The 140,067-nt window shown below is 38.7% G+C and overlaps 8 protein-coding genes, 2 long non-coding RNA genes and 1 other non-coding gene across 11 annotated transcripts; 4 read left to right on the forward strand and 7 right to left on the reverse strand.

The window, feature by feature from the left end:
• Nucleotides 1–6,382: 6,382 nt before the first annotated feature.
• LOC112177993 (auxin-induced protein 6B) lies at nucleotides 6,383–6,880 on the forward strand. The gene has a single exon (XM_024316219.1). It carries the CDS (start codon nucleotides 6,383–6,385, stop codon nucleotides 6,878–6,880), a length of 498 nt encoding a protein of 165 aa, XP_024171987.1.
• A 5,995-nt stretch (nucleotides 6,881–12,875) lies between these two features.
• LOC112180381 (multiple organellar RNA editing factor 2, chloroplastic) lies at nucleotides 12,876–15,693 on the reverse strand. Its single transcript, XM_024318912.2, has 4 exons — nucleotides 15,223–15,693; nucleotides 14,946–15,043; nucleotides 14,769–14,834; nucleotides 12,876–13,286 (listed from the first exon to the last, which is right to left on the reverse strand). The coding sequence occupies exons 1-4, from the start codon at nucleotides 15,645–15,647 to the stop codon at nucleotides 13,144–13,146; spliced, it is 732 nt and encodes a 243-aa protein (XP_024174680.1). The 5' UTR covers nucleotides 15,648–15,693; the 3' UTR covers nucleotides 12,876–13,143.
• Nucleotides 15,694–24,479: 8,786 nt separating this feature from the next.
• LOC112177995 (putative F-box protein At1g65770) lies at nucleotides 24,480–25,697 on the reverse strand. The gene has a single exon (XM_024316220.1). The coding sequence runs from the start codon at nucleotides 25,695–25,697 to the stop codon at nucleotides 24,480–24,482; it is 1,218 nt and encodes a 405-aa protein (XP_024171988.1).
• A 409-nt stretch (nucleotides 25,698–26,106) lies between these two features.
• Nucleotides 26,107–35,652, forward strand: LOC112180182 (protein LAS1). The gene is made up of 8 exons (XM_024318689.2): nucleotides 26,107–26,351; nucleotides 26,504–26,595; nucleotides 26,922–27,029; nucleotides 27,431–27,537; nucleotides 27,755–27,810; nucleotides 28,756–28,933; nucleotides 33,384–33,665; nucleotides 34,519–35,652. The coding sequence occupies exons 1-8, from the start codon at nucleotides 26,175–26,177 to the stop codon at nucleotides 35,379–35,381; spliced, it is 1,863 nt and encodes a 620-aa protein (XP_024174457.1). The 5' UTR covers nucleotides 26,107–26,174; the 3' UTR covers nucleotides 35,382–35,652.
• A 274-nt stretch (nucleotides 35,653–35,926) lies between these two features.
• On the reverse strand, nucleotides 35,927–43,295 carry LOC112175322. Its single transcript, XR_005802713.1, has 2 exons — nucleotides 42,780–43,295; nucleotides 35,927–35,963 (listed from the first exon to the last, which is right to left on the reverse strand). It is a non-coding gene; the product is annotated as an uncharacterized LOC112175322 (transcript).
• A 36,194-nt stretch (nucleotides 43,296–79,489) lies between these two features.
• LOC112180628 (U3 small nucleolar RNA-associated protein 6 homolog) lies at nucleotides 79,490–83,876 on the reverse strand. Its single transcript, XM_024319185.2, has 8 exons — nucleotides 83,696–83,876; nucleotides 83,501–83,589; nucleotides 82,422–82,895; nucleotides 81,534–82,187; nucleotides 80,910–81,359; nucleotides 80,626–80,798; nucleotides 80,283–80,466; nucleotides 79,490–79,777 (listed from the first exon to the last, which is right to left on the reverse strand). Exons 3-8 carry the CDS (start codon nucleotides 82,833–82,835, stop codon nucleotides 79,688–79,690), a joined length of 1,965 nt encoding a protein of 654 aa, XP_024174953.1. The 5' UTR covers nucleotides 82,836–82,895; nucleotides 83,501–83,589; nucleotides 83,696–83,876; the 3' UTR covers nucleotides 79,490–79,687.
• An 11,239-nt stretch (nucleotides 83,877–95,115) lies between these two features.
• On the reverse strand, nucleotides 95,116–95,949 carry LOC112176397. The gene is made up of 3 exons (XR_002926929.2): nucleotides 95,852–95,949; nucleotides 95,656–95,754; nucleotides 95,116–95,268 (listed from the first exon to the last, which is right to left on the reverse strand). It is a non-coding gene; the product is annotated as an uncharacterized LOC112176397 (long non-coding RNA).
• A 3,031-nt stretch (nucleotides 95,950–98,980) lies between these two features.
• Nucleotides 98,981–105,060, reverse strand: LOC121050333. The gene is made up of 3 exons (XR_005802691.1): nucleotides 104,726–105,060; nucleotides 103,258–103,342; nucleotides 98,981–99,109 (listed from the first exon to the last, which is right to left on the reverse strand). It is a non-coding gene; the product is annotated as an uncharacterized LOC121050333 (long non-coding RNA).
• A 9,387-nt stretch (nucleotides 105,061–114,447) lies between these two features.
• LOC112176556 (lysine-specific demethylase JMJ25) lies at nucleotides 114,448–117,906 on the forward strand. Its single transcript, XM_024314542.2, has one exon. The coding sequence runs from the start codon at nucleotides 114,781–114,783 to the stop codon at nucleotides 117,739–117,741; it is 2,961 nt and encodes a 986-aa protein (XP_024170310.1). The 5' UTR covers nucleotides 114,448–114,780; the 3' UTR covers nucleotides 117,742–117,906.
• A 775-nt stretch (nucleotides 117,907–118,681) lies between these two features.
• Nucleotides 118,682–119,678, forward strand: LOC112180065 (putative E3 ubiquitin-protein ligase XBAT31). The gene is made up of 2 exons (XM_024318566.2): nucleotides 118,682–118,771; nucleotides 119,367–119,678. The coding sequence occupies exons 1-2, from the start codon at nucleotides 118,749–118,751 to the stop codon at nucleotides 119,605–119,607; spliced, it is 264 nt and encodes an 87-aa protein (XP_024174334.1). The 5' UTR covers nucleotides 118,682–118,748; the 3' UTR covers nucleotides 119,608–119,678.
• A 13,344-nt stretch (nucleotides 119,679–133,022) lies between these two features.
• Nucleotides 133,023–137,501, reverse strand: LOC121050809. Its single transcript, XM_040512020.1, has 5 exons — nucleotides 136,294–137,501; nucleotides 135,069–135,776; nucleotides 134,147–134,937; nucleotides 133,956–134,033; nucleotides 133,023–133,460 (listed from the first exon to the last, which is right to left on the reverse strand). Exons 1-5 carry the CDS (start codon nucleotides 137,429–137,431, stop codon nucleotides 133,263–133,265), a joined length of 2,913 nt encoding a protein of 970 aa, XP_040367954.1. The 5' UTR covers nucleotides 137,432–137,501; the 3' UTR covers nucleotides 133,023–133,262.
• Nucleotides 137,502–140,067: the final 2,566 nt, after the last annotated feature.

The following is a 140,067-nucleotide window of genomic DNA, read 5'->3' on the forward strand; positions in this document are numbered from 1 at the left end:
CAAACACAAATCCAAGAAAATCGAATCCCTAGTTCACTCACTCCAAATTCGTCCAAACACTACTCATTACAAAAAGCAATACACTCCAATGGGTCATACACCCATTGGAAATCTCTCCAAGGGAACGTAGGTAACCCTTTCAAATATCCGGGTGCAGCCTTAAAAACAAACAAACACACATCCCTCAATTAGTTTCTTCATAGATGGAATCAAAGGGTTTTTCCTAGTAACAAATTATTGTAATTAAAAAACACATTCTGTCTTGAATGGGTCGAACCCGAAATAATTAAAACTCTAGTCACTAAATTAATACGAATGAAATTATGTTGGGTGACATTTCACTCACTATGTGCAATTTTTACTCAACAAACTTTCGTAACTTGACAACCGAAACTCCGAACTTTGGAAACTCCCAATCAATATCAAACTTTTTCCAATTTCCACCGAAATCATATCTACGTACAAGTTGTAAATGCTAAATTCAACCCAAATAGCCAAAGTAGAACCAAAATTGGCCCCACGCTCCCTAAGTGCCATCAAGTCAACCCTGAGTCGGGTATGAAAACTTATGCCAAATTCTTCTTCTCAACATCCCCAACTATTTTTCTAACAACAAAGCTCAGAAATGCGTAGAAAAGTAAGTGCCCTAAAATTTCAACTCCTCGATTCCGCCACCACGCTTCAATTCGATTCAAGCTATTTGAAGAATTTGAAGTACATCTCAAGGGCTGCAAAACCCAACAAGAATGACCCCAAATGGTTGTCGAAAAAAACGTGAGCTCCAACCTTGTCAAGGGAAAATGGGTCCGCCAACTTCCTCGAACTGTTGGGTTTTACACGCCTTGAATCATCTAATGCCCACCAAGGATCTATAAAAATATATTTATTTTTATTTTTATGAAAAGAAAAATATATTAAATTTAGAAAGTGAGAGTGCAAATTGTAATATTGGGAGTATAGATTTCACTCCCCATATCTAAACAACATTAGTCCCTCTAAGCTTGATTTTTATACTAAATGGCTATGATGGAGAATATTTTTATTTTAATCTAAGATAGTTGTAGACCATGATTATGTGGTGGCTGGACTGGCTGCAATCCAAGAATAAAATTGGCATTTGCTTAGTTTTAATATATAAAACTAGAACAAAAACATGTACACTTGATGGGTGTGAATAATTAATTAAATAAATGTGGAAAAACTTTTTTCAAAGATAGTGAGGAGTTACTACAAATAGTGGGAAGTTTTTTCATGGGTAAAAGTCCCCATAGTGCGTAAGTGGGAAGTTACCTACAGAGAAGTGAAACATTATTTTCTTATCTTTTTCAATTTTAGTTTTATTTATCCCTTAATTCTTAACATAATTTCAAATTAATATATGATGGAAGGATCTATATATAATTTCACACATACTTTGGCTAACAAAATCGCTTCTCTTAGTATAGATACATAATTAATTTTTCTTTTCTTTTCTTTTTTTAGTCAAGAGAACACACATAATAAGTTTCTACTTGTGACCCACATCAATAGCCGAGTAGTTTAGAAACAACTAGTATCACCTACTAGAACATTGGGGCTCACTTATTTAGTGAGCCTGCAAACTATGATAAGTCCCCTTACACAAAAATAAAATTAACAAGGAACCCTTCGCCAATGGGTGCATTGTGATGTTTCAGAATTCTCTATAACTATATGTGTAAAAATACTTTATGGAATGTAGGCTAAAAATTACCCTAAACATTAGGCCCAAACTCCTTCGACAACCACTTTCTTTTGGGCCAAGAGTTGGGCCTAAGAGACCCAACCCTAGCCCAAGCAAAGTGAACTATCCAGATAGCCCAAGAATGAGTAACAACATCCAGCAAGTCATTGACCATCAAAGCCAGTCTGACGGCCTGAACCACCAACAAACCATCATCACCAGAATCATTGGATTTGCACTGATCTCCCCAACAGCTACAACAACGAACCTCCTCTATATAGCACCGCCATCTTAGTGTCTGGTTGTACCAAATTATAGTAAGCCCAAGCTCGAGCCGCCAATTCTGATCGGAAGCATGCCCAAACCATGAATCTATTGCCGAAAGGTGTTCCATGTAGAGCCAAGCCAAAAACCTGAAGCCGCTCGAATCCGACTGCAATACCCAGTAAGGGTCATCAAATTTTCTCTTCAACCACAAAGCTGAACATGGTTAATCATCTACGCATACTTGCACCATTATTGCTACTACGCACTTCAACAAAGCAAACACATAGGGCTATGGATCATGACCTAGATAGCACAAAATTCCACACTCCAAGAGGTTGGACGATGTAATCTCAACATATATGACCGTTGATTGGACAGTAGGCCGACATTAGTGTCAGAGATGATGGATGAACAGAGTCGTCCTTGGTGGATAGCTGCGCCGCTTTATTATAAAGGATAGTTACACCGATCCTTTATTTGAGGATAGCTGCACCGATATTTTATTATGAAAAAAGAAATCTTATTTATTGTTTTAGCCTCCCATATACTACGCACAATGTCGGGTCTTCAAAAATTTAATAATTTTAAACTATCGTAATTCGATACAAAGGTAGACTAGCTCAATACATGATTAAACTTTTTTTTTTTTTTTGAATCAGATTGCAATGATTTCTCATTAATCTCAAGCCAGAGCGGCACGTTACATACATTTCCATTGCCATGACAGCAGATAAAAAAAAGTGGCATATAATCTAGTACCACTCATTAAAAAACATTCAGTGTTCACTTATGAAAAGCAAGCCTATGAACTATGAAAATACATAGTAAATAGTAAGCCTAAAAATAAAAGAATCAGGAGCACAAAAGTGCATAGCTTTCCCTAACAAAGTAGGAAATTATTGTAAATAAACAACTGGGAAAAAAAAACAACTAAAAAACTAGTAGCCCAGGGGAACCCAACAAGGAAGAGCCCAAACCCACAGCTCAACAAACTTGCTTGAAACCAGGCCCATCCATGTTCTCTCTGCACAGACCATCGTACCATAATGGCACAGCCCTACTTCGCCATCTCCTCCACTGCCGCTGCGAAACCACGACTCGTCGTCGCGAAACCATAACGCCATCGACCACCACAATCACAAACAGCGGAAACCTCCAGTAGATCCGCACTTAACCGGGTTGAATCCCTAGGACAACCAGACGCCGTAAAAGCTAAAAGCTAGCGTCGCACAAGAAAGAGGAAGCCCGAGCCTCCCATAGGTTGTGACAAAGACCCAATGCCTCGAGAATTAGTATCCAAGCCCGACATCGATCAAATTCATCTAACTATGAGCGCATCGCTCCCTACTGAACCTCTTCCGAGACAAAGCACTAAAAACACCCGGCCGGCAACAGAACACAACGTTAGCGAGGCTAGAATCTGGACCAGACGTTGCACTGCTACTAGGATTTTTTTATCTTCTATTAAAAATTTCAAATTGCATTCCGTTGTTATCCATCAATCGCATAATTCACAAGAATTTCTGACGTCCGCTGTCCCCTTTATCGCAAGCAGCACTACTACTATACGTTCGATAGGTTCCCAGGGGGCTTCAACCAGCACTGAAATTGCACTGGGGGCGCCCCTCCCAGAACTCGAGCGGTCTTTACTTTCTAGGTACTGGTAGCCGATTCGGATTGTATAGCTGCTGGGAAGCATAAAGATCAATCAATGTCCAGATTGCAACGCATTAAGATGTCAATGTCTAGTAGTGAATGTGTTCCCGGCGGGTCTATCGTAAGTCTTCTAGTGTAAATCATATCTCTATGTTTTTCAAAGCACGTAAAGACCAAAACAAACTGTCATAATCACAGGGGCGGAAGATTTTTAGAAAGAAGTGAGTTAATACCGATGGCCTTTGTTGAACAGAGAGCGAACGGACAGAAAGTTACTTTGATCTCACGCGGGCCTATACTTCGGCTACTAATAAGGGGGCTGGGCAATCTTTCGTCTGAAAAGATTCTGGAATGTTGGAATTGCAACTACCCCGCCATAAGAAATTACCTTAGGCACCGCCCCAAATGAATTTCCAGATAGATGAGTCCACAGTATGAGATGATCTGGATGAGAGAGGCTGTGATATTCTAGTCATCTGATGTTTCCAGTGATAGCCACTACGAACAGAGTAACGGCCAGACTTTTCCCATGGCGGGGGTATCTCTTCCGAAACTTTCTTTGAATTGGCACCATTTCTAAGTAGAAACAGCTCTTGCTCCGCAACTTATGATATTTGTACCTCGTGCTGCTTTCGGCTGTTTTCTTGCAGAACCTATTTCTTTTTTTCTGACCAGAGAAAGAAGGTAACTTGACGTATACGGATAAGGAAAGGTTATGAAGGGACGCCGGCACGCCTGGGGAGGTTCTCAACGAATCGGGATCTGTCTTATTTATTGATCATCCATCGCCCCAAAAACTAAGGTTTCCCGAGTTCTCTTCTTTCAATTGACACCGTTGGTGCCTGGTCTGATAATAGCGTAGAGTGTAGTAGCTGTGCTTTTAGTCGAACGGTTGTTACCTACTGAAAAACATTGTACCCGCGGCCCCCGTTTTACCAAAGGTTGCCAATTTCTTATAGATAGAGGATTCTTTCTAATGTTAGAAAAATCTCTTCAGATGCTAAATCTCCATTCCCTTTGCAAATCACTTAAACATCTGTCAATAGTAGATATGATAAATGATTTGTCTGGTTTGTAATTTAATGGAGTAGCAACCAAGCACAGTCGGAAGGAGATGCTCAACAACTGCATTGCCCCATGCGGGCATAATGGAATTTTACAATTACAGAAAAGGGCCGTTTACTTACCACGATTTCATCGCCTGGGATAGCCAGGAACGCCTTTACAGAGATCGATCTCCACATGCTTAAACTGTGTACTGTCACTCATGGATACTTTTCCACAAGCCAAGATGAATCTGGGATGCATCCTACTAAGCATCCCAACACCAAGTCTGCCGCTGGGTCCCTGCCTTCTCCGCTATCTTTCAAAAGGAAGACCGATGCATCGTGGTACAGGTCCTCTCTTGCTTGCATCGTGGTACAGTTCCTCTCTTGCTTCCGCCGGTCTTGCCATGATAATCAGGGATTCTCACAGTTTCTATCAGGGATTCTCACACTTTCTTTCGTGGACGTTTCGCCTCCTCCCGCCGAAGCTGGAGAGCTGCTCTAAGAGGTATCGAATGGTCTTACCAGCTCAGACTTTGTTCGGGACGCTATTCCAAAGCATACTTGTGTCCTGTCATCCTCTTCATTCTCGAATTCAGATGAATAGTTTGACTGATCTTACCCGGTATAAATATCCTCGCGGCGGAGATTTCCAATCCGATTGTGGAACGGGTTCTCGCTACCACCACTATCCCTTGTTTCTGTACCCATGGAACAACCATTCTTGTAGAATCTCCCATTACTCATAACAATTGTCACTCCTTCTCATCAATTCTCATTGACTGACTCAAAAGGGCTTTCTTCCCGTCCTCGAAACGGGTTGGATGAGATATTCCTTTTCTGACCCCTTCCTGAGGCACTATGGGCTTATAGGACAACTGTTCGCACTTCAACAGGGTGCACACCTGGTGTACGGTTCAGAAGCTACCTTTGGAGGTCCAGCTGCCATCTCTAAGGATAGCTACTCAGCTAAAAAATCCTGATGAAAATGTGGCTTGCAGAACTCGAAGCACTTGGCGAGAAAAGACTTGCAGCAGAAGCTTGCAATTTATCAAGCACAAGTAGCGGGTGCCTTCAACAAAAAAGTCAAGTTAAGATCTTTTGCAGTGGGAGATCTGGTCCTAACCGTCCGAAGAGTCATCACCAAGCGCAAGTTTGAACCTAAATGGGAAGGACCCTACGGGATCACTAAGGTCTTTACCAAAGGCGCATATGAGCTCTCCACCCAGGCGCATTTTTTTTTATCTTCTATTAAAAATTTGAATAAATTAATTTAAAATTAAGTTAAACTTGTCTCATTATATATGAATTCTATATATCCGGATATATATAGATAGATAAAGGATAACGAAATTATCAGGAAATGGAGAAGAGACAAAAATTAAACGGTGTTACGGTGGAGATAAAGGTCGGTAGCACCGTTTAGACGTAGATGCTAGTCTTCGGTCTCCCCTGACCGTTTCGATTCCCAAACCAGCGACAACGACTAAAACAGCAGCGGCAATTAAATAAACAAGCGAGGCCCAAACTCCAATACACAGTACAAATTTCAAAAACAAGGTACAAGCCTCTACGGTACGAAATATTAAACTAATCCAAATAGGGCATACCTGTCAATTCACAATCACTATAACACTTGTTCCAAATCACGGACTCCACATTCCCATACTCCACTCTCTCTCTCTCTCTGTTTCTCTCTCCACTCCCAACAATGGCGATGAAGAAGGTGGAGAAGATCAGGCAGATAGTGCGGCTGAAGCAAATCATGATGCGGTGGAAGCTGGCCAGCCTCCGCCTCCGCCTCCGCCCCGCTCTCTCTTACGACGACGATTCCGACTCCTCCTCCGGCTCTTCCACCCGCCGCACTCCCTCGGGGTTCTTAGCGGTCTACGTCGGACCGGAGCGCAGGAGGTTTGTGATTCCGGCCAGGTTCGTCAACCTTCCGGTTTTCGTCGGCTTGCTGGAGAAGGCCGCCGAGGAGTTCGGCTTCGAAACCACCGGCGGCCTCTTCCTGCCTTGCGAAGTTGCGTTTTTCAAGGATATCCTCAAGTTTCTGGAGAAAGACGAGAGGAAGTTCGGGAAATTGGCGCTGGATGAGTTCTTGAAGATGGTGACTGACGCGGTGGGATTCGATTCTTGCAAGGCGGCGGCGGCTTCGTCTGGCGCCGGCTCTTCGTTCACTCCTCTATTGCAGGATGCTAGGGTTTGAGTTCTCTCAGCTTTTTAGGGTTCTGATTGAATTGAATCTCGATCCAATGGCTTTGTTTGATTTTTTTTTTGAGGGGGAAGGTGTTCTAGTGATGTTAGGAATCAATTGTATATGGGTGGCAGCCAACTTGATCTGCTTTTTTGATTTATTTTTTTTCTAGAGATTGTTGGTTCGTATCATCCTTGAAGCACCCATGCTTTTTGTGTTTGATCATGGGCTTCAATGAGATGTTGAACAAGTTTTTTTCTAGCTAGGCATCAGTTTGTTTCAGTGATGCGGTAGTTGATGATGATGATGAAATCTTATAGAGCAGCGAGAACAATTTCTTATCATGTAATGCAATTTTTATCATGATTAATGGTGATTCAAATTTGTTCTCAATGATGGGCTTTTCTTTGGAGTACTATATGTTGGAGCTTGCTCTCTTTTCTTTATTAAGTTGGTGAGATTGTAGAGAGATTCTGAAAGTTTATTATCATCTAATTTCAAGGTAAGCATAAATATAATATCATTTCCTATTGGCTTTAGCTATGGTTTGTAGAGGTGCTGACCAAGTTACAGTAATGATTTTGGAAGTTATCAGAGATGACTTCAAAAGTTTGAGTGGTCATTGTTTTTCTTTTCTGCACAACAGATTGACATTGGGTATCAGAGATGCACATGGATGGGTTCCGCTTTGATCTTGCTTCTATTATGGCTAGGTTATCTGCTAGATGCTAAATTCAGAACTAGCTAACACAGGAGATTGGTGTTTATTTCTGTCCCTTTATCTTGCTTTCTATTGTCCTCAGTCTCTGGGATACAACAAATGTATGCGGTAGCCATAGAAGGTGACTTGTTGACAACTTGAACCCATCTCACATCCCCTCCATTGATTGACATTCACATGAATAGTAAGGAATCAATACTTAATGGAGTGAAGGTTCTTACTTCAGACCTTTTGCAAATACGTGGTTGTATTTATTTTTACCAATATTCAGTTCCAAGGGCCATGTACAAGTGAAGTAGCCTGTTTGATTTGTTAGAGAGATTTCCTCTCTGCATTCAAAACTGATTCAGTAACTGTAAATCAGTTTTGATACTCTGTACCTATAGTATTTAATGCTCTTTATAGAGTTTTGTAACTGTAGATTATGTCGAGCCTATATATCTGTACATTGTAAACACAATTGAATCAATGAAAACCAATTTTTACACGCTCCACATAATATTCAAGCTGCCATGACTTCTGTATTTCTATTATAAAAACGTAGAGTAGTTGATATATTTGGCTAACATAGGAGTGACCATTTGTTAGAACTCATACTTAGGTTATCATCATCAGCTTTTGCCTCCAGTTTTTCAACATCCCACTAATCATTTTGGATTGGTTATTATGATCAGTTCTTGCCTTCAGTCTATGGGTAGCATTCTAACTGGAATGTGATATGAACATACTTTGGTTATCCTTATTAAGCATTATATGGCATATATAGTAGACGTTTATAGATGAGGTTAACGTCTTTCGCTGTCGGATGACTCGCAGACTAGAAAAAATGCATAGCCGAACATTGCCAAGCCAAAGAACAGTGCTGCTTTGAAATCTTATTCTTTATCTCTCCGCTGCCATGCAGAGTCCCATTTTTTTTTTTCCATCAAGAGTATTTTGATCTTTTCATAACAATTTGCATTGTTATGTAATTTTTTTTTCTTGTTTCTGGAATTTGCTGAGCCACTGTGATTTTCCATAAGAATTCAGCTTCATTCTTTTCGATCAATTATATAGTTCTGCATAAGAAGTTAGCTTTTGTTCATTTCAAAAGGTTATTGGCTATTACTATAACTAGTGTAGCTGCTAGGAGGATTACTCACTGAACTTTCTTTGCCATTTTCCAAGCACCTGAGAGCTGGAGAATGGGATACAGGAGGCATGTACCAACTTGGCATGTTTCCTCACTGGGCTATTTGGTCAGAATGGAATGGGAAGGTCCGTTCAGATGTTCCACTTTTACAATCACAGTCTCAATCAATCCATAGTGACTGACTGACTGGAAATAAAGAATTAATGCCAGAATAAATCACGCAATATCCAAATATTTGGGGATCCCAATAAACCCTATCTTACTTTGCTGGCTGTTACAGGAGCTTGACAAAGCAATTGAAGTGGTTGGTCCAAATTCATGTATGCATTGGCAGTCCTAAATATTTATGGTCTATGCATTATTTTGAGTAAATAGTGGCTACAGTACTCAAGGCATTGACACTGATTTTAATACTCTGAAACTGTGAATATAAGGAAAAAGAAGGATAATGACATTCATCTTTAAACTATGTGAGTAAATCGTTCGGTAAGGAACAAAATGACTCTCTGTACTTTCTCTCTTTTTTCCTTCTTTCTAGATATGGTCCAAAGTCCAAACCCTCTGTATGAAATACTCTCTGTATCAGACTTTGATTATGTTATTAAACTTTCCTGTCTTCTATCTAGAACTCAGACGTAACAAAAACAATGAACGAATCTTTGTGAATCCTTAAGAATGCAGTGATACTACCACATTGTATGAGAAAATGCAGAAGCATATGATCATGAAGATCCTTTCAAGCCAACTAATGGCTATTAGTAACTAAAATTTACCTGTAATGTCAGCAAACTAATATAAACATTTCCTATAATAAATAATTAGGAAGACCTAAAGGCCTTTCATGAGTTGTGGACAGATGGAATCAATGAAGGCATGGTGCTTTGGATATGGGAGGCGCTTGAGATTGGCTACATGATGGTGGGCGATAATGGTATCAAAACTATTTGTAGTAGTCGTCCTCATTGTTGATCCTCAGTTGATTCCATTGCCGTAGGAGAACATCGGTGATATCAGCTAGCTAGGAAATGCAAATTAAGGCAGTCCATACAAATTGGTTGATATGATCCCATTACTAATATTTGGTTTCTGGTTCATTTTCTTTGCTTTCATGATCACTTTGTTACTATGTTGCTAGTTGATTGATATCATGCATTTTGGTTGCTTTTCCATTTGCTGTGGGGACTATAGACTTTCCACTCAGAAAGGTTACATATTCTGGCCGGCCAAGTGGGGTACATGCTGATCTAGCCGAATTTGAAATGACTGCAAATAAGCCAGAAGCGAAGGTATATATATGCTATGCCCTTTACTTGTACTCTTGCGACTTGCCTATACTCTTTTCCTAGTACTTCTATGGAGTGCCTATACATTACCGAAACATATTATGTTTAAATAGCATGATGTTGCATTATCCACATGGTCCACGGATTAAGCGCATGGAATATGAAATTTATTACTTTAAGCAAAATCTTCCTAGCACATGCCACAAGCATATTCAATTTTATTCTACAGATTACAACTTGGAAATTCATAAATATGGCCAAAGATTTGTCAAACTCATATACATCAATTTTTTTTTGTATTGGAAGTTCTAGCCTGGCTTTGGCTATATATCTTGCTTCAAGTTGTGCCTTATGAAAAGTTACTGTAAGATCTTGTTGCATCTAATGTAGAAAAGTTTTGTTTGATGCGATATTATCATAAAATATCTCAACAAAAAGGTTTGGTCCTGCTTCTTGTGCATTTCTCCAAGACCGGATGAGGTTTCGGAAGCTGACAATTTGTCAGGCACCATTGTTTTTGTGGACAGTAGTGGAGATTTACTAGGAGTACCTTAATAAACACAAAAGAAGTTTTCCTGATCACACCATTGTGGCATAATTTTGAATTCACTTCACAGAAAAGAAGTTTCTGAGAGAAAAAAAAAAAAAAAAAAAAAAAAAGAACAAAGAAAACGAAGGAACAAATATTGAGTATGCCTTTGTGCAGAAGTAACAGTAGGATAACTGAAGTTAGAACACACACACACACAGAGAGGCATTCTTGTTGAGGTCTTTGTATATCTAAATAACATGTCTTTATATGATATGGCACAGGTGTCAAAAGATCAATGTCAAGTTTACTTTTGAACGTCTTGAAGATGAATTTATCGAATAGAAGATGCGTCTGCTGAGAGGGATACTAAAACATTGAAGAAATATTCTCGGTTTGTAATGGGGAAATAATATGGTTCTTTTGTGATATAGTTCTGAACTTCTGATTTCTACAGTAAACCTCAGTTTCACTGTCTGCAACTGTAATTTAGACTTTAGAGTCATGACACAATCTTGAATTCCTTTGAAGTCAGAGTACTGTGTAAACCACCTGTCCAGATTTTTTATCCTTTGGATCAATGATGTATACACAGTTGTATTTCCTTTCCAAAATAGTTCAAAGTCGGCTCATCTCATGTGTTGCTGCAGAATATTCCCTTACCTATTGAAATGAAGCCAATGGTCGGATAAGATGCTGTGGTTTTTTTTTTTTTTTTGTCTTTGGAAAAAATAAGATGCTGCGGTTAGGTTTGCCTCTATATCTGTTAAGCTCAATATTACTAAAGGACCTGCAGAATGTGTTGAAAGCTGTCATGGCATTCGATGATGTACCACTACAGATTTAGTTGGTTGATTTTCTCAAAGACGTTCATCTGTCCACAATGGAGTACCAATCCTAATCTACCAGTCTACCACTACAGAGTTCAGTCTGTTCAGTCACAACGTAAGTTGGTGGCTTGGTCTCTTTTATCCCGGGCATTCTTTCCTTGCTGGTTGTTCTTTGTTCTAATTTTCTCCATGAAGAAGCCTGTTTTTACACCCTGTAATTCATTGGAGCCAAACCTTAGAGCTTAACAAAGTATCACCAGGCAAAATATAACAGTTGGCAAAACCAAAAAAACTTTCACCTTTCATGACCGGAGAAAAATGGAATCAAGGGCATTGTGTACTGTCAATGACAGGACCCTTTTTGACATTTTTTATTTTTGATAGAACTCTTTTTCACTTGAAGGTTAGAAAAGATCTCCCTCGTACATATTTCAAAGATTCTCTTAGTTTCTCTTGCTTAATTCGGAAGGTACAATCTTTGGTCATTTGGAATTTATTAAAATACATGACTTAGCCTCGTAACATTTTCATATAATTAATGTTCCTTTGCCTATCAAATATGCAAGTAACAAGCAAATCAATAGTGATACACCCCAACAGTGGTGAGACCTATGATGGTCAGAGCAAGCAATGGGTGGTAATTGAATCTCCTTCTATATAAATGCACAGTGCTTGTTGCCCTACTTTTTCAGCTATAGCATCCGGATTTAGATCATTTGAGTCATGGTATAATTCACAAAGTAATGCTCTTTTTGTTGGATATAATGTCATATTACCAAGTGGTGAATCTTGTACCATTTGTTGGTAAAAATATGAAACTGATCTTCCTTCTATGTTATAAACTGTTCCATGAATGATGAAAATGTTGAATTAATAACATGTTCGTAAAAAAGTCTCGACTGCCTGTGCTTTCCTTTGAATTAATAACATGTTCGTAAACTGCGGGTTAGAGTTTACGGACATTGTCATACACTAGTGGTGTGAGGCTAGGGCTTCCCTGTTTGGAGGCTGCTCCAGAACAACTCCAAACACCATCAGGGCAATATGCCAATATCCAATGCTCTTTCTAACAAGTCTTAAGCAGTTTACGACACTTGGTTGAATCCATTGTAATCTGATGCTAAGAATAAGGGCATGTGTCAATTTCATTTCCTTTGCCTTGTAACCCGGAGGAAGTAGCAAAACTGCTTCTGCTGTATGGTGACTGGTAAGGTTGTTTCAGATCGAATAACAGATAACAGTGCTTACTACCTGTTGTCTCCAGACATCCCATCTTAGACAAACACTTCGTTTGTGACCTACAGAAACAGGAAACATGACAGAATCCCAGTGAAACTGTTTATGCTTTTATTCAAGTTTTCTAGTTCGACATGCAGTTTATGCCTTTTCTAGACATCTCTTTACCAACCAGAAGATGAGAAACATTTACCCACTTTCTAATCCATGAAACAAAAAACCATAAACTAAGCATCCCAGATCTCCCAGCAAGTCAAATTTAGAACAGACGTTAAATGGGTCTAGACATGAAATACAGAAATAGTAACAATTTAAACATGGCATATTGACACAAAATAAGTCATTTTTATGGTGAGTCTCATAATAATTAAAATTATCACAAATTATGCTGAACTCTTACAAAAGCACGAGTTATCTAGTTGCTTCTAGGCTTTCAGTCTCATCACAGCGGAGAATGACGATCAAATTTCATATCTACTTAGAAGTACTATCAAGCAACCAGTAGCACAACCACGACTCAAACGGAGCTAGCCCGCCATTTATTTTACCGCACATTTTCCCTTCTACGCACATATCGGGTTCTGTCATTGTATCGAGGTCTGTCCTGAGCTCTTGAGGGCTGTGGCTCCACCCTCCTCTGCCTTTCAGGAGACCTCTGAACAATTTCTCCGTTGACAAACAACTCAGCTGCATTGAGAAAGTTACAGTTTTTGAGTTCCAAGAACAATTTACATTTTAAAAATTTGAAGCTAATTGACAATAATCTGTAATGGTACATGTATTGACTCAAATCATTCTGAAAATCCACCCATACAAGCAACCAAATAAGGATGGCCATAATGTAGACAAACCAACAGTGACAAAAAATAACATTGTCAAATTTTCAAAAACTGCCTGCAAATGTGCATGCACCACACTTATAATTTAACAAAACATTTAATCTCCATCAATCTGCATCTCCATGTAGTATGAAACACATGGCATTCAACAGAGACCTATGTTGTATGATACTTGTAAGGCCTATTTAACTTCTCCAAGATCCACTAGGAATTACAACAATTAAGAACACAATACTCTGACATTCTTGTGAATGCATTCTTATCATAAAAGATGTCATATTTTTCTATCATTCAATTGGATATATTATTTGACAAAATGTTTCATCTCCACTGATCTGCATCTCCATGAAGTATACGAAGCACAGAACAGTCTAGAGAGACATTTGATGTAAGTCCATTAGCATTCGAAGATAAATAATGCTTGTTAGGCCCGTTCAACTTCTCCAAGATGGACTACAAATTATAAATGTCAATTCAAACCAACCATTTTTCTATCATTCAATTGGATATATTATTTGACAAAATGTTTCATCTCCACTGATCTGCATCTCCATGAAGTATACGAAGCACAGAACAGTCTAGAGAGACATTTGATGCAAGTCCATTAGCATTCGAAGATAAATAATGCTTGTTAGGCCCGTTCAACTTCTCCAAGATGGACTACAAATTATAAAAGTCAATTCAAACCAACCATTTTTCTATCATTCAATAGGATATATTATTTGACAAAATGTTTCATCTCCACTGATCTGCATCTCCATGAAGCATAAGAAGCACAGAACAGTCTAGAGAGACATTTGATGTAAGTCCATTAGCATTCGAAGATAAATAATGCTTGTTAGGCCCGTTCAACTTCTCCAAGATGGACTACAAATTATAAAAATCAATTCAAACCAACCATTTTTCTATCATTCAACTAGATATATTATTTGACAAAATGTTTCATCTCCACTGATCTGCATCTCCATGAAGTATACGAAGCACAGAACAGTCTAGAGAAACATTTGATGTAAGTCCATTAGCATTCAAAGCTAAATAATGCCTGTTAGGCCCGTTCAGCTTCGCCAAGATGGACTACAAATTATAAAAGTAAAGTCAAACCAACCAGATAGTACTCTTTATATTTGATGCACCATCAGGAAAAACAAATATATGCACATGAATGAAAATCTTTAACAGGTAAGTCAATCTTATCAAACAACAGATAGATGAATAACTTGCAACTCTCTCTTATAAATCAAATAATAAACAAAAACTCAACAAGACCCCAAATTTCTTCAAGCAACTTGCTATCAAATTAAGGTCAATCATTTTATAATCAAGAACTTACCCCCATAGTCTTGATTCTCAGCATCAACATACGAATCCGGAAGCACAAAAAGAACTCCGGGCAAACCTGATAACAAGATAAAGTCAGTGACACATAGACAAACACACATATGCAGCACTCAAAAAGCCACTCCAGATAGCGGAACTTGAAACATTCCAGCAATTTAACAACACAAACCTTCAAGCTTGTTGGCAGTCTCCTCATCAATGTTAACGCCAAAACCAAAATACCTCTCGCATGACACATTGTAAATCTTCTTCTTCGCTTCTTCCTCACTGTCACACCATAAGAACAACAACAATAAAAACCCGAAAATACGATATCAAAGATCACACATTTCATCTACTAAACTCTGCTGATTCTCCAAATCTAACAAGGCCCTAAATCCAAATTGCTATTAATTTCCAACAAGCCCTAAATGCTATTGATTTCACAAAATCGAAGCAGCGATTACCTCCCAAGGACTTTAGCGGCTGTCTGAACATAGCAATCGATCATCTGTTGCTTCGTGGCTCCTTCGCCGCCGGGCTTGTCCATGACGATGAGGAAGTGCTCGTAGTCGCAGCCGGGGAAGAGCGGAGCCATCTCGGTCGGCGGGCGCTCGCTGAAGTTCGAACCGGAGTTGAGGGGGGAGTACGACCCGCCGGAGCGGTTGACGCGGCAGCGAATAGAGGTGAAACGCGTGGCGGGGAAGGGACGGACGGCGTGGGAGAGCGGCGCGAGAGATCGACGGCCGAGGATGAGAGAGGGGACGGAGGGGGGTTGGGTGATTTTGGAGGTGGAGAGGAGGCGTTTGGGGATGAGGGAGGAGATTGTGGGGTGGCGACCGGTGGTGGCGGCGGCGGCCATGGCTATGGTTCGGACTAGGGTTTGAACCATTTTTGGGACTGAGAGTGAGAAATGAGGGTTTACGATTTTCTGAAAAGAATAGATGAGGGTTTTGGATTTATCATGATTTTGGGTTGGGCCCTGCGGGCCCCAAAATTACTATATGGGGTCCAAAAAATGAAAAACCTTTTTTTTTTAATTGTTCAAAAGAAGTTACTATATGAGGAACTTCTTTTTCTTCTACTGAACCCTAGTCCCCGTAAGTTTTCTGAGATGCCTCGGTTAATTTTCCATCATAAGAGCAAGTTCACTCGTTGGGTCACCGGGTCATTTATTATTCACTGCTTTTTAGTGTATGTTTTCATTCTCTGGGTCACGAAATACACTGTGCCCGTGACTCAGGGCACGAAATACACTGTGCAGGTCACCATAGTGACCCAGAACACTGTACAGGGTGGCCCAGGGCATGAAATACACTGTGCTTGTGACGCAGAGGGTGAAATTAACACTAAAAATCAGTGAATAGTGGGTGACCTGGTGACCCAACGGGTGAACTTGCTCTAAAACCAACAAAATTTTGGTGCCTCAGTCTGGGACTCCCCTACAGGTAATATGTCCTTCCAACATAGCAACCACATAACTTATACATGGCCCCAGTGTTGGCACTACATGCACATAACACAAGGCTACACTCACTAGCTTCCCAACTTCCTTACTCCTCACGCACTTGTGCCTCTAACCTCGGGTCTGCTAGTTCCATATACCCCTCTTTAGCTTCTGTATTTCTAATGAAATTAGAGGAAACTATATTGCTTGGAGTTCCAAACTGGTAGAAGAGAATGACGGTCTATTTCCTAATGCAATATGGATTTTTTTTTTTTTATTGCTTATCAGCTTAGCAAGCCTAAAATCTGATATCTTAACTTGCAAATCATCATGTAGAAGAATGTTCTCCCGCCTTAATGTCACAGTAGATGATCTTGGGTCTGCAATCGCTGTGCAAGTAAGCAGGTCCACCTACCATTCCAAGTGCTTTTTCATAACTCTTCGGCCATTCTAATTACCAAAAAGAACCTTCTTCAATGAACCTCTATTCACACACTCACAAACCGGAAAGCATTATTTCCCATGGATGTAGAAACCTCTCGAATTAAGCTGTTTGACATGGTGGATGCTTCTGATTCTTGTTGTCTTGGTGCCAAATTTCATGTTCCGTCGGTCTCCCAAACTTGTGATCTTCTTCAATGCCACTACAGTATTGTTTGGTATAGTAACTTTATATATTGTACCAAATCCTTCGCTACCAATTTGGGTCTTAAAATTTTCTGTTGCAGCTACAAGCTCTTCATTATTAAATCTCCAAGGGAACACCGGGATAGAGATCATCTCCAGCTCTGCTGATGAGTGATGAGTGATGAAGATGATGAAAGAAGTAATTTGGACCAACAAATTAATTACCTCAAGTATTGACAGTAACTATGACTAAGCAGAATAAGTTACTAAGAAATATGTAATTTTAACCCTTGACTAATTCTTGTGTTATCTAGAATGAATGCAAGACAAGGAAATTGAATTACCCTTGATATTAGGCATGTAGTGAGTAATGTGGTTTAGTGGCAGAGTTGGAGTAAGACTTAATGCACCTTTGATGGGATGGTGATTGTCTGGTTGAGATACTATGAACAGTATAAAAGGATGTCTCTGTAGAAGCTATTATACGTGAGAAAAAGCATTCTTCCCGTCTACCCATTAAGAGCTGTGGAAGTAAAGCCACTTGTGCATCTTACTTCATGCTTAAGTTCTTGATAAGCATGATCTTCTTGATTAGTCAAAAATGGAGGCCTGCTTCATGCTTAAGTTCTTGATAAGCATGATCTTCTTGATTAGTCAAAAATGGAGGCTTGCTTCATGCTTAAGTTCTTGATAAGCATGGTATTTTTGATAAGTCAAAGATTGTGACTTACTTCATGCTTAAGTTGTTGATAGGTCAAAGATTGTGACTTACTTCATACTTAAGTTGTTGATAGGTCAAAGTTTGTGGCTTACTTTCCAACATATGATAGTTGTAAAGATTGCATTTACAACTCATCTATAGCTAAGTTTCTTAAGCTTTAAGAAGCTAGTTGTAACCTCCTCTATCTAGTATAAATAGAGGTCTTGAGTTATAGAGTTTGAATCCCATGTGGTGGTGAGTGAAAACAAAGAGAGAGAGGGAGTGGAGTTTAGAGAGAAAATGGAGATTTCTCCTAAAACTCAAGTGTCTTTCCTTTGTTAGTGTGTATTTCCTCCTGTTATAAGAGAGAGGGTCTTGTCAATTGTTGCTCTCCTTATTGCAAAAGAGAAATTGTTGTATCCTTTTGCTATAGTGAAATCCTTCTACAATTTGCCTATCATCTTGTTCTTCACTCATTTTCATAGTTTCTACTTCAGTTGTAATTGGGTGCCCCGTACCACAACGCTTCCTAACAGTGGTATCAGAGCTCCGGGTTTATAGCCGGTTTTCTTGCTAAAGTGAGATCCAGTTAGTGGAAAGGAGGCATCTTCAACAATGGCGACGAAGTACGAAATAGAGAAGTTCAATGGGAACAATTTCTCATTGTGGAAAATGAGGATAAAAGCAGTCTTGAGAAAAGATAACTGCTTGGCGGCAATTGAAGATAGGACTGAGGAGATCACTGACGATGGCAAGTGGAACGAGATGGATGGCAATGCGATTGCTAATCTGCATCTAGCACTAGCCGATGAAGTATTGTCAAGTGTGGCGGAGAAGAAGACGGCAAAAGAGATATGGGATACACTCACAAAATTGTACGAGGCCAAATCACTACACAACAAAATCTTCTTGAAGAGAAAGCTTTACACCCTTCGGATGATGGAGTCGACGACAATGACCGACCACATCAACACACTCAACACCTTGTTCTCACAGCTCACAGCAATGGGGCATAACATAGAGACGGGTGAACGTGCTGAAATTCTACTTCAAAGTCTACCTGATTCGTATGATCAGCTCATCATCAACTTAACCAACAATCTAGAAATACTAGTCTTCGATGATATTGCAGCTGCGGTTCTTGAAGAAGAAAGTCGGCGCAAGAGCAAAGAAGATAGATTGGGTGGCTCACAGCAGGCCGAAGCTTTGATGATAACGAGAGGGAGATCAACGGAACGTGGCCCCAGTGGGAGTCACAGTCAGAGTAGACCAAAATCTCGAAGTAAGAAGAATGTCAAGTGTCATCACTGTGGCAAGAAAGGGCACTACAAAAGGGAGTGTTGGCGTCTCAAGAAGAATGAAGAAACCAAAGGAAAAAGTCCTGAGTCATCAAGAGCTCAGGGTTGTATAGCAAGTACCTCAGATGATGGTGAAGTCTTATACAGCGAGGCAACAACAGTTATTTAAGGGAGGAGAAAGTTTGTTGATATCTGGCTTATAGACTCAGGAGCAACATGGCATATAACTCCCCGGAGAGAATGGTTCCACCAATATGAACCTATCTCAAGAGGAACTGTATTCATGGGAGATGATTATCCCTATGAGATCGCTGGTATTGGTACCATCAAAGTCAAGATGTATGATGGTACAGGTCGCACCATTCAGGAGGTACGGCACGTGAAAGGCCTGAAGAAAAATCTATTGTCTTGGGGACAATTAGATAGTAGCGGATACCAAATCCATGGTCAACATGGGATCATGAAAATAGTTAAAGGCGCGCTTGTGGTGATGAAAGCGGAAAAGATAGCTGCAAATCTGTACATGCTTAAAGGAGAAACACAACAAGAAGGAGAAGCATCTATAGCGTCAGTAAGATCTTTAGAAGAATCAAGGATGATGTGGCACCGTAAGCTTGGCCACATGTCGGAACGAGGTTTGAAGATTCTTGCTGAACAAAAGCTTCTTCCAGGGCTCAAAAAGGTTTCATTACCCTTTTGTGAGCATTGTGTCACTAGTAAGCAGCACAGATTAAAGTTCAGCAGTTCTAATGCTAGAAGCAAAACTATCTTAGAATTGATCCATTCCGATGTTTAGCAAGCACCAGTTCTATCCCTAGGAGGTGCAAGATACTTTGTGTCTTTTATTGATGATTACTCCAGGAGATGTTGGGTGTATCCAATCAAAAGGAAGGCGGACATGTTTCCAGTTTTCAAAGTATTCAAAGCGCGTGTGGAGCTTGAATCTGAAAAGAAGATCAAGTGTTTGAGGACGGACAATGGAGGAGAATATACCAGTAATGAATTTGATAACTTCTGTAAATAAGAAGGTATCAAGAGGCAATTCATAGTGGCATACACTCCACAACAAAATGGAGTAGCAGAGCAGATGAACAGAACCTTGTTAGAACGGACAAGAGCGATGTTGAGGATTGCAGAGATGGCCAAGTCATTTTGGGCAGAAGCAGTGAAGACCGCCTGTTATGTGATCAATCGGTCACCATCAACCGCAATTGATCTGAAGACGCCAATGGAGATGTGGACTGGTAAGCCAACTGATTATTCTCGCTTACATACGTTTGGAAGTCCTGTGTACGTTATGTACAACGCCCAAGAAACATCAAAACTGGATCCAAAATCCAGAGAATGTATTTTCTTAGGGTATGCTGATGGAGTTAAGGGGTACCGCCTGTGGGATCCCACTGCCCACAAGGTGATAATCAGCAGAGATGTAGAATATAAGGTACAAGGAAAAGAAAATGATAGCACTTCAAAAGAGAAACTAGAGACTACAACAGTTCGAGTAGTCCTGGCGATGTGTGCTATATTTAACTTATGCTTAAAGCAGTTAGATGTGAAAACTGCATTTCTTCATGGAGAACTTGAAGAAGAGATTTACATGCTCCAACCAGATGGATTTAAGGAAAAAGAAAAAGAGAACTTGGTTTGCAGGTTGAACAAATCTCTGTATGGTCTCAAACAGGTGCCGAGATGTTGGTATAAGAGATTTGATTCCTTCATCATGAGCCTTGGATACAACAGACTCAGTCCAGATCCTTGTGCTTACTACAAGAGATTTGGTGATGGTGATTTCATTATTCTGCTGTTGTATGTTGACGACATGTTGGTAGCAGGCCCCAACAAAGATCGTATTAAAGAATTGAAGGCACAGTTGGCTAGGGAGTTTGAAATGAAGGACTTGGGACCAGCAAACAAGATTCTAGGGATGCAAATTTACCGAGACAGAAATAGTAGGAAGATTTGGCTCTCTCAGAAAAACTACTTGAAGAAAATCTTGTGTCGCTTCAACATGCAAGATTGTGAGTCAATCTCTACCCCTCTTCCTATTAATTTCAAGTTATCCTCAAGTATGAGTCCTAGCAACGAAGCAGAGAGGATGGAAATGTCTCGAGTACCGTATGCATCAGCAGTGGGTAGTTTAATGTTCGCTATGGTTTGCACAAGACCAGACATTGCACAAGCAGTGGGAGTGGTTAGTCGATACATGGCGAATCCTGGTAGAGAGCATTGGAATGCTGTGAAGAGGATCCTGAGATATGTCAAGGGTACCTCAAATGCTGCATTATGTTATGGAGGATCAGATTTTATTGTTAGAGGCTATGTTGATTCAGATTTTGCAGGTGATCTTGATAAGAGTAAGTCCACCACAGGTTATGTGTTTACTCTTGCTGGAGGAGCTGTAAGCTGGGTTTCGAAACTGCAGTCTATTGTGACTACTTCTACAACAGAGGCAGAATACGTCGCAGCTACAGAAGCTAGCAAAGAGGCAATATGGTTGTAAATGCTATTGGAGGAGCTCGGACACAAACAAGAGAAGATTGCTCTATTTTGTGATAGTCAGAGCGCTTTGCACTTGGCAAAGAATCCAGTATTTCATTCAAGGACAAAGCACATAAGAGTTCAATATCACTTCGTTCGTGAGAAGGTGGAAGAAGGAAGTGTGGATATACAGAAAATCCATACGAATGACAACCTAGCAGATGTTCTAACAAAGCCGATCAATAATGACAAGTTTATTTGGTGTCGATCCTCTATTGGCCTAGTAGAAACATAAGCAGTGTGGACATGGCAAAGTAGAAAGGATAGAAGAATTGCAAAAGTGACTTTAAGTGGGAGATATGTGGAAGTAAAGCCACTTGTGCCTCTTACTTCATGCTTAAGTTCTTGATAAGCATGATCTTCTTGATTAGTCAAAAATGGAGACTTACTTCATGCTTAAGTTCTTGATAAGCATGATCTTCTGGATTAGTCAAAAATGGAGGCCTGCTTCATGCTTAAGTTCTTGATAAGCATGATCTTCTTGATTAGTCAAAAATGGAGGCTTGCTTCATGCTTAAGTTCTTGATAAGCATGGTATTTTTGATAAGTCAAAGATTGTGACTTACTTCATGCTTAAGTTGTTGATAGGTCAAAGATGGTGACTTACTTCATACTTAAGTTGTTGATAGGTCAAAGTTTGTGGCTTACTTTCCAACATATGATAGTTGTAAATATTGCATTTACAACTCATCTATAGCTAAGTTTCTTAAGCTTTAAGAAGCTAGTTGTAACCTCCTCTATCTAGTATAAATAGAGGTCTTGAGTTATAGAGTTTGAATCCCATGTGGTGGTGAGTGAAAACAAAGAGAGAGAGGGAGTGGAGTTTAGAGAGAAAATGGAGATTTCTCCTAAAACTCAAGTGTCTTTCCTTTGTTAGTGTGTATTTCCTCCTGTTATAAGAGAGAGGGTCTTGTCAATTGTTGCTCTCCTTATTGCAGAAGAGAAATTGTTGTATCCTTTTGCTATAGTGAAATCCTTCTACAATTTGCCTATCATCTTGTGCTTCACTCATTTTCATAGTTTCTACTTCAGTTGTAATTGGGTGCCCCGTACCACAACGCTTCCTAACAAGAGCTGATCACTTAAGTATTCTGCAGAAGTCCTCCATTCGAAATCTTCAAGTTCTTGTTCCAGTCATCTCCTCCATTCTAAACTTTGTACTCATATTCATTATGTTATTATTGTACATATTGTGATGCTTGATGTGCTTATGTGAATTTTGTGGCATTGCATTATTACTTCAGTGTAATATAAGGATTAACAGATGAATCTCATCTGTCTAAATTTAATCTAGTAGACCTTTTATTCAACCAAATAATCACTAGGACCACCAGGGTGATTAACATGATGTATACCTACAACAAAGCAAAGCTATTGGAAAACAATATGTGGTAATTGTGAACAAATTCCTTTGCTTATTGTAAGTTGTGTTTCTTGACCCAAGAAAAAAGAGTAACCCTACACTTTCTTTTTGTCCATTAAATTCATAGAAAACATAACAATTGAGAATTCACAACAAATTATTTGTATGTACATTCAATCAGACTTGGATGTTTTACTTATAAATGAAATACTAATGTCATTAGATCATGTAGTGGATTCAAATTTGCTCACCACCAATACTTTGGTGGTGATACTACCACTAGAAATGCAACTAATCATGTGTCCGGGAAAGAGAAAAAGAAAACAGAGGCCGAAAGACTTGGAAGGAGAGAGAAATCTAGTCTGTTTCATTTCGCTTCTTCGACCACGATCCAGGAAGCATCAACACTTCAAGAGAACATGTTGTTTTTCCACAGTTCAGTTTAAGTGCACTCATGTACAAGCAGAGCCCAGCACTTTCTAGTGTTTGGCTCTGCATAATGCTACTGTATAATGCTAGTAAGGAATCAGTACACGCCATACAACCAGAATGTAAAGGAATCATTCCAGAAAAAGAGGTAATTACTAGTATGCTATCTCTATCTTGAAAGACTTGAAGCACAACAATATGGATGAAGGTACAAGTGAATGTCATCACATTCTTAGTCGAAAAGGAGGTCAATAGAGGAATCTCCTCTGGAAAAAGAAAAAGGCAATAAAAAGGAGAAGGGAAACGATGAAAATTGCAAAATGCATCACTTTCTATTCTTGTATGGAAGTGCATTTGAAAGAAAGATATATAGTCCTTGTCTAAATAAGCAAAGACTTGGAAATTCACATTCCCTGTAACTTCCAGTCATGAGACTGAAGTTGATATAAGCAATACATTAGTAGTGTTTTATGCATCACAAATCATACCATGTACAATGAGATGGGAGCAGTATAATGCACATACTAACTACACACGTTTTTGGTACTTCTCACATTATACAGCACATAACAAACCAACAATTTTAGTTTTACTGATAACTATTAGATAAGTAGCAGAACAAAACAATAACCATACATACACAAGCTTGTTTTGAATATGCCATAGTAAGGAAAACATAGGCGTTATAGGTTGGCCACTATTCAAAACTTCACGAGCACACATATCAACAAACAAAACGAAGAATTAGACAGGTACCAATGATCCAACAATTGAAATTAAACAAGAACAAATAAAATATTACACAACCATCATAATCTCTGAAAGAAAAGATTCTACAGTCAAAAGCACCATAAGTTGCTGGCCAACTGAAACAATAACAATGTACACATGCTCGATAAAGGAAGGTGACACCAAGTTTGGTTGCATTTTCTACAAAGCAATAACAGATGCAAGGCAATAATGAAGAATAACAATAATCAAGTCACGTACCAAGATAACAAATACTTCATATAAATTAGAAGGAGGATTAGAGCACCAAAAGGCAAATTCGCTTCAGGACTGAAGAAGGGACCATCCCAAGGAAGAACTCTCCACGGCCCTTAATTTATTAATAATGAATGCAGAATACAAACAAAGAGGGGACATACAGCCTTACATCTTTAAGAAATACAAACCTTAAAAGAAAGCATCGGAACATCTGAAGTAAACATAGGTCAGGAACTCAGACCCCCAAGTAGACTCAACATGATTGGTGCGACAGAGTTGCATGCCATATTCTTATAAACAAGATCAAAGAGGGCGAGGGCGAGGGCGAGAGGGAGCTAGCAGAGACCATTAATTGGTGGCAGAATCCAAGTTGCAGGTTTTAATCTGTACTCTTCCGAAGAATGCTGAGGGTAACATTGTAGAGGAGTAGTGGTTCCCTCCTCTAAATTGAAAATCCCCATATCGCATTGACAACAACTATTAAAATTTCGATAATCATCTTCCACAGTTATCGAATCACTTGTGTAATATATGGAGTTTGGTTGGCACCAAGAGAACCTTGAAGCCGAAATAGACATTGACTGACTGTCACCAACAAACAGAGTCTCATCTCCAAGGGTTTTTAACTCAACCTGCTGCACAACATATCCATTATCATCAAATACCATCTTGTAAACCTTGAAAGTGAATGTCACAGGCATGGTCAACTGATCCCATTCTCTCTGTACTTTCAAAAATCTTCGAACGTGCAAAAGCTCTCCTTTAGTTGATTCCACAAGATATGATTGAGAACTTGAGCGCATATAAGTAGTATTGAGTATCTTTGCCTTTAGTGAATCACCAGAAGTACAGGTTTTAACATCAAACGACATGATTCTTCCAAGATTCTTGTCAACTGCGTATACCTGACCTTTGTAGAAAATAGCATCAGTAATCGCATATTGTTCCATTGTTTCTATGGAACTACAAAACGATTGCCCTCCTCTAATGAAACCAAGAGTGGAATCAGTGGTGTAAAATGCTACAACCATAAAACTGTTGCCCCCATTAACAGAAGGATCCCCAAACAAGATAAGCTTTGGGGCCTGCTCCAGCTCGGGGCTCATACGGGCCTGCTTTGGCTCGGTGCTCCGGCCGAATCTCCATCCCCTGCATCTCAAGACATGGGTCGCTCTTGTGAAAGGGTTCAGGAAATGTATCGTAGAATTTGGACCATGCATTGAAGCGAGCCAACCGTTGCCACATGCATAGTATCTGCGAAAGTTAAACCGAGGCATTGCTAGGCTAATCTTATGGTAGACTTTTCCTTCAGATAGACTATAAATTAGGTCTTGATCGCCGGGCAGGATGAGCATGGGAGGAAGTAGCTTAGGCCATCGACGTGTTGTACGATTGTAGTGTTCTGCAAAAGAATGCCAAAGTTTGCAAATGGCAGCAAAATGAACATGGTCGATGGGTTCCAATAACTTATCAAGAATAACAAAGGCAACATCCACAGTGAGACTCACTGCCCATTTTGAGTCTGAACTAGTCACTCTACGACACTTGATCATTCCTCCTGAATTTCCTATCAAGGTATGACCTGAAAAGATGAGACTGAGAGCTATATATACACAGATTGACACCACAGTTCCTCCAACAATAAGGAAATCAGTGTTTCTCTCCTCGAAGGATTAGGCTTAATCCCACAAAGAGAAGGAGGATCACGAATCTTAATCCCACAAGGAGAAGGAGATCTAAGGTACTAACTTGAGATAACTGAATCCGAAAGCATAGCAGGAAAATAATGAAACTTGAGAAATTTAAAGAACAAGGCTATTGATTTATAAAAAATTATTTGTTTGACTCCAAAAAAATTATTTAAAGAAATAGACAGAAATAACCCTAGAATAAAGAACCAGAGCCCAGAAAAACGGGGGGACTAACCCGTCAAATCGAGAAAAGGGTAAAAAGAGTCTACTTGAGTAGGCGTTGGTTCTCTTTGGCAATAAACTTGAGAAACTTCTCCTGCTCACTATACTAGTGTACCGATGGAAGCGCTTTTAGGGTTTATGGAAGAACCAGGGGATTATGATCAGGTAGAGACGACGTCGTCGTCGTCGTACAGCCACAAATTGGTGCCGTGGTTGAGCTGGGACGAGTGGCTCTTCGTCTCTGAATCTCTCTTTTCCAATTCACCTGATTCCGTCGCCTCCGCTTTGAGAAGAGTAAGCTCCTTTTGCCTCTTGTTATGCTATTCCAGAACTCTTTGGATTTGTATGTTGTGTTTACATGTATTTTTTTCGTTAGTTAGTTTGAACAGGCAGGGTTTTGATTCAGAGTGAGGCAATGATTTCATAGTTGATGTTGTTGTTTACAGATATCGGCATGGAGAAGCAGAGGATGTGTTCCTGCTGTGATCGAAGTTACAGCTTCAATAATCGAAATTCAGCAAAAAGATCCTTACTTTAGGTAGCTCCTATGAAATTTGACTCAAACCTCGACTTCTTAAATCATCTGTTATTATTATTATTTTTTGTTTGGTGTGAAATGCTGTTTCACAGTGGCTGTGTTTGTAGTTCTATGTTGTGTATAGTTTATGATTCTAAGCTCTAATGTCTACCCAAAAGTAACGTGACATGGATTTCTTCCTGGGCGGGGGAGAGGGATGCTTGGTGTGAAATGCTGTTTATCAGTGGTTGTGTTTATGTTTCTATGTTGTGTATAGTTTATGATTCTAAGCTCTGATGTCTACTGAAAAGTAATGTGACTGCTTGTGTTTCTTTTGTGAATTTTAGAAAGGACCAGTCAAATGTTGCTGTGGGTAATTGCGGAGCAGATCAACCCACTGATTCTTCACTTTCTGAGGAAATGCTGGCCATGCTATATTGCATGGCAATCATGAGGTGAGGCCCCCTTAGAATACTGTTTTGGTTTCTGCATTCTTGTTTTTTTTTTTTTTTCACTCCCATTTCATCTTGTAGTGTATGGATTGAGTTGAATGGCTGATCAAGAAGTAGTGAAGGTTAATTTCTAGGAAAACTTGTAACTGGACAACAAATCCATAGGATGCATGAGCTAGTTGCTCTGTGTGGACCTTTTTTTTTTTTTTTTTTTTTTTTTCTGTGGCAAAGATTACTGATGAACCATAAATTCACCAATGTCGAGAAATTTTTGAATCTTTCACTTTTTCCTGTTTACATTAGAATTCAGCTATACCTATAGTGGATTAATGCTGGGAATGTTTACATGGGTTGCATGCATAGATAAACATATTTGTTTCACACTAGTTTTCCCTTTTCTGAAGGCTTGTGAATTGTGTTGTTGAGAAGACACGCAAGAAAAATGAGGTTTCAATTGCCGAGGCTGCTGATGCAATTGGCATTCCACGATCACTGATTGATATACGTCATGGTAAGCAACTCTAACTTAGTAATTTATATGGGTATGCATCATTTATATATGGTCAGTTTATTTGGCATTTCAGCTTTTCTGTAGCTTAAAACCACATTAACCATCGGCAATCAGCCATTACATACTCTTGTAGGGATTTACATGTAATCTTTTGAACACTTGTGATAGTGTGGATTAAAATTCTCTTGTTTATCTCTGTCAATGCTTTAATTTCCAGAGGGATCTCACCGTGAACTTCCCGCTCTTCAGGTTGTTCGTAGTGCTTCAATTAAGGTATGCAAAATGCTTTGAATTTAAACAGATAAGGGTCCGGCACTTTGGTTCCTTCAGACTTTTCTAATGCTTACCCAAATTTGAATCCTTCTAAGTGTATTGGGTAGCTAATACTTATAATGGGTATCCTACCAAAATCTGCTTGGGTGATTTACCAAGTTGTGGGTGCTGGATAGATTGGTGACAATTAACTATGCATATCCCTTCCAACTTGAAAAGAGACAATTGCTGACGTCCTCATAGGACGGGCACTTAAAATTTATGAAGATAATTATATGCTATAGCAGATTAACAATTCAACACGAACAAATTGTCTTATTTGTTGTCCTGTCTTAACAATGAATCACAAGTTTGTGGAAGGGCACATCTCTCTTCCCTTCCCATTTCCTTAGGTGAAAAGAAAAAGACTTTCCTGGTTTTGGGATGACAGCTTAGGAGACGCCACATTGTATGAAGACACGAGGCAACCTATATTTTCTGATTATACCGGATTCTTTTTTAAAATTCCCAGTAATCCTGAAACTATTGCAACTAGTCCAACTCCTTTGGTGACTGACTGAATGACAAGATCATAATCTGTAGTTCTGTTCTGAAAAATAATATTGTTGACTCCAGATATATCTGTTTTCAACTCTGTGGGGTAGAACTTTCAAATCTTACATAGTAAAGTTTAAATTAGGTCCCTTATAGTTTTGACTTCTGACTTCATGAATATTACCAATTATTATTATTATTATTTTTTTTTTTTTTAAGATATGCCTGTAAAGTTATCTTAATATAGTTCCACAATCACAATTTCATGTTCATTCATCTTCCCAGCTTCCCCTAGGAATAATGACAATCTTTTCTCTTCTGTTTTTAACTGGAAACTTAATATACATTTTGAAAGAAATTACTTGGTTTGAGTTCGGGATTTAAAACTATGTCTATGGTTGGTGTTTTCAGGCCCTTGATTGGTTGAAGTTTTATTATTGGGAACCTCAGAAGAATGCAATTCCATTTCAAGGCACTGGAAGTGCTAACATCAGAAATGAAATAAAGTCAAAGTTCCTTGAATTGGCTTCCTGCTTGAAAGCTAAAATGACTCCCCACTTGCGTTCTTCTCAAGTCAAAGAAAAACGTGGTACGATAATCTTTTCTTCTTCAAGTTTGTTGATAGTGCCTAAATTTTGACTGGATTATATGTCCTTCTAATGCTTTCAAACAAGTTGGATTTTGCACAGTGCAACTTGCTGTTGCCCCTATGACAAAACTGTTCATGTTAAAATGCAGCCACAATAGTTTCATTACATTGAAAATATGCTTGTTGGGACATTGTCATTTGATTTCTAGCAGTATTTTGCTTGTGTGTCCTTTTAAAATTCACTTCACCTTGCATCAAATAATGTAAACTATATTTTTAGCTATGCTGTGAACACGAACAAGCACAGCATGTTATGTGTTCTTAGATTCAGGGAGCTGTGATTCCTCTAATGCCTAAATGCATGCTCAGAATTTTCCTTGGTTTGTTACGTTTTGGAGAATATTCATCCTTTATGGTTCTTGAGAACTGGATCTAACATGCCATGTTTTTTAAGTCAGCAAACTAGAGAGTCAAAAAGGTATTAATTGTTATATATATATAGCTAAGCAGCTAAGCTGACTCTAAATTAGTTATGCTATACCAATTGATGCTTGTGTTATGCATGCCATAATGGCTCTCTTCACCGGTGTGTACACATATTATGACTGCCATGTATTGTGTCTCACTGTGTTGGGCTGTGTTGCAAGGTATCTGACCCTCGACACTCCACCAAGTAGAGAGTCGGTGCTTCAGATTAGCATGATGTGATGTACTTAGAGAAGTAATGCAATCGTATGATTTAAAGCTTCCGTGAAGCACTTTTTATTCATATATTCATTTATTTATTTTAGAATCACTCTATGATATGAGAAAAACATCCATCTTTGCCACTGGCCTAGCATTTGCACTACAACTTGCCAGCTTAAGAGGTTGTATGCATGAAAAGCCATGCAAGCAGTAATGTCTTTTTTTTTTGAGAAGAAACAGCTTTTTATTAAAAAAGCAAAAATCGAGATACAGGGAGGCGGACAAGGAGTCCGCTTTAATGATCTAAAGAGGGCAGCTGGGGCTATAGGCCTATCATCTCGTCTAATAATACTAATCAAGGCTTAGGGGCTTATACTACAGCTGCTTGCCAGTTAAGTATAATGGAAGAAAGACTATAATCCTTGAATTCCTTAGAAATAGAAACCCATAAGGATGCCCAGAACTTGACTCTCTCCCACAGGTCTTCCTTCTCCACCCCTCCATAGTTTTCAAATAATCTTTTATTTCTTTACATCCAGACCACCCAAACTACAGCTAGCACCCCACAACCCCAAAGGGTTCTGGCCTTTTTACCTTTACCAAATGCTATGGGGTTTTTTCTTAGCAAGTCATTTCTCTCTAATGGAGTTGTCCAGTCCACTCTTGCCTCCCTAAATAATTTTTTCCATAAGAAATTAGCCACTTCACAATGCACGAAGACATGATCAGCACTTTCCCCTTGAGCTTTGCATAAAATGCACCAGTGAGGAGAAAAACAACTTCCCGGTCTTCTCCTTTGAAGAACAGCACATGTATTTGTCTTCCACAGTACCACAAGCCATCCCAAAATCTTCACCTTAGTAGGGACCTTGACCTTCCAAATAAACTTTGCAGGAGAAAAAATTGGATCTGATCCACCACTAATTAAGAAGCTATGGAAAGATTTGCAAGAGAATTTCCCATTAGGCTCAAGCTTCCACCTCCTTTCATCTGGTTTGGACTCCACTAATCGGACATTTTCTAGCTTAACCATCAGCGAGGCAAACTCTTCGATCTCTTGATCATTTAAGTTTCTTCTGAACCCAAAGCCCCAGCTCATCGGAAAATTGAGAGGGATATTTAACCTTTCCACTGAATAGTTGGTGTGTCCTGATAGTTTGAACAACCTTGGAAAGTAGAATTTTAAGGGTTGATCCTCTAGCCAAGAGTCTTCCCAGAACCTCACTCTTTTGCCATTGCCCACAATTAGCTTATGACAGAGAATATTGGCTTATTCCTGCTGAAATATCCTTCCAAGGACTTCTACTTGATCCACCCAAACTTGGCTTTGTGTCCCACCCATTCACATCATATCCATATTTGCTCCTTATTACAGCATGCCATAAGGACTCTCTCTCCAAAGGAAATCTCCAAAGCCATTTCCCTAGGAAAGACTTATTTTTTGCTAGCAGATTCCCGATTCCCAGCCCTCCTCTTTCTTTGCTTTTCGACACTATCTCTACGAACTAGATGGTTCTTCTTACCCTCTCCGACTCCATCCTAGAAATTTTTTTTCAGAAGAGATTCTAATCTCTTTGCCACTCCCACCGGTATTTGGAATAGAGATAAATAGTATGTTGGGAGGCTGCTTAGAACTGCTTGAATCAATGTCAGGGACAGAAGTTCTGTAAAAGTAGGGATCATATGTTAATGTGTACTTTTACAGTATTTACTGTTCTTTGATAGTGCTTTTTATTGTGTCGAGGTGGCAGACGTAGTAAATGGCTTTGTGAGCGTACGTTTTTCTCAATAATGACCGGTGAGATCTGTTCATCAAAATCTTGATGTAAGATCAATCTCTAACTTTATCGATTTGGCGTTCAGAAGGTGGTCATCTCTTTAGTGCACTAACTTTTTTGTTCAGTTTCCCTGTGAAACAAGGGTTGAAAAGGAAAAAAAAAAAAACAAAAGAATTTAGTTTCCAGTACTTGCTGCCATTTGGGCATAAAGTAAGAAAGAAAGAAAAGAAGATAAAATGAGAGATTTCCCTCAAACTTTTTGGCTTTCAAATAGGTGAGACTTGGAGTGAAGGTTCGCTTGTAGAGTACTAAAGTTACTTTTTCCCCCCCTTGTGTTTCATTCTGTCTCTCCGTAACTAAAAACTGGAAATTCTCTTATTTTGTCTTTGTAATTAGACTGAAATAGTTTCAAGAATGATATGGAATGAAATCCGGCTATTGTTTGGAATTAATAGAGAATGTTTGGTCCTATAGTTGAATCAACAGGCTTGTAATATTTGATTGGTTTGCTGAAACTATCATTCAGCACAAATCATAAATTCATACAATTGTATATAAATCTGGTGAGCATTCTATCTTAAACTGTATTAAACCAGTCACAACACACAAATTTGTCAACCAGAATGTTTAGCAAAGCTGTGTGGGTTTTCCATTTGGAATCCCAGCATTATTACCTCAGAGACCAAGAATCCCAGAAACCCAATATTTTCTGTTCCTTCTAAACTGTATCATTGGGTGTAGGTTGGGGCCCTGTCAAAACCTGTCTGCTGTTGACCACTCAACTTTATGTCAAAATGTTCTAGGCTTAGCTCTTGGTTCTACTATAGTGAGGAATAACATGTTGATTGGAGAAGAGAGCATGCTTGGATAGAATAATGTCAAGGCTTCAAGTAGTTCCAGAGTGGACAAATAATCAATCCCAGTTAAATTTGGCAGAACGGTTTACTGAGTGGAAATCTATTGAATGTTGTTACTTTGTTAAAATAGCTACTATTAAGAAATGATACGATCATTTATGTTGTGAAAACAAGGATTTGGTTGGCTATAGTATCATAGGCATCCAGTCCAAAACTGATTGATGATGTGAATAGGCACCGAGACCCTTATAAGCTCTATTATGCAAAGTCTTGTTTTTTGAAAGTGGGATACCAGCCCACCATCTCTCCCCTCAGTGTGGTGGGCTTAAGCTAAACATTACTCAAACCGGATGGCAAGGGAGCATTTGTGGCCCATTGAGTCTCACACAGTGTTAACCCGCTATACACCAGTTCAAAACCAATTGGAGACTTCTATAAACTCTCTTATGCAAAGTATTTTGTTTTCTCACTGATAGTAATACTTGGAGTGCACACTTTCAAAAACAATAGAACCAATGCAGCAGGACCTATTCCCCCAAACCCCTCCCCTTTTCTGTTTTATTCAAAACATAATGTCTTATTTCCTTCAATCTTTTGCTCCCTTTTGTCTTTAGTCATTACAATAATTGTGAGGGCGCATTTACTTTGTTAATGAGCTCAGAATTGGGTTTCTTTTCTGTGCCTTTGTTAATGAGCTCAGAATTGGGTTTCTTTTCTGTGCCTTCTGAACAGAGAGGACTTGGTCTTTCACTGTCACTGCCAATCATAAATTAGTTAGAATGTTTGAAAGGTTGTATTAAATGTGTGTATGTCTACAGGCAGTTGGACCATGGTCTGAAAGGAAAAATGGAAAGGAACCTGATCTTCCTGCTAAGATTGACATCTTTAAATACTTGCATGCATTCTTTGTACCTATGATTTGATTCTTTAAAAGCATGTCTGAGAGTAAGTTACGTATTCTTTTATAATACACTATACTCACAGCCATCTTCATGTTTTCCATGATTATAGGCCGTTTGTTTTTTAAAAGCTGGTTCTTTTACTTGTACCTTATGTATATGTCTTTACTCTTTAACTACATGCAAGTTTTGTATGTATGGTTGTTAATGGATGTAGTTTACTTTTCAGGTTATAAAAAAGAAGTTACCAAGATATTGAAAAGTCTTGTTGGGTTGTATTCGTCTTTCTCCTCAGAAGTTGTATCTGTACTGTTGGAATTGTTGTTGAACACTAAAAGCTCCTCAGATTCATTGGACCTTCCAGTAAACACCCAAAAGGACCTAAGCCTACCTACGTCGTTGAATGAGTGGAAGCTTGTGATAACAAAATTTTCAAATAAGAAACCAGAGTTACGTCTAGCTCTTCTGAATGCTGTTCTTGATATGATTGAGACTCAGGAAGGAATGATGGGTAATCACTTTTCCTGTTTCTTTGTATTTTTTGCTCTGTTATCAGATAGTTAGAGGTAAATCTATGGTGAGGTTCTGCATATATAATGTAATTATATTCACTTGGCTAAAAGTGAGATGCTTTTTTATACTGGGCACTCTTGAGTGATAGTTAATGATCGTAGAGTCTGAGTTCCAAGTCTAGATATTAATTTCGGGTTTGCATGGAATGAGTAGGTTGCTGTCATATAATTCTTTGGCTTTCCCTTGGAGATTACATTATCTATAAATATATTGGGTTTTGTTTTAAAAAAAGCAATCTGGACCTATACTCCTTTAGGTTGAAAAAGCTAATTTTATGCATTTTCTTTTGGTTAGTTCAAGTTCTTACAAATAACCAGTTGGATTGGGATATATGAATTCAACATCTATTTTTTGCAATGTGCCCTGTGGTTGGAGGGTTACTGCCTTTTGCTCTTTTAAGAATAAGAATGTCCACGTTTCTGTAGGTCCCCGTATAGTTGGTTTTAGGGCTGCTTTTCTCAAAGCATGTTCATCGAAGCTACATATAAATGAGCTAAACTAGATGCAGTTTTTAAGTTCGTCTGTATGTAGTTATGCATGCCATTTATGGAGTTTTAGTTGTACGTGGTGATTTACATATGCAGTGCCTTCCTTTTGAATTAATTATTTCCGTTTATTTTCTATACTTTCCAACTTGAAGTAGTAGTTTTCATCTTAACTGAGTATTTGACTTGTGTTCAACACCGAGGGTACAGCTAGACATACCTAGTCGTCTGGGCCGCATTTGTGCATGTGGATTTCACATGTTATGTTTACATCTCATTTTAGTTGCTGTTTTTGATTTTGTTTAGGAAGAGGTTTGAACACATCATCAGACTCTGGGGCAAAGATAAGCCAAGTTGAACATCTCTCTTCTCTGTTTACATGGCTCATTAGAAGTTTCAAAGGATTAAAGCCTCCTGAAAAAGATTCTGCCGACGAGGTTAAAGTTTCTTCAGCAGAAAAAACTATCTCGAAAGCAGTTCTGATGGATGTCCTACGTAAATGTCTTCTTGTATCAGCTTCTGCTAATAGCCAGCTCATGAATTCTGCCCTCCATCTTGCAAAGCTTACAGGAGACGACTATCTAGTGCAAAAACTCAACAAACTCTCTTTCTTAGTTTCATCAAATTTGGATGCTACTGAAGAAAACACTTGTGTTGCAAGTTCAAATAGTATATTTGTCCAGCAAGAAAAATCTATAAGTCAAGCAGCAAAGAAGCTTGAGTTGATTAAACGTCACCAAATGCAGCGCGAAGCAGTGACGGGAACAAGAGATGCTGATGTTGGAGGTTCTAAAAGATGGGTTATGGCAAAATCATGGACCCAGTGTCCTATTGGAATGTTGCCTTGTGCTGTTGGGTATTCCGGCTGTCTGCCTGTTCTGGACTACAATTGTGCATCTGAAAAGGATCCTGAAGAACTTGGAAGAAATGAGAAGTGGGAACCGAACTCATCTAGTGGCAAGAGACAAGCTAGTTCTGATATGCAGCTACTTGATAACCCATGTGTTAAGAAGATGAGGGGGACTGTGGTAGATGATTGTGTATCAGATAAGGAGGATGTTGCATCCTCAGAATATGTCAATGCCCATCTCATGATCGGTGGTGTCTGGAAGAGAGTTGGGGAAGAAGAAATACTTGCCATCAAGTCTGCTGTGAGGATATTAGTTTAATTCAATACCAGTTTATTCATGATAGAATAGATCTAATTGCGGAAGCTTTTGTAAGTGATCTATTCCAGCTTGCCATTTGAGGTGGGAATCTGAGTTACATTAGTCAGTTTTGGTTAAATTTCAAAATGAGAATTGAGGGACTGGATGATACAAAATTTGACAGATAACAGGCTTAATGTGCTAGAATGTAGTAATTACTAATCTGATGTGTTTGTACTTGTGTCAATATGTTGTGTTTTTGTCTCTGATAATCAACCATCATTTTGAATCATATCCATATCCATATCGTTTCGTGTATCGTTTTAAAACCGATCTATTTCACAGATAAACTTGAGTTGTAAACATGGTACTCCATTTTTCGGCCCTTTTGCCAAGGAATCCAACTTTTGGCTATTTTAAGAAAATGAATTTGTGGGATTCACTGTTCTTTCTTCACATTTCGGTAAATTAATAGTTAGATTTATTCAAGTTATCACAATTTTCAACCAAATTGGCAAATTGAAAATCGTTACCATTATTATTACATGAACAAGATATCTACAAGTAACGCTGTAACTGTTCAATCAAATTGAAAATTGTTACCTGTTTAAGTATATTGGTATTGAGAGAGATTGATGAGAGAAGTGTGTATCATATTATTGAGAATAGGAGCCCTATATATAGGGATTACAAAGTACTAGTTCTAATGTTACAAGGAATACCAATCCGTGTAGGATTGGGAAATCTAGAACATTCTCTCCTATTGCTACTCCTAGTTTGATAAGGCACACTAAATCGATATTCCTTCAACACTCCCCCTTGTGCCGCTCAAACTTGGTGGTGACGCTTCATCCGTTGCCTCGTTAAAAACCTTGCCAGGTAACAAAAACCCTGTGGGACAAAAATAACCCTGGTCGAAGGACAAAAAGAGCACAACACGTCCTTCACTCTTCGAGATCGAACATGTAGACATCATAACTCCCCCTGATGTCGATATCTCCCCCTGATTGCTACAATCATGGGAGTTCGGATAACTTTCTCAATCCGATTCTCTTCACATGTTTCTCGAAGGTGGATTTAGGTAACGACTTAGTGAATAAGTCTGCTACATTATCCTCTGATCGGATTTGATTCACTTCAATCTTTAGAAATGATTGTTGTTGCTGATTATAAAAGAACTTAGGCGATATATGCTTGGTGTTGTCACCCTTGATAAAACCTAACTTCATTTGCTCAATACAAGCTGCATTATCCTCATAAATGCATGTAGGTTCATCTGTGGTAGACTTCAAACCACAACTTCCTTGAATATGTCTAATTACAGACCTTAGCCATATACATTCACGAACGGCTTCATGTAGAGCAATAATCTCTGCATGATTTGAGGAAGTAGCAACAAGGGTCTGTTTTGTAGACCTCCAAGATATCGCAGTGCTTCCCATGGTAAAGACATAACCTATTTGGGAGCGACCTTTGTGAGGGTCAGAGAGGTACCCTGCATCAGCAAAACCCATCAAGACATCATTGTCGTTTTGATGAAGGGAGATAGGAGGACGCCGGCCACCATGAGCGGCGGCGGCGCCGGCGCCGGCAACATGGCCGGCGGCCATTCCATGGACGGGGGCGTTTTGCCTTTTGGGGTCCGATCCCAACTTTCCGTCATTCATTTTCTCTCTGTAGGGATAGAATAGGCCCATATCAATTGTACCTCTTAGGTATCGAAAGATGGTCTTTACACCAATCCAATGGCGGCGTGTTGGCGCAGAGCTATGTCGAGCTAACAAGTTTACTGCGAATGAGATATCCGGTCTTGTGCATTGAGCTAAGTACAATAATGCGCCTATTGCACTCAAATAGGGCACTTCGGCCTCTAATGGTTCTTCGTCCTCATCCCTTGGACGAAACGGATCTTTTCCGGGCTCAAGACTACGACCGATCATGGGAGTACTCGCAGGCTTCGCTTTATCTTCATTAAAGCGCCTTAGAATTTTCTGAGTATATGCAGACTGATGGATCAAAATCCCATCACTACGGTGCTCGAGTTCTAAACCGAGACAAAACCGTGTTTTCCCAAGATCTTTCATCTCAAATTCGGATTTCAAGTATTTAGCAGTTTCCTTCAACTCATCCAGAGTTCCAATTAGGTTCATGTCATCGACATAAACTGCTACGATTGCAAATCTGGAACTTGTTCATGGGCATATTTCATTGTTAATATATCCCTTCCCAATCAAGTAGTCACTTAGACGGTTATACCACATCCGTCCGGATTGTTTTAATCCATATAGTGAGCGTTTTAATCTTATTGAAAACGCGCTCCGTGGTTTAGAGCCACTTGATTTGGGTAATTGAAGTCCATCTGGAACCTTCATATATATCTCTGAATCTAGATCCCCATAGAGATATGCTGTAACCACATCCATAAGCTGCATGTCAAGTTTTTCGGAACTACCAAACTGACAAGGTAGCGGAACGTTATCACGTCCATTACGGGAGAATATGTCTCCTCGTAGTCGATTCCAGGGCGTTGTGAGAAACCTTGCGCCACAAGGCGGGCTTTGTATCTTACCACCTCATTTTTCTCATTACGCTTTCTAACAAAGACCCATTTATGGCCAACAGGCTTTACATTTGGGGGTGTCTGCGTTACAGGCCCAAATACCTGTCTCTTTGTTAGTGAATCCAATTCAACCTGGATCGCATCTTTCCATTTAGGCCAATCCGCTCTTCGTTGACATTCTTCAACAGAGCGAGGTTCGATATCATCATATTCTATAATTCCTTTTGCAATATGATATGCAAATGCATCATCAATCGCCATAGAATTTCTATCCATCATCTCATGTACACTAGTGTAATTTATGGAGATCTCTCTATTCTCTGGAGTTGGTTCTGACATTGGAGCGTCCCCCAATGATGTCTCTTGGACATAACCATAATCCGGAATATTCTCATGAGATGGATTATTTACATTGATGATTAATGGATTATTTTGTGCCGAACTCGCATTCTTTCTTGGGCGAGAATCCATCGAACCTATGGGCCTCCCGCGCTTCCTGGCGGGAGCCGTGGGCCTAGCCATAACGTCACCATCATTGAGAGATGGGACGTTGACGCCATGCTCATGCATTCTTGAGTTGGCGTCATGTCCTCTACTTTTAGGGACATCAATCCTTGCAGGCACGTTTGCAGCAGGTATGTGTGATCTTGTCACTTTAGCGATATCAGAAAACGCATCAGGCATCGAATCTGCTACGTTCTGAAGATCGAGAATTCTCCGCACTTCAATTTCTGACTGTGCGGTTCGGGGATCAAGATGAGACATAGTGGGAACAGACCACGACAATTCCTGTTGTTCTTGTTGAATATTTATGTTCCTATCTCCCCCTAACGACGGGAAGACTGTCTCATCAAAGTGACAATCCGCAAATCTAGCGGTAAATAGATCGCCTGTCAAGGGTTCTATGTAGCGGATAATCGTTGGAGAATCATAACCAACGTAAACGCCTAATCGTCGTTGAGGACCCATTTTGGTGCGCTGTGGCGGCGCAATTGGCACATAAACTGCACACCCAAATATGCGTAAGTGTGAGACATTAGGCTCATACCCATTCACCATCTGGGACGCAGAAAAGGGTTGAGTGGCAGTGGGCCTCAGACGAATAAGCACAGCTGCATGCAATATTGCATAGCCCCAAGCAGAAATAGGGAGATTGGTGCGCATCACCAATGCTCGAGCAACCATTTGTAGTCGTTTAATGGTGGCTTCTGCGAGACCATTTTGGGTATGAACATGAGGAACAGGATGTTCAACATCAATCCCAATGGACATGCAATAATCATCAAAAGTCTTTGATGTAAACTCCCCAGCATTGTCTAATCTTATAGACTTAATGGGATGATCAGGGTGGTGAGCCCGTAACTTAATTATTTGTGCTAGGAGTTTAGCAAATGCAGCGTTCCTTGTGGACAATAGCATGACATGTGACCAGCGTGTCGATGCATCAACCAATACCATAAAATATCGAAATGGTCCGCATGATGGTTGAATAGGTCCACAAATATCACCTTGGATTCTTTTCAAGAATTGTATATTTTCTTTGGTGTCCTTTGCATAGGATGGTCTCGATCCTAACTTTGCTAAAGAGCAGGCTTTGCAGAACGGATAATCGGCTCTAGAAACAACCAATGAGGATTTTGGTTGAGCCATGAAGTCACAATGGACTTTAGAAGTAGAATTTTGAGTCAGAGGAGCAGAGGTGGCGTCAAAGCCACCCTTGAGCCGCAGGGGGATGGCGGCGCCGGCTAGTGGTGGCCGGACTTGAAGGGGGAAGGCGCCGTGAGGCGCAGGTGTTCCTCCTCGATCCAAATTTCGAGTTTTACTTCCTTTTGTTCTGAAAAAGGGATGTCCGTGTGAAGTCTTTAATATACGGATTATCATGTCACGACCTGGGTGTCCCAAACGGTCGTGCCAAAGCCTATACGTGTCGGAATCCCATAAATCATCTCTCATGACATGGTTGGATTCAATGACTCGAATAGTGGTTGCATACAACCCACTAGAGCGACACATAAGTTTCTCTAATACTCGTTTATGTCCGTAGTCATTAGAGGTGATGCAAAGGAACTCTTGTCCATTCTCACAATGTGTTTCTACATGAAAACCATTGGCTCTTATATCTTTGAAGCTCAATAGGGTTCTTCCTGCCCTAGGAGCATAAAGAGCTTCGGTGACATTCAAAGTAGTGCCATTAGGCAACATAAATTGAGCTCGTCCGCGACCATGAATCAATTGAGATGGTCCAGCCATCGTAGTCACAGAAGATCGAGTAGGCGCCATCCATAGGAATAGCTATCTATTTCAAAGGATGGTATGTGTAGTGGCACTGTCCACGAGGCATTCGAGCTCTCCGGGAAACATACTGAAAAATAAAGTTCGAATTTAGAATATGTCCAAGACATTTGAATAAAATAAGTCGACACTTTATTAATGATAGCCAATGATTACATCAAAGTTTCTCGACTAAAATCTAATCCAATATAAAATCAAATAGTAGACAAATCGTAGTCACTTAATCCGTTCGGTAATTTCAATTTGGTTGTGACCAGGTAAGGTAAGGCGAGATTTTGGTGGAGCGTTGCTCACTTTTAAAACCGTTCTCTCAGATCAAACCTTGCCTAGACATCACAAGTACTCTTGAGTACGCCTAGAGGGAAAAAGTTAATACAATAAGTCATTTTATTGATTTAAGGCATAATTGCCATTACATGATTCTTGGAAAAGTAAAGGACTATACTAATCAAAATCTGCAGCATCCTTGTGCAATTCTTTGTCAGATTTGAAGTCCGCTATGGTGAGATTGGCGTGTGCATCATCACCTTCTTCTTCTACATCTTCGGCAAGATAGGTCTCATGTTCTCGAAATTCTCTATATGCCTTGTAATGTGCAGCCAATTGTTTGCTTGCATTGCATTGCTTGAACCAATGTTCAATAGATCCACATCTATGGCATGCATCATTACGATTTCCTCCCTTGAATTGAGATGCATCTTGTGCATGAGGATGAGATTGGCGTCCGTGTTGGACATTGGCGCCACCCCTATGGCCGGCGGCCTTGTGTCCCCCTCTCCCACGTTGGCTTTTGTTGCCACGTGTTCCCGCTCCATTGTGGCGGTTTCCTTCCTTTGTAGGGCGGTTATATGGACCAAAACGTCCGTTATGTCCCTTATCGTTAGGGTTCCGCTCCTTGCGCCCTCCTTTGGGTGCATGATTATAATTCGCCTCATGAACGCTCTTAGTTCCGATAGGCCTTGAATTATAATTTCTCACGAGGATATTATCATGTTTTTCAGCTACAGACATCACAATAATGAGCTGATGAAATCTCGTGATCCGTCTAGTATCAAATTCCGTTCGATATTGCTTTGAGAGAAAAATTGCTGAGACGGGGAAGGTGGAGAGAGTTTTCTCAATTAGTTCTTGCTCTGTGACTGGTTGTCCACAGAACCCCAACATGGTTTTGAGGCGTAGAACTTCTAAATTATATTTAGCTACAGACTTGAAGTCGGCGAATCGTAGATTGCCCCATTGAACTTTCAAGTCAGGGAGGAGGGTATCCTTGATATTACCAAATCGCTCTTCTAGCGCGACCCATAATTCTCTAGCATCCTTGATTGCCATGTACTCCAATCGGAGTGATTTATCCATGTGGCGCCTCATCAAGATGAGGGCGGTGGCATTATTTGTAGCCGTACGCTCAAATATGAGAGTAGGATTAGGAGCTTGAATTAAGGGTAGGATCCCTTTTGAAGTGAGATGGTGCTCAACATCCGTGGCCCAACTATGATATTCCGAGCCAGTTGAGGTAAGTGCAGGAAAGTCAAGTTTCGACATCCTGAAATAAGAAGAAGAAATATATTAGTTTCGGAGTTAAAACTTCCACGACAACTAAATATTAAGATTTCCGAGCTATGCTACCAAGAAATCGATTTCCAAGAAAATTGGATTAGACCGAAACAATGATGTTTGTATGGTCGTAAATCGATGCTTACGGACGCTCTTAGTCCGAAGTCTTACGAACGCTCTTAGTTCGTTAATTGCGTGAATCCCCACGATTCCGCTTTTCAATGATCGAACCCACGTTATAAGAAAGGTGGGATGTAGAAGAAGGGAGGTTTTCAAGTCCCCGAGAAAAGAAGAAGAAATATAAATTCCGAATTATAGGAACTTCAAAACTTACTCTTTTGAATACTTACTTGTATTTGGATCACGCGCATGTCGATGCAGGCGTGATGGAGCGAAGCAATCCTAGTAGAGGCGTGCAGCGAATGCGGGGCAGCAGGGGCTGCGGTGGTAGTAGTGGTGCAGGAGCAGCGGAGGCAAAATGCAGGGGCAGCAGCAATGGTGTAGGGCTGCAGGTGCACGGGTGCGTAGGCGGGGCAGCAGCGTGCGCAGGTGTGCGCAGGGAAGCAGGGTGCGCAGGTGTGCGCGGGGCAGCAGTAGGCGCACGGGCGTGCAGACGAGCAGCAGGCGCAGGTGTGCGCGGGGCAGCAGCGAGCGCAGGGGCGCGCGCGGGCAGCAGCGGGCGCAGGGGCGCGGGGGCGAGCAGGTGGGCAGCAGGGGCTAGGTGCTGCGGCAGTTTTGGTGAAGAGGAATTCGGGTTTTGTTTTTGGTTTTTGCTTTGTGGCTAGAGTCGTGCTAATAACGTGTTTAAGTATATTGGTATTGAGAGAGATTGATGAGAGAAGTGTGTATCATATTATTGAGAATAGGAGCCCTATATATAGGGATTACAAAGTACTAGTTCTAATGTTACAAGGAATACCAATCCGTGTAGGATTGGGAAATCTAGAACCTGCTCTCCTATTGCTACTCCTAGTTTGATAAGGCACACTAAATCGATATTTCTTCAACATTACCATTATTATTACATGAACAAGATATCTTCTACTACTTAAGTATTAGATAGAAGAGCAAGCTCCATCTTCTTTGCTATCCCTTGGAGTGAAGACTCAACGAAAGATTGGAGATCTTCCAAACTCGTGCCCTCAATCTGATCACAAACAAACTACCACTCGATCTTGCAGCCATGGTTGTTGATAGGGACTAATTGCATTGTTGCAACATACGACTCGAAACCCATATTGTTGTCAACAATCTCGTAGGTCATACACTGGTTGATTGGGTCGATCATGAGTAACTTCTCTTTTGCCCACAGGATAGTTGTCTCATCCGTGCCGCGCTCGCAGTACCGAACCAGACCGGGTTGGCCAGGAACTCCGCCAACTTGGTAGCAAGTGTGGAGGCCGGGGAACCACTTGTCCATGTTGCAGAAGTCCGCCAGGAGAGGCCAAACCTCTTGCTCTTTTGAGCCTTTGAGCTTGGCAGAGGTTTGGCCTCCCCATTTTGGCTTTTCAGGTTCTTCTAATGCCATGACAAAGAAACAAAGATAATAAGCTAAGTGATCCGAAACGAAGCTTTTTAAGGTTCATAATATAATGTTGGTTGAATTAAAAATTGACTTATTGGGTAGAGATCACCAAAACATAGGCCGGCCGGCCAAACTATTTTATAACCCTTTAGAGAAATGCCAAAACTAATCCAATATTATTCTGTTTTCTGTTGTTTCTTTTTGTTTTAAATGCAAAGGTGATACTTGTTCGATCAATAAATCACTGGATTTAATTGCATGTGATGATGACATGCAAAAGATCTTGTTGTATGTTACGTCTTTGCATCAACAATGAGGTTAGATGTGAAAACAACGTTGCATTAGAGCAAGTTCACCTGTTGGGTCACCAGGTCACATACTATTCACTACTTTTTAGTGTTTATTTTCACTTTCTGAGTCACGGGCACAGTTTTCAAACTGACTTGGGTCACCAGGTTAGCTTGTAGGTCACAAAAGTGACCTAGAGTGACTGAGGGCACGAAATACAATGTGCCCGTGACCTAGAGAGTGAAAATACACATAAAAAGCAGTGAATAATAAGTGATCCGGTGACCCACGGGTGGACTTGCTCTTACATCTAAGGATAATACTTGTTAGCCAAGGTTGACCAAATCCACTAAGATAGTGACACGTGTATGAAATGGGAACTGAGTCAAAACAATGAAGAGCAGCAAATAGTAACTCCTTAGCTTGGTTGCATCGACCTCCTCCTCAGAGAGAGAGAGCCTTGGAAAAAGGGAGGCGTTCGGATTAGAAGGAAGAGAGGTTACCACGGGACTGGTTGGATAATCTGAAGAAGAAGAGAATGCTCGAAAGGTTGCCTCACGAAACGGGGTATTATTAATTGGTGCGACCGTCTGCATGCCCTACCCAAATCTCAGAGTTCGATGTTTTGCCACTCCTGAATGGCTCTGTCCCTTGGATTTGGTTTTCTTTGATTTCAAATGTTTTCTGGACCTTTTTTCAGTCTTATTAAAATGGTTGGTGGTCCTTGTGTTGTTTGTAAATGACCAATTGTATGATGGAATGACATCAAAAAGGTTTACAGTAGTGAAATTTATCACTCCGAATTGGGTGGTGCTTCCGACAAATCTCTCTGAACCTCTTAACTAGCAGCGCCTCCGTTCTAGAGACTATCATGCCCTCAGAGTCCCCATGAAGGTCAACGACGCCTTCGTTTTGATCTACGGGACTGAGGAGTTATTTTCTACTCTTCATTGCTTTGACTCAGTTCCCACTTCATATACGTGTCACTTTGTTAGTGGATTTGGTCAGCTTTGGCTAACTAGGTATGGCTAGCCTAGTATTATCCTATATCCATTGTCTTTTTCAACAACTTTGCATAAGGGAGAGAATCTGCTGTCCCCAAAAAGCGTGTGCCAAACCTGTCCCTCCAATACTACACTGACACTTGTTCATTAACTTTACATTCACTAACTCCGTTATTTGTATTTAACAAGAGAAAAGAAACCAAATCAAATCTCTATCAACAACGCAGCCGATACGTTTTCCATTCACCAAAAAACCAACTTTATCTAAAAGAGCTCTAGTGCTTTCCAAATTATTAGCTTTTTTCCATTTTTTTGCTTTTTGCTGGGGGATGTGCTCTCTGCTCTGTTTCATTGTTTGATACAGGTTTTTAATTTTATTTTATTTTTCCTGAACAATGTTTTATTCCGGTTTGAGTACTACTTTTCCTTTGCAGTTTTTCTAGGCTTTTTCAATCTTGCCTCTTCCTGGGCTATGAAGTTTAATTTTCACAAAGAAAGAGATTTTTTTCCTTCTTCAGGGAATGAACTACTTGGCATTATTTATTCGTTAACGTTGTTTCATTCCCATCTATTGATTGTTCTTCTTCATAAATCTACCAATTTTTATGTCAGATTTTTTTTTTCTTCTGTGTTCTCATCCTCGTCCTCTTCTGAAAAGCAGAGTCTTCATACTCTTCACTATCACAGTCATTTCTCATGCATACAGAATCGTCTTCATGATCCTCATCATCCTTCGAAGTTAAGAGTTAGACCTCAAAATCCCCAAGTACAGCCAATTATCAAAGGAAGATCTAACGAAGAACCGCCTCTACTTTCCCACAACCCTGATCTTTGGGTTTTGTTGATTATTGTTTATTATGTTTAAGAAAAACTGAAATTGGGAGAGAATTGAGTCATGTTTTCATTAATAATAGGGACATCTTTATATAGAGGATTACAAGACATAGAATCAGAGTTGTACAAGGAAAGATAATCGTATAATTAATCAGATATCTATGAATATCTCAGAGAATATCTGTAATTCCTAACCCTATTACAACTAGATACGTCAAGTAACCTAGAGTTTGAGCCAGACACATATTCTGGATTTACTTGAACACTCCCTTTTATGTCGCCTAAACGCGTTGCTCCTCTCGTTGCCTTGTTAAAAATCTTACCGAGTAACAAAAACCCAGTAGGACAAAAATAACCTTGGTCGAAGGAGAAAAAGAGTACATCACACCCTTCACATTTCGAGACCATACATGTAGGCATTTCCCCCTAATGACTACGGTCATAGGAGTTCAGATAACTTCAGCAAATGATGCTACCAACATGTTTCTCGAAAGTGGAAATGGGCAATGACTTAGTGAACAAGTCTGCCACACTGTCCTCAGATCAAACCTAGTTTATTCTGATCTTGAGAAGAGTCTGTTATTGCTGATTATACTTGGTGTTGTCTCTTTTGATGTAGCCTTGCTTTATTTTCTCAAATCAAGCAGCATTATCCTCATAAATGCTCGTAGGCTCATCTGTGGTAGACTTCAGGCCACAATTGCTTCGATCATGCGAATTCTGGATCCAATCCATCTATATTCACGAACCGCTTCGTGAAGAGAAACAATCTCTGGATGGTTCGAAGATATAGTGATTAGGGTCTGTTTAGTAGATCTCCAAGATATCGCGATCTTTACCTATGGTGAACACTTAACCATTTTGGGAATGACATTTGTGTAGGTCAAAAAGGTATCCAGCATTAGCAAAACCTTCCAAAACACTAATGTCTCTTTGGGATGGGGATAGAGAATGCAGGCCAGTGTTGACGGCATTTCTGGTGTGTGATAGGTCCAAATCCATCATCTCTCTTTAGGGATAGAACATGCTCATATCAATCGTATATCTCAAGTACTGAAATATATCTTTTACACCAATCCAATGGCGTCATGTTGGCGCATAGCTATACCTAGTTAACAAGTTCACAACATATGAGATGTCCGGTCTTATGCATTGAGCTAAGTATAATAATGCACCTATTGTACTTAAGTAGGGCACTTCTGCCTCTCGCACATCTTCATCATCATACTTCAGACGAAGAGGATCCTTTTCAGGATCAAGACAACGGACGATCATGAGGGTGCTTGAAGGCTTGACCTTGTCAAAAAGCCTAAGCATCTAGCAACATGGTGCTTAAGTTCCAAACCGAGACATAATCATGTTCTCCCAAGATCCTTCATCTCAAACTCGAATTTCTAGTATTCAGTGGTTTCCCTTAACTCTTTAAGGGCTTCCAATGAAGATAATGTCCAACATGAACCGCGATAGAATCCGAAACTTGTTATGGAGACGTGTGGGCATATCCATTCCCAATCAAGTAGTCATTTTAGTGAGTGTTTCAAACTCATTGTAAATGCGCTCCGTGATCTAAAGCCACTTGACTTGGGTAAATGAAGTTCACCATGAACTTTCATGTATATTTCGTATCTAGATCCTCATAGAGATAAGTAGTGACCACATTTGTAAGCTGCATGTTCAGTTATTCGGAAACTACCAAATTGACTGGAGTGTAATGACATCCATTATGAGAGAATATGTCTCATTGTAGTTGATTCTAAGGCGTTTTGTTAGAAGCCTTGCGCTATAAGGTGAGATTACCATATCTTTTTCTCATCACGCTTTCTAACGAAGACCTATAAGTCAATAGGTTTTATGTTTGGAGGTGTTGGCATCACTGGCTCGAAAGACCTTCCTCTTCATTAGAGAATCCAACTTAACCTGGATCGCATTTTTCCATTTAGGGCAAATTTTTCTACGTTGGCATCCATTCATCAACGGAGCGTGGTTCGATATCATCAGACTCAACAAACTCATGTGCAATGAAATGTGCGACTACATCATCAATTATGATGGAGTTTCTATCCCACGTCTCATGTACACTAGTGTAATTTTCATAGATCTCTATATTCCCAGGAATAGGTTCTGACGTTGAGGCGTCCCCCAACAATAACTATAATCTGGAAGATTCTCATGAGACGGATTTTGAGTGTCGATGATCAAAGAATTGGAATGTGCTAAAGTATCCTTCGAACTCATGGGTCTCTGACGCATCCTAGCTGGGACCATTGCCTATAACGCCAGAATGCCACTCTCTATGGCGTTGGTGCCATGCCTACATCCTTGAAGGGTGGCGCTATGTCCTCTAGTAGGGACGTCATTCCTTGCAGGCATTTTTGCAGCAAATATGTGTAATCTCGTCACTTTAATGGGGATCGAGATAAGACATAGTGAGGACAGACCACAACAATTCTTGTCGTTTCTGCTGAGCTTCCGTGTTCTTATCTCTCCCTAATGACGAGAAGACTGTCTCATCAAAGTGACAATCCGCAAGTCTCGCGGTAAAGAGATCGCCTAGCAAGGGTCTTAAGTGGTGGACAATTGTTGGAGTCTTAAATCCAACGTAATTGCCCATTCGTCAGTGAGGATCCATCTGAGTGTGCTGTGGCAGCTCAAGAGGCACATAAATGGCTCACTCAATATGCGTAAGTACTAGATACTTGTATCCAGTCATTAGCTGTAACACAGAGGTAGATTGAGTGGTAGTGGATCATAGATGAATTAGGATGGCTGCATGTGACATTGCATAACCCAATGCGGATAGATGGAGATTGGTGCGCATTACCAATATCCAGGCTACCATCGTAGTCATTTCCGCAAGACCATTTGAGTTTGTACATGGGAATATGATGTCCAACATCAGTTCTATTGCAATAACCATCGAAAGTCTTCGATGTAAACTCTCTAGTTTTGTCAAGTCCAACTAACTAAATAGGATAATTTGGGGAGTATAAGTAGCATTTACAGGTGGACAATGGCATAACACGTGACCAGCATGTTTGCGTGTCAACCAACATCATCAGATATTTAAATGTCCGCAAGTTGGTTGAATCAGTCCACATAATCCCGACGGATTCTATGTAAGAACAGAATGATTTCATATCCTTTGCATAGGACTATCTCAGTCCTAATTTCCCTAAGGAATGGGCTTTGTAAAATGAGCAAGAGGCCTTAGAAGCAAGCAATGACTATTTTGGTTGGGCCTGAGTGTCTGAAGCGCTATTCGAAGCAAAATTTGTGACTACATCACCTATCATGGAGTTAGGACCATGGGAAGTGGCATCTATGGCGCTATGGACATGGGGATTGAAATCCATAGTCTTATAACCACGGGTTGCACCTTCTATGACGTCGTCATCAGGGACAGTAACGACTCTAGGCCGGCGGTGGACGACGGCGGCGCCAAAGGCAATGGCGGTAGCAGTCACACTTAGTCCGGGAATCAATCTTAGATTCTTACATCATCTCACTCGAAAGAATGGATGTCTGTGTAAAGTCTTTAGTAGATGGATCATCATATCATGACCAGAATGACCTATCTTGTCGTGACAAAGCCAATATGTGTCTAAATCCAAGGGATCTCATCTCAATTGGATGTAATAGCTCGAATAGTGACATAGAGTCCACTAGAGAGACACAGAAACTTCTCGAAGATGAGTCTTTGTTCGCAATCATTAGAGGTATTGCAAAGGAACTTATTTCTCTTATGTACATGCATTTCTGCATGGAATCCGTTGGCTATTCATAGGGTACGATTTTCCCTGAGAGTGTAGAGAGTTTCTGTGATAGTAATCAAGGTGCCATTTTGGCAAGAGGAACTTGGGCTATTCCATGTCCTTGAACTCATACTGATGGCCCAGCCATCTTAGTCACAAAGTAATATGCTCAGAATCAAAATGGAGTCATAATGAAAGAACTCAAAATTTTATTCATAAGCAACGGAATACATCATTGTTTCTTTAACCAAAGAAAATCTAATCCAAAATGCTAGCTAATGCAAACAATGATAGTCGTCTAACTTCTTTCGATAACTCTAAAATAAATGTGACCAGGTGAGTAGAGAGATGTCGGTGGAGCAAGGCTCGCTTAAGTACCACTAATCTCAAAACCTTCCTAGACATCACACTTTCTTTAGGTGAGCCTACTTTGAAGAAAGACTAAACCATTGGCATCTACTACAAAAATATATGGCAATTGCCTATTACATCTCTTGGAAAATAAAAAGACTTAATCAAAATTGCCAGTCTCTGGATCTTGGCCTTTGAAGTCTTGAACCCTTAGAGCGAGATCGTCATCTTGATCTTCTTGTTCCATGTAATGTGCTTCCCTTGCTTCATGATACATCTTGTACGCGTTAGCAACATTCTTGGGTGTATTACATGCTTTAGCCTAATGTCCGGACGCTCCACACCGAAGATAAGCATCATTATGGTCAGGCTCCCTTGATCAAGGATCGCTTGGCGCGCGTTGGGGATGACTATGATCCTTGGTGGCGCCACCACCATAGCCGGAGGCTCTGCCTCTCTCTCTCTTCACACGTTAATCTCTACGGTTCCATGTATGCCAATCTTGGCGGTTTCCTTCCTCTTTAGGGTGAGAATATGGACCAAAACGTCTAGAATTATCCCTTTCCTTAGGGTTCTGCTGCTTACCCCCTCCATTAGAGGCCCGACTATAATTAGACTCTGGAATTGGCTTTGCTCCCATGGATCTAGAGTAATAGTTCTTCACAAGTATGTCGTCGTGCTTTTCAGCTACGTTCATGGCTCCAATAAGCTCATGGAATCTTGTGATGTGTCCAGCATTATCATCAATCCGATAGTTCTTGGCTATCATCAATGCAGAGACAGGGAAGGTGGAGAGAGTTTTCTCGATCAACATCGTATCAATGATTTTTTTCCCACAGAATTCCATCAAAGACTTGATACGAAGTGCTTCCAAATTATAGTTAAGTACAGACTTGAAATCACAGAAGCAGAGGCTGTGCCATCTCACTTCTAAATCAGGAAGCAGAGAGTCATGAACGTTGCCAAATCGCTGCTCGAGTTCTACCCATAGTTTTCTAGGGTCTTCCTCATTGAGGTACTCATTCTGGAATGCGTCATTCATGTGTCTTGTCATGAGAATTATGGCTTTAGCTTCATTCACCTCTCTCATAGCTCTATTCGCTTCAAAAGCAGCAGCTTGTTGAGGAGTAAGCATGTTCTGACTTGGCTCTCATATCGTATCTGGGATCCCATCAGCCTTAAGATGCTAGCGCACATCTCAAACCCACTTGTAGTATCCTGTGTCTGTTGTCTCTAGTGGAGTGAAGCTCAACTTGTTCAGGTTACTCATCCTGAAAAACAACAAGAAAGTAAGGTCAGTTTTGGAGCGAAAAGGCTACCACGAAGACAATAAAATTTTTGAGCGTAGTCACTTCCAAGAAATTAGGAATTTCTAAGCTTAATCGCTTCCAAAAACTTCGATTCCAAGAGGTATTGGATTAGATCGAAGCAATGACGTAAGTGGTCGATCATAAATTCTCTACAAACTCTAAGTTTGGAGATCTCAATAAGCTCCAAGCTTGGAGGTAGCATGAACCCCCACAGTTCGGCTTTTGGTCTCCCCTATGAAGAAGAAGAAGGGGGAGGGGGTAGAAGAAAGGAGGTTGCAATTCTCAAAGAAAAAGAAGAGAAAAACAATAAAAACTTCAAAAAAGGGAACTTTTAGTAAATCATACCTCGAAAAAGTGTCGAAAAATTGCCGGAAAAAGGCCGCTAGAAACAGGTGGCCGGAGGGACTGCTGGCTGTGGTTGGTAGCGAGGCTAGCAGAAGGCAGGGGCTGTTACAGGGGCTAGCAAGGCTAATCTTCTCGGCATCTTGCAGGGGCTGGCTAACCTACTCGGCATCTTGCGGGGGCTGGCTAACCTGCTTGGCAACTTGCAAGGGCTGTGTATGGCTGCGCACGGGAGACTGCGAGGTGCTGCGGAGATCTGTCTGCAGATATCGGCAGGGATGCGTGGGATGCTTGGGGGGGGGGGGGGCTGGCGAGGCTAACGTTGTCGAGGGCTGGCGAGGCTAAAGCGCAGGCACACGGGTGCACAGGCTGTCGGCAATGAGCGAGGCTAGCGCAGCCCGAGGTAGACGTGCAAGTCTGGAGCGAGGCTAATCTGCAGCGTGGAGGCACGCAAGGTGGTAGGCGGGGATAGCTAAGCGAGGCTAACCCGACCAATTCAGAATCTTTCGACGACCAGTTCAGTGCTTTTTTGGTGGGTTCCGCTACGGGTTCCAGGCTCCTGGGATCGAGGGCTTCCATATATGCGGCGGTGGTTGCTAGGGCTTGAAGGCTACGATTTTAGGGTTTCAGGGTTAGGGCTTCGTGCTGATAACGTATTTAAAAAAATTGAAATTGAGAGAGAATTGAATCATGTTTTCATTGATAATAAGGGCTTCTTTATATAGAGGATTACAAGACATAAAATCTGAGTTGTACAAGGAAAGATAATCATACAATTAATCGGATATCTATGAATATCTCCGAGAATATCTCTAATTCCTAACCCTATTACAACTAGGTCAAGTAACCTAGCTAGAGTTTGGGCCAGACACATTCTGGATTTACTTGAACATATTGGAGTTTTTCTGTTGACCTAACTTTTTCATATCAATAACTTCTATGGTTAGTATGGTGTAAATTAAGATAATTTCATGCATGGCGCGAGAGGTGCTGGAATATGTTTGATGAGAGAGAAGATGAACTTAGCTTTGAGCCATGAAATAAAGAAAATAATATTTCTTTAGTATTATCTTTGGGTGATTTTAAAAATAGAAAATAATAATAACTGACGTCGTTAAGGTCCTGTTAGTGAAAATACAGGTGTCAAAATACTATGCATGTGACAGAATAGGGACACAGAAAATGGGGCAAGTGATTTCCTCCCTTTGCATACAAGGGTGGATTTTTTTTTTTGGTCATTTACCATTATCTATAGGAAAGATGTCTATTTACCCAAATTTAAGCTACACTAACTCTACTTATCCAAACATCTTATAAGATTACCTATTTACCCAACAAATAACACATTTTTCCCCCTAATATTCAATTAAGTTGTTGTTGTTGTTGTTTTGTCTTAGACCATTTTGCCTTCCCTCTCTTTGTCACTTAGAGACATAAAGAGTGGAAGAGAAAAAGTCATCAGAGGCTTCACCAGACTTCGATCACCGGCCGTCGGACTTTGCCGAAAACTCACCAGACCCTCGCCGAAGGTCTATTGGGGGAGGGGGGGAGCAATAAATGTTTTATTGGGGGGGGGGGGGGGGGGGGGGGGCAAGTTTATTACCTACCAATAAATGTTTTTTTTTTGGGGGTAATAAATGTATTATTGACCCCCCAATAAACTTATTATTGGAAGACAATAAACGTTTTATTGGCCCCAAATAAGCTTATTATTTTGGGGGGGGGGGGGGGGGGGGGCAATAAACTTATTATTGAGGTCGAAAATGAGGAGATTATATCAATTCAAAATCTTTTATTGGGAAGAAATAAATTAAAGAGTCCACTCTTATCAAAATGCTTGCAAATCAACAAAGTAAACACAGACTCTTGAAAATAACATGCATATTTTTCATTTTAATGACATGTAATTTGCTTCATTTATTGCGATGATTTTACGTTGAAGAAGAGCTTTTACCTTTGTTAGTACTCACTATTAAGTATTAACCATGGACAGTAGCAATTCTCATGTTTCAGATTGTTTTACCACTTCCACCAAAAAATCCAAGTACTCTCAGAGTACCTTATCCATTAAATAGTTACCTCTCAATTTTGCTATCAAGTAGGCCCAAAAGCACATGCAGCAAACAAGAAAAGAGATTTAATATTAATATCCATTTTCACCAGGAGAACATTAATCACATCTTCTTGGACCTGCACCATGATCAGATCATTATTGAAAAACCAAATATGCAGACGTTGCGTCACGGTATTCGAACAAGAGTTTCTTGGGTGTTGTCAGAGATGAAGAAGAAGAAGCCTCCTTCTAAAGGGAAGAATCACTGTCGTAGGAGAAGAACACCACTGAAAACCTGACACCACCAATCAAGGCTGACGAGTCCTTCAACGATCTGGCTCTGTGGTCCTGTGAGAGAAATGGTGAAGCCGTTAGGGACAGACCGGATGCTGTCGTTTGGGGAAAGGACATGGCGAAGATCGAGAGGACGTTGCCGACCATTCCGGAGGAGGTGAGCATGACAAGGAAGGTGGGGATGTAGATCCAAGCGGAGGGAGGAGATGCAGGAGGCCGCCGGCGTTAAGTTCTAGTTTGGAGTCGTTGTGAAGATAGAAAGAGAAGGGGGTGTAGTGGTATAGTGTAATTTTAAAATCTTAAGAGCCTATAACCGCCATTTGATATTTAAATTGGGTGAATGAGGATTAAAATCTCTTACTTGATTAAGTAGGAGTATCTTGACCCAAATTTAGGCATTGGGTCAAGAGCCCTTATCTATTTGACCAAAACATTTAAATATTGGTCAAAACAAATAATTATAAACTACTACAAACATGTTTCTTAATTACAGACTGGTGCTTTAGATCAAAATCTAATCATGAAGGGGGGTCTCTAGCACTATGACAAGGCAGCGGTGGTGTTGGCTCCATACAACGACGTGCAAGATGTGACAACAGTGGCTTTTCAAACCCAAGTTTTTCGGTTTTGGTCAAGGGTAATACCTTGCTTTCATATTGAAGCGCTTGATCCGAGGAACGATGGGCTAGTATATGGATACTGATGAGGCTGAGTTTAATGCGAGGTGTGTTCAGGTTCGGGCAGTGTTCTAAATTTTTTTTTGGGTAGCTGGCTGCTTAGACCTGGCTTCTACTAGTCTAGATGGCACCTAGCATGCCGAGTTTAAGAAAAATATTTATAATTTTTTACATCAAATACTTAAAAAATAACTTTTGATTTGTAAGTACTTATTATATACTTTTTTTTTCTCAAGTTTTCAATCATTAATTATTGCTACTATAGTTTTTTTATTTTATTTCAGTTAGACACTTATTTATATGTTTTATAATAAAATAAATAACCACCTATCTGCCCGCACATTGGCTGAACCACGTGGGACCAAGTGGGTCTCGTGATCCAGTTAAATTTTGTATTATTTTAAAATTTATGTAAGTAAGAAACCTGGAAATATGCCCTATTATTTTTATTTTTTGAACATTAAGTCATTAAAACTAGGGTGCGGCTATACCCTATAATTTTCTTTGTTCACCATACTTACTCATTACATCCTACATTTTAATTCCAATTATTAAATTTACTTATCTAACCCATTTCTCTTTCGAGAAATATGCTTATATGACGTATCCAGTTCAAAAAGAATTTTTTTTTTGTACGAAAATCTCTAATTTAATTTACACCAAGAAAAAAACTAAAATATACTAATGTTTCCTAATAAAATCATAATCTGACTTACTTCATTTTTTATTTTATTTTTTTCTTTCAGTTTCAACGTTCATCTATTTCAATTCACATCAAAAGTTTAACAACTATAAGCAACGTGGTTTTTTCTTTGGGGGCGGATCTGTGGCATCACAAATTATAGTTAAAATTATACTTCAATTACCAACCATTAGATTAAAAGATTTATCAATGGATGGGATTGGTCATAAAGAATATATCATTACCTATTATTTTTCTTTTCTCTTTTTTCCTTTTTAATTAATTAATCAAATCTATTTATTATGATTTAATAAAATTCAATAATTGGTATTCTGATTTAGACAATTAAGGAATCAAATCTTTCAATTGTTTTCCTATTGAAACTCATCTACTCCTCAGAAAAGAAAAACAAATCGATCAGATGAGGCCTTTGACGAACTAAATGAAAACTTTAACAAACTAAATGAACATGAAAGAATTTTACACGACGTCAACTAGATATCATGAGACCTGATGTTTATCATCAACAAATGGCATGAACTGTACAATATTTAGAGCAAACAAAAAGAAAAAGAAAAGAATTAAGGGTAACCTACTAGAGATATGCAATGACAAGATGATGAATCTTGATTTTGCTCTGTCATCTTGATGAGGAAAAGGCGAGAAAGTGGTAGAGAATTCAATCAGTTTTCATCATGTTTCGTCAAAGGCCTCATCTGATCGATTTCTTTTACTTTTCTGAGTAGTAGATGAGTTTCAATAGGAAAACAATTGAAAGATTTGATTCCTTAATTGTATTCCAAATCAGAATAGCAATTATTGATTTTTATTAAGTCAGAATAAATAGATTTTATTAATTAATTAAAAAGAAAAGAAAAGAAAAATAATAGGTAATGATATATTCTTTATGACTAATCTCATCCATTGATAATCTTTTAATCTAATGGTTGATAATTGAAGTATAATTTTAACTATAATTTGTGATGCCACGGATCCGCCTCCTTTTTGTTGGGGGTTGTTTTTTAAATTTTTTTAAGGGCTAAATACAAATTACTACCCTGTGGTTTAGGTCCAAAATCAATTCAATCCATGAACTTCTAATTTCATCAAAAACACCCCTGCACTTTCAATTTTGATCTAATAGGTCTAATTTGTTAGTTTTCTGACAATTGAGTTATTTAACTTATTAATGTGCCTCATATATGGCATATGTTTTATGATGTGGTGTGAGGTAGTCTGCATAGTCAATTTAGGAGTGAGTCCCACTATTAAAAATAAATAGTTTTTCAACAAATAATCCAACTATAACTTGAACCCATAACATAATATTAACAAATTAGACCTATTAGATCAAAATTGAAAGTGCAGGGGTGTTTTTGATGAAATTAGAAATCCAGGGACCGAATTGATTTTGGACCTAAACCACAGGGTACTAACTAGTATTTAGCCCTTTTTTTAATTTCGGTGTTCACAAAGGGTATTGCAAAGATTTTAATGGAATTAATACTAATGATTATGTGAATTGAATAACGAATTAACGATGAGGAGGCAACAAAAGACAAAACAAATAGTAATAAATTTAAATTTGGGTGGAAAATATGAAGATTAATGTTATCCAATGAGAAATTAAGTAGTTTTTGTATTTAACTAATTGGTTCAAAACCCTAAGCGCCTCCCTCGATGAGTGCAGTACCCCAAAACCTTATTCCATGGAGGTTTTGGCTTGGAATTGCCACGGCCTTAACAATCCGGCGGCCGTTGAAGTGTTGAAACTGTTGATTCAACATACTAGACCTTCATTCTGTTCACTCAAAAATTGTCTCGGCCGCATGTCACTGGGCCGAGGGCTTCTTTGGCTTACACGTGTCCTTCTGGAGTGGTGACGTGTGCGCGAGCGTGCCAACTCGCGACTGGTAGGCCAAGCGAGGTTTTGTTATAGATTGTAGATCTTGTGCCGATCTGACTTCTAATCAGTTGATTGTGGACCAAGGAAGGATCGATCTCGGCCGCGGGGTTCTCTATGCCTTGAATGCAAGGACTTTAGCACGGATCGGCCTTATCTAGCCGCAGTGCTGTGTAACTCGATGATTGAGGTGAAAGTGAAGTGATAATGATTCTTTTTGTGATTTTGTATTTTGTATAAAGTAAATAACGTAAAGTAAACAACATGAAATAAATAACATAAACGAAAATGCAGGTAAAGACAAAGTAAAGTGCAAGAAAGATAAATTGCAGCAAAGTAACATGTAAAAAGATAAATTGCTAGAATGTAAAGTGAGACAATGTAAAGATGCAGGAAAGATAAATACCTAAGATAAACACGTAAAGATTGATAATTAAGTGATGTTGAATTGTAGAAATATATTGAGATAAAATTTGAGTAATCCCATAGAGCGTTTGGTCGAGGACCTCTAACAATGAATCCTATGGTCCTTTTTATAGTGAAGCTAAACTAGAATGAAGGAAAAGAAACAATCTCAGCATTTACAGTTAAGACCGCATTGATTACAAATAGAACAGTATTCATATTTGTGATATCGTTATCGATGATTAATTCTATCATGAGCAATCAATCAGGTCGTGTAACTGATGATTGGCAATAACACCTCCTGATGCTCATTCAAGTTAATTGCCCCAAGCTTCGGTAACGTTTCTCCTGACAATCAACCTCTTTGATGTGCCGCGGCTAATTAGCCGCGGTCATTCATTATGACTTGTGGGTCATTTAATCTCTACCGATTTAATAACGGCTCTTTGCACACGTTATTTCTTGTCATCAATTTGACAATAAACATTTAATGTGCCGCGGCTAATTGGCCGCCGTCCTTCATTAGCCGCGGTCCTTCATTAGGCCTTGCGGGCCGGGTCCACCTATCTGCTACGTGGGCCTTGCCAAATATAGGTTCAAACAGAGCCCCCCTAGTCCCTTGAGCTTCGGCATAGATGCTGAGTGGTTAAGGGACTAAAAGATTGTTTCTAGAAAAATCTCTTGGCAAGGTTCATGCATTATAGCGTTGGTGACATTCATCACACAGCAGCCACTCACCGCGGCTCCTTGTTATGTCACGGCTATTCAACCGTTGGTTTCACAATCCATTAAATTATGGACATTTAGCTATGATCATTTGCTAGCCGCGATCATTTGATATCCGCGGCTATTCAATCGTTGATTTCAAGCTTACTCCTTCACGGCCATTTAACCATATGATTCATTAAATTATGGACATTTAGCCGCTGTCCTTTGCTAGCCGCGATCATTTGATAGCCGCAGCTATTCAACCGTTTGTTACTGCCAAAAGCTAGAAAAACTCGCCGTTACCACCCAAAGAGTTAAGGATGATAGATTATACGACTCTTCAACAACTGCGATACTCGTGATACCAACTAGCCATTCACGTACCCACTAAACAATTATTCAAACGTGGTCCTTTGACGGCTACGGTTTATACGTTCTATATGGCCAGTAGACAATTAGTTAACCATGGACCTTTATTTACTGTGTCCGTTCAAGTGCGGCTCTTCAACAACCGCGGTACTCATGATACCAACTAGCCGTTCACGTACCCACTAAACAATTATTCAAACGTGGTCCTTTACCGTCTACGGTTATTCATTGAATTCATGAGATGTAGCCCCTCCCTAATTCCTTGAGCCTCGGCTCAAGCCGAGTGGTGAAGGAACTAGTAAACAAAGTTGGCCTCATTGTCGAATGACGTTCAAATTTTTTTCCAGCCGTGATCATAGAAATATTTCGGCCTTATACTGTCATGCCTACCGATCAATTACACGGCTCCTAAAAACACAACTTTTCATTTATTTTATTTTATCTTATTTTATTTTTTGCAGAAACTAAAGCAAGAAAACAAAATGTAAAAATCTTGTGTGCCGTTATGGAGGTGGCCAACGATGCTTTATTGCAAACTTGGAAACTTCTTTGTTTTCGGCCTTTGGTTCAAGCCTTTGGAAGCTGTGAAGCGTTAAACTTAAACCCCATGTAGTAGGTTCTTGTTCTCTGGCTATTATGTAGGCCGAATTTTCAAGCTCTGCATATGTGCTTGAATTACCAACTTCGGCTTCTACTTCAAATTTAGCCAATTGTGATTTTTCTAAGCCGGCTTTATTACTGACAACCATGTCAAAGTGTACAACCTCCTCACTTAAATAATCAACCTCTTGATGGTGCTTTAGCCCTCTGAGTAGATCAAAGCCATGAATTGGCTCGTCTTCTTCATATATATCATCAATAGACTCAATGTCGAGATCAAATTTGGGCTTACCATCTAGGGAAAAATCAACTCCCTTGTCAAAACTGTAACCATATTGGGGTTGTGTTTTGTGTGTTTGTAAATTCCATGTTGCGTGGCTATTGAAGTCAACAAAACTTTTGTACGCAGCATAGCTGTATCTCCCATTAACACCATATATTGAACTTGAGCCGTTTGGATTCGGCTCACATAAACTCATTTGTGAAAACACCTAATACATTAGTATCCCACCGGGCGTGCCAAAAGATGTTCGCTCAAAAATCGTCTCGGCCGAGGTCTTCTTGGCTTACACGCGTCCTTCTGGCTTGGTGATGTGTGCAGGCGTGCCAACTCGCGGCCGAGAGGCCGAGCGAGGTTTTGATCTAGGTTATAGGGTTTGCGCTGATCTGACTTCTAATCAGTCGACTGTGGGCCGAGGAAGGATCGATCTCGGCCGCGGGGTTCTCTCTGCCTTGGATGCAAGGACTTTACACGAGTCGGCTTTGCTAGCCGGAGTGTTCGTGCTGTGCAACTTAGTGAATGAATGTGAAAGTGCGAGTAATAATTGATAAATCTATGGGATGCAGATACTCACAAGTCACAGTAAAAACAAAATCAAAGTATAAGGTGTTACCCTGATGCCTTGATTCAATATGAGTACGGACGAAGAAACGCATGAACCCTAACCACTTGTTTATATGATTTTCTTAATATGATTTGTGAAAAAGTAAATGCAGGAGAGTAGTTGCAAAGAAATCAATCATAGGAGAAAATAAAATAATGAGCAAGGAATTAAAGAACGACAAAATAAATCTGCAAGAATGTAAAGTGCAGGAAAGACAAGAAAAATACCAGTAAGTAAAATAATTCACGAGAGATATTGTAAATTGATAGAGTGTAGAGATGCGATAGAGAATTTGAGAATGTTGAAATTGTATTCAGCTGTTGTGTTTTTGGTCGTGGACCCATAACAAAGTTGTCTACGGCCCCTTTTATAGTACAAAATAAATAAAACAAATACAGTCTCAACTTTAATTGTGAGACTGGATTGATTACAAATTGGATTCTATGAATAAAATTCCTTTGATGTTCATAATTGGCAATCAACCATCATGACTCATCAACGATTATTTTTGTAACAGACCATCATGGCTCTTCAATGCTTATTTTTGTAACGGCCACACTTAGTGCTGCAATGTCTCTGAACATAGAATTTGTCATTCAGTAGCTTTTATTTGCTCATAATGTCCTGCCATCAGTGTCTCTAGCCAATTGAAACGGCATTGGATAAGACTTTCTCAACCACAAGTAAATCAGAAATCGACTCATGTGAGCCGGATCTCGGCTGAGGTGAAGCAAGTCAGACCTCGGCTAAAGTGAGCCAGGACCAGGCTGAGGTGAAACAAGCCGGACCTCAGCTGGGGTGAGCCGAGTCGGGCCTCGGCTGAGGTGAAGTGAGCCGGACCTCGGCTGGAGTGAAGTGAGTCGGACCTCGGCTGAATATTATATCACGGCTCACTATGACCTGGGCCTGCTTCATGTGGGCCCCGGCTTAACGTCACATAGGTCTTGCCAAATTTAGGTTCAAACACATTCATTTTCCTTTCGGAAACTAAAGTGAGTGATTGGGAGTATATGAATGACCTGAGAAGAACTGTGAAGCAGTTTTTAGCGATGGCCAATATGGTGGTGTCACTCTTTTCTGGTGCGATGGTTTGGACGTGACCTTCATATCCAAATCAGAAAATCATGTTGATGTCGAGGTTAGGCCCTCTGATGGGTCAGGGATTACGTGGCGTCTAACTGGTCTATATGGTCACCCAGTCACTGCGAACATACATTTGACCTAGGCTCTGCTTCAATCCCTCGGTGCAGAGTCCTCCCTACCTTGGGTGGTGATTGGAGATATGAATGAGCTGCTTCATTCAAATGAAAAGGAGGGTGGATAGTGTGACGAGAAAGGCAGATGTAACCCTTTAGGGATGTGTTGACTCAGTGTGATTTGTTTGATCTAGGGTTTGTGGGTTCTCCTTTTACTTGGTGCGGCCCTGGTATGAGGATTAGATTGGACTGTGCGGTTGTGATGGTGACATAGATCTATCTTTGCTGCTGCAAGAGTTACTCACTTACCTCCTATACATGGGGATCACACTCCTATCCTTTTGGGGGTTAATCGTTATATTCCTCCGAGATTGAGTCGGAGAGCACACAGGTTTCATTTTGAAAGCTTCTGGACACAGCATTCTACGTGTCAGGATGCGGTGGCACAGGGCTGGGATACTGCGGTGGGAGGACTACCTTTGTTTCAGGTAATGCAGAAGATTATGCACACCAGATTCTCACTGAATAGATGACAGCGGACTGCCTTTGGCAACAGGGGCAAAGAAATAGTTCTGTTACGTGACCGTTTGAAAGCCCTCATTGATCTACCCCTAACTGATGAGAATCAAGATGAGTGTAACCTACTGAACTCTAAGTTGGACTGCCTTTTGGAGGAAGAAAATGCGTATTGGAAGCAATGGTCAAAAGTGACCTGGTTTTCAGAGGGTGATAAGAACACTAAGTTCTTTCATCGGAAAGCATCTAATCGCCGAGCTAAGAATCGCTTGCATGGTTTGTTTGATCATAATGGAGTATGGCAGGACTCTATAGAGGGGATGGAAAGTGTTGTCTTGAACTATTTTTCTAACATGTTCAAAGCAGGGGACGTTGACTATACTCACTTGCATGCTACTGTTGATTTGATTCAACCTATAGTGACTGCAAGCATGAATGAAGATCTATGTGCTCCATACTCAAAGGCTAAAATACGAGCAGCGTTACTCCAAATGTATCCCACTAAGGCTCTTGGCCCAGACGGAATGCCTCCTCTATTCTTTCAAAAATATAGGGAGGTTGTAGGTGGTGATGTGGTTGAGGCAGTCTAGAATTTCCTTAGTACCAGTCAGTTGCTTGGGGAGATTAGTTTCACACACATCTACTTGATACCCAAGGTTAAAGACCCTGTTTCTGTGGCGGATTTAAGGCCTATAGCTTTGTGCAACGTGGTGTACAAAATCTGTTCTAAGGTGATTGCAAACAGATTGAAAAAGATTTTGTCTTTTATCATCTCTCCCTTTCAAAGTGCTTTTATTCCGGGGAGGTTGATAATGGATAATACTTTGGTGGCTCATGAGGTTTCACACTATATCCATAATTGTTATTCCAGTTCTGACGGGGTTTTCTCTCTCAAGTTGGACATGAGTAAAGCATATGATCGTATGGAGTGGGGATTTCTGAAAGCCGTTTTGCTGAGTTTGGGTTTTGATGAATCTTGGGTTGGATTAATTATGCAATGTGTTACCATTGTTAAATATGCTTTCTTAATTAATGGGCAGCCTAGAGGGTATCTTACTCCATCTCGAGGTTTGCGGCAGGGTAATCCTTTATCTCCATATCTTTTTCTCCTTTGTGCAGAGGTTTTCTCTGCTTTACTGGTGCGTAAAGTCTCTTGTGGTGATTTGGCTAGGATAAGTATTTGTGAAGATGCACCGACTATACATCACCTGTTGTTTGCGGATGATAGCCTAGTTTTTGGTAAGGCTACCATGGATGAATGTCTGCATATCAAAAGTGTGTTGCAGGACTATGAATTGGCGTCAAGCCAACAGATAAATTTTCCAAAAAGTAGTATTGTTTTTAGTAAAAGGGTTTCTGAAGAGGTTAACCAGTTGATTGCTGGTTTTTTGGGTGGTAATTGAAGCTAAACATGAAAAGTACTTGGGGCTTCCCCCACTTACTTGGGGCACAATCGGACTGAGTCTTTTGCTTTCATCAAGGAGAGTTTGAGTAAGAAATTGGTTGGATGGCAAGGGAAGCTCCTAAGTGAGGAGGGGAAGGATCTTTTGATTAGGGTGGTGGCTCAGGCTTTACCATCTTATACTATGAGTTGTTTTTTGCTTCCTAAAGAGTTTTGTGATTCTCTCCATCAAATTTGCGCTTGCTTTTGGTGGGGTAGTAAGGCAGACAATCGAAAAATTCATTGGTTATCATGGGATAGACTTTGCTGTTCAAAAAAGGAGGGGGGCATGGCTTTTAGAGATTTGCAAGCCCTTATGAATAACTCAAAACAACCCACCACACAACGCAAGCCAAAAATGAGGAAAACCTTTCAATTTGAAAATAAGGAAAACATACCATGTTTCCCGAAACAATACTCTTTTCCTAAAAGAAAACAACGCAAGTTACACCGTGACAAAATCATATAAATGGTTAACCTAACAATTCAAATATGATAAATCGATCCAACCTGGATAAAAGAACAATTTGGTCCAACCTGGACAAAACAACAAATCGGTCCAACCTGGACAAAACAATCAAATCGGTCCAACCTGGACAAAACAACAAATCGGTCCAACCTAGACAAAACAATCAAATCAGTCCAACCTGGACAAAACAATCAAATCAGTCCAACCTGGACAAAACAACAAATCGTATCAATTGTTAACCTAACAAATCGAATATGATTCTTTAGTCCAACCTGGACAAAATATGTACCCAGGAGTCGTAAGTAACCTACTTAGATCCATGAGGTACGATGGCAGACAGACTAGAGCTCTAACTGAATCGTAACTTGTCACCCGGCCAAGGTTCAACCTTACGATATAACATTGTCATGAGGATGCAACCTGCAACCCCGGATCCTTAGGCCAACTTGACCCTCAGATCAAAACATTAAACAAGTCGCACTGGACCCCAAATGTTAAATCAAATCAAACGGAGAAATCACAACCTGTGACTCTCAAATCCTTAGACCACCGGTCGTCAGATCAAAACGTTAAATCAAACCAAAAGGAGAAATCACAACCTGTGACTCTCACATCCTCAGATCATCGGTCGTCGGATCAAAACATTAAATAAAACCAAAAGGAGAAATCACAACCTGTGACTCTCAAATCCACAAACACTTTTCAAAACAATAGAAATACCATTTCCCGCCATTTGTTTTCCGAAAAGTCACATCACAAACATTAAAACGCATCATTCATGCCTATTATTTCCATAGATCCACAAATCCACCAAAACATATATATTTCACGTAAATATATATATATATATATATATATGTAGTCATCCGCTCAGGAATGCCTACTAATACAAACTATAGTTTGCAGTAAATAAATAACTCTCAAAACAATAAGGGTATTCCGTTCATTAATGAACCTTGTGAGATTACTCACCTCGAAACTCCCGCTGCGTCTTCACACTACTAGACTGCTTACAGAACTCCCTCTGTCAAACACATAAGGAAGTACAGCCTTGATTCAGTCACTGAAACACAATGAATAACATTCGAAACCCTAAATCGAACAAAAATTTCCAAAGTGACGCCAATTGAGGCGAAACCACATCCGAGACCACCCAATGCCTTCGAAATACTTCTACGATCGATATGTCCAAACCACAAGTCGATCGAACGCTCGGATCCTCAAGAATCGAATAAATTCACCGATATGAAACGGTAAAAATCATAACAAATCCATTTGAACTCCAAAATTTGCATATTATATATCAAAACGCTCGTATCAACTAGTAGAACATATATAATACTAGAAACAGTCAACTAGATAGCCAGAACACCTCCGGAATTCCGCCACAAGGGGTGGCGCACCTCCGCAGGCCAAAACTCATTATTTCCCAAAACTCCCAACATCAAAAATGTTCATCTAACCATGCTTATGAATTTTCATAACTAGCTCGAAGTCAGAAAACAAGCATAAAGGGTCGAAAACTACCTCACAAGCTTTGAATTTTTGCTCAATCCGAGTTGAACTGATTTCCACGTAAATCGATCCAAACAAACACCATAGATCAATCTAGAAAGCTTCCACAAACCCAAAGAAGGAAACTTGAAGCCATGCCGTCACCGGAACAAGGATTTCAGGTCGGGTCTGAAATCCCCAAACTTTGCCTTCTTGCAGCACTGCCGTGAAGGAGAATCACTGCTAGAGGACACCAGAGGGAGGAGCAGACGGCTAAGGTGAGCTGATCTGGAAGTTTTCATGGCCGGAGACCACCGGATATAGCCGGAAAAGCCGGGTCGGTTCGCCGGGTTCCGGGTCGGGTCAGACGGAAAATCTCGATAGTGAAGGTGTCGACCGAGAGAGAAAAGTGATTTCCGGAAATGGAAATGAAATTATGAAAATAATTTCTGAAATTCCATATTTATACTAAAATGGAAACTTCTTCTGATAGCCATAACTTCCTCATATGAACTCCGATTGACGCGTTCCACATATCCACGAACCCGTATCAACGCACTCTACAACTTTCGTGAAGGAAGTTCTTGGAGAATCTCAACGTATCAAAAGTCGACTGTGAACCCCCCCCCCCCCTAAATCCACACTTTTTGAATATAAATTCGTCCGAAACACTTCCGCTCTATCCACGAGCCATGAAACCGTCCAATAACCACAAATTAAATTCTGGAAAATTCTTGGAATATAAATACGAATTTCCAGGGTATCACAATCTGCTTGCCCAAAATTTAGATAGCACGTTGAATTATTGGTTCTCTTACAAAAAGAATATCCAACTTTCCCTAAAAATGCACGAATACCAGATTCTCCAATAAGGAAGAGATTATTCTTCATTCGCTTGCCCAAAATTTGGATAACACCTTGAATTATTGGTTCTCGTTCTCCAATAGGATAGGAATTTCCTTCATCTGCTTGCCCAAAATTTGGATAACACGTTGAATTATTAGTTCTCATACAAAAAGAGAATCCAACTTTCCCTAAATGCACGAATAAGATAAGGTGGTGCTATCACCAGGTTCTTCAATAAGGAAGAGATTATTCTTCATCCGGTTGCCTAAAATTTGGATAATACATTGAATTATTGGTTCTCATTCTCCAATAAGGCAGGGTTTATTCTTCATCTGTTTGCTCAAAATTTGGATAACACGTTGAATTATTGGTTCTCTTACAAAAAGAGGATCCAACTTTCCCTCAAAATGCACGAATAAGACAAGAAGTGCGAATCACCAAGTTATCCAATAAACCAGGGACTATTCTTCATCTATTTGACCAAAAATTGGATAACACGTTGAATTATTCGTTCTCGTTCTCCAATAAGGCATGAATTATTCTTCATCCACTTGCCAAAAATTTGGATAACATGTTGAATTATTAGTTCTCTTAGAAAAAGAGGATCTAACTTCCCCTGAAAATGCATGAATAAGATAGGGTGGTACTATTTGCACACTCATTTTCCTTATTCACACACCCCCTCTATTTTTTCATTACTTTAATATTATTTTTTTTTTTTTTTAACAAATTACCCTCACTATACTCTCTTGTAATTATGTTTCTTTTTCTTTTTTCTTTTTTCTATTTGGCAAGTCAATCATGAATTAAACATCATTGTACAACAGACTAATTTTTCTCGTGAATATCATTGCTAATTAGAGAAAGAAAAAAAAACTTGATGAGCAAGACGAAGTGCAATTTATCAAAAATTCTGCAATTAGTGTGGCAAAGTTTAGGGCTCAGGTGAAAAATCACTATGTAACTGAGTTTGGGGATTTTAGTATGCCATCATGACTGTTATACAAAACTGAAGAAAGATATAAGCATATCACCTCAACTAAAGGAGATCCAAGACCTCTCACATCTGATTAAGGAACGTTGATTCAAGATATCATTCCCAGATACATAAAACAATTTGTAGAGTGATGATATGACTAAAGTCAAAATGAAATCAAAGTGTCAATAATTTTAAAATTAACCATGAATAGAACGCACAAATTAAGATGAATAGAACACACAAATTTAAGATGAAAGCAAGCCTTACCAAAATCAAACTAAGATGAATAGAACGCACAAATTTAAAGCTCCTACTTTACCAAATCACTGAAAAATTGATCTTTTTAGCGGAGAGCGATGGATTGAAATACACTATATAATTTCAGTTAGAATCTTACTAGAAATGATATGGATTCAAAGGGGCTCGAAAGATCACTAAACTTTTTTTTTTCCATGTCTCCATTGCAAATTAGATGTAAATTTTTTTTTCCGAAGATAGGTCTAAAGTTGCTTGTTCTGCCATAACTTCTTATAGAAAATTGATATTGATGAACTGTAAAACGTTCTGGAAACTAGACATCTCAAACATGTAAGGATTATCATCTGGTTTGTTCTAAGCTACTCTCAAGACTCTGTAGAAGTGGACTAATCTGTACAGACAGATTTCCGAATTTGAAACAGATTTGACTTTGATGCGAATCTTGTGTCCAATTAGGATTCTTTGTTGCCACATGAGTTCTAGATGCTTCATAATCTTTCAAGACGTCTTCTAGCTTCCACAATTATGCTCCTATCATGAATGCTCTGAGCCAATGTAGTTGTGACCAAGTCGTCTTTCTTCCTCTTGTGCCAGCATAGCCACCATCATTGTATGCTCTATGAAGAGCTCAAACATAGCTTTAGGCACACATCTTGATAAGAGTAATATTTGCTATGTTTTGAATGTTATTTGACCTACACAAAATTAGTGCTCTATTTAAAACCCTATCAATGTAGTAAGAATAAGTAGGGATCGTTCTCAACCAGGGATTATGGCCTAATTAATTCCTGAAAAATAAAGCGTTAGTAAAACAAATTAAAGAATATATATTATTTACAAAAAAAATATAAGAAGGGGATTTAGGATTTATTTTATTTAACAACTAAGTAATTATATACATATGTGACACATCAAAACCAGAATCAAGTAGAAATATATAAATGGAACGAAATTAATATGTAATTAACTACTATTAACACGTTGGCTAGGTTTCAACATTAAATCATGAATCAAAATATGAACGCATCATAGTTAACTGTATTAATCATGCACTCACTACTGGTAGCTAATCACTAATAAAAAAACTTTCAATGCATTAAGAATCATGGAAGTTTGATCAATTCAAGTCAAGAACACAAGTTAGAACGCTAATTAAGCATGCAAGACTCATTGTAATTTACCTAAATAATTTTAGGTTTTCCACCGAAATTATTAAAGCCTAGAACGCTAGTACCTTAACATGGATTCAATTATATGTTCATCAACCTAAGTATGCATCCAAAGATCAATTAACACATAACAATTGGGATTGAAGTTCGAAATTAACAATTATGCAAGAACATATAGAAATCGCAATTTATCAACTTGAAAACCTAAAACCTAAAACATTCTTCATAGTATGTGGAAATCACATAACTAAATTCAACACTTCATCAACACAAGAAATCACAATTCATAAAACCAAGAAAGAAAACCAAATCGCAATTTATTAAAAACCCGAAATAAGTTTACATAATTCAAAACCGAAAACAGAACATAGGGGTTCATGCTTACACTTGTTGATCTTCAAGGACGCAAGAAGCTTCAAAAGGTGGTGGAATGGATGAGAATCACGGCAAGGATGCTTGAATGGAGTGGAGGATGCTTCACAGCCTTGAACTTCGAATTCCTTGGAGTTGCCGAAACTTGAAAAATTCATGGTTACATGTATAATAACCCGAAAATTAGTGTCAACTATAGAACACTATATTATTAACTATATTCGAAAAATCTTACTTTGTTTTGAGCATTTTTTTTTCCTTTTAGAAACCAATGACATCACATACCGCATTTACAAGATATGTAATTTTTTCAATACTAGACTTCTAGTAAACTTACCAAAATACCTTAGTTCATATTTCTTGTGTACACTCGATATTTATCATTGAGCTCAATACTATTATCTATTTTATTTTTGTGATGCATGTCATTTGTGTACTAATTATTGTCATTTTTACCTTTAGAAAGCACTAAAGTTCTTTACTTATTAATTGGGAACACTACTAGAAAAAGGGCCTAAGGGGACACATGAAATAGGGACATATGAGAGATGTGTGCCAATAAGTGAGCAATAGGCACATAAGAACTTATGTGTGCCTTTAGTTAGAAAAGGAACAAAGGAAGTGTCCCCATTTGATAAAAATACCACATACACATTGCAAATATGTATTTTTATCTCCACATTCTCCCTCCTCTTTGAAAAGGGTCAGATGAAGTGTCCCTATTTGATAAAAATACTACATACGCACTGAAATACGTATTTGTGAGATAGTTCTCTCTCCCCTTCCTATCTTAAACCCTCGAGGCTCTCTTTCAGCCTTAGCCCTAGTTCTCTCTCTCTCTCTCTCTACTTTAGCCTTGCCTCAAGCTCATGTCTCCTCTCTCAATAGATACCATTATAATTGAAAGGACCGAGGATGCAGAGAGGGGATGTTAATAGCAAAGGGGATCTCGCTCCATCCTTAGCATCTATCAATCCCGACGGCCAATTTGCCTTCTCCGACTATAGGGAAGGTGAGCTTCATCTCCGTCAGAAGATGGAAGCCTTCGCCCTCTTCCTTTTCCTACTCAACCCTCCATTCAGATCCAGTCCTTGGAAGAATTGTCTCCCACTGTCCGGCCTCTGGCTTTCGTGAAAGGACTAATATTGGGCTCTGACATTTTTTGGGGCTGTTCTGAATCTAGTGGAGAGGGAGAGATGGCGGTAAGTTCATAACTTTGCTTCTTCTTCTTCTTTTTTTTTTTTGGTTTTGAATGTTTGATTTTGATGTTTTCTTGTTGGTTGAGCTGTTGAGAATTCTAAATTGTTATGGATAGGTTGAGCAATGGTTTGGTTCTTTTCCTCCAAAATAGTAGTATGTATGATTTTGTGTTCTATTTTAGGATGGTGTCTACTATGAGACTTTGGGAATCTATTTATCTTTATTTACTCTCTGACAAGAAAGACTTGGTTTTTGTATGGATTGCTGATATGTAAAGTCTGGAGCAGACTTGGTTATGTTGTTGGTTTTGATTCTTTTAGGGTCATGGCTCTTGGGCTGTAGAGATTGAGAGGAGGATCAATTAGAGTGCCTTATATATTAATGGCTATGGATCTACATTTGTAGCCAGTTGTATGCGTGCGATGTATGATTAAGAACTTTTTTGAAAAAGTGTTCTTTCATTATTTCGTGTGGTTAAATTAGCATATAAAATGTGTGTCGGGAACATGGAGCCTTAGTAGTTCGGGGTATGAGGGGTATACCTGCTTTTGAAGAACTAGGGTTCATGACAAGGACGTAATCTGAATATTTGTTTCCTATGTTTTGTAATCTTTTCTTGAACCTTAAACTTTTGTGATTGTCTGTGTTTGGACTGATGAGGAAATTGTAAAAGCAGATAGAAGACTATAACTTCCTGATGCTAAAATATCAAATGTATCCTTCTGTAAGGCATATTACTGCTACAAGTATTTTAGTTTTTGTTGGGTTTTGCTCACAAGTTGCAAGGTGATTTCTTTTCTCTTGGTTAAGCCTAGGGAGGTGTTAATGGTGATCCTCATACTTTAAATCTTAAATTCAGTAGTGTATTTATTTGGTTAGCTATAAGTCCATAAGATGTTCTGAAGAGTTTCAGAGTTTGATTTTGATGTCGAAATTTAGGAGCAGTACAAATAGTATGTGTGTGAAATCATAGGTGTTATTTTGATTTCCATCTGTAGTGAAATCAACCCTTTCATTGACCCAGTTTGATATTTAGGAGCAGTACAAATAGTAAGTTTATAGAATGATAGATGTTACTTCGATTTGCTGCAGATAGAAAACCAACCCTTTCATTGACCCTTTGTGTTTTGATGCTCCCTTTTTGGGTCAAGTGATAGATAATGTTAGTTTATAAAGAATGTCATTAACATGAATTGTTTTCTGCCTACAGAAACATAATGAAATGCTTACTTTAATTACAATCATGTACTTGATACAATTTTCTGATGGGCAGAGACTGTTAAATATCCAGGCCAAATTCAAAGTATATTCATGAATGGTATTTTGGTTTCCCCTAAACACCATCAACATGATACTGATCTCTTGTAGAGTAAAAGTATGAAGCTTACATGTTTCTCTTATTCGCAGGTTTTAGTCTTAACTATGTTAGATTTGGAATGAATCATTTTGGCAATAGCATATTTAATTACTTATGTCATCAAGTATGAAGTTAAAAATTGTAAGAAAATGTCATTGCTTTTTTGTACAATCTTCTGAACAAATTTGACAGCATGGTATAATGAGCTTAGATACACTACTATAAAGTGTCTTCTGATCCCATTGCAAACTATTGATTGAAAAGTGTATTCATACTTGCCTTCTGATCCTTTTACACCATAAGGTGCCATGTTTAATTTAATCATTCCTGCTGCATTTACAATGAGTTTTATTTTAAACAAAAATGTTAAAGCATGCCTTTAGTTTTTACATAGCTCTGTTCACCCATTCTGTTCATGATAAGTAGTTCTGGATTACATTTTGTGGCTGATTGTATAACATCATGGATTGGAGATTGATTCACAGCAAACCAAAGAAAGACGGTACTGGTACCGTGCCAATTAATGACGAAGTAGAAAATATCTTTGTAAGTGTTGTGATATTGGTTGTAGCTTAGTATACATGGTTGCTTATTTATGTAATTAGCTTACTTTAAATTAGTTTATGATTTTGCTGTAGTTGGAATTGGATAAGCTCAAGCAAAGGGAGCGCGTAAATGGTAGGGAACTCACTATAGACTTATTGAATGAATTGTTTTGTGAGCAATTTGGACTAGAGACATATAATACAGTTCGAGGATATGGACTGGGAGTAGAGTGGGTTGATGTTCCTGGAATACAAACTGCAAAGCCAGCAGTTTCTTGCGATGTAGCATCACTTCAGTCTGAACTTGAAGCCTCACTTCCTGAGATCACGAGGTTGACAGAGGAAGCAGCAAAAAAGGATGAGTAATTGCAAGCTGTCCAAACTCAATTGAATAGCATTGAAACTCGTATTGGCAATCCCTTGCATAGTATAATAAGTGCTGGACCTGATACCATTAAGAAGCTAATAGCAACACTTTCTGATATCGCAGAGAAGCAACCTCAATTGATCCAAGAAATGCAATCAACTCCAATGGAAGGGTATGTGACTTTACTTGGACACTAGGATGGAAGCTGTAGGAAGTTTGTTTACTTCAATTGCTGGTATCTATGATTCATCTCAAAATTAGCATATTTTGGGCCATTTTATTGACATATTGAAGATGAACTATATATATTTTGGGTAATGGCTTCTGCCATATTAGATATAGAAATACTAGCTTGGGTTAGAGAGGAGATGAACTAATCATGTAATTATTATGGTCTGGGAGAACAATGACCACTTTTGTATATTGCTCTTGGATGAATGAAATCTGTGTAGGGAAAGCTAATATTTGGATTTATGTTTGAAAAGTTGATTGAATTTATAATTGCGATTGTGTATTGTGTATTGTATAACACCATATGTATGCTCATGTTGGAGATATATAGGCACAGATGTTACATCTGTCCCCAATTGAAATAATAGGTATTCGTATTTATGTAAAAGGTGGTATACAAGGATCCACTAGAATATGTTTTTGTATTTGTGAACAGTACAAGTATATATCATTTAATATGTATTTGGATGAAGTTAGAATACATGGGGTCTACATTATTATATGGGGACACTTGAGCTTGAGATATGTGTGTCATTTAGCAATAGGAACACAAGCAATAGGCACACATATGATATATGTCTCTATAGCTCAAAGGGGACACATATTTGTCCCTATAGGTATCAAAAGGCACACATATTATTAGTCCCCTTAGGCCTTTTTTCTAGTAGTGGTAAATGTGTATCTTTATGTATATGTATATTTGTATATATGTATATATGTATCTATGTACAATCAAAATGCCATACATACATACATACATAGTTAGCTAGCTGATTTTATGTTCTTTCAATCACCTTATATTTTTTTTTCTTTCCTTTTTATCATTTATCCTAACTAGCCACTCACCTTATATTATTTTTTCCTTTTAATCATTCCTAATTAACCACTCACCTTAATGGATTAGTCACTCACCTTACTCATTTTAGTGCCTAATTCTAGCCTATATAAACATATGATCTGATCATATTTCCTACAAGCTTGAAGATCAAATGCAAAATTGATCAAAAACTCCCTTAGTTGAAGAGAAAACTCAACTAAAAGTTCCTCACACAAATCCTTCATCCTTTTTCTCTTAAAAAGTTTCCTTTTTGTGAAAGAAGTCCAAAGGTTGATCACATGACCTTCTGATTTCCTCAAGTACATGAATACGTTTCTATGTTCTTTTGTCTTTAAGATTTATCAAAATGCATAACCAATGATAAAATGGAAAAGGATCTGCTTTGCTGCAAACCTGTATTTTTGTCTACAAAAATGTTTTTTTTGTCAAAACTATTTATAGTATCAAATTCCTCATCAAAATTTCTTCTATTTAGGTTTTTGAATCACTAAAAAAGATTAAGAAAAGAAGAAGTTATGGCTAATCACAGTTTTCAACTTTTAAACTCGCTGGAAATCTCACACAGCTATCACAACTTCAAAAATTCATATCTCCCTCATTTCTTAACCATTTTCTACAAACTTTATATCAATTTGAAGCTTAGGACCTCTACTTGTGATCTGGAATTTTTTAGAAGTAATGGTAAAATACACAGTACGTAAAGACTTAGACATCAAAGGTTAGTAACAAAAATATCAGTTTCTGCGCTGTTATGGTTCTTCACCATTTCTGGACCATATCACTCCTAACTGGATTACATGACTTATTCCATTCAATTCCTTGTGAAATTCCCTTTGAAATAGTGTACTCATTTGACTAATTCGGACTTGTGATGATCAACATAACACATGTTGAAGTTTGATGACTCTAATCGGAGAAACATGAACATGGTCAATGAACTTCAATGGATTTGGACATAAGAACTGAAATACTAACTACAATATAATTTTGTTAAATTGTGTATAGTTACTCATTTAATGCTTGTGCTTTATTATTACATATTTTACTTCATTTCAGTTATGTATAAACTTATTTTTAATTATGTTGTTTGCTAGTGAATTTAATTATTTGTGTTATACAATTATGCTACATATGTTTTCATATGAGATTATTCCTAAATATATGTCTCTATATGTGTGCGTACATATACATATATTACGATCCATAATTCATAAATATTGTATTTTGTGAATTTGATTATGTCTAAGAAGTACAATTGTGAAGCCAGGTGATTAGTACTTCCCCATGCTTAAGTGAATTACTGGTAAAAGTATTTTGTGATATGAGAAGTTAGCCTGGGCCCTAGTTCCTACAGATAGTGTACTATTATACTCATAGGAAGGAAGTGCCGACTTTGAGTATACATACTTTGGTAGTGTCCTCAGTATGATGCGGCTTACCCGTGCTTTGGTATAGTACGTCGGACCCTAGCACGTAGATTTATGAATTGTTATCAGTTAATCTGAAATATCCACTAAGAAGAGAAGTGAACTTATATTATTTGCGGCTTACCCATGCTTTGGTATAGTACGTCGGATCCTAGCACGTGGATTTATGAATTGTTACCAGTTAATCTGAAATATTCACTAAGAAGAGAAGTGTACTTACATTATTTTAATCAAATTTCTGTCTGCAACATATTATTAATATGTTACGGTGTTAAATAAGAAGAGAATCGAGCATGCATTGCTTTGAGGTTATTTCATATATTAATGCTGCAATATTTGTTGGTTCGATAAGGAGATGTGACTATGTGATTTATTTCCAGTCTCATAAACATTCACGCAGATGAATATATTTGAATATATATGCATATGTTGTGTGTGTGTGTGTGTATATATATACATATTTAAGAGCTGGTACGAACGTATAAATGGTTCTCGGTACATTTTTATTTGGTTGTTCAGTTTTGATTTCTTGTAAGATACATTAATATAAGAATGTAGGTTGTGTACTTACTAGGCTTGTGTTGCTCATGATGCTACACCTTCTTGTTTTCAGGTATTGAGTAGATGCTTGGGGAAACGGGATGACCTACTAGATAAAAGAATGTTTTTCTACTACTATTTCTAGTGAATACCTGTACTTATTTGAATTTTGCTTAACTTTGGTTATGTAAATATATTAACAATTTTGTTTTCTAATAAAAGTACTATTCAGACATGTATATAATTTCTTTTACTTCCTATTGATTTATTTAAGAAGAAAATTTTATTTATTTTGACTCACGTCACAAATTCACGAGCCATATTTCAGTACAATATTGGCTTTGGATTTGGGGGCGAGACAACATGCTTCAAACTTCGGGCCAGACTCTCCCAAAATGGGCCAATTTGAAATCCATTATCAATATTGCCGAATTTCTTCAATAATTCAATAATCTAGAACAATCTTGAGTCATCTTCAAGACACAGCATCTTCTAGCCTCACCAGGTCTCTTAGCAGCATCAGGACTCCTAGTGTCATCAGGTTTCCTGGTCCGACTGGGACTTTGTCATTTCTTCATTTCCAACATCATTTTTCCGAGCTCATTCCTAATTGCATTAGGATTCCTACTTCAACTAGGATTCCTTCTCCTGGTAGAACTAGGAAAACTTCATTTCTCCATTTCTTCTCATTTCTGCGCATATAACTCCTTGCCTTCCATTTTCAGACTCAAAACTACCTAAAAACACAAAACAAGTTAGAAATGACCTTGTTAAGGAAATAACTAAGTAAAATATAAAGAGAAATGTACTAAAAATGTAGTAGAAATTAGTCTCAACATTATTCTCTCTACATTTTACTTAGTTATTCTCTTAACATTATCATTTATAACTTCGTTTTCTATTTTAGGTAATTTTGAGTCTAAAAAGGCAAGCAAGGAGGAAATGGCGCATAAATGAATAAGAAATGGAGAAATGATGTTTTCCCAATCCTACTAGGAAAAGGAGTCCCAGTTGAAGTAGGAATCCTAAGTCAACTAGGAGTCAAGCTTGTAAAAAGGAATGACAGAATCTCAGTTGGACAAGAAAACTCATTCCTGCCAGGAAATGGAAACCTAACATGAATAGGAATCCCTGTTACACAAGGAGAGCTCAGGAAGGTTCCAAAATGTCCTGGAAAAGAAGAGTCCTAATTGGACTAGGAAACCTGATGACATTAGGAGTATTGATGATACTAGGATACCTAAGAAAGCTAGGAGATGCTGTGACTTAAAGATGACTCAAGAATGTACAAGAATGTTCCAGAATATCAAAGTTGGCGTCATATATAGAATATGGGCTTTGAAACGTCCAAGTGGAGTAACCTTTCCCTATTTCTTTTTAAACAAAATATGGTTTTGTAAGAAATCTAATGTAGAAATTAGTCATTACAAAAAAAAAAAAGATCAACAATTAACTAATTGCAATAAAACCAATATATAAAAGACAAATAAATAACAAGCACAGAGGAAATATGGGACTTGCACTAAATACGATAAAAATGAGTATAATTTTGCAAATAAACTCACTAAAGCAACAAAGATGACAAAATATTAAGCAATCGCAGTGTACACTAACTTATAACCAAAGAATGATCTACATGAAACCGCTTCATTTATAGTGTTACTACAAAAGTGGAAAAAACTTATAAACTTCTAAGAGTTGCAATTGAAATGAGAACTTTTGAGGATATAAACTATGTATTATCAAATCTTGAAACAAGTTATCTGAGAGACAATAACCAAACCACAATCACTTAATATAAGATGATCTAAGTGATCAAGAGCAAAGTTGTCCTCTAGAAGAAGACCCAGAACAAAAAGAACTAATGCTAGAACAACATTTGGATGGACCAGAGTAATTTAATCAACTCTGATATGATGTTACAATTGTTGCACCAAAGCATAGACATTGCTGAAAAATTGAATCTGACATAAGATCTAATAGGTGAAGATGGTATACATCAAATAACAACGATAATCAATATAAGGCAAACTTGTTCAATTTCAGATTTAACAAGTTATGCTTGATTCTCTAGAATCCTCAGATGATATAAAATTTGTCCACAACCGACCATTTACATAATTATGCTCTAAGTTTTCAATTGTATTTACTACAAAATTTGGCCATCCTAGTATGATTAATATATATAACCTCATCTTCAGAAAAAAAAAAAATATATATATATATATATATTTTCTTGGTACACAAGATAATATATACTTATATTTAAATAAATAAATAAAAAGATATATATTTATGACTAGAGACAAAAAAAGTTGTCAGTTAAGGGGAGTTTAGACAACAGGGCCCTGGTAGCACCGAGTGCCGAAACATAAACAAAATGAAGTCTTTGGGAGTTTTGGCGAAGCTCAAAGGATCACAGCGACCAGTTTTAGTTGTGAAGTTGAGACTTGAAGACTTGATCTTTCTAAAAATGATGCGCCAAACGTCTTCTTCCTGCTTTTCTTGGTTCAGCAGCACAAGAGATGTGCCATTTCTTCACTCTAGCTACCACTCTCGTTGTTTTCATCAACAATTACATGAGCAGAAGAAGAAGACCCAGCAAAATCAAGAGAAACCCATCGAGGGAAGCTGTGTGCCCAAAGTCAGAAGTGTTGAACATGCCATGAACGGTGTTGGATAAAATGCTTCAAAGGCGTCCTCTGTCAACTTGTCAAATTGAAACACTATTCTGCAGTCATCGCTTTGAATAGACGAATGGGTCTGATCGGATTCGCTTATGATGTTTATACTCTGTATCTATTATCATTAGTTTCTTCTGCCATTTAAATCAAATGGCATTTAGCTTATCTGTCTTGGGACAAGTCTTCAACCAGGTGTCAACACCTACTAGAATCAATGGGTTTGTTCTAGACAATAGTGTAGGTAAAGCAGCAGAGATTTTCAACAAAATGCTGCATACACGGAGGTCATTGTGTGCCCGATGTGGTTACTTTCAGCATAGTTATAAAAGTACCGTGAATGAAGGGTGACAAGAGCAATTGCTTAGGAAGATGGAAGAAAGAGTTTGTGAGCCTGACATAGTCGTCTATAGCGCGATCATTCCCAGTTTTTGCAAGGATACACTAGTTATTCACCTTCAGTGTCTTGATTGAAATGATGATCGTGGAAGGAGGAGATGGTCGTGGAAGCCAATAAGTGTCGCTGAAATGATGATCCAAATAGATATTGAGCCTAATGGATGGTTACTGTTTGCGAGGAGAAATGGATAAAGCAAGAGAAGTCTTTGATCTGATGCTTAGCATGGGCTGCATGGTCGATTTTCGTAGTTGTAACAGGACTGTAAGCATAAAAAAGATTGATCAGGCCAACCAGGTTTGTCAAAAAATGCTTCGCAGGAACTTGTTCCCGATACCATTACTTACGGTACTCTTATTGACGGTTTCTGTGAAGCGGGGAGAATACAGGTAGCAGAAAAGTTGTTCTAGCAGATGCAAGGTTGTGGCCTACAGCCTGCTTCCAGATCTTCAAACTTATGCCATTTTACTTTATGGGCGATGTAGAAACAACCCCCTTTCAACGGCAATGGAACTGCTTAGAGAGATGGAAGACAACAAGTTGGAACTAGATATTATGTGTAAATTCATCATCAATTCATCATTGAAGGTTTGTGCAAAGCTGGAAAACTGAAATATGCAAGAGTTCTCTAGTTTGTCATCATCAGGAGTTCAGCCTAATGTGAAGACACATACTGTGATGTTAATGGACTGTAATGGGGGCTAGCTAATTGGTTGAAGCAGAAAAGTTGCTTAGAGAAATGGGACAGAAAGGCTGTTTTCCAAATATTGGACATATAACACCATCATCCGAGGACTTAATTCAAGATATGGTGGAAATGGGGTTCTTTGCAGATGCATCAACTACGGAATTGATAATTGATTTGTCATCTAAAGATAAAAGTATATCCTGCTTTGTTATCATTGTTAAAAGGTTCATTATGAAGATAAATTGAATGGTTGAAACAGAAATTTCCCCCATATGTACAATGGATTTGAAATTGCCCCTTGGATGTATTATGTACTTTATTTATTAATTTATCATTAGAAATACCCAAAAAAAACGACAATGGTGATCAGGGCTGTGAATAAGTCGCATTATCTTGAAATTGAGCAGTGTCAATGACCAATGGCAATAAAGAATCCGATTATATTGCAGTACCAGTTCCTAAAAATCATTGAAGAGGAATGAAAGGCGGGGTTAAAAGAGTCGCAGAGGAAGCATAGCTCAAAATCAACTATTATATAAGGGAAGGCAATAATCGCCAGTTGTTTAATCCAGGGTTATATTGGAAGTTGGATTATTGGTTTGGTTGCTAAACTAGGTAAAGGGTGGAAAACTGGAAATGTGCTAGCTACTTCCATGGTCTCAAGTTAGAACAGGAGAAAGGTATCAAGAAGCTTCTGGTGGATATGGATTTCAGCAAACCGTGGCACTAGATTTCAAGCAACTCCAGCACCTCGAGCACCAGTATGTTTTATTCATAAAAGAACATCAAGACCAAAAGAAAACAGAACAAAACTTACAACTAGTACCTGATTCCATTAATATCCCGGATCCAACTGAAATTCAACCACGTTCAAAGAGGTGAATATCTTAAACATGACGTCAAAACTGTATCATTTCACATAACAACGATTACAAATCTGGTGTAACAAGTGCAGTCGTGTCTTTTAGAATCTTGCGTGCTTGCCAATGTACGGCAGAAGCTGTTTCTGATGTTCCCATCTGTAAAAGTAGTGGAATTACATCAGCTACTAAATTATATGATAAAAACAAACATGATGATGAACAACGGTAGCTGCAAGAATTTTTCTTGTAGCTGAGCATTTATTCAATCACTTGGTTTGGGCACCAATTAGAAAAGAGATAATGAACATGTACTTTTGCTATCGAAGTAGCAAAAAGAAAATGGTGATATTGAACAAAGTAGTACAAAATGGAAAGACAGCTACTAAACAAAGTAGCATAATGGGAAGAACAAAGTTGCCCAACAGTGTGAGTGGTATCAGAGTGAAAGTAGCACAAGTTTTATCCACAATACATCCGCTTAATCAATGATAACTACTGGGCAACTGAAAATTGAAAAAAATAGAATTGTTTTTTCTCTTTTCTCTTTTTTCTTTTGTTTCTTTTAAAGAAACAAATTCAGTGAAAAGATAGAATTGTTATTGAAATGGAAATTGTAGTTCTCTTTATAGTAGATGCTTGTAAACTGCTAGGGAAAGCTTACCTTGGTCTCCATCAGATAGTAGTCTCGCCATAAGCTCAAATCTTGGTCATAAGCTTTCAGTGCAGATTCATATAATTTCCTGGCATTGACGAGGCTATCTTTGTCACCAATGGATGCAAGATTTGATTCCAATTCAATGCAGGCTCTATATAGTGCAAGCCCAGGGTGTGGTAAAGCAATGAAGCTGCAATTGAAACATAACACAAGCTCAGAAACTTCTCAGTGACAACTGCATAAGCTAATAATCAAAAACCATACACCAAACAATTCTGGTTGAACTATAATTTAGCCTTCTTGTGTATCCCATGGGGTTAAGAATCTAGCTCATAATGAGATGACCTACCGTTTATACATCTCTCTAGCATGCGGTACTCCATCCTTTTGAAGAACAAAATGCACAATAGCAGCAGAGAGGGAAAATCCTTGTTCACTGCCGCCATTTTTTGTCAATGATCTAACAGAAATCTCAACCAACTTGTCAAAGTAATGTTTTTGATTTGCAAAGAAATTAAGGGCCTGCAATATTAAAAGCAAATGTTAAAATTGTCCTCAGCAAAGTGCTATTTACGCGTAGTCATAATCAGAGTACAGGAGAGAGGAAAAAGTAGAAAGGTATAGACACCGTACCATTAACCACAGGTCCTCAGCTTCTGAAATGGACACTCTTGTCAAAACATCTTTAAGAAGTTCAAAGATGGATAGTAGGTCAGCTTTACTCGGTGAAATGGAATCCCTTGTAAAGTGTCTAATACCTACAGAGACTCTTAATAGCCATAACTTCATTGAATTTGAAAATATTCCACAACAAAGATTTTCTGCCAGTTTCTGGGCTTCCTCTAGTCTTCCAAGTTGCAGAAGAAATGAAATATGCTGACAAGCAAGATCCTCATCAATATACCCCATAGTTTTAACCTTTTCGTAAGCCCTCAAAAGAAGAGGAATATAACCGGCAGATGGACTAGCTAACCCAGAAGGCTTGTTTTCAAGTTTTAGAAGAGTGACAACACCATTCAAAAATTTCGCATAATGGTTGAGCATTATGGCTGTAGGTAAAACTTCTATAGCCTCCTCGTAAACCTAATGCAAGGATTTCATGAAACAATTACAGGCACATAAGTCAAATAAGATTGGAAAATGCAAGAGTTTATGTTAGATACATGTCAGTAAAAGATATTGAAATATTAGTCAAATGAACACCACATAAATGAAGCTGCTACTTTTAGGATGTAAGCAGTTTAAATGCATCTATACCTGAACTGCTTTTTCTATCTGAGATGTGACATCTTCACTAATATCTTCCCTACTTGCAGGATTATATTCAAGTCTTGCAAGCCAATCCCAATACTCTGGTTCTGTTGAGAAGGCTCTCTTCATATCGCTTAGTATTTCCTTACGTATTGCTTCCGAATTAACCAAGTCAGTTGCTTCCAGGATCCCCAAAAAACATTTTCTCAAACTGAAACTAGAGGGAAGAGCTTCTACTGCTCCAGCATATATGGTTCTTAGTATGCTAAAACCTTGCTCTTGAAACTTACTAATTTTCTTCATTGACTTTTCATTTTCATCATCTGACCTTTCATTATTTTCTCCTTCGTCATTAAGGGACATGAATAAGTCTTTGTTTTCATCTCTCCACTGTTTCTCATCAGAACTTATCTGATCATGAGCAAAAGTGCCCTCATCCTCTCCAAGAGCAACCTTCCGAGCCTTTAATTTATTGAGGAATGTGAGTTCCATGCGAAGATACTCTATCCAGAGGTCTTCTGAAGTTGCGCAAACTCTTAACCCATTTTGCATGATAGCACGGGCAGCTTCAACATTCAAATTATGGTCAAATTCCCAAGCTGCAGCATAGATCCAGACACCCGGGACCTTTGGGTGAAATTTGATTGCATCAGCCAGGACCTACAGAAAGACATTCCTCTATCAGCAATTTCAGACTTTAATGCAACAGGTAAAAAAAAATAATTTTAAATACCTGAAACACACAGTTATATGCATTTGATCATAGATTGAAATAGGAGAGTTCAATTAGCACCAAATGCAATTCAGTTGTTCTTACAGTGCAGTAATGATGTCTAGAATTAAATTAACACCATAAATAAGAAAAAGGAACCATTCTAGGGGTGTGAGTATTACCTTCTTCATTCTACCATTCCTTCGCTGTCGACAAAACTCAAGGTACCGAAACCAGAGCTCAATATCTCCCTTAAACCTCATGACTGCAAGCCTATAAATATCAACAATCCTCATGATTCCAGCAAAGTCTGAAACTGACTTCTTCATCTTCTTTGTGGTCTTGAGGCCCTGCTTTTGCAGCTCACGCATCACTGATTTTTTTCTTAGTCGACGGAGTGAATCAAGCTGAGTCTCGTAGTCAATGTAGGCAAGGTAGTCCTCCTTGAGTGGGCTCGGACGCTTGAGCCGGTACTCAAACTTGGTACGCTTCTTGACAATCTCAGATATCTCTCTGCGCGTGAAAATTCCGCGTTGCTCGAGATCGTTGAGCTCATTGGTCATACGCTCAAGTCGGTACTGGACTACGTCAGCCATTCTTTATTATGGTTTAGTGAATGGACCAAACCAAAATGAGGATAAGAATTCAAATGCGATCTGACCAAAAAAAAAAAATTCTGCCACAATTACTTTTGAGAAAAACATGAACACCATTCAGAAAATATGGACATGAATGCAACAAGGAAAACCCTAACACCACAACCCCATACCATCCTGTTAGCAAACACGAACTTAGGATTCTCTCATGTCTAAAAATAAAATTCATTGCCACAAGAAACTCAATTAAATCTTCACTGAACAGTTGTATCTCACAGTAATAGCCTCACATAGCAGACAAAATCTAGAAAATAGTTGTGCTCTATAGATCTCAACCATGCAGACATTTAAAAATTGACTATTGCAAAGAGAAAGGCAACTGATAATGCATTCACATAAAGAAATAAATCCATCACAGGTTTTGACAAAAGAGAATGAATAATACTTGGTACTACTCACTTCCAGCATCAAAGCAAAGGATGAATGCACAATTTTTTTTTACTTTTTTTTTTTTTTCGGGCAGAAGCATCCTTCTCAATCCACCTCCCATGATACACGCACAAATTCAGCAAACCCAACCCACCCAAGAACTGGGATTTATCAGAATCAACAATTTCAATTTGGGTTTTATCAATTTGGAGATGAATTGGGTTTTACTAGAATACCTCTTTCGGTGGAGTGACTGGAGTGAATAACCCAGCAATTTCGAACACTGATCAAGGTCCAGTCCGCGAGCCGCCGAAGAACGGAAGAACTGAAGAAGTGAACATTAGAATTCAGAAATCAGAAACTTCAGTAAAAAAAAAAAAAGGAATATCCGAATACAAAGGAGAAGAAGACGGAGAGGGTGAGAGAGATACTTGGCGGCTGGAGCTTGGAGACGGAGAGGAGGAGAAGCAGTGAAGAAACGGCGCTGGAGTTCGGCAGTCCCGTAGTACGGAGTAGAATGGATTTGAGCGTCTGCAAAGTTCAGAGAGCGGCACCCAGGGTTTTAGCTCAGGGCTTTAGCTTTCCAAAAGGGATTTTACCGAAAAGGGCCCGTTGCTCGGGTTTGGCTCCTTTTTCATGTACTTAATGCTATGCAATTGAAGGAAAGAGGTAATTTGCTTAAAATTGGGCTATCATTTTTTTTTCGATGACAGAAAAATAAAAATAAAAAGACAAGAATTAAAACACAAAATCTCGACCTACTCTCCTTGCCAGCTGATCCAAATGGAACAATGTAGACACAGATAGGGGTAAACAGAAAAACCATACATAAGTGTTTTGGGAGCTATGAGCTAATGCAGCTAGATGATCCGCCACAAAATTAGCCTCCTGATGTATATGTTGGAAAACAATGGAGTTGAAATGTTGAGCTAAAAGCTTGATATCATGTACGAGGATCTGAATTCTCCATGGAATCTCACATCTTCCTTGAATACAATCAATCAACAGCTTGGAGTCGCCTTCAGCTTGTTAGTTTTGGACTTGGTTAATTATACGTGGCAGATAATTTCATTTGACTTTGTCTAAGTCGAGTCTTTGACATGTAATTTGAATATCCTATGAAAGTGGAACTACTAGTTTCTGTTGAGATGCAGATTTGGTTGTTAAGATACTATGGTATGCTTTTGAATCCCTGAGTAGGTGGGATTAGTTAGTATAGTGTCAATATAAAAGGAGGTCCCTGCTCTTGCTGCAAAACACGTTCTAAAAGCACTAGTCCTATTTACTAGTTGAGCAAAAGCTGCCAATAAGAGAGTAGAAGTCTTCCTTTTACAGTAATCAATGATGGCTTCTTCTTCAAGTAATCTTTCTATCTGCTTCTAATCATTCTTACTTAATTATGATGTAACATGTCAATGTAGTTCTATGCACATCTGATTGATGGCTTTATGTTCTTCTAACATGTGGTATCAGAGCATGTCTATGTGCTTAGAATTCGTTGTAAAGTGCAATTGAATAATTGTTAAGGAATACTTGTTAATCATGAGTAGATATGATTATAAGCAGTAGCCTTGAAGAGAAAGTCAAGTTTCTGTTAGGATTTGGATTTGAATTCTGTTTGAATAAGCCCTAGTCTTTGGGGTCCTTGTTTCTTGTATTTAAATTCTCAGTTGGTTGCTTTGATCACGTTGGTTAGTTACTCACGTGAACTAGTTTTTCTCCTTTCTGTTAAACATTGTAAAGGCTATTTAAAGCCTAAGTTTGTTCAATAAGATTGCAAAGATCATTTCCCAAATATAGTTGAATATTGTTTCATTATTTCCAATTCTTAACATTGTGGTATCAGAGCCCCCACTGGGCCTGACAAATCAAAAGCAGCAGTCTTTGAGGCTTTGCAGCAACAAAGGAGATGACTACTGAAGGCAACTTTGTGCAGCCAGCCATTCCTCGCTTCGATGGTCATTATGATCATTGGAGCATGTTAATGGAGAACTTTCTCTGATCCAAGGAGTACTGGGGGTTAATAGAGACTGGCTATGTTGAGCTAGCAGTTGGAACGGAGCTGACAGATGCACAGTGCAAGAGGCTAGAAGAGTTGAAGCTCAAAGACCTAAAGGTGAAGAACTATCTCTTTCAGGCAATTGATCGGACAATATTGGAGACTATTCTTGTGAAGGATACCTCCAAACAGATCTAGGAGTCCATGAAGAAGAAATTTGAAGGAGGGAGTGCAAGGGTGAAAATATCACATTTGTAAGCTCTCCGCAGAGAGTTTGAAACCTTAAAGACGAAAGCAGGTGAAGGAGTTACTGAGTACTTTTTGGGAGTATTGTCTATGGCTAATAAGATGAGGACAAATGGAGAACAGATGCAAGATGTTACAGTGGTAGAAAAGATTCTCAGATCATTGAGTGAGAAGTTTAATTACGTCATCTACTGGATCGAAGAATCCAAAGACATCAATCAACTTTCCATCGAAGAGTTGCAGAGCTCTCTCATTATTCATAAGCAGAAACTTCTGAGAAATACAGGGGAGGAGCAAGCTCTCAAAATCACCTCTGAAGAAAGGTTTGGTACAAGAAGACGGGGTCGAGGTTCCTTCAGAGCCAGAGGGAGAGGAAGAGGCCGCCAATCCTACAACAAAGCAATAGAGGAGTGTTTTAAATGTCACAAGCTCGGACATTTTCAGTTTGAATGTCCAAGCTGGGAAAGAGAAGTTAATTATGCTGAGTTAGGAGAGGAGGAGGAGATGTTGCTCATGGCTTATGTGGAGGTGAATGAAGCTCGAAGGGAAGACGTCTGGTTCCTAGACTCTGGATGTAGCAACCACATGTGTGGTGACAAGAGCCTCTTATGTGACTTAAATGAAGATTTCAAGCACAAAGTGAAGTTGGGAAACAACACAAGGATGGAGGTGTTGGGTAGAGGCAACGTAAGGTTGAAAGTAAGTGGTTTTACTCATGTTGTTAGTGAAGTTTATTATGTGCCAGAGCTTAAAAATAACCTTTTGAGTATCAGACAACTACAAGAAAGAGGATTGGCAATTCTTATTAAGCAAGGAAAACTCAAGATCTATCATCCAGAGAAGGGGCTCATAATACAAACCGATATGAAAGCAAATCAGATGTTTGTATTATTAGAAAACTCTCTGTCTCAAAAACCATCTTGCCTCTACACATTAACACAGGATTTGGCACATCTATGGCATTGCCGGTATAGACACTTGAGTACTCTCCAATTCAGAAAGATGGTGCATGGCATGCCTCAGTTCAAGCCTTCATCGACAGTGTGCGAAAATTGCTTGATTGGGAAGCAACACAGGGATCCAATCCCAAAGCAAAGCAATTGGAGGGCCACAGAGAAACTTCAACTTATTCATGCAGATCTATGTGGACCAATCTCTCCCATCTCCAATAGCAAAAACTGGTACTTCATATGTTTCATTGATGATTTTACTAAAAAATCTTCGACTTATGTTTTAGTAGAGAAATCAGAGGCATTGAGCATGTTTAAACGTTTTAAAAGTTTTGTTGAGAAGGAGGTGGGAGAGTTTATTAAATTTTTGAGAACAGATCAAGGAGGAGAATTCACATCCTCTGAGTTCTGTGAATTTTATATTGAGCATGGAATCAAAAGGCAACTGACGGCAACATATACTCCATAGCAGAACGGAGTAGCTGAATGGAAAAATCGAACAGTGATGAATATGGTTCGATGCATGTTGTCTGAAAAGAAGATCCCCAAAACCTTTTGGTCAGAAGCAGTAAATTGGACGACGTATGTTCTGAATCGGAGTCCTACACTAGCGGTGAAAAACCAAACACCCGAGGAAGCTTGGAGTGGAAGCAAACCCTCAGTGGAACATTTTAGGGTTTTCGGGTGTGTGGCACATGTGCATGTCCTTGATGTGAAATGAAAAACATTGGATGCAAAGAGTTTTCCATGTGTGTTGTTGAGAGTGAGCGACGAGTCTAAAGCATATAGGCTCTACGATCCAGTTGCAAAAAAGGTGGTTATAAGCAGAGATGTAGTTTTTGAGGAGGACAAGTCGTGGAGCTGGGATAGGAGTTATGAAGAATATGTTGTAGCTGATTTGGAATGGGATAATGAGGAAGATAATGGGGCAGTGAATGGAGGAGTTGATGGAATAGTGAATGGGGAAGAAGAAGAAGCTAATGTAGAGGAACTAGAAAATTCCTTAAATGAGGAGAATGGAGGAGAGTCATCAAGCTCAGAAGAAGGAAGAGTCAGAGGACCTCCATTCTGGATGAATGATTATGTTAGTGGAGAAGGGCTCTCGGAGGAAGAAGAAGTAGGTGCCAATTTTGCTTTATTTGCTTCATCAGATCCGATACATTTTGAGGAGGCAGTAAGGCATGAAAAATGGAGGATGGCTATGGATATGGAAATAGAAGCAATAGAGAGGAATGACACATGGGAACTCACTGACTTACCTCAAGGTGCGAAGAAAATTGGAGTGAAATGGGTCTATAAGACCAAATTGAAAGAAAATGGAGAAGTGGACAAATTCAAAGCTCGATTGGTGGCAAAGGGGTATGTTCAACAACAAGGAGTGGACTACATGGAGGTTTTTGCACCAGTTGCAAGGATGGATACAGTGAGAATGATTGTGGCCTTAGCAGCTCAAAAGGGTTGGATTCTTTATCAACTTGATGTTAAATAGGCCTTTTTGCATAGGGAGCTTGATGAAGAAGTGTACGTGGAGCAGCCTAAGGGTTATGAAGTGAAGAACAATTCTCAGAAGGTATATAGGCTTAAAAAAGGCACTCTATGGACTGAAACAAGCTCCACGAGCTTAGTTTAGTCGTATTGAAAAACATTTCACGAGTCCAGGGTTTGAGAAGTGTTATAGTGAGCATGTGAGCCCCGAAAAAGTTTATCGAGCTTAAGTGAAAGGTTCGATAATTTACTTACTGATCTCGATAAATGTTAAAATTTTCAGAAATTTTCACAAAGTGAAATCCTCAATTTAGGAGTTGGATAATAAAGTGCACGACACGACGAGTTCATGAAAATTTTCGGGGAGTTTTCGGGATACCCGAGCTATTTTTAGCGATTTTCCGAAGTTTTGGGATTTTGAAAATTAATTCAAGAAATAGAAAACAGGTGGAGCGATCCTAGCCATCCACCGTCTCCACCGCTTGATCCTAACCTTCCATCATCAATTGGACACATCTATATAAGTTGTGAACAGTGGAAAGACACAAGAAAATTCGAGAGAGTGAGAGAGAGATTGGTGCTCTCTGACTCGACGCGACCCAGAAATCCGCAACAGGATTCAACCGGCTCTGCTCCATCCGGCCACCTCAGGGCGTCAGACCACATGTATTCTCTTCCTCTAGGTGTCACCTACCTCCTTGCGTCCTTGGATCATCCATGCACTGAACGGAGAAGAAAACCCGACGACGAGCAGCCCGAACCTTCACCGGCAACCTCTGCAATTTCCGGGGCCTCCGGCCACCGTCTGGGCCATCTGTGGTATAAAACCTCATCTCTTGGTCATGATCTTCAAGTCTGTGTAATTAGTTTTCAGTTTGGATTGGGTTTTGATGGTTTTCGTTTCTGGGTTCATCTCGGTTCTGCCGTGTTCTTCAGCGCCGGCGACTTTTCTGGCAGTTCTTAGGCTTCGGTTGAAGCTCTAGGCGAGATATTATGAAGCTTTCGGGGATATTAACACCAAGGTCATCAGTTCATCCGTAGTCCAATGCAGCAAGGAATTTCAGCAAACCGAGTTGGTTTTCGAACGTAGATACCACCCTTGAATCAAGTATTTTTCTTCTGGGAATGATTGGGAGTTGAATACGGTTGAGATCATAATCTGATATTGTGATCTTGAATAAGAAATTTGGTTGAATTGTGTAGTTTTGGTGGTTTCAAGATATGTTTGAACTAGGAGGACAGATTGGATGAGTTGTGGTGTTTTGATTTGAATGAATTATGATTATCATGTTTGATTGTGGCTGATGTTATTTAGGAGGTAGCACTGTAGCAGTATAGAAATTATGAATTGGTTGTGGAATAATCGAAAATATGGTGAAGCTAGAAAGCTTGGGTGTCTATAGTAGTTTGGGGCACACCTTGCATGGAAATTGGAAAGTATTGGGTGTCCATAGTAAATTCTGTGGAATTATTATGCGGCAAAACGGTTAAGTAAATTTGAGATCTTTTGTTAGTGAAGTCGTTATTGGGTTGCTTGTGTATTTCGTGGTTTGATAATAAGTAAAGAAAAGAAATTACATATGTTGGGTGGCCTTAGTAAATCGGGTGCGCTCAATATATGTTTGATCAGTACTGTAATTTCAAGTGAATGTTCAATGATTTAAGTTAATTGTCGAACCTACTACAATTGGTCTCACATTGGTCAAACTAAGAGATGTTGGTCAAATTGGTCAACTCTTGGTCAAACCAAGATAGATTGGTTGGACAATTTAGTAATCGTCGATATTTCACCTAATTGTTCAATGAGATATTAACAGTTGGAATGTCGGAATCTAGGACTCTAGTTACCCGAGGAACTGAAGGTTCGCGACTCTTGGAGTACGTGAGAGAAAGCATTGGAATCCAAGTAGGGGATTCGGGACTCTCCTCGGTTAGTAGTTTTCTTATCTATTGTTATTAAAATGATGCATGTTAAGTGGTACGGTTTGGTTAAGTCAAAATGCACTGCATTCTAACCAAATCGTGAGAAATGTGATGGCTTGAGGGCGAAAGGGGCACTGACTTCCTTGGGTTCGATTCCCTAAACCTCTGGAGGGTTAGCTACACCGATCGGACGGTGCGTGATTGCAATGACGACCTGATCCGTGTGTGTAGCTAGGTAGCGGACGCTCTCGCTACGCTTACCTGGTGATAAATTAATTTGAGGTAAGGTCATGTAGTGGGTCTATGGGACCGGCCATCAAGTAATATTTGGATTTGGCGCCGTATTTATTTAAGCATCATGCATCAGTTTTCAAGTTGAAAAACATTAAAGTTTGTCGTTCCTTTAAAATATTTGGTTTAAGCATGTTTTCATACTGGGATCCTCCCAAATATATATTTAGTGGTTTCAAACCTAGTCGTGGTAGAGTTCCTGTAAGAGCAGCGAGGATGAAAGCTCACCCCTACCACAGTGTGGATGCAGGTACTGTGCACTGGTGACGGGACAATAGTGGACGGAGTTGGGTGTGCGGAACAAGTTCAGTAAATTTTGTCGTTTAGACCTTGTTCTAAATTCTATTTCTCGAACTTCGTATTCTGAGACTTGTTGATAGTTAGCCTTGAGTTAATTTTGGTTGAGTTCTCATTTCCTTGAAGTTCGTACCTCGTGTGTGAGAATTCATTACAAGTTCTAGACGAATGAAATAAATTTTAGCAACTCAAGGATTTTCACTTCAAAAATATTTGTAGCTTCCGCTGTGTTTATACGAAAAGTTTTCAAACAAAATGCCTAGCGGTTCTCTAGAATGTAAATCGAGCATTCGGTTTATATTTTAGAGGCTCGCGGCACTGTGACGTGCTTCAGCTGGTGAGGTGCAGATTGGGGCGTTACAGAACACACCCTTTTCATTAAGACGAATGAGGGAGGTAAGATTCTCATTGTTAGTTTATACGTTGATGATTTAATATTTACTGGCAATGATGAATTGATGCTTGCTGAATTTAAAAGTTCCAAGTTGAAAGAGTTTGACATGAGTGATTTGGGGAGAATGAGAATCTTTCTTAGCATAAAAGTGTTACAAAGGTCAGATGGAGTATATATTAGCCAAAGGAAGTATGCTTTGGAGGTGTTGAGGAGGTTTAAAATGAAGAATTGCAATTTGGTTCATAATCCCATTGTTCCAAGTTGTAAGCTCTTTAAAGATGAGAAAGGAGTCCGAGTTGATGAGACTTTGTTTAAGCAGATGGTAGGTTGCCTTATGTATTTAATGGCTACAAGGCCGGACTTGATGTATTCAGTGAGTTTGATCAGCAGATATATGGCCAAACCTACTGAGTTACACATGATGGCAACCAAGAATATATTGAGGTATTTGAGAGGAACCACTGAGCTTGGGATATTCTACAAGAAGGAAGGGTGTGAAGAATTAGTTGGCTTTGTAGATAGCAATTACGCAGGGGATTTGGATGACTGCAAAAGCACGTCAGGGTATGTGTTTATGTTGGGGTCTGGAGCTGTTGCTTGGTCATCGAGAAAGCATCCTATAGTCACACTCTCGACCACCGAAGCGGAGTTCGTAGCTGCAGCAGGTTATGCTAGCCAAGCTGTGTGGATGAGGAGAATACTTGAAAAGCTGGGTCTGGAACAAAGTAAGTGCACCACTATTCTTTGTGATAATAGTTCCACAATTAAACTTTCAAAAAATCTTGTGTTGCATGGTCGGAGCAAGCACATTGACGTGCATTTCCATTTTCTTCGTGACCTCACTCGAGAGAGACTTGTCGAGTTGGTGTATTGTGGAACACAAGATCAGCTGGCAGATGTGATGACAAAACCACTTACCTTGGATGCATTTCAGACGTTTCGGAGTCAGTTGGGAGTTTGTCAAGTTCCTAAGTTAAACTAGTTGCAGTTGGGAACTAGTTTAAGGGAGGGAATGAAGAGAAAGTCAAGTTTCTCTTAGGATTTGGATTTGAAATCTGTTTGAATAAGCCCTAGTCTTTGGGGTCCTTGTTTCTTGTATTTAAATTCCCAGTTGGTTGTTTTGATCATGTTGGTTAGTTACTCACGTGAACTAGTTTTTCTCCTTTCTATTAAACGTTGTAAAGGCTATTTAAAGCCTAAGTTTGTTCAATAAGATTGCGAAGATCATTTCCCAGATATAGTTGAATATTGTTTCCTTGTTTCCAGTTCTTAACAAGCCTTGTATGCTTTTGTTTGTCTTATAGTTTTAAAAAAAAATTGTGTGGATTTGGGGTTCAAACTCGGGTCTCACACAAACCCAAAGCAGGAACATACATCTAGACAAACTTGCGAGCCTTATTAATATGGTTCTATTTCTTTACTTTTTTATGCTATTCTTGTCGGTGTTTTATAACAAAAGAATGAAACTCATTTTTGGCTTTTGCCGACCTCCGGAACCCAGATTGCTTATTTGGGGCTTTCTTCTATTCACCATATTTGCTGATGCCATCAACTTCTACTATTGTGATGATTTCTTAAAGTCTGGCTTGCAAAATTCTAGGCTGTATTTGTTTTAAAATTGATTGAATTTCAGGTGTTGTAAGCTGAACAAGGTATGATGTTTATAATTTTTTAAGATTCTGGGATTTTCTTGTTCCATCGTGAAAAGTTCTCGTATGATGAAATGAATTCAACTTACTTATCAACCTCAATATTATAATCTCCAGTTTGTATTAATACTGAAACCTTGTTATTCATCGCATCTGGAACCTTGTTATTTGATTCAGATATAGTTTGATAAATATGATATATTTTGGTGTGTTCAATCCCAGAAGACTCTAGCTTCCGCTTGGATATGAGCCGGGTATGATTATCTTAGTGAACATCTATATGTATATATATAACGAGTGTTGTTTCTTGTGTTGATGCATCTAACCCTTTCAATCTTCAGAATATGAAGAAAAGTTCACTATGCATGTTGGTAGTGTGGTGATAAAGTTTTGGCCTAGTGTAGGAAAATAATTGAATCTTTTCTACCAAAGTGGATTTGTTTTAATGTTTTCTTATTCAAAGTCTGAAGTGCATAGGCCAATGTTGTGATCTTAGTTATAACAGATGATGGAAATTCCAAAGAAATAGATTGTCTATTTTTAACTCAGATTAGTGCATTAAGTTTATGAGATGTTTGTTATGGATATTTTCTTCTATCTAAAGATGTGGAACTTATTCAAATAACATAATATTCTGCATAATTGTAATGCAATAAAGAGAATTTCCATGCATTGTTGTATTTCTGCCCAAAGGTGATATATTAACATGCAGTATAGTAAAGGTTCAAAAGGGCAAATAAAGTTTATTGTTCTCATTGATTAGTAATATAAAGTGAAAGCATATACTAATCTGATAAACCTTGTTTTCTTCAGTTGTCAATGCTTCTGGTTTCTCCAACTTGAACATAGAGACACTAACAGGAGGTAATTTCAAGAAATTGGAAGAAGACCTCAAGATTGTGCATAGAAATACATTGACATGTTACATCATAATTAAGTAAGAATGATTAGAAGCAGATAGAAAGATTACCTGAAGAAGAAGCCATCATTGATTACTGCAAAAGGAAGACTTCTACTCTCTTACTGCAGCTTTTGATCAACTAGTAAATAGAACTAGTGCTTTTAGAAAGTGTGTTTTGCAGCGAGAGCAGGGACCTCCTTTTGTATTGATACTATACTAACTAATCCCACCTATTAAGGGATTCAAAAGCATACCGTAGTATCTTAACAACCAAATCTGCATCTCAACAGAAACTAGTAGCTAGTTCCACTTTCATAGGATATTCAAATTACATGTCAAAAACTCTACTTAGACAAAGTCAAATGAAATTATCTGCCACGTATAATTAACCAAGCCCAAAACTAACATTCTCCCACTTGGGCGTAGGTTGATTATATTGCATATATATTCACATTTCACAAAGCTAAATACCTTAGTGATCACTGAGTCATTAACATATAATCTGATCCTAAAATACCAGTCAAATCTGACACTTGATATAGAACCAAAGAAAACTTCGTACAATTGACCTGTACTAGCACTCCAAGATTATGTATATCAAAATCAAATTCACAAGGTACTCACTATACCACAAAGTTAATCAGACAACTGTCGAACGACTGTTGTCTGAATGAAAAACCTGCTGTTGTCTAGTAGCCTGATGTCTGATTGACCTCGTTCAGACAACTGTCGATAACAGTTGTCTGTTGCTCAGTCACACAACACATATAAGCCAAAATTTGTTGTCTGAATTTACCCAAAATCTAATGCGTGTTAACTTAGACAACTGCTTGTTATTTTGGTGTTGAGTGAAATGAACCTCAGACTACAGATACTTTTTTCCCTGTTGTCTGAAATATATTTAAGATAACAGTTTGAGAGATGTAAGTGTTGTCTGAATGCGTATGAGATAACAATGTGCCGGAAGAATCTGTTGTCTGAAATGAACCTCAGACTACAGATACTTTTTTCTCCTGTTGTCTGAAATTTATTTAAGATAACAGTTTTCGAGATGCATGTGTTGTCTGAATGCGTATGAGATAACAATGTGCCGGAAGAATCTGTTGTCTGAAATGAACCTCAGACTACAGATACTTTTTTCCCCTGTTGTCTGAAATTTATTTAAGATAACAGTTTGCGAGATGTAAGTGTTGTCTGAATGCGTATGAGATAACAATGTGCCAGAAGAATCTGTTGTCTGAAATGAACCTCAGACTACAGATACTTTTTTCCCCTGTTGTCTGAAATTTATTTAAGATAACAGTTTGCGAGATGTAAGTGTTGTCTGAATGCATATGAGCATCTGTTGTGTTGAATGAACCTCAGACATCAGTGATAGTGTGGTCATGTCGTTGCAAGGAATTGCACACAATGTGTCCTTTAGTAAAACTGTTGTGTGAATGTTCCTCAGACAATAGGTATTATGTGTGTAAATTTATGTGTTGTCTGATGATACTGTACTACCATAATTAATAGCCTTATATATGTTGTTTGAATTGAATAAGCACTACGGGTACTGATTCTAGAAATAGGCAAATATGAAACACAAATTGGTTCAAATGTCATTTACTATAGCACATCATTGTCATACATTGCCAAAACACACCGAAACTAGAAATAGAGTACCCAATTGTTAAAGTATTTCTTACATATTCAAAGTACTAGCTATTGATCCTGTCCAACCAAAACATAACCACAAACTTTGAACTAGGTCTCCAAGAAGTACCAACACAAATCTTACATATATGTTTTAATCACAAACTTTGCCCACTCAGTTCTGACCACATCGATATCCTCCTAGAAATATGCTGCTTTACTTCTTCTCTCCCACTGAAACAAAATGGTTTGTACTTAGTAGTTGACATAATTCCTAAAAAGAATCTATAGAACTCAATTGTGCAACAACAATGAATCTATGCAACATATATATATATATATATATATATATATATATATATATATATAGAACTCAATTGTGCAAAATCACAGTAACCCATATTTCACAGTAATCACAGTAACCCATAATTCCTAAAAAGAATCTATAGAACTCAATTGTGCAAAATCACAGTATAACCCATATTTCAATTGTGCAAAAGAGTCTATAATCACAGTAACCCATAATTCCTAAAAAGAATCTATAGAACTCAATTGTGCAAAATCACAGTAACCCATATTTCAATAACCATAATCCAAGCGACCTCAACTAGTTTTGCTTACCTTGCTGAAAAAGTCCAAGTTTTTATCCTCCACTATTTCCTTCATGTATCTCATTATAAAATATCCACAATCCTTGTCGGTCTTTTGCTCCGGAATACCCTAAAAATATTATATTAAATACCAACTATGCAAAAAAAAATCTAGAATAGTCAACTTCTTAGAACTAAAATGATAAAAATTGTTTCATAAATTGTACCGCACAGTTTTTCCAGGTAGTTGCTTTTCTGCCTTGCCTTTTGACTTGTGCATTATATATTTTGATGCCGCTTAATATTAACAGAAAATTTTTGTTAATTCACAGAATATACACAACTACAAACATAAGTTTAAATTACGAGAATTACTAAAAAAACATTCACTTACTTGTCAACAATGTTTTTCCACTCTCCCGTAATTAGTCTCCTCTTTAATGGGTCCATGAAGTAGACTGTGTCTTCTTCAGAGTTTATTACAGTCAGCATCCAGTGACAACTTCAAAGCAAAAAAACCAAGTAAAAGTCACATTTGAAGACGAGAGAGACGACAAATCACAATATTCAGCAGCATATCAGTTTCATAATGCATGTATACAATATTTGAAGAGTGCATACCCTGAGTTATATGGCAACAAAATAATCTGGCCACGCTTTACCTTTTTCAGCCTATCGGCTATTGCACGGGAACGCTCAATTGGATTGCCACACCCAATGGCACCAGTTTTTGTACTGTCCATAAATCCAACCATGTCCACCATTTTTGACTTCCTCAACACACCATAAAGATGGCTCAAATCAAAGAATGCAACATGAAACCACAATTTTTAAGACACGTATATTCTTAAATTCCAACTAAAGCTACTAGATTACCTCATATAGATGCTGATGCAGCTGCCCGATACTTCCTTCATGGTGGCAAAGTTATTAACATCGTTTTTATTCACACATGTTTTGAACGAATGTCCAAAAATCTTTTCATCAAAATTGCAGATAATTGTCTTCCCATTTGTGAGTGTTTCTTTGGCCCATATGCATACCGCTTTAAGGGAGGGAGGGAGGGTTGTTGGTAATGATGCCATGTCTATATCTTCTTCATGATACTCATCTTCTTCTACTCTTTTTCTCTTTCTCATTCCTCTACTCTTTGCTGCCATTTTCTTATGTAACAAAAAAATGGAACAAATCATTAGGGACAAGTCATTTGCAAAGATTTACTTTAAGATACATTTAAATCAAGTTATAAGTAGTATTTGTTACCTGAAACTCTACTGGAAAAACAATAAGGTTTTTAGGCCAAGCCACATAAGTCCCAATAGCATCACGAACCGTCATTATTTCGTTTTCGATTGGAAATGGAAGCTTGGCTTCATCCACTAGAGAGCGTACAATCGATACATGCATGTTTCCCTCGCCCAATGGAACACCATGGATAAGCTGGCTGTTGTTTTCATTATTGACTTCTATAACTGTTGCAATAGCTACAACGTTATCGGTTGAACCTAAAGCTAAATGGCACTCTTTCCCAATTGTCTGTGCCTACAAAATGAAAAAGTACATTTAATGAGACACTAAATAAAATAATTGAATGTATAACCTGGCAGCATAACACATCAGCAAACTTAACAATATAATAAATTTACAATTACCTGAAATTCACCCTCCTGGATTTCCAGATCAACAACCACGAGACCAATTGGCTGACCCTTCTCAATAGCATTCAAATTCACACCATCAATGGGATTCACAACTTCCACAGGCTCCTCAACATGAGGTTCTAAATCCAAAGACTTTCTAACAGTGGAGGGAATCTGTTTTTCAATTGCGTTGGCAGCCTTCTCATGCATATTTGAACTTCCTTGTCCAGAACCAACTTCCCTATCAATGGTGGAATCTTTGGGGGATTCAGTTACCATAGGATTCATCAACACCCTTGCTTCTAACGTCTTCAACCTCTCCTCCCAAATTGCTCGTTCTTTTGCTAGTATCTTCTCCCTTTCTTGTTCCATTATTTTCTGAACACTTAACCTAAGACTTTGTTCAACACTTTGCTTTCGGCGTTTTGGGAGGTTAAAGTATGCAGCTTGCCTCACATTTGCCCCTACGCCTCTAATTATTCCAGTATGCTCAGGATTTCCTAATGCTAAAGTTAACACATCATCTGAACCAGAAGTGCTTAACTATCCCTCAGCCTCTTTTTTCTTCAAATCAGCCTACAAAATATAAATGATGAGGTTTAGATATAAGCAGGCACTGATGTGGTAAACATTACATTTGCAATGCCTTTTCACAAACCAAATAGAAACTTACAATTTCTTTGGCCTTCTCCTCTACTAAAGGATCTTTAAATCCTCCATTCTTATCTTGACGTGCTTTGATCCACATGGTTGCACGATCAAGTTCAGCTTCATCCATAGTTGCAGACTACATAAATTGATTAAGTCAATATCTATACCATTGTACATAGACATTAATGAATCAATAAACACAAACAATGAAACCAAAAATTGATTACTGACCAGTTCTTCCTCCAATCCAGCGTACCCTTTACGTGACAGCCGATGAGGATACTTACTTAAGGCTCGTTTTCTTTTTTGTTTCTCATGGAGTTCCTATATATCAATGTCCAGTCAATGCTATCTTAACTTGTAAACACTAAATGCAAAACAAAAATATTAGGTTATAATAGTTCTGAGTTAACTTACTAGAAATGAGTCAGATAACCTATCTTGTACAAAAATCTCCCAGTCATCTTGATTAATGAAAAGATAGTCCTCTGGTTGAGATTCGATAATTTCAAGGTTATCTCTATGTGGGAGAATGTAGCGGGTGGTCAAATGACTCTTGAACTCTCTCCATTTTGCTCCTGCTGAGATTAAGACCATTCTTTTGTGTTCTGGACGCAACAAAAATGACAACTGCATACAAGAAAATAGCAGAAAGCACACATTAGGAAGTACTTTAACAAATAAGCATATAGTTAACACATAATAGATACCAATAGAACCACACACAAAAAAAAAAAAGTGCAGTTCTCATACCTTTATGCCTTCCCAGATTTTATTTTTTTGTTCCACTAAAACATCCTTCCATGTAGGTATCGAGATTGGAACCTTCTTGCGAGCTAACACCCCAATATATGACTGCATTTCTTTACCAGCTTTCCCTATGGGTTGTCCTTTCTGGTTGAACTGAACTGTCATCCTCTTTCCAATTATTTTCCTTCTCACTATACGAGACATTGTCACACACCCTCGTTTAAGCAACTTCAATCCTTCCCTTTTCATAGCTCTTTTACCCTTCAATCTCTTTTGTCGTTTCAATGACAACTTTGATGTAGCTTGTACTGAAGTTCCCCTTGATGTTGCTCCATTGGATCGCTTGGTATTGCTAGACCTTGTCCCTCTCAGCTGAATTTCCCTCATTCTTTTGGCCATTGCTACTGCTTGAGATGAAGGTCTTCGCGTAGAAGGTGCCATTATCTGGAAGCACAAAACCATATACAATCAGCTCTTTTCATTTATAATATTTAAATGCTGCGATAGCCTACAAAACATAAAACCAAATACAATCGAAGTTCATAACATTTAAGTGATGCGATAAGTAAATGGGAATTCAACCATTAAGCATTATAAGTATTCATCAAAAACAGATCAATACATGTCAAAAGTGCATCAAAATTAATGCCTATACTATAAAAACATATCGAAGAATCCTAAGCGACCTCTAACTTAAACAGATAACTTTGATAGTAATCATTTATCAACCCATATCCCTTCGTTCCCTTCTCGCATGTAGTGGTTCTCATCATCATCAACTATATTGTCATATGACTCAATTGCTGGCATTGTTGCTATAAAGGGCTGCTGCTCAACTTCCAAATTTTCAAGCTCTTCTGCTTCATCACTATCATTTGCATAATCTCTATCAGGACATGTTATAACTACTGACCAATCATCATCAAGAGGATCAGCTACATACCATACTTGTTTCACATCCTTACCTAAAACAAAAGGATCACTCACATGACCTATCCTATTCAAGTTTACCAACGTAAACCCAAACTCATCTACTTTAATGCCTTTGGCGTTTTCAACCCAATCGCACTTGAACACAGGAATTCTAAACCTTTGATAGTCCATCTCCCAAATTGTTGTAATCACTCCATAAAATTGCATATCATCCAATTTTGGGTTTTTGTCCTTTGCACTAGCTACTTGTAAAGCACGGGCATGTAGGCTAACACTGCTGTTTTGCACTTTTCTTACATCGTCGCGTTCTTTGGTATTGAAATGAACCCCGTTAACCATGTAACTACAAAAAGTAGGTACATCTGGATTTGGTCCATCTGCAATCCACCTTAAAGTTTCAGAGATATCATTATTAGGATTGCTGAATTCTTCAAGAACCTGCGTAAACATATAAAATATATTACTGCACAGCCACTTATTAAAAAAAAAAACTAATGAAGATTACTGAAACTAAATCGATAGTTTTGTTATTTACCTTCTCCTTAATCCACTTAGCAAAAGTTTTATTTTGCTTATTAGTCAACCAGTTCTGATTATCTTTGAATTTAGGATAGGTAAGCTCCAAAATCTCCATATGCTTACTGTAAAAAAGATATATATGTGATTAGTACCAACATTAATAAACTAAACAGACATGCAGAAGTGTAAATAAAACCTAAAAAATGTAACAAAAACTTACATGAAGTATGGTCTTGCCTCCTCTGTATTCTGTAATACACAAAGATGTGCTAGTTCCAACTCCCTTCCATAAATGGACACAACAGTAGCACTAGATAACGGTTTGGTGCAGCTTTCATCAAAAATGCCTATTGATGGGATACCAACTGTATTTTCACCAGAAAGTATACGATCTGAGCAAAATTCCACTGCTTCTTCAACAACATATGACTCAGCAATGCAACCCTCTGGATGGTTTCGATTTCTAACATACCCTTTGAGGGTTTTCATGTACCTTTCAAAATGGTACATCCACCTAAAGAAAACTGGTCCACAAAGCTCAACTTCTCTAACAAGATGGACTGTGAGATGAATCATGATATCAAAGAAGGATGGTGGAAAATACTTCTCAAGCTCACAAACTGTCAAAACTAGATCTTCTTGCATTTTTTTCAGCTTCCTAACATCTATCACTTTGCTGCATATTGCCTTAAAAAAGAGACAAAACCGAATGATTGCAAACCGGACTGGTTTCTCCAAACTTGAACGTATAGCAATCGGTAGTAGCTGTTGCATCACCATATGACAATCATGTGATTTGAGACCAACCAGCCTTAAGTCATCTAAGGAAACAAGGTTCCTTATATTTGAGGAAATGCCGTAAGGACCCTTCATGTTGAAAAAAGACATGCACATTGCTCTCTTCTCTTCTAGCAGCAGATTCCAACTTGCCAAAGGCAACTTGTCTTTCTTTTGCCCTGGTGTTGGTCCCAAACCAGTCCTTATGCCCATTTCCACCAGATCCAACCTAGCAGCGACTCCATCTTTCGTTTTTCCAGGAATATTGAATAATGTACCAATAATACTATCGCATACATTCTTCTCAATGTGCATGACATCGAGATTATGTCGAACCAGAAGAAATTTCCAATACTCAAGTTCGAAGAATATGGACTTCTTCTTCCAACAAGGTCTGGTTTGGTCTTCCAAACCCTTATATATTTGAAGAGGATTCTTTTTACCGAATGACCAGGTCATGCCCTCAACCCTTTTTAATACCTCTTCTCCACTTAAGGGTTCAGGGGCAGTTTCAAACTCCGGTAAGTTATTGAACTCTTTGGTCAGCCTTCGGTAAGGATGATGGCGCGGTAACCATCTCCGGTGACCAATATGGCTCATTTTCTGTCCATGAGATAGCCGATGTGGTTTTGTGTTCTCACAACATATAGGACAGCCATTGTACCCCTTAGTAACACTACCCGATAAGTTCCCATAAGCGGGAAAGTCGTTAATCGTCCAAAACAAAACAGCTCTCAGTTTAAAGTATTCTCCTCTAAATGCATCATACACTCCATCTATCCCATCCCACAAAGCTTTTAAATCGTCAATCAAGGGCTGCATGTATACATCAATGTCATTTCCGGGTTGCTTAGGTCCAGAAATCAATAAAGTCAGCATCATGAACTTCCTTTTCATGCATAGCCATGGAGGGAGGTTATACGTAACTAGTATAACTGGCCAGCATGAATATCTACTACTTAAAGAGCTGTGGGGATTAAAACCATCAGATGAAAGTGCAAGTCTAAGGTTCCTAGGGTCATTACCAAATTTTGGCCATTTTTGGTCCACTAACTTCCAAGTAGGGGCATCTGCAGGATGACGTATAAACTCATCCTTCCTCCTTTCATTCGCATGCCAAGTTAGGTTATGGGAAGTTTTTGTCGATTGAAACATGCGTTTGAAACGTGGGATTGGGGGAAAGTACCACAACACCTTCCCGGGTACCCCTTGCTTCTCGATATTATCTTTGCCTAATTTCCACCTAGACTCCCCACATGTAGGACAACTACTCGCATCAGCATGCTGTCCTCTGTACAAAATACAGTCATTAGGACATGCATGGATCTTTTTATAGTCCATTCCTAATGTAGCCAAAGTCTTCTTAGCCTCATAATGCGAACCAGGTATCTCATTACCCTCAGGGAGAAATATTTCGATCATGATCAACATGTCAGAATAGCACACATCAGGCATTCCATGTTTTGCTTTAAGGTTATAAGTCTGTATAAGTGCATTTAACTTTGTGTGCTTGGTACAACCGGGATACAAAGCTTTATCTCCATCCTCAACTAACCTCATGAAGTCATTCGATTCTACAGAATACTGCTCATCCTCACCATTTTCAAAAAACTCTTCATCTTCACTAGCCCCTTTTTCTTCCTGATCTCCCAACCCTATATTATCTGCTGCATCTCCATCTTCTACCATATCTACAGTAGCTTCAGATTCCCCTTCATTAGCATTCACTGTTGCCCTAGATGGTTCCCCATGCCATACCCAATCTTTGTAACTCTCATCTACACCATTAAAATATAGATGATCTTTTATGACCCGGGCTGAGAACATCCCATCTATGCTCCCACATTTCGAACAGGGACAGCAGCTATTATTTACATCACTAGCATTCTCTACAGCAAACCTAAGGAATTCCTCAACACCTAACTCATATGTGCGTGATCTTCTATCAGCATGCATCCAAGACTTATCCATTCTAAAAACAAAACACATTCAAATTCAAAGAACTTGGAAAAGCATTCCCCTCTATATCAACACAATGCAGCTACTTTAAAAGAAGAAAGCCAATTCAAATCAGATGTTTTTGACTTATAAGTATGTTTTCCATATTGCAGAATAACATAAAGAACCTGCATTACCAGAATATGGCCATATTCTGTTTTATTGTCCAAATGTAAACCATTTATAAAATTAACATCTCTAAGCTTTAATGCAAGGCATATATACATCGATCCCATAACTCAAAAGCACAACCAGCAAACCAGAAGGCATATATACATCAAATAACTCACAACCACAAGCAGCAAACTACAAGGCATGAGTCCTATCTATAAGGTCATGTTCAGAGAAGAAATTAAGAGACATACCTTAAGGATAGCAAGCTTAACTCAGCCCAGCGATACCAGCTAACCTTCTTCAACCCTCAGATCTTTAGATACCAACCAACCTTCCCTATCAAGAGCAATAGATGAACTATTAAAAACAACTCTAGGCAAGGCGGAAATTATAAATCAACATGCATGCTATCACCCAATGCCTATACCATATACCTTTAGTAGCTATATAAACACCAATATTAATAAAAACCAAAGGAGAGCTTTAAATGTAGGTATTCTATTACAATAAATTCAATGTTAACAAAAACACATACATCTAGTTAACCTGTAACAAAACTTAAAGATAAAAACTTGATTCCCACACTAGAGACCATCCAATGCCACAATTGTTGAGAGTTCGAAAGCCCATGCTTATTTATTGAAATTACAATTCAGCTAATGATCACAAATTTTGAATAAATGCACTGCCCGATGGTATGAGATATAAACACATTAGATCTTGGAGTAATAATTCCTAGAGAAAAAAATTAAGCTAACAAGTTTTACACCAATAAAAATTATATGAACTAGCAACAAGGCTGCAATGCTAAAAATAAAACCAATAAACTACCATGCAACAATAAAATGTTTACTGCAAAATTACATAGGTATCTGATTCTTCTTTTTTTACCAAAATTACATTCATTCGTCTACTGCAACAACTCTGGACAATGAAATTTTCAGCAAATGAATGGATCGATTTGAAACAAAACCCTGACATCTATTGATCATTCACGATTAATGTTTGCACGGAAAATAACATTCTTAATTTATACTCTCCTATAAATTGTGAAATCATATATGTTTGTATATATAGAACTCCATTATATATACACGTAAAATATGATAATAAAGAAATAGATTGGTCAACTTTTCATAACTAATAAGCAAGTTGGCCTACCCTTAATGCTCTCCTCATCTTACTTTGTCTTATGCTTGATATTCAATTCGCGTGGCATGGAAGCTTCAGTTAGCTTTATCAGTTCAGTATTGAAATTTTCAACATCTGAAATATTCTCCTCAGTTCAAGATGATGGATTGATGGATATCCTGTCCTCATCTTGAATATTAATTGCTGATTTGATCATGAAATATACATATTCAATAAGTTAATTGCAATATCATTCAGCTTTATCAATTAAATAATTGTCTGAGTTATTTGGTAATGTTATGGAACAAGATGAGGGTCAAGTTTTCCAGAAAAGGAAGAAGATAAAAGTAAAGAAGTGACGCGCGCACAATTATAAAAAAATAATAATAAAAAAAATAATGATTGGAAATCGGTAATTTTCGCTCTATGAGATTGTTCACACCCAGACTTCAAAGTTCAAACACAGTACACAGTAAAGACTGCCATAGACAACAAATCAACATCTATACAAATCAACAAATCAACATCCAGATTTCAATATGAAAAGCATGATTCTTACAACAACAAAAAGAGATGGAGTTTGATCACCTTTGAGCCCCCTCAAGTCAAAAAGCTCAGCAGCTCCAGAAAGACCCCATGCAGAAGAGTTGGAATTAGAGAGAACCCATCAAAGTTTTAGAGCAACAGTGGCGACAAAAGGTGAGGAAGAATCAAAAGGGTCTTGAATTGGAACGGAGAGAAATAGAAAGGTCTTTAAGAACAAATTGAGTTATGAAACCCAGAAGATTTAAACCAAGAAGAACGAGGGTGAGTCTCGGTCGACGGAGACAGCCCACTGAGAGTGTATCGAGTGTGAGTGAGAGCGAGAGTGAGTGAGATAGAGGCTTGACGAGGGTGAAAGGGTGAACTGGATTGAGGGTGAGGGGGATTGATAGTGAGTCAGAGTAAGCCTGAGAGCAATGGTGAGGGAAAGAAAGGCTGAGAGCGATTTTGGGTGGGAGAATGACCTAATTTTTTAGCTAAGGGAGGGAACACGATTTTGGTGAGTCAGAGAGGCTGAGAGCGATTTTGGGTGGGAGAATGACCTAATTTTTTAGCAAAGGGAGGGAACACGATTTTGGCGATTCCAAAGAGGCCGAGAGCGGTTTGGGTGGGAGTTCTTGGTTTTTTTTTTTGGAGAGATCTTGGTTTTTTAGCTAAGGGAAGGAAACAAGATTTTGGTTTTGAGTGGAAAAAAATAAATGTAAATTAATTGTTTGTTTGTTTTTTCCATTATTCAGACAACAGATGTCCTTATAACTGTTATCTGAAATATCTCAAATTTAACAAATAACGATGTGTTGGATGAGTAGAGGGTGAAACGACTGGTTTAAAAAATCTGTCGTCTGATTAACTCAGACAACAGCAAAAACTCATGTGTTGTGTGATGACTGTCGTGTGATTAACTTATTCTAGTAGTGACTATACAAAATGATGCAGAACATGTGTGGAAAATTATACCAGAAACTCCCTCCCACCCTTTTGGTCCGGCCACCTTTTTGGTTCTTATTTGAACCTCCTTTATGCTTCAGCAAGAAGCCTTCATGTTCTGTCAAAACAGAACCAATTGATCTCCTTGTGGTCATCACATGCTTGATGACCCTAACACAAAACAGCCACATTACTTAATAACAAGCTGCAAATAAAGATCAAGTTCGCATCCATATCCAAAACAGTTAAGTTCACAACCATCCAACTGAATTGAAGTTAGAAAAACATGATGTATGGACTTTATCTAGAACAATAATAACAATAGGTTCTAGCATCTCATCATTCAACACTGAAGAGTGAAACTGAACGAACAAAACTTATCTTTAAGTAAAACTCACTTCCACTGATCTGCTGCATCAAAAGACTTGAGTAATCCCATATTAGCAACATGATTTTGGAATACTCCCACTAGTAAACCCTTGGTAAGAGGATCATCAATGTTTGACTTCGAAGAAATGTACTCAATGGCTGTCCCTCACAACCAGATACTTAACATCCATGAGTCTTGAAGTAGAAGTCCTTTTATTGTTCTTTGAAAAGAACACATCAGCTTCATTGTCACAAAACATCTTCAAGGGCCTTGAAATAGAATCACCACTCTTATCTGCCCTATAAATTTTCTCAACCACATAGCTTGCTTAGTAGCTTCAAAACATCCGATAAACTCAGCTTGCATTGTGGAAGTGGAACGGATAGTTTGTTTTCCACTTTTCCAAGATATTGCACCACCAACCAAGAAGAATATGTAACCAGATGTAGACCCTCTATCGTCCTTGCAACCAGCTAGGACTGAGTTCGTGTAACCAACAACTTCAAGTTCATCACTCTTACGATAGCAAAGCATGAAATTCTTGGTTCTTTGTAAGTAACACAAAACCTTTGTAGCTGCAGTCCAATGATGCAAACCAGGATTTGATTGAAACCTTCCTAGAACTCCCACAACAAAAGCCAAGTCCGGTCTTGTGCATACATTAAGCTACCAACTAAAGATGCATAAGGCTTATCTTGCATTGATTTCTTCTCCAATTCATTTCTAGGGCACTGTTCTTTATTGAACTTGTCTCCTTTCCCTATAGGAACTTCACTACTAGAACATTTTTGCATATTGAAACTCTTCAAACACGTTCAATGTAAGCCTTCTGTGACGTCCCAAAAATGATCTTGATCTGTCCCTTATGATCTCAAGACCGAGAACATAAGAAGCATCCCCCAGGTCTTTCATTTCAAAAGTATGAGACAACATATCTTTTGTATCTTTCAATAAAGTCATGTCACTGCTCGCTAAAAGTATATCATCAACATAAAGGACCAAAATAATGAATTTTGAACCACTGACCTTTAGGTAAATGCACTCATCCATCTTGTTTTCAATGAAACCAAAATCAGAAATTATCTCATCAAATTTGAGATACCATTGCTTTGAAGCTTGCTTGAGGCCGTAGATAGACTTTCTGAGTTTGCATACCATATGCTCCTTCCCCTTTTCAACAAAACCTGGTGGCTGCATCATGTAAATGTCCTCCACTAATTCTCCATTTAAAAATGTTGTCTTGACATCCATTTGATGTAGTTCCAAGTTGTAGTGAGCTAATAACACCATGACAATTCTCAAGGAATCCTTTGATGAAACTGGTGAGAACGTTTCTGTGTAGTCTATGCCTTGCCTTTGTGTGAAGCCCTTTGCGACCAGCCTTGCTTTGTATCTTTCTATGTTGCCATTTGCATCAGTCTTGGTTTTAAAAACCCACTTGCATCCTATTACTTTCATCTCTTCACTACCATCAACAAGTGTCCATACTTCATTCTTTTTCATCGATTGCAGCTCATCTCCCATTACTTGCATCCAAGAATCAGCTTGGTCACTTTCAATTGCTTGCTAGAATGTTCTTGGATCATTCTCCTCTCCAATGTCATATTCTGCTTCTTGAAGGTAAACCACATAATCACTTGGAATTGCTGACTTTCTTTGTCTTTGAGACTGTCTTCTAGGTACTTGTGGTTTTGCAATTGGTTGATTAAAGTCTGGTATTTCTGGTTCTAATTGATGCTCAAGAATAGGTTGTTGATCTTGTTGATCTTGAACATTAATAGCTGCATTATGATCACTGGTTTCTTCAATCTGCATGTAAGATGGCAGTGTATAATCACCTGCAACATGTTCAGAACTGGGTGCTTCAGAACTAGGTGCTTCAATGCTTTCTTCCTCAAAGGTAAAGCTGCTATTTAAAGCTACTGCATCCAAACCTTCCAGAAATTTTGCGTTATTAGTTTCCACTATCCTTGTATGCAAATTAGGACAGTAGAACCTAAAACCCTTGGACTTCTCCTGATATCCAATGAAGTAGCACCTTGTAGTTCTAGGATCCAATTTCTTTTCCATTGGATTATATATCCTGGCTTCAGCCTTGCACCCCCAGACATGAAAATGCATAAGACTTGGCCTTCTTCCTGTCCACATCTCAAAGGGAGTCTTAGAAACAGACTTACTAGGCACATGGTTCAGAATATAGTTTGTAGTTTTAATAGCTTCACCCCATAAGAAATCAGGTAATGAGGAATTGCATACCATACTTCTTACCATATCTTTCAGTGTTCTATTACATCTCTCTGATACTCCATTTTGTTGAGGCGTTCCTAGTGTCGTATATTGAGCAACGATCCCACAATCTTGTAGGTATATGGCAAAAGACCCCTTCTGCCCTGCTTCTGTGTACCTACCAAAATACTCACCACCCCTGTCTGATCTCACAATTTTAATTTGTTTTTCAACCTCTGTTCTAAAAATTTTAAAGCAATCAAGCATAGCAGACTTTTCAAAGATTAAGAACAAGTAGCCATATCGAGAGAAATCATCTGTAAAAGTAACAAAGTAACAATTTCCACATATAGTTTGGACTGGAAACGGACCGCAAACATCAGTATGAATTATTTCTAAAAGCTGTGTACTGCGTGTGGAACCAAATTTTCTTTTGTTTGTGAGTTTTCCTTTTATGCAATCAATACAAGTGTCAAAATCAGAAAAATCAAGTTTATGGAGAATATTATCCTTTGTTAAACGTTCCATTCTTTCTTTTGAGATATGCCCTAGTCTTCTATGCCAAAGCATTGAAGAATTTTCATTGATGAGCATTCTTTTATTAGAAACAGAACAATCAACATTATAACATTCATCAATATAAGAGCATGCAACCTGCCACAAATCATAACTCAAAAAGGCACTTCCAAGCAGAACATCAAATATATTTTTCTGAAAAATCCTTACACTGACATCATCAATGATAAAAGCAAAACCTGACTACTAATTTCAAAACTGAAATCAAGTTCCTTCTCATCAAAGGAATATAAAGAACCTTTTCTAACTTTAAAACATAACCAGACTCTAGTTGCAGCCTAACATTTCCAATTGACTTGACAGCAACCTTTATTCCATTCCCCACATAAACTCTTTCCTTAGTTGGAGACCTCTTCCATATGAATCCCTGCAAGGAATTAGTGATATGCACAGAAGAACCAGTGTCAAACCACCAAGAGTTTAATGGGACAGAAATCAGGTTTGACTCAAAACAAACATTAACATAAAAAATACATTTCTTTGCCAGCCACTTTTTGTACTTTTCACAGTCCTTCTTCATGTGGTTTGGCTTTTTACAAAAGAAACATTTAAAATTCTTGTTTTTGGCAGACTTAAAGTTGTGAGATCCCTTATGTGATAGATGAGTACTCTTAGCAACAGAACCAGAAGGTTTGGTAGCATTAGGAAACTTACTTGAACTCGAGGCCCCATTCTTCTTACCATGACCAGAATGCACCAGATTGACATTCTCCATTTTTCTTGATGATGATGATGATGAAGAACACAGCTATCACATTAACATGATGATGGAGCATAGCAGTGTATAATTCATCCCTTAAAGCAGTTGCTTCCGCCAAGAGAGTATTACTACTACCTAATTTCTTATGTGCAGCAAACAGAGCATTACCATCCGCATTTCTAATAACATAGCCAATAGTAGCAATGCCATTTTGAACCGAGCCATCAAAATCTACTTTAACCTTATCTGAGTTAGGTGGGTGCCATTTAATATGAAAGTAATTAGAAAGTTTTAGAGTAGAAAACTTCGGATTTGCTCTAGCATAAATTCAAACCTAGCACCACAGCTTGAAAAAAACATTGGTAAGGAGAGAAATGGAGATTCTGGAAAATGGATTTATTTCTTGAATGCCAAATGGACCATGCAATCATTAACATATCAAGGAGATGTTATCTATTTTGAGAATCATGTGATATATGATCAAGCCAAGCAATGAAAGAACTACTCCAATTAAAAGGCTTGGGAGTAAACGATGTAGACCAAACATTACATGCAAATTGACAATGCATAAATAAATATTCAACAGATTCCACATCTGAGGAATAGAAAGAACACAATGGAGAAACATGTTGATTATAGTGAGCAACTTTCTCTCTAGTTTTAAAACTATTTCTTATCAAAGTCCAAGCAAAAATTTTAACTTTAAGAGGAATGTTTAGTTTCCACAATTGAGTTAAAAGCGAAGTTCTAGAATGTTCAGGAATTTATTGAGTCTGAATTGAAGAAGCACTCTTGATCAAAAAATTACCTGATCCCGAAGGACCCCAAACAAAGGTATCTGGAGTAGGATGAATAGGTAATGGAACAGCGATAATTTCATTAACAACATCCTGAAGGAGAAGAGCTGAAAGAGCATCTTTATTCCGTGACATATTTTGTATGAAATGATCAACCGTAAGAGACCAATTAATGTGAGTTCTTTGATCTTCTGAAATAATTGAAAACAAAGGAAATGGCATAAAAGGACCAGAATAAAATGGAATTGCCATCACCAACAATCCATCTCATTCCTTGAGTAAGAATGCCTCTAGTGTCAAGAATGTCTTTCCAAGCTGAGGAGTCTAAAGCTTTTTTGTTAGCAGTAAGAAAATGATTATGCTTAAGATATTTTTTTGTGACTATATTAACCCACTAATTATCTGGTTGTGTTAATATCTTCTATCCCAGCTTAGCAAGAGCAGCTTAATTTGTTAAATATATCAGGCTGGGCGATTCCAAAATCACCATTTGATTTTGGTAAACAAACTTGATTCCAATCAATCTGGGATATTGGGACTTACCCCAGAAGAAAGTTTTAAATTTCTAATTTAATCTATTCGTAAGCATTTTAGGACACTTAAAACACGACATAATATGATTGGGCATGCTAGATAAGTTAGCCTTTAGAAGAGTTAACTTACCTCCTTGAGAAAGAGTATGAGTCTTCCAACTAGCAAGCTTATTTTGTACTTTGACAACAAGATCAGTCAAATTAATAGGATTCTTCCAACGAACTATATTCTGAACACCTAAGTATAGAAGCCTTGTGAGTAATTCCCAAAGTTAATTGAAGCAGGAAGATTATTAGAGAAATAAATAATAGATTTATGATAGTTGATTTGTTGTCCTGAAGTTTCAGAAAAAAAGATTTAATGTATTAAGAATGTTCTTTGCAGTCGAATGAGTAGCTTTAGCCAACATAAGACAGTCATCTGCAAACATGAGATTAGAAACCTTAAGACCGTGAGAGGAAGTTAGAATTCCCACCTAATTTCTAGGCTTATGAGTTAAAGCATTAAGAGATCTAATCAGCGGTTCCATAGCTAGAATGAATAATTAAGGAGACAAAGGATCGCCTTGTCTAAGCCTTCAAACAAGCAAACAAATAGTCCCAGTTTAAAAAATCATAAGCTTTCTCAAGATCTAACTTAATAGTCATACACCCTGTCTTACCCTTCTTCTTATTAAAAGAGGAGAATAATTCATGAGCAATAAGAATATTATCATGTATTGATTTGCCTAGAGCAAAAGCTCCTTCATTATGAGAAAAACATTTCTCCAATAAAGGTCATATTCTTTTTATTATAATCTTTGTAATAACCTTATAGGCTACATTACATAAATAAATAGAACAGTAGTGATTAACAGTTTCAGGGTTTTCCGTTTTCAGAATAAGGACTATATTGGTTTTATTAATCAAAGAGAGATCAATGTTTTATTCAAATACACGGCCAATCAATGTTTGGATAAAAATTCTTTCCAGCATCATCCCATTTCTAGGACTCACAGAAATACCTCGGACGGTGCCATAATCTGTTCTATGTACAACAATGTGTTGAACTATTTCAATAAGTCTGCGTGTAAGATATCTAGCATTCGACATTCGTACAGCAGTACATCCATGCCCAGACTGATAAACTATTCATTCCAAAAGGGTTATATCCATTAATAAGTTGGGAATAGTTTAACCATAGATAATCTCTTAACCAACCCATCAAATAAGTGGAAGACTAATTAAACTGTGAAACGTTACCTTGCCATAATGTGATGTGCTTCCAATGCCAATAAAAAGTAACTCATACAATGGTATTTAACATCTAGAAAATTGCCAAATAAAAAAGCGGAAACTAAATGGAGTAATGGTTGACTTACCTGATTCCAAAATGTGCATGGAGACCATCTGGTCCAGGAGCTTTCAAAGGGCCAATACTATGAAAGACTTGATACACATCTGTCAACAAGACACAAGCTAATAGATTGTTATTATCATGGTCTGATATACATGGATTAATAAAAGACAAAAAGTATGCTAAAGGCTAAAGCATCCTTTGCCGGAGTAATAAAAGAAGTAAATCTTTTTTTAAAAGAATTAATAAGAACAGAGGCAATCTGGGTTGGTTATTTGTCCAGTTATCCAAATCATCTTTGATACGTAGAATTTGATTTTTTTTTTCTTAATAGTTGCCTGCATTTGAAAGAATATGTATTTTTATCCTCTAATTGCAACCACTTAGTTTTAGCCCTATGGGGCCAAAATAGCTCTTCTTCCCTAAAAAGGTCTTCAAGTTAGACAATAAGCTGATGTTCTTTCACAATTAAGTCATTTGAGTAAGTAAGATGAATTTGATTTTGAATGTAAAGAAGTTCAGCATGCAATTGTTTCATTCGTTGGAACAAATTACCAAAGACCGAGAAATTCCAATTCTTGGCTAGTGCTAGAAAAGCATTAACCTTTGTGATAAAATTCTCTGCTTCATTGCCTATAGAATTAGTAAGCCAGGCAGTATTAACAAAATTGACAAAGTCAGGATGATGAAGCCACATGGCTTCAAGTTTAAAAGATCTACATTTCCTAGTAACAGGAGGATTACATGCAAGCAAAATTGGACCTCCAAACATGTTATTGGTAGATTATTTAGACTCATAAAAGGAAAGAGAGAAAGAGCCTCACTATTAGCCAACACTCTATCCAAACACTCACAAATTCTTTGCTCTGCTTTTTTATTTTTTATTTTGTTCAACAAAGTAAGTCCCTTTATGCCCTTCTCAGCTCTACTAAGCCTTATTCTAAAGGCCAACCCGACCCTTTTGATCCTTGCAGGATGGGCATTAAAGGGGGTAATGGCTCACATACTAAAGCCTCAGCCCTACAGCTCAATCTTAAGTTTCGTTGACTTTAACTAGGCCCGACCCGACCCTACCCTAATTTAAGTTTCCTTACATGATGACCGCTGATCTCAGGTCACTGGCTTTAAGCGTAGAATTGGAATAAAAAATGTCATTAAGTAGACTAATTTAACATAAAGTTATAAACTTATGGACTGTTTTACCATAGAGTCATAAGGTTATGGATTGTTTTAACTTAACAAATAAATTTGACTTGATTTATTATCTACTAACCTAAGATGGAGTGTTTTTTTATTTTTTTTATTTTTTATCATGTTCACAATAATATAACCCAATAAAAGATCAATTTACAAACAACGATTAATTCGTGATTTTTTCCCTTTTTGTATGAAAATTTTATTATGTGAGTTATCTTGTACTGGGCTCCAAGTTGGACCTTGGGCCTTCTTTGTATTCTTTTTTTTACTTCATTTTGTCTTATAAATCCATAGTGCGCTTCTAGTTGGACCTTGGGCCTTATTTGTGTGTGGCTTTGGAGTTGTTTGGTCTTTACTCTCTAGATTTGTATTTGTATGATCCCCGTTCCCATCTTTCAAAGAATTTATCTCTAGGCTTACATTCTTTTTGTATAATACAAAAAGAATGTTAGGTCATTTTATTTTTTCGAGTGAGTAGATTGCAAAGATACATGGACTTTGTTTTACTTTTTGTTTTCATTCGGAGTTCTTAGTTTTTTTTATTTTGGATGTAATCCTTAAAAATGGGTGTGCTAGATGTGTGTTCTTGTAATATACTCTGTATAATAACTCTTTCTAATGACACTTATGAGTGAGTCATTACTGCAAATAAGATTTTCAAACTCTTTTTTTTTTTTTTTTTTTTTTTTTCTGTAAAGATTTTCAACCTCTTTTAATTACACCTGTTTCGGCTCTTCTAGTCTTGGACGTTTGCATATAAAGTTCTACAAAAAAAAAAATATTCAGCTAAAAAAAAAAATCCAAATATGTAGCTCACTCCATAATCGGATCCTGAATCCACCACTGACTGAACATTATTTAATGTATGTATGGAAATCAAAAATACCGAACTTGGAAATTTTTTCAGAAACTTAAACTCAGAGATTTAAGATGATATTATCATAAATAGACCGACACAGAGTAGGATTGTAATTATTATGTTGACTAGTTGAACTAAAAACAGACTGCATACTTTGACTTTAAAGTTTAAAGTGAGAAGTAGTTTGCTACTTTGCTAGTTGGACTATTCCTTCCCCCAGAAGATTAAGGAATCCACAACGCGTGTACTCTATGTTTCTATATATTAAACGGATCAATCAATCAATCAGACCTTAGGGTTCTTCTTCTTCTTTATCATCATCATCATCCTCCTTCCCAAATCCCAAAACCAGATTCAATTCGAAATTGATTCCAGGCGAGAAATTAGTGGCGCCAGTTTTGAATTTCAAAAACCATTGGATTGGACACCCACTGTTCCTCCTCGACCCTAGTTTTGAAACCCACCCATCATCCATATCCCAAAAACCAGCGGACATTACCCACTCACCCAATATAAAATACCCTTTTACGCAAACCCTAAATCGAGAAAAGCAAATCTGCGTAGTTTTGTATCTTGGCAATGGCGGCGAGAAAGAAAAGCAAAGGCCTCTGCCGGCCGAGGCAAGAAGAGAACGGCGCTGGTCTGGAGGAGATGAAGGCCGAGGGTATTTTGGGAATTGAGAACGAGGGAGCTAATGGGGAAGTAAAAGAAGAAGCTGTGGCTCCTTTGGTGGAGGGCAGAGGCAGGAAGCGGCGGAGGAAGAAACAAGAAGAAGACGGTGGTGGTGGTGAGGGTGTTTTGGGAAATCAAAACGAGGAAGAGGTTGCTGAAGATGGTGTGGAGGTAAAGACGCGTTATCCACAGAGGGCGACAAGGGCTGTAAGGGCGGTGGTGGAGGAGGAGGAGGAGGAGGAGCCGGAGATTCGGAAGAGGACGAAGAAGAGAAAAGCAGCGGTGGTGGAGGAGGAGGAGCCGGAGATTCGGAAGATGATGAAGAAGAGAAAAGCAGCGGCGGCGGAGGGAGAGGAAGATGAGGCAGTGAAGGACGTTTCAACAATGTGCCATCAGTGTCAGAGGAATGATAAAGGGAGAGTGGTTCGGTGCACGAGTTGTCCGAAAATGGGTAAGGGAATGAGGAAGAGGTATTGTATCCCTTGCATACAGAGGTGGTATCCCAACACATCGGAGGAAGCCATTGCTGAGGCTTGTCCTGTGTGCCGCGGCAACTGCAACTGCAAAGCCTGCCTTCGACTGGATGTGCCTAATAGGTGTTTGAAGAATCTAGACCCGAAAATCGACGAGGAGACCAAGCTGGAGCACTGTAAGTATCTGGTTCATCAGCTGCTTCCGTATTTGAAGAGGATTAGGGATGAGCAGGTGCGTGAGATGGTGGTGGAAGCCAAGAGGCAGGGATTAAGTGATGTTTCAGAGCTCAAGGTGGAGAAGGCTAATTGCGCTGACGATGAGCGTATGTACTGCAATAACTGCAGCACTTCGATTTTTGATTTTCATAGGAGTTGTCCTGATCCTGAGTGTGAGTATGATCTGTGCCTCATTTGCTGCCGGGAGATTCGAGACGGCAAGTGGAAGAAGAGAGGTATGGAGGAGGAAGACAGTCAGAAGTATGTTGATTTGGGGCGTGAGTATTTGCATGGAAAGGGAGAGTTGAAGAGCTTGCTAAAAAAAAAGAGAGAAAAGAAGTTGAAGAGCTTGCTAAAGAAGAAAAGAGAAGAAGAGTTGAAGGAGAATGTTGATGTGGGAGTGAAGCTGGACTCGTCAGAATCTGCTCAAGAGTCCTCGAGAGCAAGTGAAGATGGAAATATTCAAGATGGGCAGCAGAAAAAGAGAGGCAGAGAGGATGAAGTAAGTGAGGAATTTGTTAATGTGGGGGAGTGTTTGGATGGAGAGGGAGAGCTGAAGAGGAATGATGATGTGGGAGTGAAGCAGGACGAGGCCGAATCTGCTGAAGAGTCCACATTTGAGTGGAGAGCAAGTGAAGATGGAAGCATTCTCTGCCCTCCAACACACATGAAAGGTTGTGGTAAGCATAATTTAGAATTGAGGTGCAATTTTTCTCAGAATCATGTCATAGATTTGGTAGAGAAAGCAGGAAAAATAGATGTAAGTTACAATCCTATGCATGCTAGTAGTGAAACATGTGCACAAAAGTGTTCATGCGTTAAACCTGTGAATGATGCTGTCAACTCAAGTAGCAGCAGCTGTAAGTTAAGAAAAGCAGCCTCTAGAGACGGTTCTGATGATAACTACTTGTTCTGTCCAAGGGTCGGAGAAATCCAAGATGAGGATTTTGGGCATTTTCAGTGGCATTGGATGAGGGGTGAGCCTGTGATCGTTAGCAATGCACTTGAAAATGGATCAGGTTTGAGCTGGGAACCGTTAGTCATGTGGCGTGCATTTAGGCAGATAAAGAATCTCAAGCATGATAGAGAATTGGCAGTCCATACCATTGAATGCTTGGATTGGAGTTTCAAAGAAACTAATAACCTCCATTTCTTTACTGGATATTCCGAAGGCCGGCCTGATGAGAAAGGATGGCCTGAGATTCTCAAGCTCAAAGACTTCCCCCCATCTACTGAGTTTGACAATCGTCTCCCCCGGCATGGTAAGGAATTTGTCTGTTGTCTGCCTTTCAAAGAGTATACTCACCCCAACAAGGGAACCCTGAACCTTGCTATCCACTTGCCACCTACCTCAGTAAAGCCGGACATGGGTCCAAAAACATATATTGCCTATGGTTTTGCACAGGAGCTTGGACGGGGAGATTCTGTGACCAAGCTTCACTGCGATATGTCTGATGCAGTTAATATTCTGACACATACAGCTGAAGTGGCCCTTACAACTGAACAACTCGCAACTATAGATAAGTTGAAAAAAAAGCACAGGAAGCAAGACGAAAGAGAGATATTTGGGAATTGTCACACAAGTGCTGGAAATGGAAGTGGGCCTCAGGAAGAATCAGCTGAAGTATGTGAGGATGGTGGTGCCTTATGTGAGGATGGTGGTGCCTTATGGGACATTTTCCGGATCCAGGATGTTCCGCAGCTGGAGAAATACATCCACAAGCACATCAATGAATTTAGGCATGTGCACTGTAATCCTTTGCAGTGTGTTACTCATGCTATACATGATCAGACTGTTTATCTCACTGTGGAGCACAAGAGGAAGCTTAAGGAGGAATTCGGTATCGAGCCGTGGACATTTGTCCAAAAACTTGGAGATGCTGTTTTCATTCCTGCAGGTTGTCCTCATCAGGTGAGGAACTTGAAGTCTTGTATCAAAGTTGCACTGGACTTTGTTTCCCCTGAGAATGTGGGTGAGTGCTTTCGTTTGACGGAAGAGTTTCGCACACTTCCGCCAAACCATAGGGCCAGCGAGGACAAGCTGGAGGTGAAGAAAATGATTGTGCATGCTGTTTGTGAAGCTGTGAAGGAGATTTCTGGTGAGAATGCGAAGCCTGAGGATGTGAAGCCTAAGAGGAGGCGCAAGGGGAGGCGCAAGGGGAACAAAGGAGAGGTGTAAGACCCGAGTCTAACAAAATGTAATGGCATGCACCATGCAGCCTGGGAATTAGTAGGGATGTAATCTTAGAATATTAGGGATGTAAGAATTATTAGTGTTCTGTGCCATAGGAGCGTTTTTTGGATTTTGTAACATATCTTAGTTCTTAACTGATGGTTTCTGCTCCATGATTTGTAGCTCTAGATTTCATATTTAATATCAATTAAAATTCAATTTTGTTTCGCAATGATTCTTTTTTTATTATTTAATTTCGTATTAATATTCCATACTGGCAAGTGGCAAATACTTTTGTGTGTGAGAAATGTGATAACTTGACACTTCAATATTTGGCTTAGCCTAACTACTATGCTCCTACTTTCACAGCCTAGGCCCCTGGATTTCTCTAATATCTTTGCAGCTCACCAAAATCTACTGCTGCAATTCTAGATTCCCTTTTCTTGTAGGTTTTGCTCTATAAGTGTTATTGGCTTGGACAGACTGTATCAAGAGTTCAAGACAAACTTTATTAGGATGGAAGAAGAGGCTTTGAGAAGAAGTCTAATCATTCTCATTGTTATGATTCGTTTACATATTTGGTTTAGCCAGAGGGCTTTGGGTTTCTACAATGTGCTCCTACTTACACAGCCTAGGCGTCTGGATTTCTCTAATATCTTTGCAGCTCACAAAAATCTACTCCTGCAATTTTAGATTCCCTTTTCGTGTAGGTCTTGCTTTAGAAGTCATTCTGGCATGGACAATTGGGTACAGGGCTGAAACCTTATGAACACAACTTTACTAGGATGGAAGAAGAGGCTTTGAGAAGAAATCGAATCATTCTTATTGTTGTGGCAAACAGAAAAGGTAGAGGTAGTCTAGCAGTAAACAAAGGAAACCAGCTTTCGATTTCTTCTAATTAAGGTACTGCTTTCCTTTCCCTTATTCCCTATTCTTGTTCTTTACAGGCTTGCTCGATACAGACTTCAAAATGAGATGGAAATCATGGAACAAACCATGTTTTTTGCTCTGAAATGGAGGTAGCCACACATGCAAGGTATCTTAAAATATATAGTCACATTTTATGAATCCTCCCCTATATATAGTCAGATTTTTTCAATTAGACTCATCAGGGTACCCTTCTTTAGATAGATGGTTGAATATTTGCTTCTACATTAATTTATTGGATCTTGCCAAGTATGAAATACTATGAGATCCATATAAGTCGATACGAATTTTTCAGTGCGTCGTTCACTAGGAATAGCCAATACATTAATACAATCTTATTTAGGAATGACGCATTTTTTTATTTCTTAATGTGTTAGTGCAGTCAGCTAGTTGCTTGCCTGTTTCATATGGCATGTTAGAAGAACTCAATGTTGGATTTGATATATGAATGGAAAGCCGCCTTTACACTTGATTTTCTACATTGGAAGTTACTTACGCCAGTGCATGTTTGAGGGCATCCATACATAGTATGACTCCAGTTTATTCATTTAAATTTAGGTTTTTGATCTTATCTTGTAGATCTGTATCCTCTGAACCCATACAAGTATCATCCTTCAATTAATACGGATCAGCTCTAAATAAAGGGTGACTGAATTTTATGAATATGTTGTATAACATTAAAAAAAATTGATCTCTGTCTGCAGGAAAATCCCATACATGGTTGCTCTGAAGCACAAGCATCGAGCATGTGCAGTGATACTGGACCCTTCATCAGCAGAGCCTCTTGTCTGGCCATCACCTTTGAAGTTCATCAGCGAACTGAATCCAGAGGCTAAAGCTTTGTTTGAGAGGGGCGTTAATGGAATCAAACATGGAGAGGGAGAAAGCTATCTTGAAGGAGATAGTCTCCGTTCCATCTCCTTTGCATTCAGATGTAGAGGCTGATGATAATTTCTTTGAATGCGCCTTCTCTTTCTGCTTTATTATTTTTGGTTCTTGGGGTATAGTTTCTAAAAATTGGCGCAATAGAAGGAATTAAAAACCTATGCACGTATATGTCACAGAAATTAATTTTTGAACGAGCAAACATTTCCATTTTATGCCCTATTATCTGTTAGTGGAAACTAGAAAAGTGTTAAAAGAATTAATCTGTTACATTTGTTTGTCTTGCCGGAAAGGGCATATGTAGTTACACATTGTGTTCACCACTCAGTTAGTTGTAATGACCTTATGCACTTGGACAATTATAATCAACCATCTTCAAGTCAGTGGCGGAACCAGGATCAAATTCCTGTCTAGGCTAATTAGAAGGGCACAATAAATTTTTTTTTTTTTTTGAGGTTTGGAACCCAAAACATGATCAGAAGCCAAGATCACAACTTGATTTTTTTACCCAGTAATTTATACAATCATGAATCATCATAGATTCATAGCCTCACTGCACCTATCCACAATCCACCGACCATCAGAGTATCAGACCATGAGTCCATGATCAACAAGACAACAAAGACATCAGTCGGTAATTCTAACTAAATTCGCATTCATCAATCATCAATTCATCATCTAACTACAAATCCACCGACTGAGTGACTGACCTTCACCCAGTGACCGACTCACCGTCACCGACCATGAATCCATGATTAAGAATCAAGAATTCAAGATCCTCAATTCCTCAGCTAACATGGAATCTCTCTCTCTCTCAGTCTCTCTGTCTCTCTATCTCCCCTAAATCTCAACTCATACACAAAAGCCCAACAGCCCCAACTCATAACCAGAAGGCCAGACCTCAGCTAACATGGAATCTCTCTCTATCTTAGTCTCTCTGTCTTTCTCTCTCTCCCCCAAATCTCAACTCATACACAAAAGCCCAACAGCCCCAAGTCCCCAACTCACAACCAGTGGTAGCAAACTAGCAAATAGAATCGATATTCGGCAAAAGGAGATATGGGATTTCTTTGAGGAAAGTCAGGAAACCCCATTGGAAAAATAGAGCAGCAAGAAGAAGTGAAGAACATAGGAGATCGATAGAGGCATAGAGCTTCATACCTTGTTTCAATCGATAACCTTCATAACCTCCATCGAAATTTCGAAACACTAGAGGTCTAGAGTATGGGACTGGGAGCTGGGAGCTGCGGTGCCGCTGTGGGAGCTGGGAATACGGGACTTCGATCTACATGTAATTTTTTTCTTCTTCTTTGGACTGGTATGGGTTGGAGGTTGAGATATCTATATACTTAAGGGTTTTTAGCTCAAAATGTTGTCTAGGCTTGAGCCCATATAGCCCACCATGTCCTTCCGCCACTACTTCAAGTAAAATATACTGCAGCAGTCTCTTTAGGAAACAAAGCTACTTAGAAGCAGTTGAGGTATGCAAGTAAGTTCAGAAAACCAAAACCGTTAGTTTAAGCTTGGTTTAGTCCTTACATAAAAGTAACTTGACTGAACATTACTTCCAGCTAACTTAGGTAGGCAATTACTTTGGAGAGGCTTAGTTTATTTAATTCAAAGGTGGCTTTGATAAAAGAATGTATAAGAAGGTATTCAGAGTCAGAGGGCAAGAACACGTGGAATCAAACATCGCATTTGCTTTTGCTATGCTTGACGTATCATTCAAACTTGTGGAATCATCATAAGTTCAGCTAGAGCTGAGATAAATTTTGAACTTAGTGTTTTTGATTGGAGAACATGTTATTAATTTAGCTATAATTCAATGTTTATCAGAGAAGTATTCTTGTAGGTTCGATCTTCAATCATCTTTATTTGCTTGCAGATGGTGGATTTTGTTATTCCCTATAGGTCTTGCAAAGCTTTTCTGGACTTGCTGGAGACACAATTAGTTACTTAATTTGATTAAGTATTTATTATCCTCAATTGTCATTGTGGGCGGAGCTGTCTAATAGGTTGATTTAGGGCTGGGTTCGGTACGGTACCGGACCTTCAAATCCAAAACCACCTACCGTACCAGAACTTATTGGTACACAAAATGAAGTACCACTGCCGGCCACAAAAGTCGGTATACCGACTTTTCGGTATCGGTTGGTTGGGCCTCCAACCGAGTTTAAGATTGGGCCAGCTTTCAGCTACGACCCAAATGAAAATTTTAAATCCCTAACCTGTCAACAACTGAAAAACTGAAAGCAAATGAAAAACAATCAAATAACTTATATGAATTTAAAGGCCCAAAGCCCCAGACCATACGCAAATGTAAAACAATCAAAAAACTTATAACTCTCAGTCTCTCACTCTCTCACATCAACTTCAGTTCATCACTTACAGTTCATCTCATCATCAGTGCATCACTTCATAGTTCATATCATCACTTACAGTTCATCTCATCATCACTTCATATCATCACTTACAATTCACACAAATGAATGAATCATACAATAACAAAGCGGACAATAGTTGAAAACAAAGTATTCAAAGACTCAAATTTCATCTCATTGTCACTTCATATTTCTTGTTGTGCTCCCTGCCTCACTCAAAGAGTCAATGTTTCTGCAAATCAATTTTAGTTGAAAGGAATAAGAATGCTGGCAGTTCTACAAATTCAATCAATGAAGAAGAATTTAGGCAGTTTTTGAAATTTCTAACGTTGAACAAGAAAGCTCACGATGTTGGCTGCTGCCTGCTATGCATCAGCTTGTGTAGAGCTGAGATTGGTCAGTGTTGACTCCATTCCTTGATTAAAAGCATTTTCTGCAAAATAACAAAGATAAGGTTAAAAACAATATCATGATTCATAAAATAAGAAACAAACAATATGAGTAGCTTACCCCTTTCAAGTTCCTCCAAAGAGTGATACATTTCAAGGTCATCGTCAGTGGGATCTTTGTAGAAGTTTGGGGGATCAGATTTTAACCAATCCGAACTGCAAACAAGGGCTTCCACCATTTTTGGTGTCAATGAAGCTCTAAAAGGATCCACCACTCTTGATCCCAAACTAAAGGCATTCTCCGAAGGCACCGTTGAGCAAGGAACAGCAAAAACATCCTTTGCTAACTTTGATAGGATTGGATAGGTTAACTCATTGGCCTTCCACCACTTATGAATTTCAAAATTCTTTGCAAGGAGGCTAACATACCTATCCGGTAAATACTGATCAAACTCATTTCGTATGCATTGTGACTGCTCTGCCATCCTCTCCCTTGCTATTTGCTTGCTGACTTCATCAAGATTGTCCAAGTCATCCCCTTCGAATCCTAGATCTTCTCCCATGTACGGTTCAGATTCATTGCTGCCTTCATTGGCTTTGTATCCATCATACATCTTCAGTAAAATTTTCTTTAAGTCCCCTTGTATTGAATGAATTGTCTCGTAGCTTGCATTGACCTTTTGCATTGCTACTTTAGCCCATTGCAGCTTGTATCTTGGGTCAAGAACATTAGCTATCATGATTATCTTGTTCACCAATTCGAAGCTTCCCCAATATTTGTTGAACTTGGTCTTCATTGAAGTGGTAACCCTCTTCAAAATAGGGTCTTCTGCAATGATAGCCTTGTCAATCTCAGTTTGCAATGTAACCATTTCAACAAATAATATATTGGCAGTGATCTTCTTCCAAGTGCTCAGCTTTACAGTAGCTTCATAAAACTTCTTCAAAAACAAACAAAATGCTTTTGCATTCCTCCAATCCTCACTAGATGGTGGTCCAACCCTAGGTTTTCCATTTCTGTCCGTTTCGTCGAAATAAGCTTTAAAATTGCTGTCTTCTTCACCCATTCTGCCGAACACAGCTTCATACTTAAGTGCAGCTTCAAGCATGAGGTATGTGCTGTTCCATCTTGTGATTACATCTAATGGAACATTGGCATTTGCCCTGCACTGTTCCAAAACAGCAAACTCCCTGAACTTGTCAAGACGACTTGATGAACTCCTAACATACTTGGCACAGTTCCATATAGCAGCAATCCTATCTTGTAACTCCTTCAGACCATCCTTAACTGTCAAATTTATAATGTGGCATGCACATCTTAAATGTAAAAACTCTCCCTCAAACATCAAAGTCTTGTAACTGGTCAACCTTCTCTTCATGTATGCCACAGCTAAGTCATTAGCACTAGCATTGTCTACTGTGATTGTAAACACTTTGGTGATCTCCCATTGCCTCAAACACTGCTCTACTACCCTTCCAATCTCCTCTCCTTTGTGACTAGTAATTGTACAAAAGTTGATGATCCTTTTGTGCAATTTCCAGTCACTATCCATGAAGTGGGCTATTAGTACTAGGTAGTTTATATTCTGGATCGATGTCCAAGTGTCGGTGGTAATTGAGATCCAAGTTTCATTTGCCTTCAATTGACTCAACAAAACAGCCTTCTCAAAATTGTACTTATCTAGCACACCCTTGGCAGCCTGCTTTCTGTCCATTCCAGGCCATTGAGGTTCTAACTCTTTGCAGAAAGCTTTGAATCCCTCCTTCTCCACGTGCCTGAAAGGGAGCTCATCCTTGATAATCATATCGATGCACCTATCATCACACCTCTTTTTGTTATACTTATGGTATGAGGCTCCTCCACTCACATTATCTCTATTCAACTTAGCCTGCTTAGGATCAGGTTCTGCATGTAATGGATGAGTAGCACATTTCCTAGTATGTGCCCACATCGAGCTTGTCCCATTCTTTTTAGTATCACATAACACTCTGTCATTGCAATAATTGCAAGTACACCAACAAGTATCTATTAGGTCTGAGTTCGGGTGTTTACATCTAGTAAAATGTGCCCAAAGAGGGCTTTTGTTTGCAGGCTCTTTTCTTTTCTGCCCAGCAGTAGCTGCTCCATGGGATTGGGAGTTGGTAGGATCAGATTCATCAGCTGAACCTGAAGTTTGCCCTAAAGGTGGGAGTGTTTGTCCTAAAGTTGGTGGTTGTCCTAAAGGTGGTTGTCCTAAAGGGGAATGATCCAAACATGCAGTACCCATCACATGTATGCCAGAACTAATCGAAGGGCTTGAGCTACTAGTCTGACTCAAATTACCACTTTGAGTACCCATAGCTGCAGAAAAAAGAAACAAGTGGAACACACAAACATTATAAATTTATAATAGCTGCAGAAAAAAGAAACAAACGTAGCATACAAACATCAAACATTGTGATTGTGATATTAATAGTTGCAGAAAAAAGAAACAAACATCAAACATTATAATATTTATAGCTGCAGAAAAAAGAATCAAACAAAACAAACAAACATCAAACATTTTAATTATTGCAGAAAAAAGAAACAAACATCAAACATTGTGATATTAATACAAACATCAAACATATATATAATATATAATATTTTCATCATCTAACTTTACAAATATATATCACTTTGAAACTGACCTGTTGGTCCAAACCGACCAACTGCAGTGCTCCTACGTTGCTCCAGTTCTAACTTCTAAGCCTTGATTGTAAGATTTATTGAATTGTTGAGAACTTGAGATTGGAACACCTGAAAATTATAATCAGAGCATGTTAGACCAAATAAGAAAAGCAACATATAAAGTAGGGAAACTCGGATCAGAATGAAATTGTAAATGCTGTGGTGCATGTAAAATTGTAAATGAGTCTTGGGTTGCCATTTTCTAATTCATCTGTACTCCATTTAAAATGCTTTGCAACTCTTACTCTCTTACTCAGATAAAAGCTCTTACAAAGAGAACAACACATAGTCATGAAAATTCAAACAGATAATTATGCATATATCGAATTATACCTTCAATTGAATAGAGTCTTGCTTACAATTCAGAGTTCCACCATCGAGAGCCACAAACTTAGTCCTTCAACCCATTAAATTTGCATTCTTCTCCCTCAAACTGTCAAACATCAAACTTAGTCCTCGCCTCCTCGGTGCTCCTGCTCCTCCAAGCACAAAAGAAAAACCATTAAAAGTTTAAAACCCATAACAAATTGGTAAATCTCAAGATAATACATAACATATCCAAGATCGAATTGCTAAAATTGGGTAGATCGAAGTCTCGAACCTCAACTCAACAGTCCAAAACAATTGAAGCTCCGAGCTCGTACTCACCAGCAGTACTACAACAATCGATCGATTTGATGTGAATCGAATCGATTTGATGTGAAATGAAATCGAATGGGTCGAACGCGATTCTTCGAACTGAGGCTCAGAAGTCAGAACCTCGCTCGAGTTCTCGAGAGAGAGAGAGAGAGAGAGAGAGAGAGAGAGAGAGAGAGAGAGAGAGAGAGAGAGAGAGAGAGAGAGAGAGAGAGAGAGAGAGAGAGAGAGAGAGAGAGAGACTGAGGGAGTGGTCGAGAGATGGACTAAGCCACTGAGGGATTAGGGATTGAATTAGGGATTAGGGTTTGCAGGTTGGACCAAGAGTTTGAGAGGCAGAGGCTCAGGTCAGATCTCGATCGGGTTTGAGAGAGAGAGAGAGACTGAGGGAGTGGTCGAGAGATGGACTGAGCCACTGAGGGATTAGGGATCGAATTAGGGATTAGGGTTTGCCGGTTTGGACCAAGAGTATGAGAGGCAGAGGCTCAGGTCAGATCTCGATCGGGTTAGAGAGAGAGAGAGTGAGAGACGAGGTGAGTCGTCCAGACTCCAGAGACTGAGATAGGGACTGAGGGATTATGGATTTAGGGTTAGGATTTAATCTAATGGTTGTTAGTTAATATGGAATAAAACAGAAGAAAATCAACGGCTATGATTGATTATATAATAAATATTTTAAATAATTAAATATTATATTAAATATCTGGTACGGTACGATATACCATATTTTGTTAATATTCAATACTGATACCGTACCAATTACAGTATCTCGGTACGGTACAACCGTACCACAATTTCGGTAACCGATTTGGCTGGTAACCGAACCCCTTGGTTCGGGACGGACTCGGTTGGCTGGTTTGGATCGGTTGGACTTGCCAGCCCTAGGTTGATTGTATATTTACACACTCAAATGTAATTGTCATACTTTGGGGGGCTGATTCAGTGATGAACAAGTAGCTCAATTGATTGTTATATACACATCTCCATTGCTTTATGACCAATTAATAAGATGTGACTGAACATATTTGCAGAGATGAACCCAACACTCCTTCAAACTTTTTTCCCCTGTGACCATCATCGTCGTCTTCACGTTCTCCTCTCTAGTCAACAATGGCGGACGACGATGTCAACGATAGTACGTGATATGGGGTTGTCTCTTTTCTCTGAGTGCCTCATAGTTATCAATACTCCATAAATTCGTGATGAGGCCGAAGAGCCAGTGATTGAGGTTAGAATTTATTCCTTTTAGGCTTTTGTTGTATATTTATATCTGTGATAGTAATTGAATACTTTTGAGTAAAAAATTGCTGAAGAAATACTTGAAAAATGAGCAGGTAGGTGCAGAGGAGGATGTGGACAACACTAGTGATGATCATGACATTCCAGTGGGCAACACAAAAATTGTTTATATATATATATATATATATATATATATATATATATTGGAGTGAAAATGTTGGTTACCCATTAAAAGTTTTAAGTTTTAATGAGCAGTATGAATGCCCTGGTATGGTTGAGTTGGAAGGAGAGACTGACACACTAGACGTATGCCCTCATAGAGCTATGTGTTAGTGTGAGTCATCATCCTCTATTAGGAATAGACTACAAGGGAATATATTGTTATAACTACTTACCTTGTACATGTTGTGTAGTACAGTAGTTCTAATACGTTGTAGTACAATTGTAATCTGTTTATATACACCACATGATGGGTGTAATTAAATATCAAACAATTCATTCTCTCAATATTTCCCAAGTTCTTACTCTCTTTGACTTGGTATCAGAGAAAAGATCCAAAAGGACTTTGTCTCCTTAGTTTCTTTTCTTTTCCTCGATCCGAGGAATTGATACATAGCTAAACCCCTTTGTTTGGGTTTGTTTTTTTTCGTCTTCTACTATTAATCAAGACAGGTCTTCGTCTCTTTAGAGACCGACCTTGTGTCAATCCAACAGATCACCGTCGCTCCTCTAGTTCAGAGTTCAGCTGGCCTCATCTTCAGCCCAAGACCACCATCGCTGCTCTTGCCCAGTCGACGTCGTCGCTCCTCTTGCCCAGTCTGCGCTCTCTTGCCCACTCGTCGCTTCTCTCGATTCAGTCAGCGTTCTCTTGCCTAGTTGGCGTCGGCTTCAGCCCCAGATCGGCGTCGGCTCCGTTCATCAATCCAGACCAGCGTCGTCCTCTCTTGATTACCTGACCGGCGTTGTTCTGTGATTACCAGACCGGCGGCTTCTTCTGCAACCAAGGAGTCACCTCGGCAACAAGTCAACCCGACCCTTGCATCAACCCGATCCATGCAACAGGTTCTCAAAAAAAAAAAAAAAAAATCTACACGTTTTATTATAATCTTTCTCTTTGAGTCTTCTGTCTGTTCCCCTGCATATTCTGTGATTGTGTGATTACTGCTACTATAGTGTTGCGATGGGTGGTGATGGAAGTGAAGGACAGGGTTCTAAGATCAATGAGGTCCAAAAGATTGAGGTTTCTGTCCGAAATTCAGACGGGGGTTCTTTTGGAGGTCCAAAACTCAATGGTACCAATTTTCGAACATGGAAGAAGATTATGTCTGTCCATCTTCGTGGCATACACAAGATGGGGCACGTGACTGGGACAATCAAAGCTCCTAGTGAGGAAGATGCAGCCACTTATGCTAAGTGGGAGGATGATGATGGATCTGTGATGGCTCTCTTATTCAAAGCCATGACGAAGATGTGCTACAGTTGGTGGAAGAATGTGAGACTGCTGAAACAATATGGAAGACGTTGGGGGATTTGTATACCAACGAGTCCGATTTTATACAGGTTCATGAATTGATGTGTAAAGCAGTAAGTATGCAACAGCATGGGCAACCAGTAGCTGTGTATTTCACCAAGCTGAAGAATATATGGGCTGAAATTGATCAGAAGCGTCCTTGCAAGATCAAGAATCAGGAAGATCTTATGTGGTACCAGAAGGAGAAGGAGCTAGAAAGGGTTCATGTATTCCTAAGAGGGCTTGATGAGAAGCATAGCAGTGCCAAGGGAGAGTTGCTTAGAATGCCAGATCCTCCTAGCTTGACCACAGCTTTCACATACATTCGTAAGGATGAGTCTCAGCAGGAAAGTCTCAAACAGGCGCAAGTTGAAGTATCTAGCCTAGCTATTCAAGCACCAGCACCTTTTCTTCAGCAGCAGAAATCAGTACCAGTTCATCAGCAAGGACCTCCACCAGGCTTCACCAACCGTTCTCGTCCTCAGTGTTCTTATTGCACCGACCTTGGCATGTTTAGGAGACTTGCTGGAAGCTGAATCCGCACCTCAAACCTAAAAAGCAAGGTTATCGTCCTAAGGCAAAAGCAGCTGCTGTTCAATTGGTCCAAGAACCAGATTTCTATGGCGTGGCTGGACAAGATCATTATATAGCAGGTGGAGTTACTCCTACAGCCTCTATAGCTGGTCGTGGTAAGATTGGTATGGCTTTAAAGGTTTCTCACTTTGTTGGTTCTGATACATGGATTATTGATTCTGGTGCTTCCGATCATATGACTTATGACAAATCGTATTTTACTGAATTGTCTTTCCCACCAGTATCCTATGTCACTAATTCCAATGGTGAGACTTTTCCTGTGTTAGGGTCAGGGTCAGTGCGTCTTACTCCCACTTTAGAACTTCATAATGTGTTATATGTGCCTGACTTATCTCATCACTTGATATCTGTCCCACAGTTGAACACTGAGTCTAAATGCTCTGTAACCTTCTATCCTATGTATGTAATTTTTCAGGATCTTCTATACAATTCACGTATACCTTCATCCATGTGTTGTGCTGCAATATAGACAAAGCATACTAGTAATTTGACTAATTTGTACGTGGTTTGGTGCTCTGTAATTAAATATCAGACAATTCATTCTCTCAATATTTCCCAAGTTCTTACTCTCTTTGACTCTATGCTGGATTGAATGCCTGGATTATTTAGTCTAAGTCTGATAATGTACGTCATAGCTTGGAAAGGCATAGTTACCTCATTCCCAAAACTTGATTTGCTGCTACAATGATCCTGTTTTGAATGCCAGAGTGGTAATTATCAAGGTCACAAACTACCATGGCATATGCAAAACTAGCTTGCATACTCTTCGGTTATTGTTTTGCTCTGGTACTTCTTTAATAGTTTGTATCAGAAAAACAAAAATTTTGGATGCCTATGTGTTGCATAACGTGAGAGAAACTCTGTGCAGCGAGTCTGTGTATTGTACTGCCAGCATCTCATTGTACATGGTATGATGTGTAATACATAAATCATGACTAACGTAATGCATATAACAACTTCAGTCTTAAGACTCTAGAAGTTAATAGAGTGTAAACGTCTTAAGTCTTTGCTTACTTAGATAAGGGATATGTAGTTGTTTCAAAGGCACTCTCAAACATGAAAATAATACTTTTGCATTTAAATCATTCTTCTTCTTCTCCTTTTCCTGGCTTTTTTTGCCTCCAGGGTAGATTCTTCCCCTGGCATTCTTTCTATCAAAGAATGAGATGACATTTGCTTATATTTTCCACCACATTGTTGGAATGATCCTGGAGTCTAATTATTGAGCTGGCACTTTACTATGGCATGTCTTTGGTTTTTTTTTTTTTTTTTTGGTTCTGGTACTAATTTAATAATTTTTCCTCAGTAAAACTTAAATTGTTGGCTGGTTATGTCTTGTATAATGTGAGAAGTACCATAAATTGTGTGTACGTAGTTAGTATGTGCATTATACTGCTCGTATCTCATTGTACATGGTATGACGTGTAATGCATAAAACATGACTAATGTAATGCTTATAACAACTTAAGGCTGAAGTTATAGCGAATCTGAATTTCTAAGTCTTTGCTTATTTAGACAAGGACTATGTCTTTCTTTCAAATGCACTTTCATACCCGAATAGTAAGGGATGCATTTTGCAATTTTCATGGTTTTCCTTCTCCTTTTAATGGCCTTTTCTGTCTCCAGAGAAGATTCCTTTCTAAGAATGTGTTGACATTCACGTATACCTTCATCCATGTGTTGTGCTGCAAGATAGACAAAGCATACTAGTAATTTGACTATTTTTTTTTTTCTGGGAACTTGATTAGTAATTTCTTGAAGTTGCAAAATGTAAAGGGAATATGGCATATAATCTGACTTGTGAGAGTTCTAATTGTTTGCACACCAATGGATACAGAAATCATTCTTGGTATATGCTAAGCAAGTTTAATCATTTCAATTTTGAACTGCTTAGACCATCTCCAACTGTTCTGTCAAATGACACGGTGGAGACTCAACGGCAACAAATGAAAGCTGAAAATGGTCCAACAGATCTGTCAAATCCTACGTGGATTTGACATTCCAATTCTCACTGTCAAATTTGACAGATCTCACAACTCTGTCAAATTGTTTCTTTTCATTTTTTAATGCCGAGTCCTTCTCTTCTTCTCCTTCTTCCTTTTCTTCTCTCTTTCTTCCTACTCAGATCTGTTCTTAGAATCTGGGCATCTGTTGATGATGAAAGAAAGAGATTAACCACTGCTCTATCAACAAAGACTGATGAGAGAAATCAAGCCATATAAAGCCAATATTAAAAGTCGAATCCTTTTCCTGCACACCAACACCCATGCTGAGAAATCAAGTCATCTATTGTTGGCTTGTTGCCCATCAAAGAAGAAAAAAGAAACCCAAAGAAGAAGAAGAACGAAGATCAAAAGAGATAAAGAAGAAAAGTCGAATCATTTCCTGCAGACCAACACCCAAGTTGAGAAATCAAGTCATGTTGGCTTGTTGCCCATCAAAGAAGAACAAAGAAATCCAAAGAAGAGGAAGAACGAAGATCAGAAGAGATAAAGAAGAAAAGTTGAATCCTTTTCTTGCAGACCAACACCCAAGCGGCTCAATCTGTTGTTGGCTTGTTGCCCATCAAGAAGAAGAAAAAAACCCAAAGAAGAAGAAGAACGAATCAGAAGAGATAAAGAAGAAAGAGAAAAAAAAATAGTTTTCTTTTTGTTATAAAAATTTCAAAAAATAATAAAATAATATATAAATATAACTAATCTGTTGGATCAAAAAATTGTCAAAAATGACCATGACAATTCATCCTTCAAATTCAAATTTGACACATGATTTTTGAATAATCCGTTGGAGATGCTCTTAGATCGTTATGAAGGAGCTTCTTCTGAAGAAGATACCCTTCACCATATGCTGCTACCTACCTGATGGAAGGTGTGTGTCTAAAAAAATGTCTAAAACCATTATTTTTATCAAAAACAGTAGACTATAGCACTCTTCAAACATGTTCTTATCTTTCACCAAAACCTTCACTCTCAAATAATGATTTTTCAAGCACATTTTGAATTGATAGAACTCACAACTCACAAAGTAATATTTTTTTAATAAATCTGTTACCGAAGGGTGTCTCTTCAAACATGATCTTCTCTTTCACCAAAACCTTTTCACTCTCAAATAATGACTTTTTAAACACTTTTTGAATTGATAGAACTCACAACTCACAAAGCAATATTTTTTTATTAAATCTGTTACCGAAGAGTGTATTCCTCAATTGGCGCGGGGGAGGGGGGTTGGTATGGGGGATACTTGTAAAGTTTTGTGTTCTATTAATTGAAACACGTTGTAAAAACCATGCTCTTAGGAATAGTTAAAATATGGTACGGCAAATTTTCAAAATAAAATATTATTAATATTTTAACAGGATTTTTATTTTGACATTTCATCATATTTTACGGGTGCTTTATTGATACCTCACAATGTATCAAACCATGGAATAAACCTCATTTATTATTCAAATTGTTTTTATTTCTTAATCTCATTAGTGATTAGCATGATCTTTTTTTTTGAGTAAAATGAGGTCAGTCCTTTATTGAAATTGAAAGGTTACAATGATACCATGCCAATAGGCATAAAAAAGAAAAGGGCTAAATACGGGTTACTACCCTGTACTTTGAGTCCGAAATCAATTCAGTCCCTGTAGTTTCAATTTCATCAAAAACACCCCTGAGGTATCAAATTTTGTCTAATCGATCATTCCATTAGCCATCTGTCAATTGGCATCGTTAATCAGCCTATGTGGCGTGCCACGTCAGCTCATGTGGGACCCACCAATCAAGTAAATTTCCAAAAATGCCCTTGACTCTTATCTGACCCAGAACCCTATTACAGCCCCCCAAACCCCTTTTTTTTTTTCCCTAAATTTTCCCGCCAAAAACTTGGACACTTGAAAAAAAAAAATCATAGTCCATAATTGAAATGTACTTGATTAGCATCAAACATAAGGTATTGTCTTCGGAAGACAACTTCGCAAAACTCACAACTTGTAGGGGAACACATTTGAAGTTAGAATTAAGGGCCATAAATTAAACAACATTCCAAAAAAAAATAAAAAATTAAACAACATTCATACGAAACATGAAAGTTTCTTAAATTTCCAAAAGACTTAGCAGCTCAAATCTGTTTGCAACATAACATAGGTTTGCATTTCAAATAGCTCTAATCATGTTAACAAAAAGGGCATTAGAGCTACCAACCAAGTTACACAAAACATGGTTGGACAAAAAATGGTAGAGCTTGCTAATGTGACATTCTACTTCTCTTTCCTATTTTCCCCCTCGTTTAGAATTGTCCCTGGTCCTTTGAGATGATTTGGAAGCTATTGGAGCTTGACCCTTTGATGCTTTGGTTGAAGGTGGAGGCCTTGTGCTTGTTGAGGTAGATGTGGCAGCAGCTTTGGCAGTTGTGGCAGCAGTAGCTTTGGCTCCTTGTTTCCTTGATGCCTTCAATTCAGCCATCTTCTTCTATACTCACATAAACAATGACCAAACATATATGCATCAGACTACTTATAAATCAACACATATGCACTCAAATCGAAACCTTCAACCTACTTTTACATGAATATTTCAATAACAAAATGTTCCACCTTTCAAACTATTAAATTACAACACATCTGCACCAAAAATCCAAATCTTCAACCTACTTGTTCACCAACACATCAATACCATAGTCCAAATAACTTTCAAACTATATATTAAATGATAACACATATGCACCCAAATCCAAATCTACAACCTACTTTTTCATGAACACATCAATATTATAATCCAAACTTTCAAACCATTAAAAGACAATACATGAACCGAAATCCAAATCTGCAACATACTTTTTCATGAACATATCAATACCTCAATCCAAACTTGCAAACAACCTTTTCATCAACTCATCCATACCAATACAACTTTTTCGGCAACCAAAACATACAAAGTTAACCAGCTAAATTTGAAATTCCATACCCTTTGATATTCTGCCACTTGTAAATGCTTTTTCCTCAATTCATTTTTACTCAATGGTGGCTTTTTTCCAGGTTTAGGCTGCAAAATTTCCAAAAAGTAGGTATCAGCTTTCCCAAAAACTGAAAACAGAAACTAAAACTTTTGAAATAGAAACATAAACAGAAAGCTGTGAAATGACAGTAAACCAAGACCTGAGTTGAAGAATCATCTCCACTGTTCATCTTCCTCTTCTTATTTGCAGCATTCTTATCCTTTGGAGGAAGATGCCTGTGACATGTTTTCACATTGTGGCCAACTCTTCCACAGTTCCCACACTTAAGTGACTTTTGGATTCTTCCAAGCTTTGTTCCATTTCCAGCCAACTTCTCTGATGCATCCCTTCTCCGTACTGTTTTTGGCCTTCCGGGCTGTCTTGAATACTGTGGAGGAAGTATGCAGGCCTCTTCACTTCTACTCCACATCTCCATTCCATTAATAGGTTGGATTAGATTGTCATAGATAGACATGTAAGTCTTGATCAAGTAACAATCAGCAACATAGTCTTCCGGACTATGCCTCTTATGGTATATAGCCGAGACTGCATGCTTGCAAGGAACACCACTTAATTCCCACCTTCTGCATGTGCAGGTTCTTGCATTGAGGTCAACCACATTCTTTGAGCCTTCAATATTCTCCACCTCACAAATGTCACCACCATTCAGATTTGGAATACAATCAGCGGCACCCTTCACCTTGTTCTTTTCTAGTATATCTCTCGGCTTGGGGCATATATTTCCCACCATTGATTGCATCTTTTCCCTTCTCAACTGTATCCTCTTCATAAGTTTCCCCCTAATTTCCTCAAACATACTAACAGGTGGCTTTCCTCTAGCGTCAAATATGTAACTGTTGAAGCTCTCACATAAATTATTGATCATAATGTCACAGTTCGAACATGTGTTGAAGTGTGCTCGACACCAATGCTTGGCTGGCCTGTCCTCATCTGCAATACAACAAAAGTAGGCTACCATTATCTCAATGTTAACAAAAATGTTAACAAAAAACAACAAAATGGCTCACCAAAACAGAAAATATAAATGAAGCATCATGAATGGAATTAAAACAGAAACGCACGCATCATCCATTTGTATGCTTCATTATTGAGCAGCTTCATCTCATCCAATTCTTTTGTAAAGAAATGAATTGTAGTTGACTTTGCACAAGCCCACATCTGATCCCTCAACACCTTCCCAGGAAATAACTTGGTAAAATTAGTCCACATATGCCTAACACACCATCTAATGTGGGCAGATGGCACAACCTCTTCAAAAGCAGGGAGAAGCCCTTTTTGCTTATCACTGATGAAAGTCCAACCTGCTCCATCCTCCCTTATACTGAGGTCCTTGCATAGAAGCTCTAAAAACCAAATCCAACTGTCTTTGCTCTCCATTTCAACCATGGCATAGGAAATTACCCAAGTGGTGTTGTTGGCATCTATTCCCACAGCTATCAATAGTTGGCCACCAAAAGCAGACCTCAAATGGCAACCATCCAAGCCAATCACAGATCTACAACCAGCTTTGAATCCTTTTTTCAGAGCTCCATGACAAATATACATCCTCTTGAACACCGGATCCTTGTTAGAGTTGTTGAAGTCACACTTAATATCAATGGTTGTTGAGGGGTCCACCCTTTTCAGCTCATTCCCATAATCTCTAAGTCTTGCATACTGCTCCTTAATTGTTCCCTCCAACGCCAAAATGGCTGCCTTCTTCACTCTATATGCCATCTGCTTGGAGACCTTCACTCTAACTTCCGAAGACATGGTCTGAGCCAAAGACTCTACAAAGAAGCAAAGCAACATAAGAAGCAAAACAAAAAATAAGAAGACATGGTCTGAGCCAAAAGGAAATTACAAACCTTGCTACAACATAAGAAGCAAAACAAAAAATATAATTTGAGCATCATGAAATGGAAATCAGAAACCTTACTACAACATAAGAAGCAAAACAAAAAATATAATTTGAGTATCATAAAAGGGAAAGCAGAAACCTTGCTGCCAAATAAGAAGCAAAACAAAAAAAAGTAGCATCATGAAATGGAAAACTAAATAGTAAACCAAAAGAAGAAAAAAAAAACCAAAACAGAGTTGAAATCCAAATCCAACATCCTTGCTGCAAAATAAGAAGCAAAAAAAAAAAAAGCCGGCCAAAGGAGCATCCTGAAATGGAAAACAGTACACCAAAATAAGAAGAAAAAAATTTGAATGTATAATCGGAGCATCATCAAATGGAAAACACAATCCTTGCTACAAAATAAGAAGAAAATTTGAAAAATATAAATGAAGTATCAAGTGTACCTGTCTTCCATCCAGTGTTTAGCTTGATTCTTTCCATGAAGCGCTTGGTCAAGTACTTAGCGCTCAACATGCATGACTCAAACTTTCTAGAACAATTGTGTTCATGCTCATATGTCTTGATCTGTACAGAGCTTTCGTGCTGCATTCTAGATGCATAGAGCTCAAATGGACAATCTTGTGCCCTACATATAGCCCTCACTCTTGTTTTGTCATTTTTAATGAAGTAGACCTCCCAACCATCTCTAATAGCTCTCTCCCTTATAGCCTCTCTCAAAATTGCAGATGTGCCAAATATCATCCCTTTACAGAAAACTGGATTTTGCATATCTGTCTTGGGATTAAACTCTGGAAAAATGACATCCTCTTCACCATCAGAATTCAAAGCTGGCCCAGGTCTTTCTTCATCTGAATCTGCAACTCCAAACATCTCTTCATTATCTTGAAATTCCGCCCCACTATCGAACTCCACATTATGTGTTTCACTTCCATGTATGCTTGGTCCCAACCACTCACCAATTGCATTAACCTCCAACCCTATATTCTGTTCATCTAACACTTCATCTTCATCATCAACAATCCCATAATCATAATCCTCATCCTCAAAAGCAGGTATGTAGTCTTCATCCTTTTCACTATCATCCTCCTCAAACTCATCTTCAACTCTCTTTTCTTGACTAGGCATGCAACCAAAAGACTGCATATAGTCAAGAATGTCTATGTCATGTAAACCCTCTTCATCTAAACCACTAACCTCATCTGCCCTAGCCTCAGGAAACAGTTTTCCTTTCCCCTTCTCTTTTGGATTTGCATCAGAAACCTTGCTGCCTTGCGTAAGAGTGCAATCATCAACCTCTTTTATAACTATGCCAGTACTTCTCTTTGGCTTCCTAGTCTCATTAGTAAGCTTCTTGGGATCATCAAATATCTCCTCAATCACACAGGTCGGCTTCTGTCTAGGCTCATCAGGGAGCTCTTCAATCACCACACCAGTAGATCCAGACTGACTAAACATAAAGTCAAAGTCAGCTGGATACATGTACACCTCATCCTCCTCATTATCGTCTTCATCACCTTCATATATGTGATCTAGGTATAGAATCACTAACCTCTCATCTGGTACACAACACACCATGGTCATCACATCCAAATCTGAATTTAACTTGGTCAAAGCATCATCTTCTGAACCTATTCTAAACCAATAATCTATCCTACTCCCACCATAATCTGGGTTCAGCCCCTTTTCCATGTTATCTACCTCGGTCAAAGACATCTTATCCTTGTCCACGTAATCATAATATGAGATCTTCCCACCTACATACTTGTTCCCGAATATGTTCCCTCCATGATAAATCTTCATGGTAAAGTAATCACGGTGTTCTGCATGAAACCACAAAACAGGAAAAAAAGAATGTTGTCAGTCAACCTTCAAAAGTGGACCACTTATACAAGAGCTCAGTGGATACTACCAAATAATAAAGGGCAATATCCACCAAAACATCCATCACCCTAAGGCCATAAACAATTACTATAACCAATAGTACAAGGACCACAACCAAAAGATAAGAAACAGACAACTTTCACATTCATTCTACCAACACGCACCAACATAATTTAATCTCCTAGCCACCAACCAACACAAACAAACAATATTGATAATATATTCTACATAATATTGATAATAAGGTCGCTGAAAATCGGAATAAGCACCAAGTCTATCAAATGAGACAAATTGAATGAAAAAAGCAAGCATTTTTTCTAGAAATGGTGAAACTATTGTTTTCTATTCCACACATGTTTGTCTTTGAACCATTTTTCCACTACATAAGGACCTACTTCTTCAAGTTTGCCCGACTTCTATTCTACCTAAATCCCTAAAACCAGGTCCTAAACCGAAGAAGATATCAAACCCTAAAACCAAACCTAGGTCCAGAAAACGTAAACCCTTCCAAACCCCAGATCAAAATTTCGAATCCTAAATTTCAAACCCTGTACCTCAAACAAAATCTACACCCAAAACCTTTTAATCCCAATATCGAAGATTTCAAACCCAACACACCAGATCCTTTTTCCCCAATTTCAAAATTTCAAAAACCCAACCTCGATTTACCAGATTTCAAACAGTAATCCAAAATCTTAAACCAAAACTGTAATCCAAAACCCCAAACACCAAACTCACCGTAACGAGGAATATCATCTCCACCCTTAGTTTTTCTGGGTATCCAAACTTCGATCTCATTGCCGGCCATGTCGAATCTTCTTCTAATCAAGGCAGACGCATTTGTTTCTTTGAGCCTTCAATCAGCCTTCTCGATTTTTTCAATTTGAAAGCACGATAGTGAGGATTTCTGGATTTGGGATAGTTTTAGGAGGTCAGTCGCGAAACAAGATATGGGTAATTGGGTTTGGGGGGCTGTAATAGGGTTTTGGGTCAGATAAGAGTCAAGGGCATTTTTGGAAATTTACTTGATTGGTGGGTCCCACATGAGCTGACGTGGCACGCCACATAGGCTGATTAACGATGCCAATTGACAGATGGCTAATGGAATGATCGATTAGACAAAATTTGATACCTCAGGGGTGTTTTTGATGAAATTGAAACTACTGGGACTGAATTGATTTCGGACTCAAAGTACAGGGTAGTAACCCGTATTTAGCCCAAAAGAAAATAAACAATGCGAAAGGAAAAGATGCAAAAATTACATCTGAAATACAAAGAATTAAAAATGTAAGAGCAGCAATGTCGAGACGCAGCGTTGATTTTACACTACGGATTGCAGCCGTGTAGTGAATTGAGTAGTCGGTGATTTGACTACCCATCGAACCCCAATGCACAAATTGACAAAAATCAACTTGGCGTCGGAATGAAGGCACTCTCCCACCTAAAGATCGAAGCCGGCCAAGGGTGTCAGAACATGGCCATGTTAGCAGACGATCTTTCACGAACAAATACCATAGCATTGGGTCCCCAATCCAGTACCAGTAGAGAGTAGGGGCCCCATGCCATTCCAACTGTTGAACAAAATCCCAAGGAAAAGAGTGGGCCTGAAACCAAGCCCAATTGCGAAATTGGGTCGGAAGCCAAACCTAAAATTGAGAGTGGGTCAGAGCCCAAACCCCCAACCCGCCCGGATCCCAGATCCGGACTCTCTTGCCCCGGTCCCAGACCCGATACTTGAGGTGCAACCCCCAATTCCATTGCTGGCAAGACAAACCCGGCACCACAGCAGCCTCAGTCCCATCTGCACCACGACCACTATGCCTCAACCAAGGCACACCCAGGCAGTTGAGATCCAAATGAAGGACCTCATTCCCAGCCTTCCAAAACAGCAGATCTGGCGCCCCCCATCGAACGCCGCTACCGCCAATCACACCACCACCACGATCAGCCTCACATCTCCACCAGCAGCCGACAGACACCAGTTCATCCACCAGATCAGAACCGGCAAACAAACCTGTCCTCACCACCCTCGAACACAGCAAAACACCAGCCCTAACAAGAGGAAACAAAGAGAAGAAAATCAGGCCAAGACCTGCAGATTTATCCATGGATAGGAGAAGGTATAGAGCTACGTCCACTAGGGACGATGGCTCACAAACCCTAGCAGAGCTAGGTCAGTGAGGGAAAAAAACAAAAACATTTACGTACACATCCATATGTTGATTAGCATGATCTTTAAAGTGTGTTTCAATTGACGAAATAACAAAGTTTCTAACAATTTTTTGTTTTTATATAATTTTTCAAAATCAAAATGTAATAAAGTTAACAATATTTGA

The sequence above is a fragment of the Rosa chinensis genome, chromosome 7 (assembly GCF_002994745.2).
Source record: "Rosa chinensis cultivar Old Blush chromosome 7, RchiOBHm-V2, whole genome shotgun sequence".
NCBI lineage: Eukaryota > Viridiplantae > Streptophyta > Magnoliopsida > Rosales > Rosaceae > Rosa > Rosa chinensis.

Coding starts and splice junctions, on each gene's coding strand:
- LOC112177993 (XM_024316219.1), top strand. CDS start 6,383: ATGGCGATGAAGAAGGTGGAGAAGATCAGGCAGATAGTGCGGCTGAAG.
- LOC112180381 (XM_024318912.2), bottom strand. CDS start 15,647: ATGGTTCAAACCCTAGTCCGAACCATAGCCATGGCCGCCGCCGCCACC. Junction 15,044..15,222: donor GCCGCTAAAGTCCTTGGGAG/GTAATCGCTGCT, acceptor ATGGTGTGACAG/TGAGGAAGAAGCGAAGAAGA. Junction 14,835..14,945: donor GACTGCCAACAAGCTTGAAG/GTTTGTGTTGTT, acceptor TCTTGTTATCAG/GTTTGCCCGGAGTTCTTTTT.
- LOC112177995 (XM_024316220.1), bottom strand. CDS start 25,697: ATGATCAAGTGTCGTAGAGTGACTAGTTCAGACTCAAAATGGGCAGTG.
- LOC112180182 (XM_024318689.2), top strand. CDS start 26,175: ATGGAAGCGCTTTTAGGGTTTATGGAAGAACCAGGGGATTATGATCAG. Junction 26,352..26,503: donor TCGCCTCCGCTTTGAGAAGA/GTAAGCTCCTTT, acceptor TGTTGTTTACAG/ATATCGGCATGGAGAAGCAG. Junction 33,666..34,518: donor GACTCAGGAAGGAATGATGG/GTAATCACTTTT, acceptor GATTTTGTTTAG/GAAGAGGTTTGAACACATCA.
- LOC112180628 (XM_024319185.2), bottom strand. CDS start 82,835: ATGGCTGACGTAGTCCAGTACCGACTTGAGCGTATGACCAATGAGCTC. Junction 82,188..82,421: donor GGAATGGTAGAATGAAGAAG/GTAATACTCACA, acceptor GTCTTTCTGTAG/GTCCTGGCTGATGCAATCAA. Junction 79,778..80,282: donor ACTATCTGATGGAGACCAAG/GTAAGCTTTCCC, acceptor CTACTTTTACAG/ATGGGAACATCAGAAACAGC.
- LOC112176556 (XM_024314542.2), top strand. CDS start 114,781: ATGGCGGCGAGAAAGAAAAGCAAAGGCCTCTGCCGGCCGAGGCAAGAA.
- LOC112180065 (XM_024318566.2), top strand. CDS start 118,749: ATGGAGGTAGCCACACATGCAAG. Junction 118,772..119,366: donor GAGGTAGCCACACATGCAAG/GTATCTTAAAAT, acceptor CTCTGTCTGCAG/GAAAATCCCATACATGGTTG.
- LOC121050809 (XM_040512020.1), bottom strand. CDS start 137,431: ATGACCATGGTGTGTTGTGTACCAGATGAGAGGTTAGTGATTCTATAC. Junction 135,777..136,293: donor AAACACTGGATGGAAGACAG/GTACACTTGATA, acceptor GCTTCTTTGTAG/AGTCTTTGGCTCAGACCATG. Junction 133,461..133,955: donor AAGTGGCAGAATATCAAAGG/GTATGGAATTTC, acceptor ATGTGAGTATAG/AAGAAGATGGCTGAATTGAA.